This window comes from Plecotus auritus (assembly GCF_963455305.1).
Source record: "Plecotus auritus genome assembly, chromosome: 4".
NCBI classification, from domain to species: Eukaryota; Metazoa; Chordata; class Mammalia; order Chiroptera; family Vespertilionidae; genus Plecotus; species Plecotus auritus.
Genome location: NC_137775.1, coordinates 75864065 through 76008243, shown reverse-complemented (window position 1 = coordinate 76008243; position 144179 = coordinate 75864065). Strand labels below are relative to the sequence as shown.

The following is a 144179-nucleotide window of genomic DNA, read 5'->3' as shown; positions in this document are numbered from 1 at the left end:
GTGTAAGGTGTAAGAAAGTGATTCAATTTTTTAATGACCAGTTTGTCAGTATAGTGCATATGGCTGGCTATCAGTCCAGATATAGGGATTGTGTATTTTTGTCTGCCAAGAGCATCTCCTCCTACTGAAAAAGGCTCCCCCTCCCCATTTAAGCAATCCTATCCTATACAATCTATCTATACTAATAAAAGGGTAATATGCTAATTAGACCAGGTCTACCGGCCATCTTCTGGACGTCTGACTTCCTTCCAGACAAAGCCATGGTGGTGGGGGTTAAGGCAGAGGCAGTTAGAGGCAATCATGCCAGCAGGGGAGGGCATTTGGGGGCTATCAGGCAGGCAGGCAGAGGCAGTTAGGGGTGATCAGGCAGGCAGGCAGGTGAGCGGTTAGGAGCCAGTGGTCCCAGATTGTGAGGGGTTCCCGATTGGAGAGGGTGCAGGCTGGGTTGAGGGAACCCCCCCGCCCCCCGTTAATGAATTACATGCACCAGGCCACTAGTATTATTTTTAAAGGGATGATTATATTATAACTCACTTGGGGGCATTATATGTGGAGGTCATATGAACAAAAAAAGAAACTTGTGTAATAGTAATATTCTCTTTCTCTCTCTCTCTCAAACTAGGCTATGATGAGATGATTTTCTATTGCCAGACAAGAAGATATCCTAAGTCTTTCTGCCATTTAAACTGACAGACTTTATCTTTTAAGGAAAGAAAAGAAATATAGTCAGCCTGCTGCACATATTCACAGACTATTCAGTGGCTTGAATATATTGAAATTGCTATATCATATCAAATAGATACTGTATTTAATAAATATCAGAGTCAAATTCACTTGTTGTGTTTTTCTATAATTTAAGAAACTTATCAGGTTTAGAGAATAGAAAAAGAACTCAACATAGTGAAGCCAATATTGGTCTTTTAGGCTATTTTTGCATTTCTAAGATAAAAAATAATAATTCTGGGGATGATGATTATAACAGTGGTGATAATTATAAGTGTTCTTGGATGATTAGATTGAAGGCACTAATGATAGCATAAGGAAATGTTTCAAAATAAAATTGCATTTTTGAAAGCACCTACATTTTTAAAAGCAATATAAGTATGACTAAAATAAAAGACAACCTTGAAATTTTTATTTTTCTTAATAGATGGTAATTAAGTTTTATGATTGTTTCAGGCTTGATATGCTTCTGCTTAATTATCCCTCTCTCCTTGTTATCCTCTCAACATGTATTATTGCTCAGAAAGTAATTTATGTATACACTATGAAAACAGCTGCCTCTTACTAAGTACCTTCCACAGGAGGACTGTTTTAGGCACGTTACATATGTACTTTTATAATAACTGCACCAAAAAAAAAGGTGGTCTTATACTCATTTCTTTGTTTTCAATTGAATTTATTGGGATGACATTGGTTTGCAAAACCATACAGGTTTCAAATGCACAACTCAATAAGACATCATCTATACACTGCATTGTGCACCCATCACCCCAAGCTAAGTCTCTTCCTATCTCCATTTTCTCCCCCTTGTCCACCTCCACCTAACCCCTACTCTCCTTTCCCCCTTTCCCTCTGGCTATCACCACACTGTTGTCTGTGTCTATATGTTACATATATATATATAGTTTTTTGCTAATCCCTTCACCTTCTTTCATCCAGTTCCCCAACCTCCATCCCTTCTGACAGCCATCAGTCTGTTCCATGTATCCATGTCTCTGTTTCTATTTTGCTCATCATTTTACTTTATTCATTAGATTCCACATATATGGTATTTGTCTTTCTCTGGCTGGTTTCTTTTACTTAGCATAATACTCTCCAGGTCCCTCCATGCTGTTGCAAAAGGTAAGAGTTCCTCCTTTTTTATGGCCATGTAGTATTCCATTGCATAAATGTACCACAGCTTTTTCATCTCTCATCTACTGATGGGCACTTGGATATCCATAACTTGGTATTGTAAATAATGCTGCAGTGAACATAGGGGTACATAAATTCTTTCAAATTAGTGACTTGGGTTTCTTAAGATATATTGCCAGAAGTGAGATCACTGGGTCAAGAGGCAGTTCCATTTTTAATTTTTTGAGGAAACTCTATACTGTTTTCCAGTCTGCATTCCCACCAACAGCTTACTAGGGTTCCCTTTTCTCCACATCCTTGCCAGCACTTGTTGTTTTGTTGACTTGTTGATGGTAGCTATTTTGACAGGTGTGAGGTGATATATTATTGTGGTTTTAATTTGTATCTCTTTGATGGTTAGTGACCTTAAGCATCTTTTCACATGTCCTTTGGCCATCTGTATGTCCTCTTTGGAGAAGTGTCTATTCAGGTCCTTTGCCCATTTTTTATTTCATAGCTGAAAACACAGATCTCTCAAGTTTACATATGGTGAGTGAAACTCCAGAATATAAATCCAAGTCTTTACATCATTAGAAAGTCACTTGATGGATTCATACTTAGGTGAGGTAGGTTTATCAATAAACAGTATTACATTTACCCCCAATTTTCTTCTTCTTTTCTATATTTCCTCCTATTCTTCTTCACTTGGAAGCTGTTTTCCAGCATAACTTCCACTTCTCTGTAAACTCCCCTCCCCCTCCTCAGCTATGAATAGTAATGACATCAGAGGTTCCTGTGGAACTCTAAGGATATAAGCCAGTAAAAATTATTTAATAATTGTCAGAGCAGATCAAGAATTCTCTGTTTATGAAGTAGCTGGCTGCATAAAATGTCACTGAAGAGGTATTTTCTTTAAAGCCTATCTTTGGGGACCCACTCTTAAGTAATTCTGCTTAGTTGAACTGGGATGAGGCCTAGGAATCTGTATTTTAACTGCTTCCAAAGATGATTCTCATTCACAGGCAGATTTGAGAACTAAATCAAAAGCTAATTCAAAAGCAGAATTGCTAATCAATGATTCCTTAAGGCCAACATCAAGATCAACTCTGCTGCACATTAGAATCACCTTGAGAGATTATTAACACGCTAATGCTCAGGCCCCACATCAGACCAATCACATCAGGATGTCGGAAGGCAGGACCTGAGCACCCAGGTTTCTGTGTTTTTTAAATCTCCCTGGGGAACTATAATGGGCAGCCAAGGTTAGGAACCACTGCTTTAAGGAGTGGGAACAATGAACAATCGGCCAGACTTTTGTTTTGTTTTTCCCCCAGATCACCTCTCTCTGCTTCTTCTTAAACTTTGGGCTGCGATTGCAGGGTTGTCACCTGAATGAGATGACATGGCATCTCTGTCTGCAACTGGAGTATTGCTCCAACAGGAAGCAGGGAACTGGGTCTGCAGCTTCCTGTTGGCCTGTCTTCCACTGGATCAAAATAGCCATGTGTCCAAAGTGGAAATGTGGAAAAAAAAAAAAAATATCCTAATTTCATTCATTTACCCTACAGACATTTTTTTTTTAATATATCTTTATTGATTTCGGAGAGGAAGGGAGAAGGATAGAGAGTTAGAAACATCGATCAGCTGCCTCCTACACACCCCCTACTGGGGATGCGCCCGCAACCAAGGTACATGCCCTTGACCGGAATGGAACCTGGGACCCTTCAATCCACAGGCTGACACTCTATGCACTGAGCCAAACTGGTTAGGGCTACCCTACAGACATTTAAGCTGAATGTAAACATTACCTTTCATTCACTTGAAGAAACATCAATGATTTTATATTTTTTACTTGCTTACACACAAACTCAAACACATAAACACTCGTGTAATCTCTATTGCAAAATCCTGCTTAAAACTTGTGTATTATAAGACTGTGGGCCAAAGAAAGGAAGACAGCAGTGTTATGAGCTCCTGAGTAAGACTGAACATAGAGAAGATAAAATCTCAAAGATTATCGAAAGTTAGAAGTAAAGTTGCCCAAAACAGAACCATTATGCATACATATCACTTCTCTACTACTCTGATTTCCAAAAGGCATTGCCAGTAAAAGCTTTAAGTTGAGCCCTAACCGGTTTGGCTCAGTGGATAGAGCATCGGCCTGTGGACTGAAGGGTACCAGGTTCGACTCTGGTCAAGGGCATATACCTTGGTTGCAGGCACATCCCCAGTAGGGAATGTGCAGGAGGCAGCTGAATAGATGTGACTAACTCTCTATCCCTCTCTCTTCCTCTCTGTAAAAAAAAAAAATCAATAGAATTTATTTAAAAAAAAAAAAAAAGCTTTAAGTTGATTAGGGGTATAATTCCTATTCCTGAGAGGAAATAGGAAGCCAGTAGCTGAGGCAGAGGAGCTGAGAGCATCCAGGGTCAGGCAATCCAGAGCTAACGAGGTGATAAAGGACTGGAAGACTATGAGTCACTAACTACTGCTGGCATTTTTTCTGGAACAGGTTTGAATACACTTATTATCTAAAATCCACCACCACTTTTTTTTATTTTTTTTTTATGAGTTTGAATCTGGTCCAAGGTACTCTAAAATCACCTCCAGGGTTGGGATGCTTTCCTCGTTTCCTGTCACGAGACCGTAAAACAAGACAAGAGTCTGACGGGTGATTGGGAAGTAGCGAAAAATTGGAAATTATCTCCAGTTTATGTCTAAGTTGATTTAAATCAGAAGATGGGCCGAAACTCGAGCAGGACAAGCTCATAGTCTTATGAGCCAATTCAAAATGAGCTTTAAAATAAATTTAGAACCCAAAAGGCAATTTAATTCAAAATTCCTCTAGGCAGAAAACCAATGGGACTTTAAAACATGGTAAAATGCAAATAAAAGGGCAGATTCAAGGGTAAAAATATTTTACAAGCTCCAGTGACAGCACAAAAGCGCTATTTAAATATAAGATAGTAGGAAGCTGATATTGTACAGCTTTTTATTTTTAAAGCACTAGACTGGAAATGAGTAGATCCTGATAGAGTTTTGGCTCTGCCAATAACTAACAGCCTTGGGCTAGTCATATAAAATTTTCTGATCCTTAGGTTCCTCACTGCTGAAAGAAAGGTGAGAGATAATTGATATATTTCACACCCTCAAATGCTTGGTTTTGTATCTACTTGGGAACCTCGAACTTTGAAATGTCTGAAAGGTCTACACCATTTGATTATCTTATAAAGTGGAATTGCTTTAAAATTCAATTTGATACTTATAGTTCCTTCCCCCTGCAGTAGACTAAAACCCAACCTCAACTCACCCTATGTAAATTTAGTTTACAGAAAATTAATAGTTTTGTATGACAAGGTAAGAAGTTTTCAGAATTGAGAAGATATTTTGAGGTTGGTAAAATATTTTTTCTTCAAATAGTTTTTCCTTAATCCGCAAAACATTATAATTAAAAGAGACTATGAAATAAAGTAACTATTTCTCTCTGGCAAGAAAGAATAAAATGTTTACTAAAGGATGGGTGGACTTTTTCAATCAATGCTTGGCCAGTATCCCATCTCCATTCCTCCCACAACTTCCTCATACTCTCTACACCCTTTTCCCACCATCATCTCACCTCCAACTAAGAGGAAGACTTGCCTTAGCCCTCAGTTTCTTCATGAGTTGTGGTTCAGAAAATTGTCTTGTTCCTTCCAGTAAGTTTTGCTCCTTTCCTCCAAGTGACTCTAATATTTGACATCATAGGAGGTACTACTTTTATTTTTGAAAAGTTCATATCAATCTTAAGGCATGCCTTAGAAATAAAACTTTATTCTTATTAGAAAGGGTATGCCTCTAAGCTTATTGCCTAATGTGATGGGCAACTATCCAGTTTTAAAATAAATAAAGACACTTGATTTACCATGCAATTCATAGACGCTAAAAGGTGAATCCTATTATGAATCACCATTGATTGAGTAACGCACAGAGAAACTTACCATGTAATTCTGTTGTAAAATGCTATTGATTTACTGTACAATATATAGGAGCTCATGGTGTGGCCTTATTGGGAGGCTCTTATTCACCGCAATGTAGCATGAAACAACAGAGTCCATCGGTGGTGAAACTCTGGTTTAGTATGATCTCAGAGGACCTAATTGTGTCCCTCTATGGTAACAAAACTTGGACTTTCATTAATCCGTTGTGAATTTCTCATTAGAGGCCCCTCTGTACCCTGAGATGTGGCTCCAACCAACCATGAACAATGGCAAGCACAGTCTTACTCTATGGATCTAATTCATGAAAAAGCAACCTCGGGAGAATAGCTTCTGGCAGAAGGCATGTGCGTTACTAATCTTTCCCTTAGTAAAAAGGAGGAAGATTTTTCTAGCGCCAAAAATAATTTAATCAGAGTTCTTAGCTTAAAAATGCCAAATACGACAAGAGAAAGAACAATGTGATCATCTTTAGTGATCATTCACTTTAAGAGTAGCTATATTTTATAAACGCTTTGAGATTGCTTGTGAACATTTTAATTTTATTTTTTATTTAGAAAATTCTGCTAATCGTTATTTAAACCATGTACAACTAAATGAGGTAACACAACATAAAATAGATTATTATTCTAAAGATTTTTTTGAAGTCTTCCAAGATTTTCTAATTTGAAAATTATATAAAAGAAGTCATAAAATGTATAAAATTGCATGATATTTTTAGTCTAAATACTGTTATCAACTTATAACATTTTACTTCTAAATTTAATTATAAATATTCCTCAATGGGAAATAATTTTTATTCCAAAGGTTATCATAAATCTGTTGCTCTTTAGATTTCCTTGAAATCTAGTAAAATAAGCTCTTTTCAGAAGAAACCCCAGTGTCAAACATAATTTTTTGTGTATGTTAAGTTTATGTCCTTTATATAAATTATTCAAATCTGCCTTTCTCTTAACCCTGCATATTTCTTCTTTGACATAACATCAAAATGTACTTACTAGTAAGAAAATGAGTGAATAGTCATTCATTTCAGTCCTTTGTACTGTTCAAGAAACACATTGTGATTTAATATGCTACAAAGACTCCTTCAGCTTCACAGGCAGATGAAACTCCATGCTACATGGGATTTCTTCCAGAAACTTTAGTTTACAAATGTTCTTTTCTTATGTGAATGTAGAGTGTAACTCTGAAAACAATATTTGAGGGGCTGCTTGAATCTGATATACTATTGTATTTTCTGTCAGTCAAAGACTAATTACCGCTGACATGTATTATCCTATCTAATAAAGAGTGAATATGAAAAAAACCAAGATGGTGGCATAGGTAAGCACCTAAACTGCTGCCCCACACAACAATTTCAAAACTACAACTAAAAGACAGAACAGACACCATCCAGAACCACAGGAAAGCTGGCTGAGTGGAAATTCTACAACTAGAAGGAAAGAGGAAATCTCACGGAGAAGGAGTGGCAAAGGGCTGAGGTATGGAGACATGCATGCAGAGATGAAGGGCGGTGGAGTGCCTGGCTGGCTTTCTCTGGCGAGAGGGGGAAGGAAGCCCCAACTGCACTGAACCCCAGTTCCAGGCGAAACCCTGTGGACCCAGGCTCATACAGGGGGAGTTTAGACTGTCAGGTAGAGAGAAAGGCACACAGAGACTCGGAGACTTGGGGGAGCCACGGCAGCAGGGGTCTGGAGGCACGAGTGTGCACAAAGACTGACTGCGGAGGTTACCACAGGCTTTCCCTAGCGGAAGGGAGTCAGAAGCTCCTGACTGCACTGAACCCCAGTTCCGACTGCACTGAACCGCAGTTCCGGGCGAGCCCCTGGGGACCCACGCTCTTACGGGGGAAATCTGGACTGTCAGGCAGAAAGTCGGGAACCACGAAAGGCAGAGGTCTGGAGGCGCGCGCATGCAAGGGCAGGGCTGACGGGAAGCCAAGACTGTCTGCTCCACCCTGAGACTCCACCCCTTCCAAGCTGAGCACAGAGGCTTTTGCAATCTGGCAAAGCTAATCCTATAAGGCTGTCTCCAGCACCGAAAATCTCCCAGCATAGACACAGCTGATCCTCACAGCCAACTGGCCTGCAGGTCAATTCCTCCCAGTGATACCAACAACAATCAAGACTTAACTACAACAAGGCTGTACACATAGTCTACAAAGGGGTGCACCAAGAGTGTCCACCTCAGGTTAACTGGGGAGGCCGACCCACTGGGCCATATAGGAAACCTAGCACACAAAGCTACCTTACCAACTCAGGAAGCAGTGAAAAATGTGGAGACGAAGAAACAGATCACAAATGAAAGAAATGGAGGAAAACAAACGACTGGATATAGAATTCAAAACCACGGTTATAAGGCTTTTCAAGAATATTCTAGAAAAGGCCGATAAATATAATGAGACCCTCGAAGATATGAAAAAGGACCAACTAGAAATTAAACATACACTGACTAAAATAAAAAATATTATACAGTGACCCAACAGCAGACTAGAGGAACACAAGAATCAAGTCAAAGATTTGAAATACAAAGAAGCAAAAAACACTCAACTGGAAAAGCAAAAAGAAAAAAGAATCCAAAAAGTTGAAGATAGTGTAAGAAGCCTCTGGGACAACTTCAAGCATACCAACATCAGAATTATGGGGGTGCCAGAAGAAGAGAGAGAGCAAGATACTGAAAACCTTTTGGAAGAAATAATGACAGAAAACTTCCCCCACCTGGTGAAAGAAATAGACTTACAAGTCCAGGAAGTGCACAGAACCCCAAACAAAAGGAATCCAAAGAGGACCACACCAAGACACATCATCATTAAAATGCCAAGAGCAAAAGACAAAGAGAGAATATTAAAAGCAGCAAGAGAAAAACAGTTAATTACCTACAAGGGAGCACCCATACGATTGTCAGCTGATTTCTCAACAGAAACTATGCAGGCCAGATGGGATTGGCAAGAAATATTCAAAGTGATGAATAGCAAGAACCTACAACCAAGACTACTCTACCCAGCAAAGCTATTATTCAGAATGGAAGGTCAGATAAAGAGCTTCACAAATAAGAAAAAGCTAAAGGAGTTCATCACCACCAAACCAGTATTATATGAAATGCTGAAAGGTATTCTTTAAGAAGAGGAAGAAGAAAAAAGTAAAGATAAAAATTATGAACAACAAATACATATCTATTAACAAGTGAACCTAAAAATCAAGTGAATTAAAAATCTGATGAACAGAATAAACTGGTGAATATAATAGAATCAGGGGCATAGAAAGGGAGTGGACTGATAATTCTCAGGGGGAAAGGGGTAGGGGGGTACAGGAAGAGACTGGACAAAAATCGTACACCTATGGATGAGGACTGTGGGCGGGAGGTAAGGGCAAAGGGTGGGGTGGGAACTGGGTGGAGGGGAACTATGAGGGGGAAAAGGAGAAACAATTGTAATAATCTGAACAATAAAGATTTATTAAATTTTTAAAAAGATTAAAAAAATAGTGAATATGCTAATTGACCATCACACCCTCACAAAGATGGAAGCACCCGCAGCCAATAAGGAGGGAATATACTAATTGACTGTCACGCCCTCATAGATGGCAGCTCCCACAGCCACAAGATGGCAACGCCCAGGTCCCTCAGCCCCCCAGCTGCCCAGGGCCTCCCGAGGCTCAGATAACCAGGACTGGCCTAGGCTTGCACTGCCAGCAGTGGCAGCAGCAGAGGTGTGATGGGGGCGTCACCTTCCGCTGATGGCCGGGTAGCCTCCTGCCCCTGAGGGCTCCCAGACTGTGAGAGGGGGCAGGCCGGGCTGAGGGACCCCCCATTCAGTGCATAAATTTTCATGCACCAGGCCTCTAGTCTATACTAATAAAAGAGTAATATGCTAATTAGACTGGGAGACCTTCCAGGAGACCTTCCAGACGTCCTTCCGGACAAAGCCATGGTGGTCGGGCCGAGGCAGAGGTGGTTAGGGGCGATCAGGCTGGAGGGGTGGGCAGTTGGGGGCAAGCAGGCCAGCAGGGGGGGCAGTTGGGGGAGAGCTGGCTCGCAGTGGGGGACAGTTGAAGGCAAGCAGGCTGGCAGGGGGGCAGGTGGGGGTGATCATGCCAGCGGAGGGGGGGCAGCTGGGGATGAGCAGACCAACAGGGGGGCTATTGGGGGTGAGAAGGCAGGAGGGGGAGCAGTTCAGGGTGAGCAGGCCGGCAGGGGGGCAGTTGGGGGCAATCAGGCCAGCAGGCAGAGTGGTTAGGGGTGATCAGGCAGGCAGGCAGGTGAGCAGTTAGGAGCCAGCAGTCCCAGATTGCGAGAGGGATGTCCAACTGCCGGCAGTTGCACATCCCCCGAGGGGTCCCAGATTGGAGAGGGTGCAGGCCGGGCTGAGGGAAACCCTCCCTCCCATGCATGAATTTCGTGCACCGGGCCACTAGTCCTATATAATAAAAGGCTAATATGAAAATAGACTGAACAGCGGAACAACCAAACAACCAGTTGCTATGATGTGCGCTGACCACCAGGGGGTGTGCAGGGAACATGGCGGGCATCAGCCACGGCAGGATGGTGGAGGTGAGTAGGGGCGCCAGACCAGGCAGGGCACTGGTTGCTGTCATTGGGTCGAGCCTCTGCTGGTTACTGAAAATTCTTTGCTCTCACGCACCACAGTCCCACCCAATGCTCACACCTGCTGCCAACACCGGCCCCACTCACACCCATTGCTGGCGCCCAGCGCTGGCCCCGATCACTCGGCACCGTCAGTGGGTGCAAGCAGCAGCTGCCAGCCCTGATCGCTCCTCTGGACTTCTCCACTTCCTTCTGCTCCTGAGGGGCGATCAAGGTAGCAGCCGCCACTCACACCCGCTGATGGCACCAGCCCCAATCTCTCCACACCATCAGTGGGTGCAAGTGGGGCCGGCGCCATCAGGCTATGGGAGCAGCAGCGGTGGGAGCCAGCTGCCAGGAGACAGGGCACCGGGGGCTGTGGCAGGAGGGGCCAGGCAGGGGTGTGGAGGATGGGCTGAGACCCACCCCTGTGCCCACCACAGCCTCATGGCCCACAGTTCCTTTCAAGGTGCATGAATTCATGCACTGGGTCCATAGTAAGTTATGAAGTAAATTTTTAAAAGTAACATATACTCCAAACCTTGTCCAGAGTGATGAAAATTATTTGTAACTAGAGGCCCGGTACATGAAAATTCATGCACTGGAGGGGGGGGTGGGGGTCCCTCAGCCCAGCCTGCCTCCTCTCACAGTCCGGGAGCCCTCAGGGGTGGGAGGCGACCTGGTGATCAGGGGAAGGCGACACCCCATCACACCTCTGCTGCTGCCACTGCCTGCAGCACAAGCCTAGGCTGGCCCTGGTTACCTGAGCCTCAGGCAGCCCTGGGAGGCTGGGCAGCTGACATCCAAGGCTTACCTGCACCTCGAGCAGGCCCTGGGTGGTTGGGGGGCTGAAAAAACTGGGGGACTCCGGAGGCAGGCGCAAGGAGCGTCCATGCGCCTGCCGCCCCAGCGGGGCTGAGGGGACTGGGCGCTACCATCTTGTGACTGTGAGCGCTGCCATCTTTGAGGGCAGGGAGTCAATTAGCATATTCCCTCCTTATTGGCTGTGGGCGCCGCCATCTTTGGGACGGCATGAGGGTCAATTGGCATATTCCCTCTTTATTAGATAGGATGGGAAGAAGGAAAACAAACCGAGAAGCCAGAAGACATCAGGGTTAAATGCTGCAACTGGTCCCTCCACTTGCTTCCTCTATGAACGCCCCCCCCTCATAAATGTCTCCAAGGAAACTCCTTTTTAAAGCTATAAACCCCCAGATAGGGAGATCTCAAACCATATGGACAGGGTAAAAGGGAATCCATGTTCTCTCTTGTCACAAAAAAATGAGTAATACTGTAGTTCACTTGTAATCATCTACTACATGCTTAACAAAAGTCAGGCACTATAATAGGGGCTTTTCATGCATTAACTAATTTAATCCTCGAAGTGACTTTTGAGGCATTATTATGAACCTCATTTCACAGATGCAGAGACTGAGCACAGAAAGCATACAAAACCTTCCCAAGGACACAGAGATAGTAAGTGGCAGAGCAGGACCCCGAGCCAGGCAGTCTAATCACAGAGACTGTGCTGTATAGGACTTTACACTGCACTGCCCCATGGGGACAATGACCATCCTCTCTCAAATTGTACGGTTGTGTGTGTTCTTATGTAAAGGGTTAGCCCTATTGTCGATAAACACATTGTTTCAGTCTCTTCTGTTACCATGTGTGTGTATAAGTGTGTGTGTGAATAAGGCATTTCAGAAATTTAAGAATCCTTTAGAAGAATGTGACAAATGCAACGTGTATAATGTGTTTTCCTATTGTTAGTATATATCCTGACATAGCTGCTTCTGTCCTATGGGGAGTGGGGGGAATGAGCTTATTATTAGAGAGAATTAAGAGGCATTAAGGGAATTAAGAGGAATTTCATAACCCTAACCAATACCAAACAAAAACTACATGACTTTTTGATCATGCAAGAATTTTGCCTCCTGAGAAATCAGATAGTTCAATAATGTTAAGTGTGCTTCCAAAATTATATTCTTAAAAATATCCCCAAACCAATAAGTAGCAAGCCATTCATTCGATCAGAGACTTTTTTATTTATTTTATTTTGGGGGTTTTTTAATTGATTTTATAGAGAGAGATGGGGGAGGGAAAGAGAGAAAAACAACGTTTCAATCGGTTGCCTCCAGAAAACGCCCTGACCAGGAATCGAACCGGCAACCTTTCAGTACACAAGATGACACACAGCCATCTAAGCCACACCAGCCAGAGAGAGACTATTTTGTAGTCTTTCTCCTTCCTTAAAGGAGTAAGTAATGAAGTGAAGTGAGATCATTCACATGTCAAGAAGCATTTAACTGTCTTAGCTGTAAACTTGATTAATAGTCATCACATTGAACCTAATAGCACAGCAGATAACATACTTTTCTGAAGCGTGTAAAAGCCTTCCTTGGGTATTAAGAAGATAGCCTAGGTGTGAGAACAGCTGTTTGGCTTATGTAGCAGTTTAGAATAGCAAACTTTTGCCCCAGGGGCACAAGAAACTAGAAGCATGGAAGTAGCATCTTCAGAACAACAGAAGCCTGTGTGTGTGTGTGTGTGTGTGTGTGTGTGTGTGTTTGGCCATAGATTCAGGGCTTATGGAAATCTCTGTGAATATCCAGGCAGGTCTTGATCTTGAGGAAAAGTGATTCTTAAACTTAGGCATGCAGAGGAGTTGCCTAGAGCACTTGTGAAAACACACATTCCTGGGCCTGAGAATTTGCAGCTCTAAAAAGCCGAGGTGTGCCTTTGAGCAGCTTTGCACTGTGTTAGGGCATCCTTGTAACCACGGTGATTCCTGAACTGCCTCTCTCTCTCACTATGTTATTCTCTTTTCTCATACCAGAGAGACAGAGAAACAGTTCTGGCAACCACAGGACATGCAAAAACAATCTCTGTCCCCTGACCAAAAAACAAAAACAAACTATATAGTCACCATACAGCATAGGGCTTCCTCGACTGGGTACCTGAGTGTGAAAAATGAGTATCGCTGCAGGGGGGAACAATTCTATCTCAACCTCCTCGAGAGCTTCAACTGTGGCAGGTGACCTTGCCGATTGAATCCTTGGGGTGTTGTTTCACACTATAAAGAGAAGCCAAGAAGATTCGAAGTTGAATACATGTGGGGTGCGAAATCTGCCATTTCAGTCAAGACATTTCTTTATTCTTCATTCAGCTTTAGGTTACTATTGATCCAATTCATAGCAAATTTTTCAGTAACTATTAGATGATTCAATCATACAATCATCCATTTAATGTTACATTTTTTATTTTTTTTTATTTCTTTATTGATTACGGTGTCACATATGTGTCTTTATCCCCCCATTACCCCCCCATACTCCCCTCATGCGCTCACTGCCCCCCTGATTCACATGTTCTCAGCAGATTTCAGTCAAGATATTTCTTTATTCTTCATTCAGCTTTAGCTTACTATTGATCCAATTCATAGCAAAATTTTCAGTAACTACTAGGTGATTCAATCATACAATCATCCATTTAATGTTACATTTTTTAAAGGTATGTCCAAAGGAGCTCAGCACAATACATTTTAGATGCTCCTTATCTAGGTGATATAACATTATATGTAGTATTTTTTTTAAGGTAAAAAGTGGGGGAGGAATTATTGTAACAAGTCTTCTGCTGTAGATAAAAAGGACATCCTCATTTTATTGATTGAGGAATTATGGTTAAAATAAATTAAGTTACTGGGGATGTAAACTACAACATAGAAAATATAGTCAATAATATTGCAAAAACTATGTATGGTGTTAGATGGGTACTTGAAATAGCAGGGGGATCACTTTGTAAAGTATATGATTGTCCAACCACTATGCTGTATGCATGAAATCAGTATAAGAAAATAATAATGAAAGTACACTGTAATTGAACATCTTAAAAAATAGATAGGTTATTTGTCCAAGATCATGTGCCAAGAGCATCGAGAGACACCAGGCCTGCTGTGGGCCACAGTGTGGAGGGTGAGATGAAGCCATAGCTGAAGCTGCTAGTGAACCAGGTAGGACCTTCAGTGGATAGCAGACAGGCTGACTCAGAGGACCTCTCATGCCAGAAAGAGCTGAAGGACCGAGGCAGCAGATGAGAAGGACCTGGGGGATGCCCTGCCTCTGTGAAGAGAAGAGACCCCAAGTCTCGCCAACCCTCCAGGCTTGAACTATGGATGGCAGCAGATGATCCATGGCCAGGTGTGACAAGGGATTTTTCTTAGAAGGAGGCCAGTGAAGACTTAAAAAATAGCAGAGTACCAGTATGTAGACTTTGCAGCCAACAGGTCATGAGTGAAACAGTGGAAATATTGAATTTGAGATACCTGGGGGACGTTCAAGTAGAGGTGCATTTTGAGAAACCAGTTTGGCAATCACCTGCTTGTAGATGGAAACTGAAGGTATGGAACGTACCATGGACACTCACTGGGTTTTCACATCACCCTACAAGGGTTCCCCTGCTCTGTCCCAGCTGCATTGTAATAGAGACAGTGGCCATGATTGTACACTGTGGCTTCTCCATTCCAGGCCACAGTTAACTGGGTGAGGAGGGTACACCTCCCAAACTGAACCAGGCCAGTTGGAATTGGAACTAGAAAAGTCCAACTTCAGGCAGGTTGATGATTATAAAAGATATAAATTTAGTCTGTGGTTTTAGCCGCCATTTCCCAATGTGTAGAGGAAGAAACAGAGAAAGCCAGTCTACCACAAAAGAAAACACACACAGACAAGCATAGAGATGAGAACAAAGAGAAAAATATGTTTTTGTTTATTTACAGTTCTGTGGCCCCTGGTTAGGTTCGTCCCTGAGACATAGCTGAGTCAAAGGTCTTTGAGTCCATGAGGCAACTTTCTATCTCTACAAAAAAAATATATTTTTTATTTAATCAAGTTTAATGGGAACACATTTTATTTTAAAATGAGGAAAAGACTTTTAGAGAGAAAAAAAGAGACCCTGAATAATAACCAACATTAAATATCAGAGAGAAGTTTGCAGGAGTTTGAGAAGTGGTCAGAGAAAGGAAAAAGAAGAAAAAAAACCTAGAGACTATAGTGTTTACAAGTCAAGAGAAACCCATTCAACAAAGGGTCAAATTCTGCCTGTCTAGTAGTCATGAACTATAAAGAATGAGGCGTGGCCAATGGCTTTAACAAGAGGCAGGTCACTGTTGGCTTTGGTGAGGAGAGTTAGAGTGGCTTGGTGTGGAGCTGTGAGGAGTATGAGGAACTCGAAAGAACAAGGATATGTGTAACCCAATCAATACATTTGATTTTAAAGAGGAGAGAGAGTATGAAGGGTATTTGGGATGATTATTACAGGGTTTGGTTTTTTCCCTCTTGGAACATGTGTGTATACTATACACATTGGAAACATAGTTAAATTCTGATGAGAAAGGAACATCAGAAGATTGATACACTAGAGATACAGTAGAAATGGGGGTATTTAGTAGCAAGGGGCCTGAGGAGGTCGGAAGGGTGGGATCCTGAGAACACCTCAGGGACACATCTTGCATCGAAAGCAGAAGGAAGGGAGAACCATGGTGAGGTGAGGCAAGATGCTAGTTTACCATCAGAGAATTGAGGAAGTGGTTTTCTTCTCTCCTTTCTAGACACACTTTTATTTCTTCCCCAAGTCCTGGAGACATGAGCTCTGACACCCCGCCACCCTGGGGTAAAGGAAGTTAGAGCATAGGAAGTCTGTGATACAGACCAGACCTTAGTATTATTTAATCAGTGTCACCCTCCTGTATGTTGTTTTGTTCTCTTCTGCAACACATATAGTCTGTCCTCAACCCATAAATTTATAAATATACCTAACTCCCTCAATTAAATTGGAATCTCTCTGTGGGAGAAAAACATGTCTTATCCAGTTTTGTACCTTCCTCTTCAGTACCTACCATACAAGTGATTTCTCAGAAATAATTATTTAATAAATTGAATAGAAATAGTACTTAGTATCTAACATCAATGACAACTTAAAATCTCACCATCCTTTCTAACATCTGACACCAAAGCATCATCATTTCTGATTACCTCTTAAAAAACTGAATTGGTATATGTGTTTTCTGGTGAGCTCAGAAAGAAAACTAGCCCTTTGTAGAAATTATGTAATTTGTAGATGCTCTAGAGGCTTTTATCATCTGATTCATTTAAATGAACCTCCAAATGAGTAAAAAATTATAGATTTTTTTATATTCCTTTCATAGTTTATTTAATGTTAAACATTTCTTCTTTACTTCGTTTCAGAACTATTTATTCCAAATCCACTGCAGAGTCATCCAGAATTTTTAAAACCTGGATTAATTTCAGACATCACATAATGCAGCAAATGTTTCCATGGTTTCATATTTCTAATGGCTCTCGAATATACCCTTCAGTATCAATAATATCCTTTCAATGCTCCCTTCTCCTCTCTCCACTGATACTGAGCCTGTACTTAATAACTGTTAACCAAAACATATTCAAATATAAGTCATGTGATTGGAAGTGCATTTCTGCCGTTAGTATTTCTAATACGCTTTTTCAATTTCTATTCATTTAAGATCTGGTTACTTTCATGTTTAATATTAGGTTTTTGTGATGATTTCTGAGCCACTAGTACTGACTCTTTAATGGTACGCTGCTGCCCTCTAGCTCATGTTTGAGAAGTTCCTTACAGTATAACAATTTCTTCAATAATCTCTTGTATATGCCCAATAAATAGATATCCATTCTTTTTCAATGAATTATTTATTGGCAGTTCTATGTAAATTCAATTTGTATGTTGATTAACTAAAAGTATACATCTCTTTACTTTCCAGATAAGATTAATATGATCAGTTGGTCAACTGATCATACTAATCTTAAAAGGAAAAATCCTCAAAACAGAGAAAAAAAAGAAAACAACTCTGTTTCTCATTGTGTTTTGTATTCTCAACAAATTCTCTTTTCACCATAATTTATACCTTTTTCCTTCAGGTAAGCTGCCTGTTTTTTGTCTTTTTTTTTTCATCAGCATGCTTTCCTATCTGTTATTCCTTAAGCAGAAGTATCAGATCTTTTATGTGCTTGATGAATGTGCTTAGTGAATACTTGTCAAAGGATATTTTTGAAGATGGAACAAAATAATTTCAGTTCAAATTCCAAGGACTGTCAGAAATTTCACCAGGTATCTATTATATTTAAAAAATTATAAAATTCTTTAAGGCTTGATGTACTATTCTTCTAGGAGAAATGTTCTGAAATAAATCCTGTTATGGAATGATACTCTTTTGTGATGAGATTTCCCTGGCCTGGATAGAGTAGCTGGCAGGTATCTATTACCTGAAGAATTCCACATCTGGTTTGCTGAGATTTGTTTGTAGTCAAACATATTAACTAAAACTCAGTGAAACTACATTAAATTGAACTGCATATTAGCAAAAAGGAACAGTCCCATTATTTAAGTATCTACCTGCATTTTGGTGCCCAGAAGCCTTAAAATTGAAATGTAAATGTGCAGCATAATTTTCAGTTTTGTACTCAGCTGGAACTGTATGGTGAATGGCTTTTGGGTATAGCACAGAAACCATGAGGTTCAAAAGGTGGAAGAAACCCACATTTGTCTCAACACTTAATTTCTGAGTCTTACTTCTCTTACTTTAAAATAAACAGCATGCCCATTTCATGAAATTGTAGAGAGCATCCAAAAATGCAATGAATGAGAAAGTATCAGCATGAAGTATGCTCTACAAAAGGAGCTTAATAGATCTTTGTTTCATTTAAATTTCATATAAACATTAAATTGTTCCTACTCTTCTGAGAAGGAGCACTCCTTGCCTTTTTCCCCTTCCCACTTACCCAAGTTGCTTGCTCTCTGTGTATCTTCTATATACTCCTTTTCAGTCAGTCTTCATTTTGCAAATTCTAGCTAGTTTAAGCAGGAAATGAATTTATAAAAAAGATATTAGGTAATTCACAGAACCTGGGGAGGATCTAAAAATCAGGCTTGACTGCTCCAGCAAGAACCTAAGCCACTGCCACTGGGACGCTTGTAACTGCTGCCCCCTCAGGCCTACAGGAATGGAGTCCCCAGAGGGCTGAATGATTGCATCAGATTGGCAGTCTTTGCAGCACCGTGGCTGCAAGAGAAACTGGACAGGTGAGCTTCTGGACAGGAGGCAGGAGACAAAAGTAGAGGAATCCCACAAACATAAAAAAGCTAGCGAAGGGTTTCACCTGGCCCAAAAAATCATGGCCATTTCTTTCTGCTCTTTGTTTTCTATGATCCCCATCATGCTGGTCAAATTGTGTTGCCTCAGGAGTTTCTAGAAAAAGAGAAGCTGAGGCCAATAACAAACCACAAAATGTTGATTCTCTCAGCTGTCCCCATCTCTATTTCTCACTCTCTCTGGGTATATGAAGGTATGTGAGAGTATTATACTGTCATAGGATAGAACTGTATTATGCATATAGTACCATGGTCGGCAAACTGCGGCTCACAAGCCACATGCGGCTCTTTGGCCCCTTGAGTGTGGCTCTTCCACAAAATACCACGGCCTGGGCAAGTCTATTTTGAAGAAGTAGCGTTAGTAGAAATTTAAGTTTAAAAAATTTGGCTCTCAAAAGAAATTTCAATCGTACTGTTGATATTTGGCTCTGTTGACTAATGAGTTTGCCAACCACTGCTATAGTATATAGGATGATGGATTAATCAATTGATTAATTAGTTATTGAATTCCAGAACATCGGCAAGGGACAAAAAAATATAATTATAAATATGAATAAGATCTGTGCCGTTCATTCTTGGAACTCACATCCTAATTAGGAAAGCTGTAAGGTAAACCACTAATTATATGCAACATGACAGGAGCTTTAACAGGGAACATGCAAGGCACCGTGCACATATTGCAGTGTTTAGAGATACAGGTTCTAACACCTGTAATAGAAAACCCAAGATTAAAGGTATCGTTCGATAATACCTATATCACAAACATATTGGTAAGTCTGTTTTGTTATACAGGTGACTGGAGATATGTCAATAGGCTGTTGTGTGATGCTGATAAGTTCAGACTGCACTGTGTGCTTTCAATTTTTATTCATATTTGGTTTTTAGATCTTTCAGTGCCTTCAAATCATTTCAAGCTTCATTGTTATTCAGACACTCACTGTAAAATGAAATTTTAGATCATAAAATGTCCTTGAAAATAGAAACTTCTTACTATGATACTGATGTTTTACTTTTCAGTCTTAAAATATTATCGTTTTTAATTTACATTTCTCATGTATACTCATTTAATAACCAACTTTAAATTCAGTAATCACATTTTCCCCTAAGCTTTGATTAGAACAATTATAGTGAATGAAAATAAGAAAGTAATTTTTGTAAAGAGATTCATAAAGCATCCTTTTCAAGCCATAAAAGCAGCCTTCCAAGTAGGTCTTTGTTTTTTTCAGTATTAGGGGTACAAACAAATTCTTTCTGCTCTGCTTAAGACACACAGATCCAAAACTCTTCCATTGTCTGCTCATCTTCTTTGTCTTGGTCTTCCCTAGTTCTATGAGTCCTAGCAGAAGACTCAGCACACAAAAGGTGCCCAATAAATGCCGCTGAATGTCTGTCTGGCCTTCTTAGCTAGACTAAGAAGGCACCTAGAAGCATCAGCAGAAAGTCCCCTACAAAATAGAAACCAATAACTGAATTTTTACACCTACATCAATTTTTCTTTAGCCTAAACTCTCTAGGCCAATGTTTATTGTTGGTTTGCCTTATACAATAAGAATGAACATCAGCCCACACCTAAGGAAAAATGGCCACACCAACTTATGCTATAAACTGACTGGTAGCACATGGCTGACTATTCTGTCACCTCACTACATTAAACCCTGAAGATAATATTCCCATAATTTCCTCACACTGGCATCCTGAATGTTGTGTTTTTTAAATGCTAATAAAATGTATAAGTGGAAAAATAAAGGCTACAAACACTGTGATTAGCAGGGTTTTTCATAACATCTTTAACCCATTGACGTAAAACCAAGGCAAAGCATGAGATTTGTTTCACAAAGGCTCAAAGACTCTGAACGGGTCTCTAGAACTCTGTTAGGGTGAGAGACAATACAATTTTTTTGCATGTGTGGATCCCTCTAACTCAGATTCTCCTCTTTGGAAGTGGAAAGATTGAGAAAGTAGGCTTTCACTTCTTGTATCTTTACTAGAGGCCTGGTGCACGAGATTCGTGTACTGGGGCTGGGGAGGGTCCGTCAGCCCAGCCTGCGCCCTCTCACAGTCCAGGACCCTTCAGGGGATGTCCACCTAAGCAAGTGTCAGACATCCCTCTCACAGTCCGGGGCTCTCTCAGTCTGGGACCCCTCGCTCCTTACCACCCATCTACAGCAGAGGCAGGAGAGGCTCCCGCCACCGCTGCTGCACTCACCAGCCATGAGCCCGGCTTCTGGCTGAGTGATGGTCCCCCTGTGGGAGCGCACTGACCACCAGGGTGCAGGTCCTGCATTGAGCGTCTGCCCCCTGGTGGTCAATGCACATCATAGCAACCAGTTGTTCCACCATTCGGTCGATTTGCATATTAGGCCTTTATTATATAGGATTCTTTCATCCCCAATTTCTCATATTTCCCACATACACCTACATTCAGACATATCACTCATACACACACAGTCAGTCAGACTCACAAACAAGTAAGACAGAATATAAAGTTTGTCACAAGTAATGAAGACCCCAAATCACTGTTCCTTACAGGAGATAGAAGTTTGTTTCTCTCTCAGATAACAATCTGAATGTGGGCAAATCGAGTTCTGCCCCACAAAACAGAGCTTCCATCTTGTTACTTCACCTTGTGTGGCCTCCATCCCCAGGAGCATTACTCCAGCCACCTGATCTGAGGCCAGCCAGCAGGAAGGGTAAAGGCAGAAAGATGGAGAAAGGACCAGGAGCAGTTCATCTGTCCTTTAAGGAAGTTCCTCAGAGCGTCCATACAACACTTCTACTTAATTCCCCTTGGCCTGAACCTAATAACATGACCATACTCAGCCACAATTGGAACTCAGAAATGCCACTTTGATTTTTCAAACTTTGTTCCCAACTGACATTTTTAGGTGTTATTACTGGAAAGAGAGGGGAGAATGAACATTGGCAGACAACTAGCAAGCTGCCATGGGCTTGCTCCCTCCTCTCCCTGACATGATGTAGTGTGTGGGATCTCATTCTCTGAGGATTCAGGGAAGATTCCTTTCCTTGTTTACCCACCCTACACTACCTTCCTTTCCACCACTTAATCCACAAAGATCCTTATTCTTCTGTATACAAACACATTCCTGCTCAAAGAAGGGAGGGGAGCAATTAGTGAAGGTCAGATCAACTGTCTCTATTAAAGCTACTGAGTAGAGTAGTCCCCCTCATCTGCGGTTCTGATTTTCATGGTTTCAGTTATCCAAGCCACAGTCTGAAAAAATGAAATGGAAAATTCCAAAGACAAACAATTCATAAGTTTTATTTATTTTTTTAAATATGTTTTTACTGATTTGAGAGAGAGAGACAGAGATAGAGACAGAGACAGAGACAGAGACAGAGACAGAGACAGAGAGAGAAAGAGAAACATCTGTCTCTGACCGAGAATTGACCTTTCTGTGCACAGGATGATGTTCAACCAACTGAGCCACACCTGCCATGGCAACAATTCATAAGTTTTAAATTGCACACCCTTCTGAGTAGCGTGATGAAATCCCACACTGTCCCTCTCTCTCCGAACAGGACGTGAATCATTCCTTTGTTCATCATACCCATGGTGTACATGCTAGCCACCCATTGGTCACTCAGTAGCCCTGTGTGTTATCAGATCAACTGTCACAGTATCACAGTGCTTGCATGCAAGTCACCCTTATTGTATTTAATAGTGGCCCCAAAGCACGAGAGTAGTGATGCTGTAATTTGGAGAAGCTAAAGAGAAGCATAAAGTGCTTCCTTTAAGTGAAAAAGTGTGTATCTATGTATAGAAAAAAAAAAACAATATATTTAGGGTTCGGGCCAATCCTCAGTTTCAGCAGCCACTGGGAGGTCTTGGAATGTAATCGCACAGATAAGTAAGGACTACTCTACTACAAAGTTGAATAGGAGAATCTGAGCCAAATTCTAATCCTCGGCTCGTGTGTTTGCTATCTAAATTGAGAACACAGTCTGTTTTAATTGAACACAAATCTCCTGTTTGATCCTGAGCACTAGAATAGGGTTTTCATTTGCTGGTAAGTGGATTTTGGCATTTTTCCCAAAAGAAGCTAACCTTTAGTGATAGCTACAGTATTATCTCATTCAGGTCCGGAACAAATATTCTCTGGAGAGACACCGACCTCTGTGGGCAGCAGAATCAGTCACTGAAATACGAATTTAAGCTGCAAACATAGCCCTCGTTATCTAGGCAGTTGTTTTCATGCCTCACAAAGCACCAGCGGTATCTTTGAAATCTCCAGTTTCAAAGAAGAGAGCAAAGCACACAGAGCCCACCCAGGCCCACACACGTACCCATTCTACCTTACTTTATATATTGGGCTGGCTTGGTTTTAAAATATGGTTTTAAACATTTGGCCTCATCATTCCCAGCCTGAATTCTATTTCCTGTGAATTTTTTTTTTTCTTGTGGACCTTATAGCCTTGAAGTTCCTGGGCCTTTCAGGAGTTGCTAATGAAGAAGGGTAAAAAGAGAAGGGACATATGGGAACACTTTTGCTGACTTGTCATCATGACATATTTTTGCAAAACTTATTTAACTTATTTAGAAACATCACGATGATGCTTGCAAAATAGATCCCCAGTATGTCTTAATTCATGAGATTATACTAGCAAGTCTTTTTGTCTCCCTGGCAGTCACAACCTATCTGTATGATTGAAATTATTTCTTTTTTAAAAAAATATATTTTATTGGTTTTTTACAGAGAGGAAGGGAGAGGGATAGAGAGTTAGAAACATCGATGAGAGAGAAACATCGATCAGCTGCCTCCTGCACATCCCCTACTGGAGATGTGCCCGCAACCAAGGTACATGCCCTTGACTGGAATCAAATCTGGGACCCTTCAGTCCACAGGCCGACGCTCTATCCCCTGAGCCAAACCGGTTAGGGCTCTTTTTTTTTTTTTTTTAAGTGATGTAAATTTTGCTTTCTCATTTTTAAGACATTTTTATTGTGTGAATATACATGTTGTCTGGAAGAAGAAAAAAAAAACCTGAATATTTGATCGAGGTCAACATACACAGGAAATGATGACCCCCTGGACAAGACATGGTAAGTTTGCTAGTACAGCTCCACGGCAACTTTATTGTTATCAGAGTCGTCTCAGCAGCCCACTTCATCTGTCAACCATTCCATGGCGACAAAATAAAAGAGTGACAGCACTTGTAATCTTCTTGTTAATTACAAAAGTGCAATCTTGCCTTTCTGCTAGCTCAGCTACTTAAGTCACAAAACCACATCTCTAAAGGAATCGTTAAGGGATCCATTCTAAATAAAATACTCTAAGAATTTGTTTCTCTCAGCATCTGTTTCTTCGTTTTCCAGCTCATATTTCTTCATGGCAACAAAATACCGAATGAAAGTTTCTCCGAGAGCCTGTCGCAGACATCGATCTTCCTCCAGCGCCACAAGGGCATCTTCCAGTTTCAAAGGGATCTCAGAAGGTTGGGACGGGTAAAGCTCAGGGCTGTCATCGGGGCCAGGCAGGGCACCATCGCTGCTTTGAAGTCCGTCCAAACCTGCTGCCACCGTGGCGGCCAACACCAGGTAAGGATTGGCCGTGGCTGAGCCCAGTTTATTTTCTACCCGGGTGCCCTTCTCCCCATGACACTTGATATTAAAGGCACAGCTGTTGTCATTATAGCCCCACGTGGTCGGCACACTCCCCTTCTGGTCTTTGCTCTCCTTGGAGTAACGTTTGCGGCAGCTGCCAGCAGGAGCCATCAGGCAGCTGAGCGCAGCCGAGTGTTGCAAGAGCCCGGCCACCCACTGCTTCCCGGTGGTGGTGAGCGGCTCGGTGCGGGGGCTGCTGCAGAACAGATTGTTCTTCCCTCCCGCATCCCAGAGACTGTGAGACAAAATTCCTGAATTGCAGAATCCAGTCTCGATGAAGAAGCTGGTGATGTAGTTGTATTTCCGGGCCACTTCTTTGACGCCTGTTCTGAGGGTAAACGCGTTGTCAGCGGAACTGATGCCAAATTCGGGCAGCAAACAGATTTCCACCTGGCCGGGCCTGGTCGAGGAGGAAAAGCTCTCGACCTTGGCTCCGGTGTGATACAAACCATCCACGAGCTCCTGGATGAAGGGCTGGTCGTGATTGTCTAACAAGGTGGAAGCCGGAAAGGATATGGTCTTGGAATTGATCACTTCAGGCACACCAAAAATGCAGAAGTCGTAGAGGAAAGCGGAGAGCAGGGAGAAGCCCGCGTCCTGCAGCTGGCTCAGCTGCCTCTTGGCGATGTACCGCGGGGACGTCAACAGAGGCTCACCCGTCACCGTGAACGTGTCACAGATCACTCTCGCTGTCCTCTCGGCCCACGGCAGCACTCGAAAGGTTGATAGCTCTGGCATCAGGACTATGTCACTGTTAAAACATGTGGCTCTGATGTGATCCACTTCGTTGCCCTTAGGATTCGGTATCAATTCAAGATAACCTCGGGGCATGAAAACACCGTGGATCACTTTTTCCTGAAGTTAAAGGATAGAGCAATTAGGTTTTGAAACTTGAAAACAAACATAAATGGGGAAGGAAAGGGTGATGAGGAGGGAAAAAATGTGTTTAACATCGATTAGTTAACATTAACTTAATTTTAATTTTTTGAAAGAAAACCTCAATGGTACTTTTATAAACAACTCATTGTTTTTAGCCTTGAAAGGCTTCATAGGCTCTCCAATCTGAAAATAGCCATCATAAATAAAAGGTATGGTGATTAAGAAAATGTCTTTCGAGCAAATGACAAAGGTAAGGTAAAGCCGTACGGAATTATTTGAAATGGTCATGACCAGAAGTACTTTCCAAGGCTCTTTTTGTTTTATGGCATCGTTCCTAATACTTCGGATAAGGCTTTCTTTTGGCTTGTCCTGTTGTAATCCCCATAGTTAACTGCCTCTCAGCAGTCTACAGTAAAGCACTGGAAGTCCTTCTCAGAGAGCTGAGTGTATCAGTCCCACAACACACACCTGAGAAGCCAGGTCTGCAGACAGCTACACTCCTCTCTTCATTCACTTTCACAGCCCACTAAGAATGAGCTTCCTCACAGTCTCACAGAGTCCCAAAAACCTTGCCTGTGAATGTGAACCTATATCTCCACGGTTACCGCTTCCCAAATGTTGTAGCTTTCAAGTCAGCATGAACTGGGGCTCACCAAATCTGACTTCTAGTCCTGGCTCTTCCATTAATTATTTGTGTGAAGTTAGGCAACTCGGACCATGTACCTCGGCATCCATGTCTGTGAAACAGAAGCTGGACTAGGTGATAGCTAAGGCACTTTTTAGCCATGTACCCTCCTGGGTTCAATGGATTTGGTCATTTATTTAACTTTTGCTATGTGCCAAACAACAGGAAAGTGATGAGGTTATAAAGTCAAGCAGACACACAAAAACACAATTTCTAGAAATGGTGTAATAGGTATATCAACGAGGCTTCATGTGTTGAAGTTTACATTAATGGACAGAGAAAAAGCCAACTATAAAGTGTGGTTCCCATGATGTCAGTGAGCCTTATGAGGTTAATAAAATGTACTGGCATTCTGCAAGCCAGATTGTTTCCTATATTACCTCCAAACCCCAAGAGCATGGCTACCAAGGAGGTGGTGGTGCTAGCAGACACAATCTACTAGTCCACTCTTCTGCCTTTGATTGTGAGCCACCGCCTCCTTCACTTTCCACTGTCTCTACACATACTTTCAAATGCCATTTGACTTGGCTGAGCCAAATGTGCTTTTAGCAGTAATAATGTTGAGTAAGGTAAGCACTACTCATCTATTGCCTGATTTTTTAACTCATTCATAGACTTGTATATATATACTTTACACACATACACACATTACGGGATTTTAGAGTACTTTAGTATGAAATCCTTTCATCCAAATTTTCACTGTAAGAAATAATGTGATTTCCCTAACTTGTCATTTTTTTTAGTTTGAAAATCTGTATGTTAGTTCTGCATCTAAAATGAGGAGTGATGTATTTTATTCATGAGACTTCCAAGAGTTTCTGCAATTTAAATCTGTGTTTGCACGCACTTGATTGTGAACAATAGAGAACAGCTTGCTACCATTTTACTCTTCATGAATTTAAAGAATAGTAAAAAGTTAACACTTTACCCTTCAGGTTATTTAATCTGTATTTTTGTGAGCACTCTTTTTTAACTGTCATTTTCTTTATTCTTTTATGAACATTCAGAATGCAAACTACTCTTCATTAGTAGTGGGAAATACATAAATATATACACACAGACCTTGTTCATGACAATTGTTATGTTATATTATGTTTAAAAATATAAACAGTAGGGCAATTTCACACTGCAATATAAATCACCAGAGAATCAATAAAAATTCTTACAGAATAGCTCCAATCTCTATGATCACTGACATTTTGGGCCATATTAAAGGTCACCTTTGGAAACAACCAAAGAATTAGTCATGAGTTCTATATCATGTTTTGATTAAATCAAAGATAGAATCTGCATATAATTTAAATAAAAACTAATTCTTTGATAGAACAGATAGCATAAGTTGGTTGTGTGGTTTAAATAAACTAATATTTAAGGCATTGAGCATAATGCTGGGCACATGGTGAGTTTTCCCTAAAAAGTGGATACCATCATTTTCAGAGGTTCCCCATTTGGCCTTTTCCAATTATATAACAGTCTTTTCCTCTAGTCTTAGTAGATGGCTTGTTTTTTAAAAATCAATGTTTTTTCAATTTTATAAGAAAGAACACTTAGCTCAAATTAACAATAAAAGGAAATATAAAAGCAGAGCTGGAGGCAGAAGGTGCAGTTTAAAAAAAAAAAAAAAAAAGAGGCAGTGGAAATGGAAGAGAAGAATCACTGACTAATGTCCCAGCTCTATCACTAACTGCCTGAACTATTTTTTAAAAGCTTTCCTTAACGTCCCTGGGCCTTACTCTCTTCATCTATAATGAAGTCAATGGATTAAATTATGTTATATTTTTCCATGGTCTAACAACAATTTTCAGATTGATACTTTATTTTCCCCAAATAGAAAAAACATTTTTAATTACTTTATAAAGATTAAAATTACTTTTCTCTAAGCCATTAGCAAATTCAAATTATTGACTCCACTCTTTATTTAATGAATTTCCCATACAGAATTGTATGTCTATACATATACAGGTAGCTTTATATATATACAAACATACAATGTTTATTTTTTTTAATATATTTTTATTGATTTCAGAGAGGAAGGGAGAGGGAGAGAGAGACAGAAACATCAATGGTGAGCAGACCTGGCTGCTCAGGTGTGTGTTGTAGGACTGAGAAGGAATTCCAATTCTTTACTGTAGACTTCTGAGAGGAAGTTAACTGTGGGGATTACAATAGGACAAGCCATTGGTCTGCTGCCTCCTGCATGCCCCTCCACTGGGGATCAAGCCTGAAAACTGGGCATGTGCTCTGACTGAGAATTGAACCTTGACTTCCTGGTTCATAGGTCAATGCCCAACCACTGAGCCATGCCACCTGCGCCAGACACACAATGTTTAGATTGGTTTTCACAGATTAACCTATTTTTAATCTCTAGTCATTATCAATTTAATCTTAAATTATAAATATTCATGCTGCAAATAAATACTCATTCTTATTTATACTTGCAAAAGTTCCAAAATAAATTTGAGTTGTTTTGTTAAAAAATATATAGCTACTGTATAATCATTAAATAATAATAATGGTAATGAAATGTATTAGAAAATTGGGAGTTAGAATAAACAGCAATTGCCCTATCTAAACTCCAGAAAAATAAAAGTGGTTCTTATATGTGGGACATTGAATGAGATAATGGAAAATATTTTCAATAGCAATAAAAAAATAGAATGCAGAAGTTTTCTCTGTACATCAATTGTATCAATGCTCAGAAAATGTAGGGAGCATATTAAATTATATTTTCATAAAGGAGTTCCATTGAGGAACTAGAGTAAGGTCTTAAAAATGTAGTTTCAGATGCCATTAGTAGAATAAATTATTAGAAGTTGGCAAAAACTGAATAACAAAAAGTTTTATATTGAGGTCTCTGGCAAGTGCCTGAAATGCCAGTTATGGTTTCTTATTGATTGAAAGAAAGTCATGTGAATTAGATCCTGGGCCTATCCACAATAAATTTCACATTTTGTTATCAAAAGTAACCAACATGTGCTCTTGCCTGGATAAAGAGGAAACAATATCTGCAGCCTGATCTAAAGAATTTCTTAAGAAAAAAATTTGAATCTGTTAGCATTGTTTTAAAAGGTGTTTTGAAGATGCCCAGTTTTTTTCCAGCATAAAACCTAAGAGAAAAACTATAATTTGATATTACAGTGCTAACAATTATATATTTTAATTTAGAGCATGCTTAACTATTATGTTTTTATATAATATTGACTGATGTCTCATTCCTAAAAAATCATGTTTCAGTTGCACAATACTAGTGTACCTGTCATTAAAATGAAGACATGATATAAATTGAAAAAAATCTTAAAATCTTAGAACATACCCAAAAATACAATATTTCTTAATATCACTATTTTAGAGAACTTAATAGTCATTAAGTCATCCAACAATAGAGTATATTCTTATCAGAAATAGAAGCTAAAAGGGATATGCTTTTTATCTAGCAAATTTCTTTCTATTTAATTATTTTTTCCCTTTTATATTTGCTCCTGGGTCTTCTGTTGCAATTTTCTCATGTCAAACAAAATATAATCTTCATAATTGCAGTAAGAAAGAAAAGATAATTCTGTAGAGGGAAATTATTCAAAGCAGAAGGACTAAAATTACCAGTCTTAATTAGTTTTATATTTCTATTGGGTAAAGGAATGGCTGTTTGGGAGCTGAAATTATGTGTTCAGCTCCTTGGGGAGCAATAATGTGTTTGGGAAGGGACAAGAGAAGAAACAAAATAAAGTATTGGTTTTCAGCTAAAGTTGCTGTGTGGATTACAATAAAATAAGAAAGAGTAATAAAGACCATTGGCTTGCTAATGGTCATGAAATTACATCAGTCATAACACAACTTGTAAAACTCACCTGGAAGAAGTGTGCAGGGATACTCTTAGATCTGGACACACCATGGAGATCTGTTGCTTCAAATCGCACAAACTGAAGGCGATTTTTGGCCATCTCTTGTTTAATGTGCTTCATTCTAGAGGAGAGCTGAGGCACCTTTGGAATTTGTGTGCTGTACCCAGTGTCATCTGTAAAACAGAGGATGGTTCTAAAGCATTAGACCATGATGAAATGAGAAGCAAAAGGAAGCTGGATAGCAGTGGATTATTCTTTATGATTATTAACTCTGACATTCATGTCATTGGCTTGGAGCTAGAAATCTTACTTAGCCTTACGTATTCCCAAGAACATTGTCTCTAAAGGGCCTAGGAGATTGTTTATCACTTGGGACTAGGTGAAAGTTAACATCATTTGCATAAGTACATGGCAATATCATATGTAAATACTTACTGAAAATGCCTTTGCTTATGGAAATTAGAATATATTTGCATAATTAGACAGCGTTGGCATCATATAAATCTGTATATAGATGACTACCATTGAAAAGAAAACACTTTGAGTTCCTTGAACTGGTAATATCTAAATTAAAAGTTCTGGTATGTTTTTTTGTTTTGTTCTGTTTGCCAAAGGGGCTTTATATCTTTAAAATGTCATCTGAATCTAAGGCATCTACATCTTTCTGTCAAATTTAAAATTTGTGTAAATAAGCAAACAAAATAATTTTTCAAGAATGAGAGTGTAGGAGATGAAAGCTCTAGACTGAGTACTCAATTTTAGCATTAGAAACCCAGAGCAACCAGAAAACAAAAGATGAAATGACAAAATGGGTATAGGCAGACCCCACATACCAATAATCCCTAAAATTAGAAGTCAAAAAAAAAATGTTTGTTCTTTTCAAGACATTTAAGATAGTCTTCAAATTCTAAAACTTTACAATTAGAAGAGACTTTGGAGGATAAATAATCTAATCCAATGAACTCATTAGCTTGAGTCCCAGAGAGGTACGAGGTGCCCCAAATCACACTCTCAGTTCATTGCCAAAATTGAAACCAAAATCTGAACCTTTGATTTCCAGTGGGTAACTCATCACCATAAAATGACTGAATATATAATTTTATGGTGATGAGTTATAAAGCATATAGAAGGGTCAGGCACGTAGTACCCATCACAAATGTTATCTACCGTCCGCACCTTTGGAGAGGCAGTAGACTGTAGGAATTCAGCACAAACACTGGAGACCATCTGCCAACCTCCAAATGCTGCCTTTGCCCCAAAGACTTATGCTCTCTGTGCCTCAGCATTCTCATTGATACAGTACACCTATAGGCTTGTTATGACGATTAAACAAGTTATTTAACAGTTCCTGGGAGACAGTAAACACCATATCAGTGCTTCTTAAATGCATAAAGTGAGCACCATTACTGTAAGTCTAGTAATGGTACTATGATCATATGTGAATTGAATACCCATCAATCTGTCACATCCCTCACACTGAGCAGCTTTAATTTTAAAGTAATACCTGAGTATCCTTTTTGACATATAATTAGGCTTTAAAAATAAGCATAAAGATGGACAGTTTAAAATATAGATTAAGTAGATTTAAAGTACATGAAGCATGAGGAAAACAAATTACTGGTTTCACCTATGCAAATATATTGGAGATAATGTCCTGTTACTGATACATTTGGCTACACTGAGACTCCTGAGGGTTTTTTACTACCTTCCATTTAACACAAACAATTAAGCTGTAGCAATTACAGTATTTCATGCTAAATTAGCAGTTGCTGTGTTCCCAACCTATTCTGAATTATTGGGTATTCGGCCCAAGTTAAATAATTCTCCTTAAAGAAAATAAAATTTATAAGCATGTTAAAATATGAAAAATTTCAGATAATCAGTATTCTAAACATCATAAGCAATTAGATACTAGTATAAGCTACAAATTTTGTTTGTTGTTTTTTTTTTAATTTATCTTTATTGTTGAAAGTATTACAAGTGTCCCCCTTTTTTCTTCATTTTTCCCCATTGACTCCTCCTCCTCCCCATGACCATATTTTAACAACATAAAAAGTTAGAATGTTAGATTACAGGTAATCCTATTAGTCTTTTACCTTATCTGTACCTTCTAAGTTTCTACAATAAATATGTGTTATTTTTAAAAAATAAAAATATTGATCCATTCAAGATAGATTTTTTTTTAGTTACCACTACTATTTATTCTGGACATAGTCTAGGGAGCTGCAGAAAAATCCCTGCCCTCATACAGCTTTATATTATTGAATGAGGGAACTGTAGACAATAAACATGCCATTGAATGTAAAGCTGAGATAATTTGTGGTGAAAAGTGCTGAAAAAAATGAATAAAACATAATCACCTAGAACAGTGGTCGGCAAACTTATTAGTCAACGGAGCCAAATATCAACAGTACAATGATTGAAATTTCTTTTGAGAGCCAAATTTTTTAAACTTAAACTTCTTCTAACACCACTTCTTCAAAATAGACTCACCCAGGCAGTGGTATTTTGTGGAAGAGCCACCACTCTCAAGGGGCCAAAGAGCTGCATGTGGCTCACGAGCCGCAGTTTGCCGACCACTGACCTAGAATATTAATTCTATGGGATTTGATCACAATGTGCACAGGTACAACCATTGTTCAGTTTAAGATCACCAAGTTTCTCTATGGCTGGATAGTGAGTATAGGTATTAGTTTGCTAGGGCTGCCATAACAAATACCAGATAGCTTTAAGAGAAATTTATTTTCTTACAGCTCTCGAGGGTAAAGGTCCAAGATCAAGGTGGCATGAGGGTGGTTTCTTCTGAGGATCTCTCTCCCTGGCTTACAGGTGTCCTCTTTAATGGTCTTCCCTCTATGTGTGTGTGTCCTAATCTCTTTTTCTTATAAGGACACAGTTATACTGTACACCAGTCATATTGGACTCAGGGGAAACCCTACACAACTCACTCAACATTAATTACCTCTTTTAAAATCCCATATCCAAGTGAGCAGAACGAAGGAAATAATAAAGATCAGAGCAGAAATAACTGACATAGAGACCAAAAAAAACAATAAAAAAGATCAACAAAACCAAGAGCTGGTTCTTTGAAAGGATAAACAAGATTGATGGAGAGGGAGAAAAATGGCGGCGGAATAGACAGACGTGTTCCGAGCCTTGTCCCGGAGCAGAAAGAAAGAACAGCTGAGGGTCGCACTAGGAGTGTTTGTTGGCAAGTTGGGGGACAGCTGAACTCCAGAAGAAGGTGGGAGACTGCTAGACGGGGTTCCCCTGACCTGGCAGCTCCCACTGCGGCTGGGTCCCCTCCCGGAGCTGCGGGCTTGGACGCGGAGTCGCCGCCATCTGGAACCGGAAAGTGGAGCTTATCGGAAGCCTGAGAATCCACAACTGCGGCACCCACGGAACAGCTGCGAGCCCCAGAACAACGCTCCCCAATTGGCGCAAACACACGGGTTCAGAGGAGCTCTACACTCCACCACGGAAAGGTCAGATTTCGCCTGGGATAAGGTGAGGTCTCTGGTCCCAGCGCGAGAGAGGAACGCGCGTTTTGCGGGAGCTGGAGGACCAGGGAAGTCTGTGCCTAGAAAAATCGGTGGCTGCTGGGGCTGGCGTGATCTGTGAATGTGGAAGGGGGTCCTCAGAGCTGCTAACAGAAGGGCTCTCTAAAAAGCAACCCATTTTGATCTGAAGTGCAGGGACACCCTAAGAATTTCAGGGGTGTGCTAGACTTACGCGCAGCCACGGAGTGCGCACACTTGGGCTTTTTCCTCTTGAAATTCTTGCTTCTGATTACTAAGCCCAATTCATAGGTTCACCCAGTTGGGGACACCCTGGGAGACTGCAGGGGAAAGTTGTTTTTCTGGAACCTGGGGATCGGAGCGGGGAGTGACCATCCGAGAGTCAGCTCTGAGGCAGCCCACTCCCACAAACCCTACCGGTGCCACAGGGAAAGAAGACTCTAACACTCCCTAGAGAGGCCATAGATAAACCCGGAAGTCAATCCAGAAACACTGCCACCCAGGGGCTGAATCACAAATTGACTCTTGTGTAATCAAAAATAAAGGAATACGAATTAAGACACACCGCCTGCTTAAAATCAGGACTGGCTTACATCACTGAAGAGCAGTGGAACGCAGGGAACTGCAATACTGTCCGGACTGAGAAACAGGCGAGCCAATCAGAACAACAGAGGAAGTGAATGACCTTCACTACTCCACATTTTATTTATTTTTTTTATTTTTTTATTTTCATTTTTTGCATCTTTTACTCAAGAAACTAATTTTTTTTCCTCACTTGATTTTACCTTTTTAATTATTACATTTTTATTTTCAATCCGTATTATTACTACTGCTATTTTATCTTTTTTTTTTTTTTTTAAGTGTCATTTTATTTTCTCTTCATTTTGTTTTGGGATAAATGTTCTACATTCTATTTTTATCTTTCCTTTAGCATCATTTTACTCTATCTCAAATCTACCTTTATGCCATCACTCTCTTCCTCACTTTTCCCTTTTCAGTGTCCTGTTTATCTTACCCCTTTCCTGCTTTAGATTTTCCCTATTCTTTCTGTTTACCCCCTTTTAAAATTTCACCCTACTTATATATCTAATCTCCAATCCCCTGCTCCAAGTCCATACACCTCTCTCTTCGCTGTCTTAACTATCCAAAAAATTGTTCTTCTCTCTGTCCTTTTGTTGTTGTTCGTTTGAATGTAGATTATATTGAATTTTTATGCTTTTTTGTGAGATTGTTTTGCTTATTCTTCTTTTGTTTATTTTTTTGTTTGTTTAGTGCTTCTGTTTTCCCTTGCCTCACTCAATATTAGTTGGTGTTGTAGTTTGTATTAATCCCCAGGTACTTGTTGCTGGCATTTGCTGGGATTAGTAATTGTTCTAGTGGAGTTTTATCCCCAATATATATAGTCTGTTTCCCTTTCTCTCTTAGTCTCTTTCTTGTCTCTCTTACGTTTTTTTCTTCTTTTTTTCCCTTTTCCCAATTTCATTTTGACACCCCCCTTTTTTTCTTCTTCTTCTTCTTTCTTTCCTTTTCCTCTTCTTCTTTCTCTACTATCCCCTGATTTGCCTTTCTCTGGTGGTCACCTTTATTGGAGGTTGTTAATATCGTGAATACATTTCTGTTCAGTGCCTTGTGTGTTGTACCTGGTAGTGCTGTATTTTGTGCCTTTAAATCGATGCAGGAGAGAGAGAACTACATAACCAGACACCCAGAGAAGAGAGACCATGGGGAGACAAAGACACAGCCCGCACATGAAAGAAAAGCAGGCATCACCAGAAAAGGAAGTAAACGAAATGGAGGCAAGCAACCTTCCAGAAAAAGAATTCAGAGAAATGGTCATAAGGTGGCTGAAAAGAATGGAAGACAAATTCGACAATATGAGCAAGAACCAAGAGGAAATGAAGAAGAACCAAGAAGAAATGAAAAATGACATCGCTGCTGTAAAGAACTCAATAGAAAGCATCAAGAGTAGACTAGAAGAAGCAGAGGACCGCATCAGTGAGCTAGAAGACAAGATGGGAAAAAATACCCAAGTAGAGCAACTTCTAGAAAAAAAAATTAAAAGGCAGGAGGAGAGCCTAAGGGAACTTTGGGACAACACGAAACAAAACAACATCCGCATAATAGGGGTTCCAGAAGGAAAGGAAGCTGAGCAAGGAATAGAAAACCTATTTGAAGAAATAATGACAGAAAATTTCCCTGATATAGAGAAGAAAAAACCCACACAAATCCAAGAAGCTCACAGAGTCCCAAGCAAAATGAACCCCAAAAGACCGACGCCAAGGCACATTATAATTAAATTGGCAAACACCAATGACAAAGTAAGAATCTTAAAAGCAGCCAGAGAGAGACAGAAAGTTACATACAAAGGAACCCCCATCAGACTAGCAACTGATTTCTCAACAGAAACTCATCAGGCCAGAAGGGAATGGAATGAAATATACAAAGTCATGCAAAGGAAGGGGCTGAATCCAAGAATACTGTACCCAGCAAGGCTGTCAATCAAAATTGAAGGTGAAATCAGGAGCTTCACAGACAAAAAAGGTCTAAGGGAATTTATTACCACCAAACCAGCAATGCAAGAAATGCTAAAGGGTCTGCTGTAAAAAAAAAAAAAAAAAAAAAAAAAAAAAGAAATAGGAAGCGAAGAAGTAACACAGGTGTAAAGAATAGGAATGGCAACAAATAAGTACCTATCAATAATAACTTTTAATGTAAATGGATTAAATGCCCCAATCAAAAGACATAGGGTAATGGACTGGATAAGAAAACATGACCCATATATCTGCTGTCTACAAGAAACTCACCTCAGAAAAAAAGACGCACACAGACTGAGGGTGAAGGGATGGAAAAAGGTTTTCCAGGCAAATGGAACTGAAAAAAAAGCTGGGGTAGCAATACTTATATCTGACAAATTAGATCTCAAAGTGAAGGAAATAACAAGAGATAAGGAAGGCCACTTCATAATACTAAAGGGAGCAATCCAACAAGAAGAAATAACTCTGGTAAACATATATGCACCCAATACAGGAGCACCCAAATACATAAAAAAACTCCTGGAGGATATCAAGGGAGAGATTGACAGCAATACAATCATAGTAGGAGACTTTAATACCCCACTATCACCATTGGACAAATCCTCTAAACAAAAAATCAGCAAAGAAACATCAATCCTAAATGACTCACTAGACCAGATGGAATTAATTGACATCTTCAGAACATTTCACCCCAAAGCCACAGAATATACATTCTTCTCAAGTGCACATGGGTCATTTTCAAAGATAGACCATATGTTGGGACATAGGCAAAGTCTCTTCAAATTCAAGAAGATAGAAATCATATCAAGCATCTTCTCAGACCACAGTGGCATAAAACTGGAAATCAACTACAATAAAAACAACCCAAAGAAATCAAACACATGGAGACTAAACAGCATGCTATTAAACCATGACTGGGTTACCAGAGAGATCAAAGAAGAAATAAAAAATATCATGACAACAAATGACAATGAAAACACTACAATCCAAAATCTATGGGACACAGCGAAAGCAGTCTTGAGAGGGAAGTTCATAGCTCTACAAGCCTACTGCAAAAAACAAGAAACAGGGGTAATAAATTACCTAACCCAACAACTCAAAGAGTTAGAAAAAGAGCAACAAGAAAAGCCCAGTGTAAGCAGAAGGAAGGAAATAATAAAGATCAGAGCACAGATAAACGACATAGAGACCAAAGAAACAATACAAAAGATCAACAAAACCAAGAGCTGGTTCTTTGAAAGGATAAACAAGATTGATGAACCTCTAGCCAGGCTCACCAAGAAGCAAAGAGAGAGGACCCAAATAAACAAAATCAGAAATGAAAGAGGTGAAATAACAACAGATCCCGCCGAAATACAAAGGATTGTTAAAAAATACTACGAACAGCCGAAACCGGTTTGGCTCAGTGGATAGAGCGTCGGCCTGCGGACTGAAAGATCCCAGGTTCGATTCCGGTCAAGGGCACGTACCTTGGTTGCGGGCACATCCCCAGTAGGGGGTGTGCAGGAGGCAGCTGATCGATGTTTCTCTCTCATCGATGTTTCTAGCTCTCTATCCCTCTCCTCTCTCTTCCTCTCTGTAAAAAATTAATAAAATATATTTAAAAAAAAAAAAAAAAAAAAAAAATACTACGAACAACTCTATTCCAACAAACTGGACAACCTGGAGGAAATGGACATATTCCTAGAAAAATACAACCTTCAAAAACTCAATCAGGAAGAATCTAAACAGCTCAATATGCCAGTAACTATGGAAGAAATTGAAGCAGTCATCAAAGAGCTTCCGGCAAACAAAAGCCCGGGGCCAGACGGCTTCACAGGAGAGTTTTACCAAACATTCAAGGAAGAACTAAAACCTATCCTCCTCAGACTATTCCAAAAAATTCAAGAGGAAGGAACACTTCCAAGCTCCTTCTATGAAGCCAGCATCACCCTAATACCAAAACCAGATAAAGACAACACAATGAAAGAGAATTACAGGCCAATATCCCTCATGAATGTAGATGCCAAAATCCTCAACAAAATTCTAGCAAATCGGATCCAGCAGTACATCAGAAATATCATACACCATGACCAAGTAGGGTTTATCCCAGGAATGCAAGGATGGTTCAATATCCGAAAATCAATAAATGTGATACATCACATAAACAAATTGAGAGATAAAAATCACATAGTCATATCAATTGATGCAGAAAAAGCATTTGACAAAATCCAATACCCTTTCTTGATAAAAACTCTCAACAAGGTGGGAATAGAAGGATCATACCTCAACATAATAAAAGCTATATATGATAAACCCACAGCTGACATCATACTCAATGGGCAAAAACTAAAACCATTTCCCCTAAGAACAGGAACAAGACAAGGATGCCCACTCTCACCACTCCTGTTTGACATAGTACTGGAAGTATTAGCCATTGCAATTAGACAAGAAGAAGAAATAAAAGGCATCCAAATTGGAAAAGAAGAAGTAAAGCTGTCCTTATTTGCAGATGACATGATATTGTACATAAAAAACCCGAAAGACTCTATCAAAAAACTAGCAGACTTAATAAATGAATTCGGCAAGGTAGCAGGATACAAAATTAACGCCAAGAAATCTATGGCATTTCTATACACCAACAGTGAACTTACAGAAAGAGAGACTAAAAAAGCAATCCCATTTTCCATCGCACCAAAAAAATTAAGATACTTAGGAATAAACCTAACCAAGGAGGTAAAAGACCTATTTGCGGAAAACTATAGGACACTGAAAAAAGAGATAGAGGAAGATGTAAACAGATGGAAGAACATACCATGTTCATGAATTGGTAGAATCAACATCATCAAAATGTCCATACTACCCAAAGCAATCTATAGATTCAATGCACTCCCCATTAAAATACCAACAGCATATTTCACAGACCTAGAAAGAACTCTCCAAAAATTCATCTGGAATAAAAAAAGACCCCGAATAGCCACAGCAATCCTGAGAAAGAAGAATAAAGTAGGAGGGATCTCAATACCAGATTTCAAGCTGTATTACAAAGCCACTGTCCTCAAAACAGCCTGGTACTGGCACAAGAACAGACATATAGATCAATGGAATAGAATAGAGAATCCAGATATCGACCCAAACCAATATGCGCAATTAATATTTGACAAAGGAGGCATGAGCATACAATGGAGTCAAGACAGTCTCTTCAATAAATGGTGTTGGGAAAATTGGACAGATACATGCAAAAAAATGAAACTAGATCACCAACTTACACCATACACAAAAATAAACTCAAAATGGATACAGGACTTAAATATAAGACGGGAAACCATAAAAATACTAGAGGAATCCTCAGGCAGCAAAATCTCAGACATATGCCAAAAGAACTTTTTCAGTGATACTGCCCCTAGGGCAATGGAAGCCAAAGAGAAAATAAACAAATGGGACTACATCAAAATAAAAAGCTTTTGCACAGCAAAAAAAACCATCAACAAAACAACAAGAAACCCCACTGTATGGGAGAACATATTTGCAAATGGTATCACTGATAAAGGTTTAATTTCCAACATCTACAGGCAGCTTATACAACTTAATAAAAGGAAGATAAATGATCCAATAAAAAAATGGGCAACGGACCTAAATAGAATCTTTTCGAAAGAAGACAGAAGGAAGGCCAAGAGACACATGAAAACATGCTCAAAGTCACTTATTATCCGAGAGATGCAAATCAAAACGACAATGCGATACCATCTCACACCTGTCAGAATGGCTATCATCAACAAATCAACAAACGACAAGTGTTGGCGAGGATGCGGAGAAAAAGGAACCCTCATGCACTGCTGGTGGGAATGCAGACTGGTGCAGCCACTGTGGAGAACAGTATGGAGTTTCCTCAAAAAACTGAAAATGGAACTCCCATTTGACCCAGTAATCCCACTCCTAGGAATATATCCTAAGAAACCAGAAACACCAATCAGAAAGGATATATGCACCCCTATGTTTATAGCAGCACAATTTACGATAGCTAAGATTTGGAAACAGCCTAGGTGCCCGTCAGCAGATGACTGGATCAGAAAACTATGGTACATCTACACAATGGAATACTATGCTGCCATAAAAAAGAAGGAATTACTACCATTTGTAGACACCTGGATGGAATTAGAGAACATTATGCTAAGTGAAATAAGCCAGGCAATGAAAGAAAAATACCACATGATCTCACTCATTTAGGGATAATGAAAAACATTATAAACTGATGAACCAAAAGATAGTTACAGAGGCAGTAAAGCATCAAACAGAGTGTCTAATTACAGCGGTAAGGTTAGGGAGAGGTGGGGGAAATAAGAGATCAACTGAAGGACTTGTATGCATGCATATAAGAGTAACCAACAGATGCAAAACATTGGGGGGTGAGGGCATGTATGGGAGTGGGGTGGGGGGGGGCAATGGTAAGATATGTACACATATAATACCTTAATAAAAAATTTGAAAAAAAAAAAAAAAAAACAAGATTGATGAACCTCTAGCCAGGCTCACCAAGAAGCAAAGAGAGAGGACCCAAATAAACAAAATCAGAAATGAAAGAGGTGAAATAACAACAGACCCCACAGAAATAAAAAGGATTGTTAAAAAATACCATGAACAACTCTATTCTAACAAACTAGACAACCTGGAGGAAATGGACATATTCCTAGAAAAATACAACCTTCAAAAACTTACTCAGGAAGATTCTAAAAATCTCAATAGGCTGATAACTATGGAAGAAATTGAAGCAGTCATCAAAAAACATCCAGTAAACAAAAGCCCGGGGCCAGACAACTTCACAGGGGAGTTTTACCAAACATTCAAGGAAGAACTAAAACCTATCCTCCTCAGACTATTCCAGAAAATTCAAGAGGAAGGAACACTTCCAAGCTCCTTCTATGAAGCCAGCATTACCCTAATACCAAAACCAGATAAAGACAATACAATGAAAGAGAATTATAGGCCAATATCCCTCATGAACATAGATGCCAAAATCCTCAACAAAATTCTAGCAAATCGAATCCAGCAGTACATCAGAAAGATCATACACCATGACCAAGTAGGATTTATCCCAAGGATGCAAGGATGGTACAATATCTGCAAATCAATAAATGTGATACATCACATAAACAAATTGAGAGATAAAAATCACATAGTCATATCAATTGATGCAGAAAAAGCATTTGACAAAATCCAACACCCTTTCTTGATAAAAAAAATCTCAGCAAGGTGGGAATAGAAGGATCATACCTCAACATAATAAAAGCCGTATATGACAAACCTTCAGCCAACATCATACTCAAAGGGCAAAAACTAAAACCATTTCCCCTAAGAACAGGAACAAGACAGGGATGCCCACTCTCACCACTCCTGTTCAACATAGTGCTGGAAGTACTAGCCATTGCGATCAGACAAGAAGAAGAAATAAAAGGTATCCAAATTGGAAAAGAGGAAGTAAAACTGTCCTTATTCGCAGATGACATGATACTGTACATAGAAAACCCTAAAGACTCCATCAAAAATTTATTAGACTTATAAATGAATTTGGCATAGTAGAAGGATACAAAATTAACACTAAGAAATCTATGGCATTTCTATACACCAATAATGAATTTATAGAAAGAGAGACTAAAAAAGCAATCCCATTTACCATCGCACCAAAAAAATTAAGATACCTAGGAATAAACTTAACTAAGGAGGTAAAAGACCTATACTTGGAAAACTACATGACACTGAAAAAAGAGATAGAGGAAGACATAAACAGATGGAAGAACATACCATGTTCATGAATTGGTAGAATCAACATCATCAAAATGTCCATACTACCCAAAGCAATCTATAAGTTCAATGCACTTCCCATTAAAATACCAACGGCATATTTCACAGACCTAGAACGAACCTTCAAAAAATTCATCTGGAATAAAAAAAGACCCGGAATAGCTGCAGCAATCCTGAGAAAGAAGAACAAAGTAGGGGGGATCTCAATACCAAATATCAAGCTGTATTACAAAGCCACTGTTCTTAAAACAGCCTGGTACTGGCACAAGAACAGACATATAGATCAATGGAATAGAATAGAGAACCCAGAAATTGACCCAAACCACTGTGCCCAATTAATATTTGACAAAGGAGGCATGAACATACAATGGAGTCAAGACAATCTCTTCAACAAATGGTGTTGGGAAAATTGGACAGATACGTGCAAAAAAAATGAAACTAGATCACCAACTTTCACCGTACACAAAAATAAACTCAAAATGGATAAAGGGCCGAAACCGGTTTGGCTCAATGGATAGAGCGTAGGCCTGCGGACTGAAGGGTCCCGGGTTCGATTCCGGTCAAGGGCATGTACCTTGGTTGCGGGCACATCCCCTGTAGGGGGTGTGCAGGAAGCAGCTGATCAATCTTTCTCTCTCATCAATGTTTCTAACTCTCTATCCCTCTCCCTTCCTCTCTGTAAAAAATCAATAAAATATATTTTTTAAAAATTAAAAAAAATGGATAAAGAACTTAAAAGAAAAACAGGAAACCATAAAAATACTAGAGGAATCCACAAGCAGCAAAATCTCAGACATATGCTGAAGGAACTTCTTCACTGATACTGCTCCTAGGGCAATGGAAACTAAAGAGAAAATAAATAAATGGGACTACATCAAAATAAAAAGCTTTTGCATAGCAAAGGAAACCATCAATAAAACAAAAAGAAAGCCCACTGCATGGGAGAACATATTTGCCAATGATATCAACAATAAGGGTTTAATCTCCAACATTTACAGAGAACTCATACAACTTAACAAAAAGAAGATAAACAACCCAATCAAAAAATGGGCAACTGATATAGACACTTTTTGAAAGAAGACAGAAGGAAGGCCAAGAGACATATGAAAACCTGCTCAAAGTCACTAATCATCAGAGAGATGCAAATCAAAACAACAATGTGGTACCATCTTACACCTGTCAGAATGGCTATCATCAACAAATCAACAAACGACAAGTGTTGGCGAGGATGCGGAGAAAAAGGAACTCTTTTGCACTGCTGGTGGGAATGCAGACAGACTGGTGCAGCCACTGTGGAGAACAGTATGGAGTTTCCTCAAAAAACTAAAAATGGAACTCCCATTTGACCCAGTGATCCCACTGCTAGGAATATATCCCAAGAAACTAGAAACACCAATCAGAAAGGATATATGCACCCCTATGTTCATAGCAGCACAATTCATCATAGCTAAGATTTGGAAACAGCCTAAGTGCCCATCAGCAGATGAGTAGATTAAAAAACTGTGGTACATCTACACAATGGAATACTATGCTGTGGTAAAAAAGAAGGAATTCCTACCATTTGCAACAACATGGATTGAGATGGAGAGCATTATGCTAAATGAAATAAGCCAGGCAGAGAAAGATAAATATCACATGATCTCACTCATTTGTGGAATATAATGAATGGCATAGATTGATGAACAAGAACAAATCCAGAGACTGAGAATCATGGATCAGAACCTCAAACCTCAGGGAAGGAGGGGGTCGGTGAGAGTAAGGGGGAGAGATCAACCAAGGGACTTGTGTGCATGCATATGAGCCTAATCAATGGACAAAGATAACAGGGGGGTGGGGCATGAGTGGGGGGTGGGGGTAATAGGGGAATAAGGACACATATGTAAAAAAATAATAAAAAAAATAATTTAAAAATAAAAATAGAAAAGAAATTGTGAGGTAACCAGAACCCCAAGAACGCCTGAGAACATCTTTCTTGCCATGCTAGCAGTCATCAGCTGTACAGTAATATTACCTGGGGCAAATGGGGAAGTATTTTGGACTTACGTTCCTGACCCTTCCTGGGTAAGAGCCCTTACGTGGACTGATCCCCCGCCTAATGTAGTCACCAATAATACCAAACACCTTGGTCATCCAGGAGGACCATGGGTGGGGCAAGGAAGTATAATTACACAGGGGTCACCACCCAGCTTCCCTTTTGTATGACACAAAGTCAAACCACTGCTCCTTTGTGTGTAAAACTAAAGAGAGGTATCTGGCTTGTGTGGACACCAAAGGAAGGGACTATCACTACTTGCTCCTGGGAGAGGTGCAGAAAATGTAACTAAGACCTTGTCTATACAAAAAGAAACTGACAGCCAGTTTGAAATGAAATTGCCATGGCCTAAAGCAAAGACTATCCTTACATGATATTATTCTACAAGGTCATTAAAATTTTTCCCAGAATTGTATTACCCCCATTACCTATAATAGTACCTCGCACCCTTGGGAATCAATAAAAAATCATCTTTTTGGTGCTTGGAGACAAAGGTAACACATCTCTTGATATTTTAGAATTACAACAGCATAATGTACAATTATCCCAAACAAACTTACAAACTAATTCTTTGAATGTCTGGCAGCAATTTAAAAAGGACATGAAAGGATTTAATCCCTTCCACTGTGTAGAGGGCCCCCTGGGAAGGCACCTGAGCATTCTATATTGGCCCCTTTTGCCCTTTTGGCCAAGAGGGACCCTCTTCTCACAATCCAATTGCCCACAGCTGTTGCCTGTGCTTTCTGTTCATGCTGAGGTTGAAGCCTCGTGGTGGCTGGTACCATGGATCTGTCTCTTGCCCAGTGGGGTGAGCTGGGCCCTCCCTGGAGAAGAAACCTGGGTTACCCAAGATATGTGATCAATGCCAGGGCCCCACTAGCAGGAGAGGGGATCCCAAGGCATTTTCTGGGCATGGAGGCCACGGGGGCATAGGCTACCAAGGAGACAGAACTGAACCTCACATCACCCTGCTTGGCCCCGGAGGATTGCTGGTTAGCCAGAGACAGGTAAGATTCCTCAGGGAAGGAACAACCTAAGACAGGCACAGTCGCAGAGGGGCCATCAGGAGAGAACTTGGGGGTCAACAAAGGTGGGGCACAGACCCTCACCCCCCCAACTTTGCAGGAGCCTGAACCCTCACCCCTTCTGAGGGAGGTCTCCTGCCCCCATGGCTGCTTCGCTTCCCATGCCCAGCTCAAATCGGGACCCAGGTAACAGACAGAGACTTGGCCGACAGCAGCTGCCTTCTCACTGCAACAAGACTTGTTTGAGTTGTCTTGTACCCATGGTGTGGGGAAGTGGGTTTTTGATATCTAAATCCAGCCTAGCACCGGGAATGCTCAGGGCCTACTCAAGAAGGCAAATAATCCTTTCCACTAATATTTACAGGGTAAAATAAGATTGTTGTTAGAGTATTAAATTTGACAGTAAAATAGTAGTCAAGTTCTCAGACTAATTAAAATTGGCTAAGTGAAATAAGCGAATATTCTAGAAAAATTAATGGTACTGGACAAAAAGCTGTTCCTAAAGTGTTAACTAAAATTTTTATTGGTAGTTCATCTCATGGTAAAATTTCATAACATGTAATGAACCTAAAGCAGTCATATTTTAGTGCAAAAAATTAAAATTTAAAAGCTATCAAGACTACATTATAAAATTTCCAAAAGCCTCCTAATATTTAAATCAAAAAAGTGGGGGTAGTAGAAGAATATCATGTAAGGAAAAATATCCTGTAAGTAAATTACATCTAGAAAATTTTTACTTTAGAAAATTAACTTTTATTTGTAATGCTAATAGCAAGACACCCATGAAAAACACACATGGTGTCAAAACAAGCCAAAGGAAAACCGTTTGGGCAAAAAAATGAAAAAGGATCCCAAGTCAAATTTATAGAAAAGATTCCTTTATTAACTTTTGGTCAAGAATATGTTTGTATATTTTCAGAAAACAACTCCAAGACCATGTGGATTCCTGCAACAGAGAGGAATTGACAGGACTGCTCCAGCCATGAAGACAGAAGAGAAACAGTCCAGAGATGGAAGACGCTGATGACGCCTTGCCATACTAGCAGTTAGCAGCTGTGCATCGCTGCAGGTTGCCCAGGACCAAACCAGAGAGGGTCGGACCTGCATTACCACCATCCAGTACTGAAATATCATTGCTGATATGTACACATAAGGAACTGTTTGACATTGAAATTGGGACTCAAAAGAACTGTTGGCCCAAAAAGAAACTCACTACAGACTGATTCATTTGCCTCTCAGCATAACCATTATTGCTTGTCTCATTTTCGGTTCTTATAAGTGTATTTCTAGTATCACATGATCTCACTCATCTAGGGGAAATAATGAACAACATAAACTGATGAACAAGAACAGACCCGGAGACAGGGAAGCATCGATCAGACTGTCAAACCTCAGAGGGAAGGTAGGGGAGGGTGGGGTAAGGGGGAGAGATCAACCAAAGGACTTGTATGCATGCATATAAGCCTAACCAGTGGTCACGGACAACAGGGGGGTGGGGGCATGCGTGGGGAGGGGTTTGGGATGAGAATGGGGGGATGAGGACAAATATGTGATACCTTAATCAATAAAGAAATTAAAAATAAAATAAAATAAAATAAAAAATAAAATAAAATCCCATATCCAAGTACAGTCACATTATGAGGTACTAGGGGCTTGGACTTCAACATATGAATTTGGGGGGGGACTCAATTTAGCCCATAACAAATTAGTTCTAGTTTCATTCAGAGTCCTCATCATCACCTGCATATGCTATGACACACGTTACTGTCTGTCTTTCCCACTTGCATGTCATCTCCAAGAGGCCAGGGGCTGAGCTTCACTTGCTGCTGTAACCCTAGTACCTATAGCAGTACAGGCATATCATAGGCACTGGATGGCTTTCATAAGCAGGTGGTGAGTCAGTTCATTCATTCATTCATTCATTCATTCATTAATACATGCTGTGTGATTTGACCTTGTCTAATTAAGAAGCAAAAATTGACATCACATATTTTGGCATGTTTCCTAAGTATCCATTTTTCATTTAAAAGTTCATTTCTTTCACCAACTATGAGAACCCTATCCAATCTAATTTCATTTTCAAGGCAGTAACTAATCTCGCTGCACCATTGTCTGAATTTCTTTTCTTCAAATAAATCATACTTGTTAGTTACAATTAAACCTTGTGGTCAGCCCTTCCCAGATGCCCATGATGAATAGCAGGCAGATAATTGCCAGTTCAGGGTCTCATTTGTTTTTCTTACAGTGTGGTTCCTGGGAGGTGTTCTCCTTTTCCATCCCCTCAGAGGACTAATAAATTAAATCAACGTGCTTTTATAGAGGAAGTTTTACCAGTGTGAATGTTTAGGGGGAAGAAATCAGAAAATACATATAAAAAAACCATAAAACCTCCAAGCTCTGTAGCAACTAGAAGACTGTGTTCAGTGACAACAAGGACATAGTTCAGTTGTGGAGAGCAAGCCATAGTCACTTATAAAAGGCAGATTAGCTAGGCATGTGAGCTTTCAGAAATACTGATTCAGAAAGTGCACACTATAAGCATTCAGTTTACGGAATGCCGGGGATAATCTGCCACGCTCCCTTCCCAGGGCCTGCCCCTCTTTATCCATATGTCCCCTCTGAGAGCCACCTTGCTAGTGCAAATGTACCCCTCATGCTAGCCCTACAGTGTTGGAAAGCCCAGGTGGCAGAATAACCTGGTACAAAGCAGGGACAGAAACAATAAAATGTGGAAATGTGCAGGGGGTGGGGGGGGATGGAGGAGCTTTTCATATACATATGAAAATTCAGAGTAAGTATTATAGAGAAGAAAATACAATGTTGAAATTCCTTGCACTTACTAGTATTTGGGGAGGGGGGTATTTTTTATGTTTAATTTTAAATTACATATTTAAAATACACATGTAAGTGTTTTGTTTGGGTTTGTAAACTTTTTGGTGCTTAGGTCTTTAAAAAACTTAATCCTGCCCTGGGCCAGAGAGGGAACTTCTGAATTAACTAAATTGAGTCAAAAATGGTACCCAATTGCCAAAACCGGTTTGGCTCAGTGGATAGAGCATCAGCCTGCGGACTGAAAGGTCCCAGGTTTGATTCCGGTCAAGGGCATGTAACTTGGTTGCGGGCACATCCCCAGTGGGAGGTGTGCAAGAGGCAACTGATCGATGTTTCTCTCTCATCGATGTTTCTGACTATCTATCCCTCTTCCTTCCTCTCTGTAAAAAATCAATAAAAATATATTTTAAAAAAAAATGGTACCCAAGCACCTAGTTGATTTGTGCAGAGACAGCTCATGACACAAATTCTTTCCTCAGATTTTTTTACTTTAGACTAAGAAATGAAAAATTCCATCTTCCTTTTTTGGCTGAAGGTTACAAATTGCTTGTAGAAGAGCTAATATGGCTGGCAGATGTTTTCGTATTAGTCTTCCCAATGTTTGAAAAATATTTTGAATTAGTTGACACTCCAATATCAGAAAATTTCATATAAAAATTTTGAGCTCAAGCTTCTCTTGATAAAACTAGATTTGAAATACTAGATGAATATGTCTTCATAGCAACCATTGGCTGGAGCTCTGAGGTAGCCTGGAATGGTGCATGCATGCTCTAATTCATGGATTGACAAATACCTTCTGTAAAGGGCCAGATACCAAATATTTGCAACCTTGCAGGCCATATGGTATCCAACTACCAACTATGCCATTTTATGTAGTAATACAGAAAAATGTTAAGGGACAATGCCATTGTTTTCATTTGTCTTCCAATGTGATATGGAGAGAAATGCTTGAGGAAATAATTTATTCCTAGAGAATTTATTGTAGAGAATTTAAAAATAATTTTAAAAATCTGTAAAAAGTCTGGCTGCTTTTGATTACTGCCATGCACTGCTCTTTCCCACTGCCATTGTAGCACAAAAGCAGCCATAGACAATATCTAAAGATTCTTTACAAAAACCAGCTCGCAAGCTAATTGGACCCATGGGCTTTAGTTTGTCACCCTCTACTCTAGTTTCTCACAGCCAGCACCACTTCCTATTTTCTTAGACCAGCCCACCTCATGCATTTGTGTTATTTGCCTGCCCCCTGTAGCACTTGTGTTGATAATCCCTGATACTTAGGGGCTGTCAGTGGAGAAATTCATGAAACCAAAAAGCACAGAGAAATGCAGAGATGAGAGACAGTGTGATAGGTCTCCCAAAGACTTGCAGACTCTAAACCAGCCGTGGGCAAACTACGGCCCGCGGGCCGGATCTGGCTGTTCTATCCGGTTCTCTTGCTCTCCCCTCTGCTCCTTTACTTTGAATTTATATTAGTTCACACAAACACTCCATCCATGCTTTTGTTCTGGCCCTCCGGTCCAGTTTAAGAACCCATTGTGGCCCTCGAGTCAAAAGGTTTGCCCACCCCTGCAAACCCTGGAACCTGTAGATTGCATCAAACTGTATGGCAAAATGGACTTTGCAGATCTTATTAAGGTTATGTACAAACCTTAAAAATTAATATTGTTATGGATTGTCCAGGTTGGCCCTTAAAGGCAGAGAACTTTCTCCAACTGTAGGCAGAAAAAATATATTATTTTGCGGAAGAAGGGGAATTCAGAGAGATTCCAAACATGAGAAGGATTTGAGGCATTGCTACCTGAGCGATATAGAAACAGAGAGAGGATTCTAGAAGCTAAGAGCCACCCCAGTTGACAGCCAGCAAGGAAGTAGGAACCTCACTCCTGCAACTGTAAGGAACTGGATTCTCCCAACAATCTGAATGAACAGCAAGTGGATAGTCCCTGGAGTCTCTGGCTAAGAACCTAGAGGTCCAACATTCTGATTTTGACCTTGCAAAACCTATAAAAAAGAAATCAGCTGAGCCAACCCAGACTTGTGACATACAGAAGTCTGAGATAATGAATTGTGTTCTTTCGAGATGCTAGGTTTGTGGTAATTTGTTATGCTGGCAATAGACAACTAATGTCTATGGAGTCCTGATAGCGTTCACGCCCAGGCTCTACTTCCTCCTCAGGCCCTGTGTGTAGTAAAGAATTTCACCTTGCCCAAGGAGAGCACTGGCCTTTACCTTTGGTCCCTGGGAAGTCATCTCTAAGCTCTCGGAATTTCCTGCCTGACCAGAGTATCTTAGTTTACCGGGAGCTTCTGGCCCCACTAGAATATCTAGCAATGTCATTTATTGTTGAGTCATGTGGTATCAGCTTGACCCCCAGTGGGACTGAAGACTCAGGTCAGTCACATGGCCAGTTGCTGTGGAACCCCAATAAAGATTCTGGACACCAGGATTCAGGTGAGCATCCCTGGTTACAACACTCACACATTGTTGCCAAGAGAATAGTGTTGTCCATGATGCCACTGAGAGAAGGCAAGTGGAAGCTCTATGCTTAGAACTTTCCTGCACTCCCCCCATGAGTTACTTCTCTTGGCTGATTTTAATCTGTATTCTTTCACAATAATAAACCATAACCTTGAGTATAATCACTTTCAGTGAGTTCTGTGAGTCCTTATAGTGAATTATCAAAACTAATCTTGGGAAACTCCCAAACATGCAATTAGTGTCAGAAGTAAGCGTTGTTTGGTGGATACTGTACCTCTAACATCACAAACTGCTATTTTCTTATTTTCCAAACCTGTTTGTTCAATCCTTTCAACATTGATTCCCTCATGGGGAGAAAAAATACCTCTTTTTAACTAGTTTCTGTCATTTGGATCTCAGAGACTTTTAACCAATACATTCATAGACTGAAATAGCCGTATCACTAATTTAATAAGCCATAAATTTAGAGTAACAGAATTTCACTTTTAGAATACTTGAGAGATCATCCATTACAACCTTTCCATTTTCTAGATGGGCAGCCTAGTGTGTAAAGAAAACTGTAAAGCACTTTATCAATGATAGCTGATATTCTTTTAAGTATTCTGACTCCCAGGCTAGCATTCCTCAACCAACATCATATTATCTCTAATTCACACACACATTTAGGACCAGTGGCTGGAACTATATGCCAGTTTGTCCCAGAGTCCTTACCAGTACAGCTGGAGACTGGGTTGAATTCACTACCAGGAGCACTGGCTGATGTTTTGAGGGGTGAGGGTTTCATCTCTGCTGTATCATCCTGGGAGTTGTTGTCATCTTGTGGATGAGATTCATCAGAGCCAGGTCCCACAACTGGTTTGCTTGTATCCCCTAATTTGTGACACACCATTTGTTCTTTGATCCTTTCTGTAGTAATACAGAAAAATGTTAAGGGACGTTGCCATTGTTTTCAACTGTCTTCCAATGTGATATGGAGAGAAATGCTTGAGGAAATAATTTATTCCTAGGCCGTAAAATACCAAATAAAGGGCAGTGAGCATAGTACACCCTGGTTGCAGGCCATAAGGGGGTGCAATGTCTCTAGAGAATTTAAAAATAATTTTAAAAATCTGTAAATAGCCTGACTGCTTTTGATTGCTGCCATGCACTGCCCTTTCCTACTGACCTGCCTTGGAAAACACCACTTTTCCTAGAATGGAGTCTGTTGTCCACATTAACTCCTAGTTTCAGCACTGTTTCAGACCCATTAGAGTCTAGTTGGAATTCCAACATGTGGTATGAAAACGTGCCCTCACCTTTATTGTGGCTTCCCAAATCTTCAGTAATGATCTTTGTACTCATTCTCAGAACAGAAATGTGCTTCTCCTCTTACTTATATGTTTCTTCTTTTATGTTCTCTTTTTTCCCACTGTATCTCCTCATTCTTCCCCCTTTAAATTCTGAATATTTTGGCTTATTGTTTTTATAAATTTACATTGTAACCCTGTATTTACCATCTTTTATGTTGACTTTGTACAAATAAATTTTATTTGTTTTTGCTTCTTCCATAGAAAAAAAACAAATTTATTATGAAAATGTGGACCAAATAGAGATTGTCATTGATGACATATTGTTGAGGGATAATAGCAGCAAGATATTTGAGATTAAGTGTCTCATGCTCTACTGACTGAGCTAGCCAAGCAGTTGTACAAGATACCTTTTGAGTTGGGCATATCCATTTCTCCTATTTCAGTTGAAGAAATATGTGATTTAGTGACTTTCTTTCTTGTCCTTCTTAATTTACTCATCCTGCTGCCTTCCGTCTCATTACCTTCATCTCTTGAATCCTGTAATAGTTAATAAACAAAAAGTCCAATAACAGATCATGCACACAACCAGATTTGGTTGTCAAGCAAGGATGATGATTGGGGAGCTAAATTTTAAAACTAATACAGGAGACTTTTATAATGAGGTAAATTTTGTCATTTCCACATCCAATGGAATAACTCAAAATTACAAAGCCCAGCATTCCGCTCACAGGCTGGATAGTCCGTATCACCTTTCACGTGTGGTTTGGGAAATATCATGAAATAAATTAAGATCTTGTCCAACTAGTCAAGATTTCTATTCTTACTTTATACTCTGGGGTATTTTACATTTTTTATTCCTAAATAATTTTGCCAAAGGCATTTCAGCCCAAAAGTCTTCTTTTTTAGCATCTCTAATGTCTTTGACCAGAGGCATAATTACCTGAGATTTGATTCTCTTCTTTTTTCTTACCTCAAACTTATTGCATCCATATTTACTTTACTTCAAAAAAGCACTGCATAAAATACTACTTTGTAACTGTGTTTTACAGTATAAAACGAATGTCATCCCCAAATTGCCTTATAGCTTGATATGTAAAGAAAAACGTTTTAAAACAAAATAACCAAACCTCCTACACTCTAGTTATAATCTTTGAAAGAATCCCTTGATAGACTCGACACGGCCTATTTCCAGCAGGGGCAAGAGGTGAAGAACTTCGGGGTCTTCATTACCAGTGGAGGACAGAATCACCCCTGAGTCCCAGGACACAAAAACCAATACTAAAACAAAAAAAAAAATTCAAGTGTTGTGCTTTTTTAAGCTGACATTGGTATGTTTAATGTTGTTATACAAAAACATTATGTTTCAGGGAAAAGAAAAGTGTCAGGGTCAGGGTCAAAAACTATATTCTAAAATGTTTTAAGCTATTGTCTTTTTGAAAAGCATGTTCTGAGAAGTTTCATATCTGGGGGGCAAGTTATATAAATACATGACCAGAGTCGCTGCTGAGGCACAGTTGTCCCCATTTATCAATAAAGCCAGGGCAAGTCAGCTTCTGGAGACTGAAAGAGGGGGTACAATTTTTATTTTTGTAACATTCACCTGTCTTCAGATAATCCAGACCAAAAAGAAAAGATTCTTAAGAAAACAACAAAGACAATTCACTTAGTTACAAACCTGAGAATTGCACCATTAAAATCCTAAGAACTAAGTCACAGTACATGCCTCTAGCTCCATAATAGATGTTCAAATCAAAAGTTTTTATCAGATGAAGAATACCTTTAGTTCAGTCTTTTAACTTTCTCTTATACACTAGGTCCTAGTAACTAGGGATAATCAGCGTATAGGCATCGCTATAATAACTGAAACAAATTTAGGTGAATCCCTGGTTTATCTTGCCTCCAATAGAGTATTTTTATTCTCCTTAATCTCCTAATTACAGTTAGCTACAATATGAATGATGTTTCATTAAAAAAAACCTATTAGCCAGGATTCATGTGGTTTGGGTTCTAATTCTGACTTTTCAACTAAGTAGCAAGTCCTTCTGGAGCCTTTGTATTTTCATCTAGAATCACTACTATTTTATAAGTATTTCATAACCAGACAATACTATGTCTCATTTAGCAAAACATGCAAGGAACATTTGCTATTACCTACATTTTTGCCAAGGCGGAAATAGGTCCACAGGAGTTAAGTGATTTGTTCAAGGTCATATAACTGCCAAGGAAGAATGGGAATTATTTAAGGAACTTCCCATATCATCACAGCCTGACAGTTGAACTAGATGGAGTTCCAATTCTAATGTTATCTGTGTGACTCATAAAAACTTGTTCACTCAATTATATATTCCTTTACAGTTGTATTTTTGTTGTTGTTTTTATTAGCTGTGCTAATGGTTAAATATTTTGACCAACATCTCTCAATACCATTCTAGATGCCACTGCAGGGGAAAAATTAGGGTCACTACAGCTATCACTCTGCCCAGGGGCCATCTATAACTTCTGCATACTCTGAGCAGCATTCAGTCTTTTTGAGATCTTCTATGTGGTCATTTCTTCTTTACTCTCTATTTTATACTTTAATTGCCAATATTTTAAAACTATAAAATTTAACACAAAAATCCAGATTTCTGGCATTCTTTGGAGATTTGGAAAACTGGCACATTCTGTCATGGCAATGACTGGCTAGAGCCACATGTTGGCTCCTTCCTGGAAAGGGGTGTCAGCTCTGGTGTTCACCATCTAGCTCATGGTGTCTCTTCATTATCTGCCTGGAATTTGAGTTTGCTATCCCTGAACAACCTGAATCACTTTCTTTACCACATGGAAACCTTCAATTCCATCACAGTACTTTATTGTAAGACTAGAGGCCCAGTGCACGAATTCATGCACCAATGGGGTCCCTCGGCCTGGCCTGTGGGATCGGGCCAAAACCAGCTGTCTGACATCCCCAGAGGGGTCCAGGATTGCGAGAAGCACAGGCCAGGCCGAGGGACCCCACTGAGGCGTGATAGGGGCCGGAGAGGGATGCGGGAGGTTGGCCAGCTGGGGAGCGACTGCGGGAAGGCTCCAGGGTGTGTCTGGCCCATCTCGCTCAGTCCCGATTGGCCAGACCCCAGCAGCAAGCTAACCTACCAGTTGGAGCATCTGCCCCCTGGTGGTCAGTGCACATCATAGCAAGCAGTTGAATGGCCTTAGCATATCATTAGCATATTACGCTTTGATTGGTTGAACAGACAACCAGACACTTAGCGTATTAGGCTTGTATTATATAGGATTCTTCATAAAAGGGATCATGTTTTATTTGTTTTTATGTCTTTGCTTTTGCCTAGTCCATAGCAGGTTATCCATAGTCCTCATTATTTCGATTGATAAAATTTAAGCTGGTGGAGAGTTAAAATGGTTTTAATCCCTACACAGGAAAGAGTTATAAAAAAATACAATTGTAGCCCTGGCCAGATTGGCTCACTGGATAGAGTGTCAGCCCTGGTACTGAAGGGTCCCAGGTTCGATTCTGGTCAAGGGCACATACCTCGGTTGCAGGTTCAATCCAGGCCCTGTTGGGGAGCATGCAGAAGCAACCAATCGATGTGTCTCTCTCACATCAATGTTTCTCTCTTTCTGTCTCTCCCCCTCCCTTCCACTCTCTCTAAAAATCAATAGAAAAATATCCTTGGGTGATAACACTTTTATTATACCTGCTATGAGTCAAATCTCTTCTAAATGCTCTATATATATTAATGCATTTAGTTTCAAAACCATCCCTTGAGATAGATACATTATCATCTCCATTTTAGAGGCGAAGAAAACTGAGTAAATATATATATATACACATTTGCCTCAAATCACATATCTTGTAAGTAGGAGAGTTAGGATTTGAACCCAGGCAGTTGGCACTAGAGCACAAGTACTTAATGCGTTCTAAATGAATACTGTCAGTAAGACTGCTCCTGGGGTGCTGCAGTGCTAGGAGGGTAGAGCAGAATTCAAGAGAGCTCCTGCAGGGCCAGGTGTTAATTCTTCAGTGCATGGATTGTAGACAGGACCAAGGGCCTTAGGAGAATAGTAGGACAGCTAGAGAAGTTTGGAGGGTTTGGGGGAACCCTTTACAGCTGTTTACCTATGTGTTTGGAAACATTTCTCAAGCAGTCAGCAATGCAGTTGCAGCTGACAGGTCTTCTGGTTGCACGTTTATGCTGCACAAGCAGTGCCTGGTGCATAGTAAGTACTAAATAGATGTTAGTCCTGATTGTTATTACCCAGGCACCATGCATTACTGGGTATCTCTGTTTGGAAGATACCTTATGTTAGGTTACCTCATGAGCCCCTAACTTACAGGAGATGGCTCCCATTGAGTTAGACTCTAATTTATAGATTCTGAACTCAATAAATGAACCACTCAGGTGAGATTATGTCAAGTAGTCTGAGGGTCCTCAGAGAGGGCAGTGTGTCCAACATTCTCATACTTGAACTCTAAATGCTGCTATTATTAAGCAGGCAGGATACTTTATAAATAGAGTCTTCATATAGCCAGAGAAACTAGGCCAAGCTTAAACAGAAAAGGGGCACCTGAGCCAAAGATAGAGAGGGATGAAGTAAACCAGTTTGGAGGAACCATGAGCATAAGCACAGATATTCAGTTTTATTTTGGTCACATAGCATAAATATGCAAGTCTAATTCATGCTTAATGTAGATGATCTCAAAATTCTACAACAGGTTGATTCTGATTTCTTTTGACATTTCCACCAGAGAAGCTTTTCTGCTATCATTCCATCAGATGGCTCCATTGTCTCATACACAGAATGGCCTTACAGAATGTTTTCTATTACAAGATATTTTCATAATTCATGTTTTTCTCATCACAGTGTTTTTTTTGAAAGTTGTTTATGTGGATTAATATAAGGTTGTCATTTTGCATTTCAAATCCATGGTTTGATCAAATTAACTAGAAGAGGCTTAACCTAAAGGGATTCTGCCAAGCATTAAATATAAACCCTAATTTGACATAATAAGTTTCCTTTTACTAAAGTAATCAGTGTTATTTACATTCTAAATATCACTGATTTTATTCATTAACTTTTAATTTTCTCTAACAGTTAGCTTTTTAATGTCAATACTTAAAATAAACCTTTATTTTGACCTCTGTATACTGGCTATAATGTGAGGTATAATCCTTCATACACTTTGATTTTGGTAAAGATAAAGGTGCTCAAAAAAAGAAAGCAAGCCAAGAAAATCTCACAAGTTTTAACCTCTGTTAGAAATCATGGGGGGAAAGGGATCAATGATTGTCAAATAAAAAGAATATGTCAAACTGAAAAGAACGTGTCTTCAGTTTTCTTAAAGTATATTCTTCAAAGAAAATGGGAGGGAGGAGAAACCAAGATGGCGGCATAGGTAAACACCTAAACTGCTGCCTCACACAACAATATCAAAACTACAACTAAAAGACAAAATGGACACCATCCAGAACCACAGGAAAGCTGGCTGAGTGGAAATTCTACAACTAGAAGAAACGAGGAAAGCACATTGAGACTCAGAGGAGCTGCAAAAGGCTGAGGTACAGAGATTCGCACGCATAGAGGCCGGGCGGCTGTGTGCACGGGCGGCTGAGTGCACGGCTGGCTTTCTGAAGCGGGAGGGAGACAAAAGCTCCTGACTGCTCTGAACTCCAGTCCCGGGCGAGACGCTGGGAAACCAGACTCATTCGGGGGGAATCTGGACTGTCAGGAAAAGAGAAAGCACACTGAGACTCGGGAGCTGCGGACATCAAAGGTCTGGAGGCACGCGCGTGCAGAGAGGACTGACCGCTGAATGCACGGAGGCTGAGTGCGCGGCTGGCTTTCTAAAGCGGGAGGGAGACAGAAGCTCCCGACTGCGCTGAACTCCAGTTCAGGGTAAGTTTCTGGGAACCCCGACTCATTCGGGGAGAAACTGGACTGTCTGGCAGTGGGCAAAACTCAAGGGCAGCTTTCTCTCAGAGGTGCTTGCAGCGATTACTGAGGGACACTGAGACCCAGGGGCCTCATAGGGCAGGGCTGACGGGAAACCAAGGCTGTCTGCTCTGCCCTGAAACTCCGCCCCATCCAAGCTGAGCACAGAGGCTTTTGCAATTTTGCAAGTCTTGTCTCATAAGAGTGTCTCCAGTACAGAAGTTCTCCAAGCATAGACACAGCTGATCCTCACAGCCAATTGGCCTGGAGGTCAATTCCTCCCAGTGATACCAACAACAATCAAGACTTAACTACAACAAGGCTGTACACACAGTCCACAAAGAGGTGCTCAAGAGTGTCCACCTCAGATAACTGGGGAGGCTGAGCCACTGGGCCCTATAGGACACCTAGCACACAAAGCTACTCTACCAACTCAGGGAAGCAGCAAAAATGCGGAGACAAAGAAACAGATCACAAATGAAACAAATGGAGGAAAACAAATGACTGAATATAGAGTTCAAAACCACGGTTATAAGGATTTTCAAGAATTTCCTAGAAAAGGCCGATAAATTTAGCGAGACCCTCGAGGATATGAAAAAGGACCAACTAGAAATTAAACATACACTGACTAAAATAAAAAATATTATACAGAGACCTAACAACAGACTAGAGGAATGCAAGAATCAAGTCAAAGATTTGAAATACAAAGAAGCAAAAAACACTCAACCGGAAAAGCAAAAAGAAAAAAGAATCCAAAAATTTGAAGATAGTGTAAGGAGCCTCTGGGACAACCTCAAGTGTACCAACATCAGAATTATGGGGATGCCAGAAGAAGAGAGAGAGCAAGATACTGAAAACCTATTTGAAGAAATAATGACAGAAAACTTCCCCCACCTGGTGAAAGAAATAAAATCCAGGAAGTGCACAGAACCCCAAACAAAAGGAATTCAAAGAGGACCACACCAAGACACATCATAATTAAAATCCCAAGAGCAAAAGACAAAGAGAGAATATTAAAAGCAGCAAGAGAAAAACAGTTAATTACCTACAAGGGAGCACCCATATGATTGTCAGTGGATTTCTCAACAGAAACTATGCAGGCCAGACGGGAGTGGCAAGAAATATTCAAAGTGATGAATAGCAAGAACCTACAACCAAGATTACTCTACCCAGCAAAGCTGTCATTCAGAATTGAAGGGCAGATAAAGAGCTTCACAGATAAGAAAAAGGTAAAGGAGTTCATCACCACCAAACCAGTATTATATGAAATGCTGAAAGGTATTCTTTAAGAAGAGGAAGAAGAAGAAAAAGGTAAAGATAAAAATTATGAACAACAAATACATGTCTATCAACAAGTGAATCTAAAAATCAAGTGAATAAAAAATCTGATGAACAGAATAAACTGGTGAATATAATAGAATCAGGGGCATAGAAAGGGAGTGGACTGACAATTTTCGGGGGGTAAGGGGTGTGGGGGGTCCGGGAAGAGACTGGACAAAAAGCGTACACCTATGGATGAGGACAGTGGCGGGGGGGTGGTTAGGGCAGAGGATGGGGTGGGAACCGGGTGGAGGGGAGCTATGCGGGGGGAAAAGAGGAACAATTATAATAATCTGAACAATAAAGATTAATTAACTTTAAAAAAAAAAAATAAATAAATAAATAAAAATTTTAAAAAAAGTTTCCTAGAGAACAAGCTGTAGACAGCTAAAACAACTAGAAGATATTAACATTAGGACTAGTAGTATTAAATATATAGTCACTTGTAGAAATAAATGACTGTTAAAAGGGTATCACCACTGAAACCGGTTTGGCTCAGTGGATAGAGCATCAGCCTGTGGACTGAAAGGTCCCAGGTTTGATTCCAGTCAAGGGCACGTACCTTGGTTGTGGGCACATCCCCAGTAGGAGGTGTGCAGGAGGCAGCTGATCAATGTTTCTCTCTCATTGATGTTTCTAACTCTCTATCCCTCTCCTTTTCTCTGTAAAAAATCAATAAAATATATATTTTTTTTAAAAAGGTTAGGGTATCACATGTAATGAATTGATATATATATATAACCTAGTGCTGTAACTATTATACAACTATGAAATTCAAATTGGAGGAAGGGGAGAAAGGGCACAGGATATGCAAAATTTTTAACTGTTTTCAGTAATCATAATTGGTGGTGGTAATAACAGCATTATAACCTGATATTGTGTGTATAATGTGGGATAAAATCATAGGAATCATGTATCATAGAAATGTACACTGGAAACCTATATAATCTTCTTAACCAATGTCAGCCCAATAAATTTCATTTTAAAAAGTAAAAAAAAAAAAAAAGGAGGAAAATGTATTCAAAATATTCACAGAAGAGATATTTCAAAGAGCATATCATAAATTTGCATCAACTCATCTAAACGTATCCATACCTATTAACTCCTATTCCTACTCTGGCAACCTGGTCTAGGAAAATAATTCAAAATATATAAAGTTACATATATGTCCAGTGCCACCTCTGTTATAATAGTGAAGACTTGAAAGCAGCATAGATTAAAGTAGGATGAGTTAAATACATTGTAGTAATTCTGTTCCGTGAATTAACTATTTAGAATTGAGTGCTGCCGCTTTCCATCTTCTCGACTGGATTAACCTAGCCATTACCAAACTGTTCTCCCTACTTTCAGTGTGACCATTCTCCTGCTATCCTCTAGACTACTTCCAAGTTACTGCTCTAAATCACAATTTTGGTCTTGTTATTTCTTTGCTTAGAATACTTCCACAACTTCCCAGCACCTTCTGGAAAAAATTAGAATTAGTATTACCTGAGATGCTGTATAACCCAGCCTCACCAATCTCTCTAGGCTTCATAACTGGTCATTTTCACCCACAAACTCTATCTCCATCTTGATAGAACTGGTTTTATCATTTCTGTGGCCAACATTGTTTTCTTCTTGCCTAGGCTATTTTTGATTATCTATTCTTCTGACCACCCCTCAAAATTAACCCAACTCTGGACAATTTGGTATAGACACCCTATTCAAAGATGATTAATTTTCTTAAATCCCCAGTGAAAGTAGATCTCTTATTAAACATGTAGCCTGTTCAAATAAATCATAAGTATTGTCTTTTTTGTCACAATTGGTAAACTGTTCAGTCTCCTCTTAGAAATCTCATTTAGTGCTTTGTAAAATAATTATCAGTATAATTAAACTAGCTTTCTTTCATCTACATACTTTTTTCTCCAAATCAAAAGGCAATGATTAGTTTAATTCAAGTACTGTGATTCCTTAAATACCATATGTACAGTATACTTAGGTGCCCCTTCTAGATGTAATAAACACTGCAGCAATAAACCAAGGAACTAGGTAGGATCCCCAATATCCACTTGGGCAAAAAAATGCAGATATTCCAGATATTTGTGAGGTAGATTTGGCAGTTTGGTGCTTAACTAGATATAAAACTTTACTATATCTTCCTCTCTAAGAGAAAGAAAAGAAGAATGTTAGAAGAAAGAGGAGGAAAGATGAGAAATAAGGAGGAAGAGGGGAATTAGGAAAAAGGAAATTGTCAACATTAAATGATCACTTTTCAAATGACATAACTGAGCCTCAGGAAGATTAAGGTCACATAAGTGGTGGACAAGAAAGGTAGACAGTTCTGGAGCTTCCAATTTTGTCTTTCAGGTGGAAAAGGCTCAGACAGCAGGGATATGGAAAACTGAAGTTTTAAGGAGGATGGAACTGGTTTGACATAGTCATAGCAGAGAATGAGAAAGAGCCAACTCAAGAAACAAAAATGTTGAGTGTCCCACAGGAACTGGAGACTTTAAAGTTGTGGTGGCACCAATCCGCACCACACAGGTAAATAATTTTTCTCCAGCAAAACTCTGTTTGAGATGTTAAAAACACAGGGTTGAGGTTTGTGAGGATACAAACTCAGGAAAACAATGACAAAGTAAGTTGAAGATATTGTCAACTAAGAGACTAGAATAATAAAATATGAAATCCAAGCTAGGTGGACAAGGAAGTGAAATCAGGAAAGACTGACAAGGCAAACCTAGTCAACAGACTGGAGATTCCTGGAAGGTGGCATTTTAAATGTATCCTTGTGCTTAATCTATTGCCTAGAGTAAAATGGAAATTTAATAAATATTTTTTAATATTTTTATTGATTTCAGAGAAGAAAGGAGAGGGAGAGAGATAGAAACATCAGTGATGAAAAAGAATCACTGATTGACTGCCTCCTGTACACACCCTACTGGGGTTTGAGCCACAACCGGGGCATGTGCCCTTGACCAAGATTGAACCTGGGACCCTTCAGTCCACAGGCCAACGTTCTATCCACTGAGCCAAACCAGCTAGAGTTAATATTTTCTAATGAATGAATGGCAACTAAACCCTACCATGTTGAAATACAAAGTCAGAAGGGATATTTGACTCTGATCTCTGCTTCATAAATGATTTCAAATGAGATTTCTTTGTCCAACAGAGTCTGATGATAACCCAATAGGCTGATGTAATCAAAACAACTTTCCTAGAGAAAATATTGCATGGACGCCTTCGAACTTTTCTCAGGAAGGACTTTTAAAAAGAAAAGTTTCTGCTGGTGACAAGCTGCTGCATAACAACTTTGTCTCTTGACCTCATTAATTTCACCTTTCCTTAGTGGGGGAGGGGGGCTCACTCTATTTATCCTCTAAACCACAATTTATCACCAGGGATGATTACTTCCTTTAAGACATGGGCAAAATCTTATTTCCTATACCTCCTCATAGTATAACTAAAACATGCTGATATTTCAAGAGAATTTTCTAAACATTAAGGAATGATATTAAAGAAAATTCAGAAACATTGAAAAGAACCAATTACAAAATATTTACTCAGTCCTGGCAATTAACTATGTTTGTAGACTCTGATCTGTTCCACTTCTTACTCAAGACCCTGCCCAAAATATTCTCCTTTTTACATATCTAGTTCACCAGCCAGATAAGTAACATCATTTGGAGCTTATTTGAAAACATAGAACACTTATTTATGGCCTAGTAAGTGATTCAACCAAGCTGTTTCTGCAAAGTCCCTTTAGTCTCATACAAAATTAGGAAATCTGAAATAAGCTAGGCAATGAAAGAAAAATACCAATGATCTCACTCATTTATGGAAAATAAAGAACATTACAACCTGATGAACAAAAAGGTAGATACAGAGGCAGTAAAGCATCGAACAGACTGTCAAATTACAGCGGGAAGGCTGGGGAGTGTTGGGGAGAGGGGGAAAGAGATCAACAAAAGGACTTGTATGCATGCATATAAGCACAACCAATGGACACAAGACACTGTGGCGGGGTGGGATGGGGGCATGTGACAGGAGGTAGGAGAGGCTGGGAAAAGGTCAATGAAGAAAAAAAAGGAGATATATGTACTACTAAACAATAAAATAAAATTTAAACAATAAAATAAAATTTTAAAAAATAAAATAAAATAAAAAAGAAGTTAAGCCTTAAAAAAAAAAAATTAGGAAATCTCTGAGATCATTATGCACAAGGACCCAAAAGACCACCAATTTCCAACGTACAGAAAATTAGATATTCTTAGGGACCCATTACCCATAAAGCTACTTATCGTGAAAGCTAGACCTTCATCCGTATATTTTTAAAGAATTGTAATCCTTAAAGTCTATTGCATTTTAGGAGGCTCCATCTGAATACATGGAATCTCTGAAGATTTTTGTTGTTCTTTATCACAAATGTAATAATCCTCATTGAAAAAAATTTTAAAGGTACAGAAACTCATAAAGTAAAATGGAAAATTAAAAATAAAATAATAAAAGTTCTTTATTTTCCTATAACCTTTTGGTTTTTGACAAGTAAATATTTTTAGAAAGAGTTGATTCTTATTACTATAAATAATTCTTGTAATGGCTCATTTTCTAATATAAATTGTTTAATAGTTGTTTGTAGTAAATATTTAATATGTCAATACTGATTAAGACCACACACATTTTAAAATATACCAAAAACAGAAATTGAAGAGAATATTTATAGTACATTCACACCTCTTATTGACAAGTGACTTATTGGGACTACTCTACTTTCATTTATTCAACAAGTACTTAATGAATACCTAGAATACTAGATGCTTTCGGAGAACTAAAGATGAATTACTTGCTGTTTCATGAAACATAATATAATATATAATTTTTTAAAGGTGTGTTAGCATGTGTTATATAAATGATTTTTAAAGGTGTGTTAGCATGTGTTATATAAATGATTTTTTTAAAAAAAGGTGTTAGCATGTGTTATATAAATGAGGAAGGCACTGCTAGAACCATTTTCCTGATGAGACAGCTAAGTCTCTAAAAGATGCAGTAACTCACCTAATTTCACACCTAGAAAGTACAGAATCCAAACAGATGGTTTGAAACTCTTCTTTCATTTCTTCATGCTACTTACAAACTTTACAGACAACAAAACACTAAAAACTAAAGATGTTACCTTTAGGAATACTAAATGCTGGCCAGTTTTATATAAAATGCAGCAGGAAATTCAAGTCCTTTGTCTTTTAACTTTACACTTCAATTTAGCATTCAGTGGAATCTATGTCCTTTGAGGTAAAACTAAGCACACAAGGAAAATACAGATAAAATTCTTGGAAGTTACAGAAAATCAGAATTTTACTCAATATAATGATATTTCAATAGAATTTTCTAAACATTAACAAATGAAATTAAAGGGATGGGCTACTTGGAAAAGTGTCATGTTTCTCATTCTCAAGCACATCTGTGGAGGGGTGAGATAGTCCAATGTCAGGGATCACCAGATAGTTTCCAGTTCTACCACCAGAGATGCTCAGCACTTTTACCATAAAATAACCTAGATCCAAGTTGGGAGATTCGCTGGGACCCTGCTCCACCTATATATCTACATCCACCCAAGAATTATTGAGAAACTATCATTATAAAGAGCCTCTGCGTGAAAGAAGTGCTACATGGTAAATGATGGGATGGACCTCTCATCCCTCCCAGCAAGATGGTAAAATACAGAGTAGCAGCAACAAGCACAGAGCAAATCCCACCACTGGGGCAAGTCCATGCAAAAACTGCCACAGAACATTCTGTATTAGAAAATGTGCCTGACCAGTAGTTTCACAACAGAGAAAAAAAAATTTATTTTCTACAGATATAGCACCATGTTATTTTTATAAGATGAAGCCAAATAACAAAGGATACTAAAAATGTGGTGAATTCCCTGAGCTTGGTACTAGTCCTGGTCTTATTTCGCATTTTCATTAGTAAATTAAATAATAAATCCTTATGTTTTTCAGAGAAATTAAGGTTTTGCAGCTAAAATTATATTTATCTTGCATAGAGAGTATCAAAGTGATTTCTGAAAGCTTTGTGGATAGGCAGAAAAGCAACAAATATACTTCAAAGGTAAGAAAGACTTGCAAATTTTTTTCTTTTTTTAGTTTTTATTAAATTTATTGGGATGACATTGGTTAAGATATTGCAGGAATTTTTAAATATACATAAAGTATATGATATATACTTATGAGAATGTGTTCTGTGAAATAAGATCCAAAAACATAGAATTGTCAGTAAAGAGATCAACTAATGGGCTGCTGCAGATAGAAATACTGGGCCTCAGAGAAGCATCAAACAGACTGTGAAATTACAGCGGGAAGGCTGGGGAGTATTGGGGAGGGTTAAGAGATCAACCGAAGGACTTGTATGCATGCATATAAGCATAACCAATGGACACAAGACCCTGGGGGGAAGGTGAGGGCATGTGCCAGGGGGTAGGGGAGGCCGGGGGCAAGGCAATGGGGAAAAAAAAGGAGACATATGTACTACTATTTGTAATACTTTAAACAATAAATAAATAAATAAATAAATAAATAAATAAATAAATAAATAAAAAATACTGGGCCTCATCGAAAAGAATATTTTAAATATGATGGGAGAAAGCATTCTATGTTTTAAAAATATAATATGCCCAGAACTAGAATAATAATATAGTTCCAGTCACTGTACCTTAGGAAAACTTTAGTGGGCTATAAAAGGATACAGGTGTATTTACTTATATAAATGTATACCACATATAATTGTTATCATTATTATATCCAAAGGCAAATAAAGTTCTACTATGCAAAGGAAAAAGTATAAAACTCTTTAAGACTGTAAAAATGAAAACTTAGTGGAGTTATTACTGGCGAGTCTACAACACAACGCACAGGCATTCTGGTTTCAGTGAGTAGTCTCGTAACCACCATGCATAAAACAGAAACCTATTTTTAACATCGAGAGAGGTGCTTGAACTCAAAAAGGGTGGATTTAAGATAAATAACAATTAATATGAAATGAACTAAAAACCTTGAAATCTGAAAACAAAACTTTGAATCCTAAGAGACAAAACACATTTACAATATAAAAATAGAATCGGGAAGTTTTTATAGAGTTGCACAGAAAATAGCATAAAGCAGGGAAAGTAGGATAAGTTGGGCTCATAGCCTCCCACAGAGCTGCATTAGTGCCCTGGCACACAGACAGATACAGGCTGCAGAGAGGATGGACCTCTGGTCTCCCCCCAGGTGGCATCCATTCCCGCTGCACTTTGGAAGCATCAGCTCTCTGTGTCTCCCTGTGCAGGTGTTTTCTGGATGAGTCATAAGCATCTAGAGGGCAAAGAACAAATCTTACCCAACTTGCTTGACATTCTAGTACCACCCATCTCAGTGCCACACGCAAGGTTTTTGATAAATAGATTTTAATTATTATGATATATTGTCATCTCCCTCAATTTCACAACCTCATACACCCATAAGGTCTATTTTTGGTGATAAGAATGAGTTTTTTAATCTATTTTCTGTTCACCACTGCTAAGAATTTGGCTGAATGCATGACTTTATGACATTGCTTTGCATAGGGAAGCTCAGTAAAATATTCTTTAGGGAAATACCAAATCTACGATTAATAACTGTTCGTTTTTACAGAAGATTTTGCCGATGAATTTGTTCTGCTTGGGGAAGTGATCATCCTAGCGGATTTTCTTCACACACACAATCTGCCCTTCTGAATCCACCGAGCCTTTGTTCAGCTGCCGTGTTTTTGCAGTTAAGCTCATGCTACTGCTGCTCACGTTACCAGAGCATCTGGTATGGAACACAATCTTTGTCCTTTTCCAGACATTAGTTAACTGGGAAAGGAATGTCACACACCATCTCCTCCCCTTCTCCCATGTACTTTCTCTTCCTGAGAATATGGCCCTACTCAGGAGAGCACAAAGGAGGTTATTCAGCGGAGAGTCAGATCAAGTGGACGCCAAGGCTCACCTTTATTACATCTATTAAATATAATGTTCCATCCCAGTTATCAAGGAGAGAATGTCTCTTGCTGTGAAAACTTGTGTACTTTAAAATCATATTGTTAGTTTTTCTATTCTCCTAAGAGTTCATCAACATTGGTCCAGACCAGTGGTTCCCAACCTTTTTTTTTGGGGGGGGGGGGGGAGGGGTGGGAGCCATGACCCACCTAAGCATCTCTAAAATTCTGATGCCTCCCCTGTGACATATAATTCTTATTATTCAAAAAGTGAACTCCTATTCACTTGGAGGAAGCCTAAATAAGGCCATTAACTTGGTCTAAACAAGCTTCCAAAGAACATGGCATCAATGAAAGAGAAAAATAAAAGAACAAAGGGACAGTTGAAGTACTGAGGAAGAAATTACTAAGAAATTGTTAAAATAATAATAATAATATGAAGTGATATGAAAAAATAGCAAATAAAGTTTCAAAACATACAATAGAGAACTGAAATGTATAAAATATGTCACAATATATATTTATATACTGTATATGAGGCCCCTAGAACCATAAGAAATGCAAAAAATTCACTGTTAATAACTCATTCTCTAATTGTCCCCCTTAAAAATCAAATCCCACCCCCCCCATGAGGCGTGTGCCCCACATTGGGAACCATTGGTCTAGACCAGTGGTCAGCAATCTCATTAGTCAACAGAGCCAAATATCAACAGTACAACGATTGAAATTTCTTTTGAGAGCCAAATTTTTTAAACTTAAACTTCTTCTAACGCCACTTCTTCAAAATAGACTCTCCCAGGCCGTGGTATTTTGTGGAAGAGCCACACTCAAGGGGCCACAGAGCCGTATGTGGCTCGCGAGCCGCAGTTTGCTGACCACGGGTCTAGACTGATCTGGAGACAGAGTGACTCTTAAGAGTTTTCATAAAAGCTGGGTCGCCTAGAATCCTTGGCTAAAATTGTATGAGGTCAGGGAGAAAATACAGTTCTACCATAAGCTCAGGAGTAACAAAACTTACTCCGATTTAATTAGAAAGCAAAATTTCAAAAATCTGATGATGTACATACTGATTACTTTCTTTCTCTAAGCCATCATTTACAGCTACAAATTTACTTTCAGATAAATTGGTTGTCTTACACAAACATATCCATCATTTGATGCCTCTGACAATGATAGGTCACTACTTGATAAGCCACAGCTTACCACTCCAGTGAATCCCTTCTTCACATAGTTACCCACTTTCTTCATGGCAAGTACACTTATTCTTGTCTCCATACCAAAGCACACTGCTTATCCTCACTATACATGTCAGTGACCTCATTCTTCCTTAGGTTTTTCTATATGGGTTTTTATTGATTTTAGACAAAGAAAGGGAGAGAGAGGGGGAAAAAAACAAAACATGGATGTGAGAGAGAAACATCATTTGGCTGGGGATCAAGCCCAGCAACCCTGGCAAGTGCCCTGACCAGGAATTGAACCTGCGACCTTTTGGTGCATGAGACAATGCTCAACCAATTGAGCCACACTGGCCAGGGCTTCTGTGCTGGGCCAGCACAGCCAAGGGTTTGGCGAGCATGAGGGGGGCTGGCGAAGGATGAAGAAAAGACAGACAAAGAGAATAAGCTGGATCTAGATCTTCTGTGCCTGGCTGAGACCACAGAACAGATCCAGACAGCAAGCTGAGCCTTTATTTTATAGTCAGAGGTAAACAAGGTAGTGGTCACCATAGTTACAATGTTCTTGTGAGTTTCACTTGTTTTGGCAGCACTTGCTGCATCTCCCACAGCCCATGAGCTACCCAGGAAGGATCTAGGGAGCGTCAATAAGGTCAAGCTTAATTATGCTAAAAGGGCTGTGCCCTCTAAGCTGGGACTTGTTTTTGGCTTTGCCAACAGGTCAGTTCGAGTATTAACCCTATAACCACTCCCTACAGGCTTCCTTAGGTTTTTATCAGTCCACTAGATGAAGAAGGAGTAAGGACCAGGTCTGTTCTCTGCATGACACTATTCCAAACAGTGTATAGGTCTACCACTGTGCCTTACACATAGTAGGTGTGCTTCTTACATTATATTTTCTTAACTTCATCTAAAGAAAACTGACACTCTCCCATACTTGAACACAGCATTCCTCCCAGTCTGCATTTCAGCTTAATCATTTCAGAATAATCTGTCTGAAAAACAAGAGTAGAACTTGGATACATACACATAATGAAAATGCTACATATTGACAACTGAGTATTTTAATATATTCTAAAGCCGATGAGTGAGCTGTCCTATTTAAAATGCTGAACATTTGAAACTGAGGCTTGAAAGGGACCAAAGTTTTGCCACTCTGAAGCTGTCTTTTTAATATATTGATTTTAAGCTGTTTATTAAGAGGAAACAAAAAAGAAAAAAAAAGACTCAGAAAGAACCTTGGCCCTTCCCCTTTTCCTGCCCGAGAGTCAGATTAAAGAAACCTGCTTCAGGAAAGAGATTTCAGGTTTCAGTTTAGCTTCATTTGAATTAAGTACACAGGAGGGCTTCAGGCAGGGGCCAGTTAGCTAGATAAGCCCTTCGTTCCATTGTTTCTGAGTTACCTAACAATAACTTGCCTGCCAAAGTGTGTTCCAGCCCATTCTCACTTTTGTAACTAATACCCCTTTTTTCCACCTTTTCTCTTTGTCCAAAATGTCATATACACCCAACTTTGCATCACTGTTTTGGAATTTTCATGCTTACGTGAATTCCCCATGTGCATGTATTAAAATTTGATATTCTCCTGTTAACCTCTCTGTCCATTTGATTAGTAGCCCAGCTAGAAGAACTTAGAAGGTGAGAGGAAGAGTATTAATTTTTGTTAGCCTCCACAGCTCTCAATTTTAATCACTTAACCTCAAACATTTTCATTAGAATGAGACAAACACTTTGAGAAAAACAAAGATGATGCTCTTAATAACAATCAAAACAGGCATAAAATTTTTATAGCATCCTCATGCTTCTGAAACTCAGTGCCTAATGAAGTTATTTGAAATGATTATTAAAACTAAGTGAGCTTTCCAAATGCAAATTCTAAATTAAGTTTTTTATTATATTTTATAAACTCAGTGTGCAGGCGAGAAGAGCATCTCATCACAAACTTCTCCAAAGCAGACATAAAACAAGTATAACCATGCTGCCCTTATTCATACTGATACTCAGATAGCTGACAGACAACAACAGAAAGCTTTGCTGTCAGTATTGTGGTAAATAACATTTTAATTATTAACTTCATACCTCCTGCAGAAGGTCCCCTTCATTATTCATCTCGCACTTTTTTATTTAAGTTGCCCCTGGAAACTACAATATCCCCAACCAATGCATTCCACGTGTATTTATATGTATACCTGAAACAAACACTGTAGATGATGAATTCCATGGAGGCTCTTTCCAGAGGGGACTGGCAGGCAATAAAAGATGAACACCAGACTCTGATGTGTCATGCCCAAGGCACAGTATGCTGGAACCGCACTAGAAAAGTCGAATGACAAATGCTCCTTTATGCCTGACTCCCTACAAACAAAGGCATACAAAGCCTAACACTGTGTTGATTGACTTTTTCTCCAACACACTGAATTTTTGTTATATAACAATTGTATTCTGGAATGAAATCTATTGTTAGACTCGGATGATGAACACTTATTATTAGACAATTGTGCAATCAAAGTCCCAGACAAAAGCACAGTGGAAAAATACAGCTGTCAGTGACCCAGATTTTTTACCAATGGCAAAAATCTACTCATTTGTAATTCCCATTTTTATTTTCTTTTTCAGGGTCCCTTCCGGCTTCTAAATTAATTCTGGCCCTTCATTATACATCTGCGGCCATCTTTCTGTAGCCTTTCCAATTCTCCATATGTTAGTCTCTGACAAACCCCAGCCCTTCCCAGCTGGCCACAATGAGCATAGAATTATCTACAGGCTGCCCTACATGGTCCCATTAGCAATCCTAACTCAGTCAGAGGACATAGGGGAAGCTTTTCAAAGGGAGTTTGAAATGGTGCTTCTGCTGCCTTCAGTTGTGACTTAAAGTACAAATGATGGAGGAGGGGAGGGGAAGGGAGAGAGTCGAGGGAGGGGAGAAGTGTTTTTCCTGAATCAAATCAAATCCTCTACGCATTTTTCATGTATGAGTGTATGGGCTCCATAGCTGGTCATTTCTGTCTGGGATTTGTAGGCCTGAGGAAGCTAGGCCAACATTCCAGCCATGCAGCCAGGTCTTGTTCTATTTCTGCAATTGCCATTATTTTATGTTTGTTGTAATCAACTCTGCTTTTTTCCTTTGTTTCTTTGTTCATCTTTCTACCTGTCCCTCCCTTTGTCCCTCTTTTCTACCTGATGAATTTCAATTTCCTCTCAGTTTACCCTCCATGTCTCCTTCTAATCAAACCAAAATATCGAATTCAAACATACTGTTTATAGCAGTTGCTATATTGCTGACAAATTTTGTTCTCTATTCTTTTGCTTTTTATTTATATTACTAGAGGCCCAGTGCACAATATTTGTGCACGGGGGGGGGGGGGGGGGGGCGGGGAGAGGAAGGAGGGTCCCTCAGCCCGGCCTGCACCCTCTCCCAGTCCGGGACACCTCGCTCCTTACCACTTGGCTCGCAGCTCCTTAGTGCTGCTGTGGAAGCGGGAGAAGCTCCCGCCACTGCAGCTGCCCTCACCAGCTGTGAGCCTGGCTTCTGGCTGAGCACACTGACCACCAGGGAGTAGCTCCTGCATTAAGCATCTGCCCCCTGGTAGTCAGTGTGCATCATAGTGACCAGTCGTTCCACCGGTAGTTCCACCATTTGGTTGATTTGCATATTAGGCTTTTATTATATAGAACTAGAGGCCTGGTGCATGAAAATTCATACACTGGAGGGGAGGGTCCCTCAGCCTGGCCTGCCCCCTCTCACAGTCCGGGAGCCCTCAGGGGCAGGAAGCGACCTGGCAATCAGGGGAAGGTGATGCCCATCACACCTCTGCTGCTGCCACTGCCATCAGCGCAAGCCTTAGCCAGCCCTGGTTACCTGAGCCTCGGGTGGCCCTGGGCAGCTGGGCAGCCACCATCTGAAACTTGCCTGTGCCTCGGGCGTCAGCTGGGCAGTGCCATCTGAGGCTTGCCTGCACTTTGTGCTGGCCCTGGGTGGCTGGGGGCTGAGGGGCCTGGGGGACTCTGGAGGCAGGTGTGGGAGCAGCTGGGCCCACCTAGGTCCTGGCCTGGCCTTGCCGTATGCCTGCTGCCCCAGCGGGGCTGAGGGGACTGGGCGCCACCATCTTGTGGCTGTGGGCGCTGCCATCTTTGAGGGTGTGGTAGTCAATTAGCATATTCCCTCCTTATTGGCTGTGGGCGCTGCCATCTTTGAGGGTGTGGTAGTCAATTAGCATATTCCCTCTTTATTAGATAGGATTTTATTTTATTTTTTCCATCCCCATTTATCCCCTCTATGCCCTCTTACACTCCACCTCCCCACAACACACATACACACACACACACAAATACCACAATCACCACAGTGGTTATTCATGAGTTCTCTGGGGTTATTTTCCTTTTTTGCTCAATACCTCCACCACCACCTCAACACCCCCTTTCCACCAGAGCTGTATGCCTGCTCTCTATCTATGAGTCTGTCTCTATTTTGATTGGTAGTTTAGTTTGTTCATTAAATTCCACATATGAGTGAAATTATATGGTACTAGTCTTTCTCTGACTGGCTTATTTCACTTAGCATAATGTTCTCCATTTTGTCCTCTATTTTTAATCACAAAACTGAGTATCTGTAAAGTTTTCATTTCTCTCTTGAAACCTAAAAAATTAAATTGGCCTTATTTACCTATTCACTCAGTTGATTTTTTCATAATTTTATCAAAATCCAAACGCTGATTCTTTTATAAACCTAATAACCCATTTATTGTATAGAATTAAGACAAAGTAAAAAATTATAGCTGAAGTTTCCAGATAATCAGCATTATTTATGTAATCTAAATGCAGTTCACATCCATAGCCACACACTTTCCTTAATCCCTAAATTAACAATGAATCCTAATTCTAATACTCAAGATGAAACGGAAAAATAGTTGTGTCATATAACATGGGATTGGTACTTTTCCGACAAACAAATCAGTTAAACAGTTAGATCTTACTAAGTTGTTAGACCTTATTCATTTAGAAGAATTTTCATGTCACAGAACTCTTGTCCACGTATTAGTGGCATAAGCAGCATGCATATCATAAGTCAGAGATACTCATTTCCAGTAAGCCTCCTCACTGAGCATCTTTCTAATTCTCTGGTCCTCCCTGGACCTGTGCTCCATCATCCCTAACCTACTAATCCAATTGTCTTTAGCCTCTCCTCATTATCATTGGACTCCTTCCTGACTGAAAACCTCAAGGTTAGCTGTTTTAAGTAAGTTTCCACCAACTTCTTCTCCCACCAGTCTAGTTGTATACTTATTAAAAATCAGTTGCACATATTTCAAAAGTGTTTATTCTAGTCACACTGGTTATTGCAAATAAAAGTTTAATTAAATATTATGTAAACTAATGTAAAATATATATTAATATTCTTTAAAACTAAGTTCAATGTTTAAAAAGATTTAAAAATGATGTATGTCTTAGTTTGAGCTGCTATAACAAAAACCCCATAGACTGGGTATCTTATAAACAACAAAAATATATTTCTCACAGTTCTGGAAGTGAGGAAGTCCAAGATGAAGGTGCCATCAGATTCAGTGTCTCACTGTGTACTCATGTGGGAAACGTGAGGAAGCTTTCTGAAGTCTCTTTTATAAGGATCCTAATCCCATTCATGAGGAATTCAGTCTATAGCCATACATGTCTAATAATTGTTGTTAAGTTCAGTTTAGATGATACAATCATAAAAAAATTAAGAAAATTAATTAAGACTTATTCTTTCAGATTGTCTTGCAATGGTCTTTATGATTTTGCATTACAAAAAATTACAAAAATTTTATTCTTATATGATGCACTATGATAATGGTTTATACAAAAAAAAAGACAATATGGGATTTAAATCAATGGATATATGGGATTTAAATCAATGGATACATGCTCAAAAAAGGCATTGTTCAAAATCAATAGATTGGCTAATAAATGCAAATTATACAACTTAATTTAAAATAATATGTGTAAAGGGTGTACTCTTTTTTATGATTTCCTATTTCAGCTGGATTTCTTGATTAACCAACAAATTTTTGCCTGATTATTTAAGGGAGAACAGCTTCTTTATTTTCATAAAATTTTCTTTAAAAAGTGGATGAGCCCTTTGGGGAGAGGTATCAGATTTTAACACATGCACTAACTTTTGACTGCTCCCCACCCCCTGGGGGGGGAACAAGAACCAATGCAGTTTACATCACAGACTTCCCAGAAATAAGTGAAAAAAAAAGAAGAAAAAGAATAAAGGTCCAAAATAAGGGATTAAACAAGAAAAGAAAACAAAAGACCAGTCCGGGAGATTCAACATATGGATAATAGGCGTTTCAGACAAATATAAGGAGAAAATATTCAAATATATTAATTTCCTAGAATTGAAGGTCACAAGTTTCCAGAACACAAGGGTACATTGAGTGCTTAACTGAAAAGATTAAAATCAATACAGATCAAGGTTTGCCATCATAAAATCTTTGAACACTAACCCATACAATGAATGGGGAATCAGAATGAACTCAGACTTCTTAATGTCAACACTGGAAGCTGGAAGCTGGAAGACAACAGAGAAAAGTTTTCAAAATCCTGTGGGAAAATACTTAGCACATAATTCTATACTGAGTCAAAACTATCAATCAAGTGAAAAGAGAGAGATGTTTCATATACCACTCCTAAACCCTTTCTCATAGTCTAATGAAGACTATGGATCTCCAAAATAGGAAACTAATACAAAGAAAAGCCAAAGATCCAAGTACCAGGAGATCTAACATGGGGAGATTAAAGAGAATCCCTCAGAAATTGATAAGGTTGGAGCTCAGAACAATAGCTGAATACTAAACGAAAAGTAGTCAGGTATTTTCAGGAAAGAAGGCCCAATAAATATTTTTCAAGAAAAGTAAGTTAATAAAATAACTCTTATGTTGGAATGTTTGGGGAATAATTGAGATTAACTTTCTAATATATACATAGGATACTAAGTAACTGGATAAAAGGTAATTTTTAACTCCATGGAAACCAAAATATGACATGGGCAAGAAAAAATAATAATATTATAATACTACATGGCTCAACTGTGAATAGCTTTACATAATCATAATAATGTAAATACTAAATATTGATCATATTAAAATTACAATATTATTTTATTAGGAGGACTAGGATAATTGAAAGTGTGCATTCAAGGAAGAGGGAGGAAAGCATATTAAAGCCTCATTAATTCAATGTGAAAAGTCAATAATAGTAATGTAGGTATCATTTTTAGAGATATTGAGTTAAAACAAAGAAATCCAGCTAAAGAAATTGAGAATGGGTTGTGGGGGGGGGGGGCGGGGAGAGATGGTAGTAGAGTGGGGAAATTTGACTATTTAAACTATAAGCAAATATAACTTTAATTTTTTAAATATATTTTTATTGATTTCAGAGAGGAAGGGAAAGGGAGAGAGAGAGAGAAACATCAATGATGAGAGAGAATTATTGATTGGCTGCCTCCTGCACGCTCCCACTAGGGCTCAAGCCTGCAACCTGGGTATGTGCCCTGGAATGAAACCACAACCTCCTGGTTCACAGGTCAATGCTTAACCACTGAGCCACACCAGCTGGGCCATATATAACTTTAATAAACATGAAAATGGAAGGGGGGACATGAATTGTTTATATTCTTTCTTCAAAAAGTTACATTATTGTATTTACTTGATCTTTGCTTTTTTCTTTCTTTTTTAAATGTCATATTTAATTTCTTAATATACAGGTAGTCACTCTATCCTCTGGCTTTCACAAAACTTTACACAGTGCTTACCATGTTGTACTGTTTTTTACCTGTCTTTATATCTCCCACCTAAGCTATGAATGCCTAGAGAGTTTTGATTCTGTTTTGTAACTCAAGCACCTGGAACACAGCCTGTTTCATAATAAGAGATCAATATACTTCTGTTGAGTGAGTGAATGATATCTGGGAGAGATTAAATTTATTATCTGGGAAAAAATGCCCAGACTTCTATTATAAGAATTAAGTATGTATTGCCAAAGAACATATAGTCTCTTATGCCATTCTAAATCAAATTTTTATGATGGCTTAGAGTCAAGTGATATCCGCTATGTTCCTGTCAATCAGCGCAGCCACTGAAGCTAACATGAGTGCTTTCTTTCTATTAGATAAAGGACTGAAACATCTATTGTCAGACATCTTCACCCATAAATAACAATTTATATTCATGATTCTTATTTAGGTAAAGTCAGAGCCCTTCACACAATTTATATACCAAACATAGCTGATTTCAGAACGTAATCTATATTATTTATGCCTATTTCAGGTTTGTTGAGAATCAGTCTAGGGGTGCTCAATTCAGAATGATTCACATGGAACACTTAATACATAAAGAATATGGAAGGGAAAGGCACAATAGAAACTCTGAGAAAACAGTCAGGAAAGTGTCTGAGTTTTGCACCATCCATTATTCTAGCCTTTTTGTATGGATGGACATGAATGTTGCCTATAGTTTTAAATAATGTTTTAAGAAGTTGTAAGTAATCTCTGAACCTCCTGGTGGTCTTCCTTCATTGTGTCTCTTTACTTCCTCTTGTTTGTATCTTGGAAAAACGCTTCTTGAATTTTTAAGCAGAATGTGACTCTTCATTTGTAAAATAAAAACAGATTTGAAAACTAAAAAAAAAAAAGAAAGAATGATTCACAAACTAAACACAATATTCCCACCACATTTACTCCTAGATAAAAGACAAAATTAAAGATAAGTTGTATCTTCTACCTGATTCTAGATAACTTATGAATAATTTTATTCTGTAAAACAGAGAAAATTGCCGAAACCGGTTTGGCTCAGTGGATAGAGCGTCAGCCTGCGGACTGAAGGGTCCCGGGTTCGATTCCGGTCAAGGGCATGTACCTTGGTTGCGGGCACATCCTCAGTGGGAGGTGTGCAGGAGGCAGCTGATCGATGTTTCTCTCTCATCGATGTTTCTAGCTCTCTATCCCTCTCCCTTCCTCTCTGTAAAATATCAATAAAATATATTTAAAAAAAAAAAAAACCAGAGAAAATTATAATCTATATACAAAATAAAATAAAATATATCCAATAAGTATATTAGACACTAGAATAATAAGGCATAAGCTCATTTGAAAAATTGGTTTCCATTATATACTGGGTATAATAAGGGTAGGTGGGTGATAATCTAAATGGTATATATCTCACTTCCATTGGTATGTTTTATGTTCCATCACAAATAAATAAACTGCTGTTGACATCATACATTTTAAAGTAATATGTCTTTGTTAAGCAGATATACTTTAGAAAAAGAAATGAAAACTTTTTCAAAAATAACTTTCTTTGCCTCATTAATTGAGCTTCTTCAATTAAAGTCCTTGTGCTAAGACAATGTGTAGCAATCTCTTCACTTTGAACTGTGACCTAGATAAAGCTGGAATGTCCACACTGCTTCCTCTCTTCTACTTGTAAAAGTTTGTAATTACAACAAAAGCTTTACAAAATTTACAAGTATTTAGCACTGCTACATTATTGTAGTAGGTAAAAATAGTATACACTTATGTGGTTAGTGTGTACAAATGAATTTGTAAGTGCTTCACAGGTACTAGCTCATTTAATCTCCCAAAAATCAATGAGGTACTACTATTAATACTCCCATTTTACAGATGGGCTAGCAGAGGCACAGAAACCTTAAATGTCTTGCTGACACCCCACAGCTTAGTAAGTGGACAAACGAGGATCTGAACTCCTATGCTGGACAAAGTCCATACTCTCAACCAGAAGGACGAGATGGGAGGGAATTCATGCTTTAAAAAAAAAAAAATTCAGCACTTAAGAAAACATAAATATATACATAAATAACATGAGGAAACTTCAATAACCCTTATCCCTTTGCATTTGTGAGAACCTATCTGATGCCACACAGGATAAGGAAAATTCTGTTGGTCTTATTCCTTGGTCTAAAATTGTCTGATGTGAAAGAGGAATTTATGTGACCACTTGCAACAAAATCAAATTGTAAATCTATTTTAGGAGGGCACAGGTGGTTTATAGTTTTTAGGAGTGGTGTTTGATATCATATATTTACTATTCCTAAATACTGAAGACTTCAAATAAAAGAAATAATGGTTTTTCACCCAGTCGGTGTGACTCAGTGGTTCAATGTCGATCTATGAACCAGGTGGTCATGGATCAATTCCTGGTTAGGACACATGGGGGCCGTGCAGGAGGCAGCCAATCAATGATTCTTTCTCATCATTGATGTTTCTATCTCCTCTCTCTCATTCTCCCTTTCTCTCTGAAATCAATAAAAATATCTTACCTAATAAAAGAGAAACATGCAAATTAACCATCACTCCGCTACGCCCACAGCCAATCAGAGTGAGTATGCAAATTAACCCAACAAAGATGGAGGTTAATTTGCATAAGCAGGCGTGGAGCTGAGTGAAGCCTGCTATGAGGGGAAGGGGGGCGGCGGAGGGAGCTACTGTAGTGGTACTTCAGACAGAAGCGAGGATTTACGGCTCCAGGCGGCCGGGGAGCGAGGAGGTGCCGGCTCCCAGGAGGCTGGGAGTGAAGCCAGGGGAAGGAAGGCCTATTCTTGCACGAATATCGTGCAACGGGCCTCTAGTTTTTAATAATAATAATGGTCCTTCATCTGTAGAATATGAGTGATAACTGAAGATACAAGGAAATAGGAAAAACTTTAGAATGATGTTTATAAAGAATTTGAGACCAATATGTATTTCACATATTTTTCTCATCTTCTTCAAAAATTGTTAATTTGATTTTTTTCTCAGTTTTTCAAAAAGAAAAAATCCTTGAAGGAAAAGAATGTTTAAAAGAAGCTATTGAAATATAATTAACATGCACATGTGAATTTAAGAATAAATCTGAGGAAAGGGAACCCTTGTGCACTATTGGTGGAATTGCTAATGATTGCAGCCACTATGGAAAACAGATGGATGTTCCTCCCAAAATTAAAAATAGATCTACCATATGACCCAGCGATCCCACTTCTGGGTATTCATCCAAACACAAATTCAAAAAGATATACACACCCCTATTCACTGAAGCATTATTTACAATAGTCAAGATTTGGAAATAAGTGTTCATTAATATATGATTGGATAAAGCAGAGGTAGTACATATATACAATGGAATATTACTCAGCCATAAAAAAGAATGAAATCTTACCATTTGTAACAACATGGATATACCTAGAGAGTATTATACTAAGTGAAATAAGTCAGAAGAGAAAGACAAATACCATATGATTTCATTTATATGTGAATAAATAAATAAATAAACAAACAAGACAGAAACAAACTCATAGATACAGAGAACAAGTTGATGGTTGTCAAATGTGAGGGGGTGGTTGGAGGATAGGTAAAAAAGGTGAAGGAATTAAGAAGTACAAATTGGTAGTAAAGCACAGCATAGGGAATATAATCAATAATATTATAATCTAGAATAGTAAAAGCATAATATGCTAATTAGACCAGACGACCTTCCAGACAAAGCCGGGGCTTCAAGGGAAGCCCCAGTCCTGGGTGCCAGAGGGAAGCTGGTGCCGGCAGCTGGGGGAAGGAAGGCCTACTCTTGCACAAATTTTGTGCATCAGGCCTCTAGTAACTATATATGGTGCCAGCTGGGTACTAGATTTATCAGGGGATCACTTTGTAAGTTATGTAAATGTCTAACCACTATGCTATACACCTGAGACCAATGTAATATTGAATGTCAACTGTAGTTAAATGTTTTTAATTAAAAAATAAATTAAGCCAAAACCGGTTTGGCTCAGTGGATAGAGCGTCAGCCTGCGGACTGCAAGGTCCCGGGTTCAATTCCGGTCAAGGGCACGTAACTTGGTTGCGGTCACATCCCCAGTAGGAGGTGTGCAAGAGGCAGCTGATCGATGTTTCTCTCTCATCGATGTTTCTAACTATCTATCCCTCTTCCTTCCTCTCTGTAAAAAATCAATAAAATATATTAAAAAAATAAAATAAAATAAATAAATTAAAAATAAACCTGGTTTTTTTTTATTTTGTTGTTTATATTTGTTTTTTGTTTGTTTTTTGGTTAATCCTCACCTGAGGATATTTTTCCCTTGACTTTTAGAGAGAGTGGAAGGGAGGAGAGAGACAGAGGGAAACATCAATGTGAGAGAGATACATTGATTGAAAACCTGGGTGTGTGTTTTTTAACCAAGAACACCATCAGGGAGAACCGAGATGGCGGCATAGGTAAACACCTATACTTGCAGCCTCTCACAACCACATCAAAACTGCAACTAAAAGGCAGAACAACTACCACCCAGAACTGCGGGAAAGCTGGCTGAGTGGAAGTTCCACAACTAGAGAGGTGAAGAAAGCGCATTGAGACTGGTAAGAGGTGCAGAGGCGCAGAAAGTGCTGGCACCTGGATGTGCTTTTCTTTTAATCAGGAGGGAGATACAAGCTCCTGTTTGCTCTGAACTCCAGGTTCCAGGCAAGACTCTGGGGGACCAGACACATACGAGAAGAAACTGGACTGTCTGGCATCAGGACAGGAACGCAAGGGCAGCTTTCTCTCAGAGGTGCTCACAGTGATCATTGTTCCTGCACGGGGGCACGGGACGTGGAGACCCAGGGACCTCTTCAGTGCAGGGCTGACTGGCAGCCATTGCTGTTTGCTCTGCCATGGTAATTCACAGAGACCCCTCCCCACCCAATTTACAACCCCACCCAAACTGTGCATAGCAGCTTTTGCATATGAATGGCCTGACCTTTCTCCACCTAAAACCTATCAAACTGCAGCTGGGTCAGAGAGTCCCAGAGCTTCCAAAAGAAGGCCCAAGGGCCAGCAGCAGCAGCCTGCTTTTCGTCACAGCTGGGCCTCGTCTGGGCACTTCCCAACCCCATACAAAGAGGAGGAATCTGCAGATGTCTCTGTAGCTCCTGCTGGGCAGCCCTAGACAGTGCCTGACCTTGCATCTCCTTGGAGATCCAAGAGCCAGTGTACCCATTAGTCAGAGTGAGACCATACTGGATTACAACTCTTCACATCCATAAGAGACACACTCAAGGGGCAGACTCAGTGAGCACCAAAGCACCACTGAAGCAAGTCCTGCCCCATAAGGGTGTCTCCTGCACAACAGATCTTCCAGTGTAGACACAGCTGGTCATCACAGCCAATTGGCCTGGAGGTCAATTCCTCCCAGTGATACGAACAGCAATCAAGGGTTAACTACAACAAGACTGTGCAAACAGCCCACAAAGGGGTGCACCAAGAGCATCCACCTCAGGTAACTGGGGAGGCTGAGCCACTGGGCCCTATAGGACACCTACCACACAAGGCCACTCTATCAACTCAAGAAGACTTAGCAGCTACCCAATACATAGAAACAAACACAGGGAAGCAGCCAAAATGCGGAGACAAAGAAACATGTCACAAATGAAAGAAATGGAGGAAAGCAAAATACTGGATATAGAGTTCAAAACCCCGGTTACAAGGTTACTCAAGAATCTTTTAGAAACCTCCGAGAGATTTAGTGAGACCCTCAAGGATATTAAAAAGGACCAATCAGAAATTAAGTATAAACTGACTGAAATAAAGAATAATATACAGAGATTCAACAGCAGACTAGAGGATCCCAAGAATCAAGTCAAAGATTTGAAATACAAAAAAGCAAAAAACACCCAACTGGAAAAGCAAAACAAAACAAAAAAAAAAAAATCCAAAAATATGAATATAGTGTAAGGAGCCTCTGGGACAACTTCAAGTGTGCCAACATCCAAATTATGGGGGTGCCAGAAGAAGAGAAAGAGCACAATATTGAAAACCTATTTGAAGAAATAATGACAGAAAACTTCCCCCACCTGGTGAAAGAAATAGATTTACAAGTCCAGGAAGCACAGAGAACCCCAAACAAGAGGAATCCAAAGAGGACCACACCAAGACACATCATCATTAAAATGCCAAGAGCAAAAGACAAAGAGAGAATCTTAAAAGCAGCAAGAGAAAAACAGTTAGTTACGTACAAGGGAGTACCCATACTACTGTCAGCTGATTTCTCAATAGAAACTATGCAGGCCAGACGGGAGTGGCAAGAAATATTCAAAGTGATGAATAGCAAGAACCTACAACCAAGATTACTCTACCCAGCAAAGCTATTATTCAGAATGGAAGGGCAGATAAAGAGCTTCACAGATAAGAAAAAGCTAAAGGAGTTCATCACCACCAAACCAGTATTATATGAAATGCTGAAAGGTATTCTTTAAGAAGAGTAAGAAGAAGAAAAAGGTAAAGATAAAAAATTATGAATAACAAAGTGACAACAAATGCATATCTATCAACAAGTGACTCTAAAAATCAAATGAATAAAAAACCTGATGAACAGAACAGAGTGGTGAATGTAATAGAATCAGGGGCATGGAAAGGGAGCAGACTGACAATTCTCGGGAGGAAGGGGTTGTGGGGGGTGCAGGATGAGATAGGACAAAGAGCTCACACCTATGGATGAGGTCAGTAGGGGGGGGAGGGAGGCCTGGAGTGGGGTGGGAACTGGGGGGAGGGGAGCTATGGGGGGAAAAAAGAGGAACAACTGTAATAATCTGAACAATAAAGATTTTTTTAAAAAAGCAAAAAAAAAAAAAACCATCAAACTGTTTTGGTATAGACCATATAGTAAATATTTTAAGCTTTGTGAGTCATGTGGTCTCCATTGCAAGTACTTAACTCTGTCATTGGAGGATGACAGCAGCCATAGATAATATGTAAACAAATTACTATGGATGTGTTTCAATGCAACTTCCTTTACAAAACAGGCAGCAGACTAACCAGTGGCCGCCAACCTCTGATTGAGAGGACTTGATCCACAAATATATACACTTACACTTTATCTCTCCCTTGAGACTTTCTATTTTCATTTCTATTAAAATAAAAGTATGTAATATAGCCCATACATATTATATACCATTTTTAAATAAATGTGAAATGTTTAGAGAAGATACATGAATAAAAAAAATTAAATTTTTTTAATACTTTTTTTTAAATATATTTTATTGATATTTTACAGAGAGGAAGGGAGAGGGATAGAGAGCCAGAAACATCGATGAGAGAGAAACATCGATCAGCCGCCTCCTGCACACCTCCCACTGGGGATGTGCCCGCAACCAAGGTACATGCCCTTGACCGGAATCGAACCCGGGACCCTTCAGTTTGCAGGCCGACGCTCTATCCACTGAGCCAAACTGGTTTCGGCTTAAATTTGTTTTTTTATAAAATCTCCTTTCATCAAGGTCCATATTCCTGATAGAATTCTTTTTTTTTTTTAACAGCTCTTTCTTTTTTTAAAATATATTTTTACAGAGAGGAAGGGAGAGGGATAGAGAGTTAGAAACATCTAACAGCTGCCTCCTGCACACCCCCTACTGGGGATGTGCCCGCAACCAAGGTACATGCCCTTGACTGGAATCGAACCTAGGACCCTTCCATCCGCAGGCCAATGCTCTATCCACTGAGCCAAACCGGTTAGGGTCTGATAGAATTCTTATTTAACACATTGCCTTGCATTCTGTTTAGAGTCAGCAACAAGAGTAACTACTATGCTAAATGCAATTTCCTTTCTTCTGATATGCTTTGTGTCTTTTATGAGGTTTACACGTTTTTCCCCTCAGAGTGATTTATGATTTGTTCTTTAAAATATTGATTTAAAATGTATTATTTAAAGTCCAAGAAATCAAATTCTCTAAAACAATTGTAATTTTAACCAGGGAATTTTATTATATTAAGAGTTTATAAAATGTTAAATTTCACTCTTAAAAGTTTTAAAGTAGAAACAAATCGTGTGAATAATAAAATCTACTATTATATTACACATTTATGTGCATATATTTTATGACTTTTTGGAAAATTCTTGCCACTTTCCTAGTTTATTCTTCATTGCTTTATTCATGTTGTCAACGTTGTCAGTTCAATATATGCATGGCTTATAACTGCATCATAAACTACACAAACAGTTATTAGAATCATTGGTTGTGCCTAGACATATGGTATATAACCAAATCCATGATATTAACATGAGATATATTAAAAGTCTTACTGTTATTTAAAATCATTTTTCAAGAGAAACCAAGATGGCGGCATAGGTAAACACCTAAACTGCTGCCTCACACTACAATTTCAAAACTACAACTAAAAGACAAAATGGACATCATCCAGAACCACAGGAAGGCTGGCTGAGTGGAAATTCTACAACTAGAAGGAAAGAGAAAAGCACACTGAGACTCAGAGGAGCTGCAGGAGGCAGAGGTACTGAGACGCGCATGCGGAGAGGACTGGCAACTGAGTGCGTGGCTGGCTTTCTCAAGCAGGAGGGAGACAAAAGCTCCCAACTGTGCTGAACTCCAGTTCTAGGTGAGACTCTGGAGACCCAGACTCATACGGGGTGAAACCGGACTGTCAGGAAAGAGAAAAGCACACTGAGGCTCAGAGGAACTGTGGAAGGCAGAGGTACTGAAGCGTGCGCGCAGAGAGGGCCAGCAACTGAGTACGTGGCTGGCTTTCTAAAGCAGGAGGGAGACAAAAGCTCCCGACTGCACTGAACTCCACTTCCGGGCGAGACTCTGGGGACTCAGACTCATTCGGGGAGAAAATGGACTGTCTGGCAGTGGGCGGAACTCGAGGGCGGTTTTCTCTCAGAGGTGCTTGCAGCAATTACCACAGGACACTGAGACACAGGGGCCTATTAGGGAAGGGCTGACGGGAAACCAATGCTGTCTGCTCCGCCCTGAGACTCCGCCCCATTCAAGCTGAGCACAGAGGCTTTTGCAAGTCTTCTCCCATAAGGGTGTCTCCAGCACAGAAGTGCTCCCAGCATAGACACAGCTGATCCTCACAGCCAATTGGCCTGGAGGTCAATTCCTCCCAGTGATACCAACAACAATCAAGGCTTAACTACAACAAGACTGTGCACACAGCCCACAAAGGGGTGCACCAAGAGTTGTCCACCTCAGGTAACTGGGGAGGCTGAGACACTGGGCCCTATAGGACACCTAGCACACAAAGACACTCTATCAACTCAGGGAAGCAGCCAAAATGCGGAGACAACAAAACAGATCACAAATGGAAGAAATGGAGGAAAGCAAATGACTGGATATAGAGTTCAAAACCATGGTTATAAGGTTTTTCAAGAATTTTCTAGAAAAGGCCGATAAATTTAGTGAGACTCTCGAGGATATGAAAAAAGACCAACTAGAAATTAAGCAGACACTGACTGAAATAAAAAATAATATACAGAGATCCAATAGCAGACTAGAGGATCGCAAGAATCAAGTCAAAGATTTGAAATACAAAGAAGCAAAAAATACCCAACCGGAAAAGAAAAAAGAATCCAAAAATATGAAGATAGTGTAAAGAGTCTCTGGGACAACTTCAAGCGTACCAACATCAGAATTATGAGGGTGCCAGAAGAAGAGAGAGAGCAAGATACTGAAAACCTATTTGAAGAAATAATGACTGAAAACTTCCCCCACCTGGTGAAAGAAATAGACTTACAAGTCCAGGAAGTGCACAGAACCCCAAACAAAAGGAATCCAAAGAGGACCACTCCAAGACACATCATAATGAAAATGCCAAGAGCAAAAGACAAAGAGAGAATCTTAAAAGCAGCAAGAGAAAAATAGTTAGTTACCTACAAGGGAGCACCCTTACGACTGTCAGCGGATTTCTCAACAGAAACTATGCAGGCCAGACGGGAGTGGCAAGAAATATTCAAAGTGATGAATAGCAAGAACCTACAACCAAGATTACTCTACCCAGCAAAGCTATCATTCAGAATTGAAGGGCAGATAAAGATCTTCACAGATAAGAAAAAGCTAAAGGAGTTCATCACCACCAAACCAGTATTATATGAAATGCTGAAAGGTATTCTTTAAGAAGAGGAAGAAGAAGAAAAAGGTAAAGATAAAAATTATGAACAACAAATACATATCTATTAACAAGTGAATCTAAAAATCAAGTGAATAAACAGAATAAACTGGTGAATATAATAGAATCAGGGGCATAGAAAGGGAGTGGACTAACAATTCTTGGGGGGAAAGGAGTGTGGGGGGGTGCGGGAAGAGACTGGACAAAAATCGTACACTTATGGATGAGGACAGTGGAGGGTGGTAAGGGCAGAGGGTGAGGTGGGAACGGGGTGGAGGGGAGCTATGGGGGAAAAAGAGGAGCAATTGTAATAAACTGAACAATAAAGATTTATTAAATTTAAAAGAAATTTACCAAAATAAATAAATAAATAAATAAATAAATAAATAAATAAATAAAATCAGTTTTCAAGACACCAAATGTCAGTAAAAGGTTTGGGTGGAGGGGGGGAATAAATTGTCAATAAAGCCGAAACTGGTTTGGCTCAGTGGATAGAGCGTCGGCCTGCGGACTGAAAGGTCCCAGGTTCGATTCCAGTCAAGGGCATGTACCTTGGTTGCGGGCACATCCCCAGTGGGGGGTGTGCAGGAGGCAGCTGATCGATGTTTCTCTCTCATCGATGTTTCTGACTCTCTATCCCTCTCTCTTCCTCTCTGTAAAAAATCAATAAAATATATTTGAAAAAAAAATTGTCAATAAATCCATATTCAACATTTCTCATTCACAAGCATTTGTTCAAAACCTACTATATTCACGTTGTCTGTCAAAAGGATTGAGCCATGAATATAAGATTCAAGTCTTTACCCTACCACTTCCCAAGATAGCATATGGAAGACTGTTAAACTCAAGTACTTCTCTTGCCTGAATATGTAATCTAATTGAATGGATCAAAAGAAGAGTGACTAAAATGATTAAACAAATGATGGGATTCATTTTATGAGAACAGATTGCAGAAGCTAAAGTTTGCTAAGTACCAACAAGGGGAAACAGTATGTTGTTTAACACAAAGTTACTGCCTTCTGATGAATTATTTAACAGGATTGGAGGAGCAAAGGATGCAAATTAAACAAAAGATTAAACTTTTTCTTTCATTGTAGGAGAAATAGTGGGAGAAAATAAAACCATAATGACTCTGTTTTTATTTCATGTTTATGTATATGTTACAAAACAATATGTTGAGACGCAAAGTTCAAAAGGATAAAACATGCCCAATGGGACTAAGGGTATAAACCGATTTGTGAAAATCAGTCCATAAAAAAGGTGGTCTTTCTCACCACCTCCATCAATCACAAATGCATGATTTCAGGTCAACATAGGCCATGACAACAGTGACAGAAGGATGCTCCCACTTTGTCCTTCTCCAGACATGTGCTTGCTCTGGAAGCTGCATGCGTTTCCTTCTCTTGCACATGTTTCCAGTTGTGACAGACACCCAGAAGACTGCGACCGACAGCCTTTATTGTAGAGAATACGACACACAAAAAAAATTGTGAAGTGTAACTGAGCTCTCCTGGTAGTTCTGGAATGGCTAATAACAAAAGCTCCCAGATGTCCCCTCACATACCCAGCACCACTTCTCCCCAATTCTGCCTAGAAACAGCTCATTTTCTAAGGAAACAGTAGCTCTGTCTACAGGATTGAAATGTAAAATCCATCATTTGGAAAAAAAAAAAAAAAAAAAAAAAGCTTGTGGGGGGCTGAGTAGAGTATCAGTGAATTCATGGATGAACAGAAATACACATTGGCAGAGAACATGAGAAGTTTTTCTGTTTTGTCTTGTTTTGGTATGTGTGTGTGTTTGCACCTGGGTGTGTTTTGTCCTTCTCATTTGCTCTGGAGGGGAATTTCTCCTGTCATCTGCCCCTTCAATAAGCTTAAGCACCGTGTAGAAAACAATGTAACTCCTTGAAAAAAGTACATGACAGTTATGCAGAGCTGATAAAATAAATAACTAGTTCAAGTCACCTTACTTTAGCATTTCAATTATTGACACATATCTACAAGCATTCATATATTTAGCACAAACTTCATGAAGTTAAATGAAATCAGTCATGACTGTGAAAGCATGAAATTCTGAGTTCCAAGGCATATAAGGAGTTTGCACTCACATGTAATGAGTTAAATATTATTCCAAAACAGCCAGAGCTATATTTAGGAAAAGAAGGGAAGTGCCACAGAATACATTTTATAACATCACTGATTGAACAGATTTGATACTTGGTGTCGGTATTTCCTTCTCTTTCTGATGACAGCATTCTAATTACTGGCACAGGGCTTAAAAATTATTGAGAACCCCAAAACCTTTCATTTACGTGGGTTATATCAATCAATACTTATATTTTAAAATAGAATAACAATAAACATAGAACATGTTAACATAAATAACACATTTTTAAGGAAAAATATCTACATTTTTCAAAATATAAAAAATGTAATAGAAGCTTGATGCCATTTAAATTTTTACAATTTTTTTAAATATCTAGAAATAGAAAAATCACTAGAATTTCATATCTGCTTTTACAACATCACATGACATGCAGGCTCTGGAAAACTCCACTGTACACTCACGAGAGAATGAAACTGAAAAAGGCAGAAATAATGTCTTATTATGAAAATAATTTTGACCACACAGTCTCCTCAAAGGGACTGGGGATCTCCAGCGGACACTGAGAACTGCTGCTGTAGTGAAACAGCTAGCAGATTAAAAGCCTAAATTCTAAATGACAACTTGCTCCTTAAGGGTAAATCACCTAATTTTCTTGATCTCAGTTCCTTCATGTGTAAAATGAGGTTTGGGGTAAGATGATCTCTCAGGGCCCACCTAATTTTAATATTCTGTGAGTCTGTAAAATACTAAAGAAAGGGAGACGCCCCCTCAGTTCCCTCACTTATTTATGCTCCTTGTGGTATTCAAGTTTTATGTGACTTCTACTCCCACGCTGTAATTGTCATAATAGGAATTTGACTTTATAAATTAATTCCAACTAAGCACCTATTTTAGTGATTAGACCAGGTAGGAATTGCAAAATTTCTGAGTATAGAGTATCTGAAATAACTTTTTTTAAATAATGGCCTTCTTAAATGCAATGTGAGATTTAAAATAGAAAAAGGACAGTAGTGGGAAACTAGTTGATAGTACTGTGTCAAGAGTAATTGCTTAATTTTGATAAATGTTCTATGATTATGTAAGATGTTAACGTAAGAGGAAGCTTGGAGAGGAGCATACTGGAACTCTGCTGTTATTGAAACTCTTCTGTAAGTTCAAAATTATCTCAAAAAAATAAAGAAGGTGGCATTCTGGGTACTGTTACATCACCATGACAGAGATGGTGGGGGTGAGGGCAGAGCCTTCAGATAGCAACTATTTGCTCTTCAGGCCCTCACTGTTGCCCAATTATTTTTCAAGAACCCAAAAGAAAAAGGAAACAACCAAGATATTTCAGAATATGGTGCAATATCCCACATAGGAATTTAATTTTTAGATTTAGGGTCATTTTAAATTTTATTATCAGTGAATATTAAAAATACAAATATTTAATTTACCACTTGCTTTAGCAATTCAACTAGATTCATAATGAGCATCTTATTATGGATGGTGGTGCCATTTTATTTTGTTTGTTTTATTTTGTTTACTGCCCAGCATCTAAACCCCTTCCTATGTTTGGGGTTGTGGGAGGAGAGAGGATGCCTATGAGAGTCCTGGAGGAAGCAATAAACTGGCTCTCACTACACAAACTAAAAATATCAGATTCTTACATTTCTAACACCACAGCCACCTGTGTGTATCTTATCTAGGAACGGGTTTTTGTCCTCTGATCAGCCAGACAGAGCAATCAATCAAAAGCTATTGGTGCAAAGGAGCAGGGACAGAGAAGTGGGGTTTTTTTGTTGTTGTTTTTTGTGGGGTGTCTGTGTGTGTGTGTGTGTGTGTGTGTGTATGTTTTTTGAGGTGGTAGCAGTAGCTGAAAGAGTCAGTGCACCCAGAAGCAGAAGTGTCAGGGTCTGATGCCATGGGTGATGTTGGGGAACAAGTTACATCATGCAATGCTTGGTGGTGGAGTATCTTTGCAGCGCCAGGTCTGAACTGTGCCTTTAGCCATAGTTCAGTCTGTTCCTCTCCATTTCCTGAGGCCAGTTTCAGCTCCCCTAATGACTCTGCTAGATGTCCAATGTCTTTACAAGTTCATTTTCTGCTTAGATCAATCAAAGTTGATTTCAGTCACTAAGAACCCCAACTAATAACATACTCATTTATGTAACTCTAGAACTAGTTCAGTCCAAAGAATATTAGCAATAACATGTTTTAAATTAACCAAAGAACTTATGTGCATATATGCATAATCATGGACATAGGCAATAGTGAGGTGAAAGCCAGGGTGGAGTGGGAGTAGGGTGGAGGGGGGTCAAGGGGGATAAATGGGGGACATCTATAATACTCTCAACATAAAAATAATTTTTTAAAAATTTTACCATTTATTTATTGGCATATAATAAGATGATTTTAAATAGTTAAAAGAAGGTTTGAAATAATCATGACATGTGTCCTATTATTCAATAAACATGATGTATGTGACAAGAAGTATACAGAGAATTAGCTATGCTTTGTGTATAAGAAAAAAATATTAAACCTTATATAAATACTAGAGGCCCGGTGCACGAAATTCGTGCACGGGGGGGGGGGGGGGTCCGTCCCTCAGCCCAGCCTGCACCCCTGCACCCTCTCCAATCTGGGACCCCTTGAGGGATGTCCGACTGCCCGTTTAGGCCCGATCCTAAATGGGCAGTTGGACATCCCTCTCACAATCCAGGACTGCTGGCTCCCAACTGCTCGCCTGTCTGCCTTCTTGATTGCCCCTAACTGCTTCTGCCTGCCAGCCTGATCACCCCCTAACCACTCCCCTGCCAGCCTGATTGATGCCTAACTGCTCCCCTGCCAGCCTGTTTGCCCCTAACTGCCCTCCCCTGCAGGCCTGGTACCCCCCAACTGCTCTCCCCTGCAAACCTGGGTCCCCCCCTAACTGCCCTTCCCTGCAGACCCAGTCACCCCCAACTTCCCTCTTCTGCCAGCCTGGTCACCCCTAACTGCCCTCCCCTGCTGGCCTGGTCCCTCCCAACTGCCCTCCCCTGCTGGCCATTTTGTGGTGGCCATCTTGTGTCCACATGGGGGCAGGATCTTTGACCACATGGGGGCAGCCATCTTGCGTGTTGGAGTGATGGTCAATCTGCATATTACTCTTTTATTAGATAGGATAGAGGCCTTGTGCATGGGTGGGGGCCAGCTGGTTTGCCCTAAAGGGTGTCCCAGATCAGGGTGGGGGTTCACTTGGGGCGTGGGGCAGCCTGGGCGAGGGGCCTGTGGTGGTTTGCAGGCCGGCCATGCCCCCTGGCGACACAAGCGGAGGCCCTAGGATATGGGATTTATTTATCTTCTACAATTGAAACTTTGTAGCCTGGAGCGGAGCCAAGCCTTCTGCTTGCTCCATGGCAGCAGCCATTTCTGTTGGGATTTATGTATCTTCTATAATTGAAACTTTGTAGCCTTAAGCGGAGGCCAAAGCAGGCCAGGGCTACAGAAGCTTGGCTTCCTCCACCGCCGCGGGCAACTCTAGCCTCCTGCTCTCTCCAGCTCCGTGTCTGCCGCCATTTTGGTTGGGATTTATCTTCTATAATTGAAACTGTAGCATTGAGTGGAGGCCTGGGCCGGCAAGGGCAGGCGGAAAGCTTGGCTTCCTCCATTGCCAGGGAAACCCAAGCCTCCCTCCTGCTCTCTGTGGCTGCAGCCATCTTGGTTGGGTTTCTTTTCATATTCCCTCCTGATTGGCTGGTGGGCGTGGCTGGTGGGCATGGCTGTGGGTGTAGCAGAGGTACAGTCAATTTGCATATTACTCTTTTATTAGATAGGATGTATATATGTATTTTTTAATTCAGTCAACCAATTGAACTTCAATGTCAGTAGCCAAGAACTGCCAAACAGAAAATCACTGTATGATCTTATTATATTTATGGTCCACGAGATCTCATTAAAGGCATTGAAGTATTATTCTATTTAGGTGAGTTCAATAATCAGCTTTTTAAAATATCACTTGATTATTGTTTTTTTGCTGTTGAATTGTATAAGTTCTTTATAAATTTTGGATATTAACCCCTGCTCAGGTGTATCTTTGGCGCATATGTTCTTCCATTTAGTGGGTTGTTTTTTCATTTTGTTGATAGTTTCCTTTGCTGTGCAAAATCTTTTTAGTTGATATAGTCCCACTTGTTCATTTTTTTGTTTGTTTCCTTACCCAAGGATATATATCAGAAAAATATATTGCTACAAGAAATGTCCAAGATATTACTGCCTATGTTTTTTCCTAGGATGTTTATGGTTTTGAATCTTACATTTAAGTCTTTAATTCATTTTGAATTTATTGTTTTGTGTGGTGTAAGAAAGTAGACTAGTTTCTTTTTTTCTTTTGCATGGATATGAACAATTTTTCCCAGCATCATTTATTGAATAGATTGTCTTTACCTTATCGTATGTTCTTGCCTTTTTTCTCAAATATTAATTGTTCATAAAGGTTGATATCTGGGCTCTCTATTCTGTTCCATTGACCTATATGTCTGTTTTTATGCCAGTACCATGCTGTTCTGATTACTACGGCCTTTTAGTATATTTTGGTGTCATATATCATAATTCTTCCAACTTTGTTCTTCTTTCTCGAGATTGCTGTGGCTCTTGGGTGTCTTTTGTGGTCCCATATAAATTTCTGGAATGTTTGTTCTACTTTTGGGAAATACACCATTGGTATCTTGATAGAAATTGTGTTGAATCTACAGATTGCTTTGGGTAGTATGGACCTTTTAATGATGTTAATTCTTCCTATCCATGAACACAGTACATGCTTCCAAGTATTTGCATCTTCTTCAACTTCTTTCTTCAGTGTCTTATAATTTTCTGAGTACAGGTCTTTTACGTCCTTTGTTAAATTTATAAAAACACTCATAGATGCAGACAACAGTATGGTGATTACCAGAGGGAAAGGGGGATAGAGGCATGTAGAAGAGGATAAAGGGAGTATAAATGGTGGCAAAAGGAGGTGAACACACAATACATTATACAACTGATTTATTATAGAATTATCCACTTGAAACCTAAGTAATTTTATTAACCAACTAGGGGCCCAGTGCACGAATCCGTGCACTTCAAAAGGAACTATGGGCCACGAGGCTGCAGTGGGCACAGGGCCAGTCTCAGCCCAACCTCCGCTCCCCTGCCCAGCCCCTATGTCACGGCCCCAGTCCCCTGTCTGCCGGCATCCCCAGTCCCCTGTCTGCCGGCATCCCCAGTCCCCTGTCTGCCGGCAACCCCGCTCCTGCCACCACTGCTCCCACGTGCTGACAGTGCCAGCCCTGCTCGCACACGCTGATGGTGCAGATCAATTGGGGCCAGCACCAGCAGCGGGTGTGAGCAGGGCCAGCACCATCAGTGGGTGCCAGTGGTGGCTGCTGTCCCAATTGCCCCTCAGGATCAGGGGGAAATGGAAAAACCCTCAGGGTGATCGGGTCTGGCAGCTGCCCTTGCACCCGCTGACAGCGCCCAGCGACCAGGACTGGTGCCGGGCTCCGGCAGTGGGTGTAAGTGTGGCAAGCGCAGGCATTGGGTGTGAGCGGGGCCGTCACCGGCAGTGGATGCGAGAGGCAGCTGGCAGCCCCAATTGGCCCTCAGGAGCAGGAGAAGGTGGAGAAGCCCTGAGGGGCAATCGGGGCCAGCAGCTGTTGCTCGCACCAGCTAATGGTGCTGAGAAATTGGGGCCAGCACTAGGCATCAGCAGCGGGTGTAAGTGGGGCTGGTGCACCCTGCATTGGTCTAGCGCCCCTGCTCACCTGCTCCACCATCCTGCAGCAGCTGACACCCGCCATGTTTCGTGCATGCCCCCTGGTGGTCAGCGCACATCATAGCAACCAGTTGTTCTGTTGTTCAGTTGTTCCTCCATTCGGTCTATTTGCATATTAGCCTTTTATTATATAGCATGTCTCCCCAATAAATTCAATTAGAATTTTAAAAAGGAAGAAACAAGCCCTAACCAGTTTGGCTGAGTGGATAGAGCATCGGCCTGCAGACTGAAAGGTCCCAGGTTCAATTCTGGTCAAGGGCATGTACCTTGGTTGTGGGCACATCCCCAGTAGGAGGTGTGCAGGAGGCAGCTGATCGATGTTTCTCTTTCATCAGTGTTTCTAACTCTCTATCCCTCTCCCTTCCTCTCTGTAAAAAATCAATAAAATATATTTTAAAAAAGAAAGAAATATTACTCGAGAAATAACAGGATTTAATACTATCCCTTTTTACATAAATTAGAACCATGCATTGAGAACCAGACATAATTACTTGCCTTCTAAATTCTGGCCCAGACCAAGTCAGTTTGATTGTGCCAAACAGTACTAATTTGTTCTTCATCAAGCAGGTTTCTTACAGTGATATCACTTCAGCTCTCAACCTTTAACATACTGGAGTTAATCTCCTCTGCCTCCTACATTCTCTCAGGCTTATCAGCCTTCATTGAGTTGAAAGTTTCTCCTCATTGATCAAAACATTGCTCCCTCTCAAACATGTAAGAGCCATTTTCAGATTCACATCTTGATTTTGCCAATATAATAAAAAAATTTTAATATAAAAGACTTTAAATGTCTTATACTTTAATTGTAATAATGCCTTGCCTATTCATATCATAGTTAGAAATATAACAAATGGAGCAGTGTTAATTATGATTTTTATGCCCATAGGGTAGTTGAAAGAAAACAGTCAGTGGGCTAATTCATTATGTATGCTTGCATAATTTTTAATTGATTCATATTCACATTTTAACCTGAATTTACATAAAAGAGTAGGCTTTCAGTTACAGGTTTATTATTTCCTACTTATTTTAATCAACCTGATATGATCTGGCATTTAAGAGTGCATATCATTTTGAATTTTATGTTTATAAAAATGAACAGTCAAAAGTATGTAACTTAAGTAATGTGTATGTCAAAAAATGGATTACCCAGCTCACAATTCCTTTATTTACAAATGCCCAGTTCTTTACACTCTTAGTTGCTCTCCATGGAAACTGTAATGGAAACCGGCTCTGGCAATATTGAGTTTGAACTGGTAGATGACCGGGAACAAGGTGAGGAGGGTATTCCCTAATCAAGCAGTAAAGAGGAGTCTCAGAATTTCCAGGAGAGGGAGGGATCTTTTGCAAAGTACAAATGTTTACTGTGGTAGGCAGAATTCTAAAAATGGGATCCCCAAGATTTCCATCCTCTGGTTATTAAATCAAGCACTAATCCATACACTACTATGAAGGAATTTTGCTAGTGCAATTAAAATCCCAAGTTAGAGATTTTAAAATACTGCAATTATCCAAGTGGATTTAATCGAGTTTAAAAGCACAGTGTCTTATCTGACTGGTGGCAGAAGGGAAAGTTGGAGATGGAAAGCACCAGAAGGATGCAGTGCACCATTGCTGGCTTGAAGAGAGAGACCACGTGACAAGCAATTTGAGCAGCCCCCAATTGATCACTAGCAAGAAAGTGGGAATTTAAATCCTACAAATAAAAATCAAATTCAGCCTGGCCAGTGTGGCTCAGTGGTTGATCATGGACATATGAACCAGGAGGTCACAGTTCAATTCTCCGTTAGGGCACATGCCCAGATTTCGTGCTCAATCCCCAGTAGGGGGCATGCAGGAGGCAGCTGATCAATCATGCTCTCTCATCATTGATGTTTCTATATCTCTCTCTTCCTCTCCTTTCCTCTCTGAAATAAATAAAAATATTTTAAGTCAAATTTAGCCAAATATCTGAAAGACCTTGGAATTAGATTTTTTTCCAGAAACCTTCATAGGAGGGCCCAGCCTGGCTGACACATTGATTTTGTATTTTGAGACCCTAAAAGCAGAGAGTCCTTCCAACCCACTCTGACTTCTGACTTACAGAACTGTAAGATAATTAATAGATATTGCTTTAAGTGCCTACCCTTGTTGTAGAAAATGAAAATACAAAGGATTAAGAGTCAGGGTGGTTAGGACTTTTCAAGAACAAAGCTGTAATGTAGAAAAAAAATCAACAGTGCTTTTGAAATTCTGAGGAAAGGAAATCTAAAGTCATCTACCTAGTCAAACTATCAAGAAAGTGTGAGGATATACTAAGATGTCAAAGAACACATCCTTCATTATCATCCTTCTTTCTCAGGAGAGGTATAGGATGTGCTCCGCCACAATGAAAGCAAACCAAAAAGTAAGAAATCATGTAGCTCAGGAAAGGGGATCCTACTCTTGGGCATGTCAAGCAAGTCTCCAGGATCAGGATGACAGCTGTACCCAAGAGAAACCATTCCAGATGGAAGAAGTCCTGAAGATCTGGGAAACATTCTTCAAAATAATGGGCCTTGTACAAACACCTACTGGGTCTGAAAGTATTAAGAAAAGATTTTGACAGTTGATTGAAAATTTAGGCTCAAATTGATGGTTAGTACAAAGAAGGACAAGCAAATGAAGGAAAAAAACTGAAAATAACCCCCAGGAAAACAAATAGGTGGCAAAGAAAAAATAATCATGACATAATATTGGGTTGAGCAATGAACATAGTTATATTCATGACTAGAGGCCTGGTGCACAAAATTTGTGCACTGGGCGGGGGTGATCCCTCATCCTGGCCTGCACCATCTCGCAGTCTGGGAGCCCTCAGGGGATGTCTGACTGATGGTGCAGGCCTGCGGGGGAGCGGGCCTACACCGGCAGTCAGACATACTTAGCGCTGCCGCGGAGGCAGGAGAGGCTACCACCACCGCCACTGCGCTCACCAGCCTTGAGCCCGGCTTCTGGCTGAGTGGCGCTCCCTCTGTGGGAGTGCACTGAGCACCAGGGGGCAGCTCCTTCATTAAGCGCCTGCCCCTGGTGGTCAGTCCACATCATAGCGACCGGTCCTTCCACCATTTGGTCGATTTGCATATTAGCCTTTTATTGTATAGGATAACATAAACACACAAAGTACTTTAACCTTAACAGTGGGATTATATTAGACAGATAGGGGGCTAGAAATGCATACTACTATCAATATTCTAATTCAAAGTCCTGTGTTCATCAGAACCAACCATTGTTTTCTGCAGCATTGGCTCATAGGGAACTCAACCATTCTACAACTTTCTTCCTTTCTTTCTTTCTTTCTTTCTTTCTTTCTTTCTTTCTTTCTTTCTTTCTCTTTCTCTCTCTCTTTCTTCCTTTCTGTCTTTTTTCTTCTTTTTTTTAAAGGAAGGAGGAAGAGAGAGAGAGAGAGAGAGAGAGAGAGAGAGAGAGAGAGAGAGATTGGTTGCCTCCATACACGCCCTCCCAGGAACCAAACCTGAAACCTAGGTATGTGCCCTGACTGGGAATCAAGCCTTTTGGTGTGTGTACAGGACATTGCTCCAACCAACTGAGCCACATTGGCCAGAGCCACAACTTAATTTCTATAGGAAAATATACTCCAGGTCCTAATCAAGAAACTTCCAAATGAACTTTGGGAACCAACACCATTCTCCCACAAAAATAAATAGTCATCCCTTTAAAGAATTACTACATTAGCAATAGATAGATGAAAAACTAGGCTCAAAAATACATGCCTTGGGTTTGGGAATTCTTGCTTTTCTCTTATACAGATTTTAATAAGATGGTTTCTTTTTAATTTCTTCTCTTTTTGCTTTTTTTAAGCTTTAAATGTATTATTTTTTAAATGCATAGTCAACAGTCTTACATCTGGTTCAACTAGAACAGGGTAGGCTAACCAAAAATCCAAAATAATAGAAGCTTAAACAAAATAGGATTTTATTTTCCTCCAAAAATAAAATTTAAACGTAGGCAAGCCAGGACTTGTAGTGAGGGCCAGGGATTTCTATTCTTCTATCTGAGCCCAATTAAGGTTTTCCCTCATGGACAAAGTTGCTTTAGGATAGCAGTTGTTGTATCCTTGTTTCAGCCAGCAGGAAGGATGAAGGGCACCAGCAGCCATGAACAGTAAAGTCTCATGCTTACATCCCATTGATGGGGAACCAATCACATAGCTACCTTACTGCAAGGGTGGCTGAGAAGCACTGTCTTTATTATGGGCAGCCATACTCCCGGCTGGAAATCATGAGTTCTATTACTACGGAAGCAGAGAAGAACAGGCCGACTAGCAGTCTCTGGTTCAATACCATTTACTTAATAATTTCATCCACTTCATTAAAGACCATCCTTTTCATAAACTAAATTTTCAAAAAAAAAAAATGGTCTGCTTCTTAATTCCATATTCCAGTCTATTGACCTATTTGTTTACGCTTACACTAATTCTGGGCTATTTTATTTGACACAAATTTAAAGTACACTTTAGATATCTGGTGGGGCAAATCTTCCTTTATGGTTCCTTTTCACAAGTTTCTTGAATTGTGTTCTGCATTTTCCCTTACAGATGAATTTCGAATTGTTTTTAGGTTGTTTTTCCAATTGCAGTTTACATTCAAATTATTCTGTATTAGTTTCAGATGTACAGGAAAAGCCAGTATTCTTTAAAAACAGAACAAAACAAACTATTTGATACTTTGAATTTACATCAATTTGTAGAAAATTTAGGGAAAATCAACATTTTTGTCAATTAAATGATATGATTATTTATTCAGGAGTTCTTTGTGTCTTTTAGTTAAATTGTAAGGTTTTAATTGTTGATCAGACATTCCATTTTAAAGTCTATTTTTTCTGCTTCAGTTTATTTTATAATCTATCATTATTTCATAAGTTCATTCACTTTTTCATTCACTCATTCAGCTATATTTTTCCAAAACAACTTATTCCAATAAAGGCTAAAGGTGTCTCTAAGATAAGGTACTGTTTTTTCACAACCATTGAGACACATGCTTCATGAAACAAAATTAGGTAATTAATGCCAAAGTCCTTTGAAAATTTGGAAAGTTACCAAGTAAATTTCTGTTCTGTTCTTGTTTTCAACTAGTCACTACCTGGAAATGTACAAGCTGAATCTCACGGTGACTAATCATGTTCTAAAGCCTGTTTAAATAAATGGCAACATTAAAAAATAATTGTTGAGTCACACATGACTCATACAGCAGAGTCCACTAGTCAAGGAATGACTTGAAAAGTGCCTAATATTAGAAAAAAGTTTCGCTGTGAATGAGAAAATAGGATAGAAGACTAAGTCTGTCTCTAGCTCTTGAAAGTTTTCTTAAATTTAAACAGAAAACATTTTTCTCCAGGAGATAACAAAAAAAAACATTTATTATAGAAGAAAAGATAAGTGAGTTGATCATGCAATTGATTGCAACTCAAAAGTGATTAGCTAAGCACTGAAGAATTTGGTCTAACTGTTACAAGCACCTCTCACTGACACTAGAGAGGTGTTACCAGACAGGACAGCCCCCTGAGTCAGTGGAGACAGCTGTCCCCAACCTCGACGATCTTTGTCCTCTCATATAAATGAATTTATACGAGACATCTAGACTGCATTGTGAAAAGCCAATTTATTAAAGCATGCTTTTCCAACTTTATTGAAAAAGCAAAGCAAGCAACTCTACATCTGGCTTATGAAGTGCAGACAGGCTCTCAGCTAGCTAATCTGAAGAGCAAATTGGGTGGGGATTTGAGGCATTACATACCCTCCTGTCTATAGGTCTCAAAATTCCTCTGCTGAAATATTTTGGTTTAGATTAAGTCTCAAGGCCCCTTTTTACTTTGTTGTGGCCTTCCCAGAAATCATGAGGAGCACCTGGCAACTTCATCTTGCCAAACTTTGGTACTGCTGGCTTCTCTGCTCAGGGAGTAAAACTGCCCTTTCCCTTTCCCTTTTCCCCCTCCCCTTCTGCATTCTCTCATTAGGGAGTTGTTGTTTTAACTACTGCTCTCCTGTCCTTGGCTGGGGAAGATAATGGCTTGTTACTTACTGGTACAAGCTGGCTGTAAATGGCCCACACGGTTTGGCCTTGTTTTAACTTTCCTGTCTCAGTTTCCCTATTCCTCCTGCCCTGGAATCCTGTAACATAACTTAAAGCAGCAGCTCTGGAATCAATGACCTTGAAAAATTGTTTGCTACAAAAGAAAGAACACAGACTATCGACCTGAACTGCAAAATAGGTGGAAATGTAATTAAGCATTCACAATGAAGAGCTCTGAATTCTGGGCACATTCTGGTTTCTGTTTTGATTTTGAGTTAATGGTGCAACAAATATTTTTAAACATAAAATCTTTACATGGTACTCCTGGAGATTCTAGAGAGACAAAGATGAATCAAATCCCAATCTGGCCTAGAAGAATCCTCCATTTGATAGGATCAAGGCGGCATTTATTAATTACCTTAACCCAAGGTGGAGCTACAGATTTTTAAAACAAAATTGAACAAAAAGCATCAAAAGGAGAAGAGGTTAGTACAAAGGTCTTTGGAGGAGTTAGCGTTGGAATGCAGCCTTGAAATAACATTTGGGATTTGGACTTGTGAAAATGAGGGTAAGAATAAGGGGGAGAAGTGAAAGCACTGAGCTGGCTGTGCTCAGGACAGACGGTGGTTCTCAATTTAATGATGTCTGAGGGGAGGTAGAGAGAAACTGGGGGGACAGATCTTGATTTTCAAAGACCTTACTTCATGCAAGAAGAGGCCTTCAAAGTGTTGCTTGTTTTGTTATCGATTTAAGCAAGATATTAAATTTAATCAGAGCTGTGCTTTAGGAAGATTTATGGAGGGGCCCAAGTTGTAATGTGAATTCATGAGAGTATTAAGGCCGAATTGGAAAATGTTTGTAGCTGCCCAGACGAAAAGCATGGTCAGCAGAATTCTAAACCGGCCCCCACATTCCCAGACCTTGGTGTACACACACCTTCTCCAGTTATTGAGTCAAACACTACTCTGGGTGTTGCTGTGAAGGAATTTTGCGCTGTAATTAAGGTCCAAAATGAGTTGCCCTTGAGATAAAGAAATCATCCAGGAGTGCCTGACCTAACCACGTCAATCCTTTAAATCTGTGTCCAGAGGTCAGAGCCAGGGAAGTTAGATTCAAAGCATGAGAGGGGGTTAGACAAAGGGAAATATTTTTCCATCACTGGCTTTGAAAACGGAGGAGCTAAGGAATGTGAGTGGTCTCTGGAAGCTGATAATGGCCCACAGTCAACTGTCCGCAAGGAAATAGGAACCTCAGTCATACAGCGAAAGGGGACTGAATTCTGCCCACAGCCTGTGTAAGTGTGGAAGTGGATTGCTCCCAGAGTCTTCATACAGGAAGTCAGCCTGGCCAATGCCTTGTGGTACCTTGAGCACAGGACCTCCTGCCAGGGCATCTGACTGACAGAAGCTGTGATATCATATTTTTGTGTGATTTTAAGCCTCCAAGTTTGTGGTAATTTGTTAGCAGCAATAAAAATAGTAACAGTAGTGAAATGTATATCAATGTACTTTATATCATTTTAAAGCACCTGCTCTTTACTAAACCAAGGATGCAGTGTACACTTAGAAAAGGCAACTTTTGGGGACCTGCTTGGATAAGAATAGGATAAGAATAACATTTCGGTCCATTTCAGTTATTAGAGACCCGCCCGAACATTTAGAAGTGAATGGATTGTTATTTTAAAACACTTTAAAATTATTCACTCAACAAGCAAAAGTTTAAAGAGTCAAGTATCATGTAAATTAATTAAACTAATTCATAAGAAATATTTGTAAAAGGTAAATAAGCTTTGGAATTAAGAGAACTATATTTAGAGTTATTTTGGCCATGTAATACTCAACAAGTGCCTTGATTCCTTTTAGTCTCACTTTCTTTATATCTCTGTATTTGTAATATGGAAATGATTACTGTACTATTTACTTCATAGTATTGTGACTAATACCAAACTTACAAAAATATACAAAGACATATATAAACTGTCAAATAATTCACAGATTTTAATGATGATTATTACTGGGTCTAGTCATAGTTGTTTGTCAATAGATCATAGATTATCTCAGCGCATTTAAAGTAGCCTGAAATATGGTTTCAAAGATTTTACAAATTTTACTTTGTTTCTGGTTTGAATCAACAGCATACTTAAAATAGTGTTCCATACACATCGCAGGATTACAAAGTAAACAATTCAGAAAACCACTGGTAAGTAAAGTAAGCAGTATTGTATCCTAACAATAAAAACTTGACATGCAACCACTGACAAATATATTTATAGGGGGGAAAAGCAGATACTTTCCTCATAAATATCTTGAATTTGACTCTTTAAACTAAAAGAAATCTATTTGTCTTAACTTCTTTGAATTCAATTGGAGACCAGTGTATTTTTAAAATGGAGTTTTAAATATTAAAAATTTACATATACTGTTGTCTTTTCAAACCTGAAAACGATTTCACCATATTGGGGAAGGTTTAAGACAAATCCTTAGGATTTTCCAGTAGATGAGTGGAAGAATTTCTTATAATGACCTTGTAGATGGAGTACTTAAGAGTAAGTAAATAAATTACTTTTTAAAAAGGAGTTGAGATATAGATGGTGACTGTGGAAAAAGAAATGCAGTTAGAGGGAAGAGTGTTGTTATATAAAGTGAATTATAACAGTATATTTCCAGGCAAACAGTAGGTGGCAACATCTACACAGTCTTATTTTTGAAATGATTGTATAACATCAAGATAAAACAGGCTAATGATTCATGAAATATGGGACTTTCCAAAACTCACGAATTAGGAGCGATATTTATGCACCGACACGTTCTTTGTTTTTATTCTATTTTAGACTATCGTGCTGCTACCTTATCAGAAGGCCTTCGCTGAGATCATTAATATTTAAAATGTTTTATTCATGAGTCATATTAGATTGCTCATCTAAATGAAGGGACAGAATCTTTTTCCCTCACAGGAGTTGGCCAGAAGTGGTTGAATTAGATAAGGGTGAGGATTAATGGAGCCACACATACACTTTTTTTAATGTTTAAAAATAAATAAAAAGCTGTAGCGTGACCTCAATAACTAGAGTTTGCAGCAAGTTGCAGCAGAAGGCACATGGCGTGGTCCAGAGCAGGCGGAAGCTGCCTCGGGTTTCCTCTGCTCTGGTGAGCACACTCAGCCCACATCTGCCTCTCTCAGTAGCGCTGGAGGCTGAGGACCTGTGACCCTGTGCGCGGTTCTCACCCATGAACTTCCAAACCTACGAAGCCATTTTAGGAGATAAAGAGCAGACGTCACTGTGGGGTGTTTTTCTTTTCCAGAATGATGAGGTTTGTTATTGAATGTTTTCCAGGTTGGAAATCAGAGAGTAGCCCTGGAGGCGGGCAGAGGCACTGCTCTGTGACAGCAGAGGTCAGTCACAGCAAAGGGAAGGAAATGGAGCAATTGCCAGGACTGGCTGTGGCTTTCTTGGAGTTACACAATCCACAGGCAAGATGCGTACACACACACACACACACACACACACACACACACACACACACAGGATAGCCTAATCCTAAAGGCCCTACAGGGTCCCCTGGGCACACAACACATCTATCCCTGGTCCAGTGCCTTCCTGGACAGGCTCAGATGTTTAAGACTCCCCCTACCAGAGAATTTGTTACTACCACAGGAGTATTTTTTAGGGAACCATAATAGAATCTAAAGTGAAATTTCCCACTATACTCTTTTACAATTTCTGAAAATTTTTTCCTATTTTATTAATCCTGGATTTAACTTTATCTTTAGAGAGAAAAAAAAATAGTAGCCAAGAAAAGAAGGGGGGAAGTAAAATATTTTATGCCTACATTCTTTCAGCAAATATTTAGTGAGTACTAGGCACTGTCCTAAGTACTTTTGGTACAAAAGTAAACATAGCAGATCACGTCCCTTTCCTCATGGAAGTTCGAGTCTGGTAGGGGCCAGCAGAAATGAAACAATAGAATGGTATATTGTGTCAAGTGGTGTGGGGTTTGTTTCCTAGAGCTGCTACAACAACATACCACCACCGGGTGACTTACAGTAACAGAAATGTATTGCCTCACTGTTTTGGAGGCTAGAAATCAAAAACCAGGCTCTGCAGGGCCCTGCTCCCTCTGAACCCAGTAGAAGAATCTGCCTTGCCTTCTCCTGGTTTCTGGTGATTTGCTAGCAATCCTTGGCACTCTTTGGCTTGTGTATTACTCCAGTCCTCCATCTTCACACGGCATTCTCTGTCTCTCCTCACATACTCTCCCCTCTTTGTATATCTATGTCTATGTCCACATCTCCCCTTTTTATAAGGACACCAGTTATAATTGGACTAGGACCCACCCTAATAATCTCATGTTAACTTGGCTATATCTGCAAAGACCATATTTACAGATAAGGTCACAATCTGAGGTACTGAGGTTTAGGGCTTCAACCTAGCTTTTTTTTTAAATATTTGACAGTATTACAGATGTCCTTCATTTCCTGTCACCCTTTACCCCCCCTCCACCCAGCCACTATCTCAACTCTTGCCTTCTTGTCTAGCTGCTTCACTTTTTCAAGTGTTTTTTAAAATGTCGCCTTCTCAGTAAGCCTTTCCCAGTTACCCCATTTTAAATTAATCCCCACCCCCTGCACCCTGCATCTACCTCCACTGTCCTTATTCCCCTTCTCTGCATTCTTGTCTCCAAAGCACATTACAATCTAATGTTTAACTCATTTATTTTTACCATCTGCTTCCCCTATTGCATTGTAAAATCCAGGAAAGCAAAGATTTTTAAAATACATATATATATTTGTATTGATTTCAGAGAGGAAGGGAGAAGGAAAGAGAGATAGAAACATCAATGATGAGAGAGAATCATTGATCAGCTGCTTCCTGCACGCCCCCTACTGGGGATTGAGCCCGCAACCCAGGCATGTGCCCTTGACTGGGAATCAAACCATGACCTTGAATTGAACTGTGACCTCCTGGTTCAAAGGTTGACGCTCAATCACACTGAGCCACACTGGCCGGTGAAAGCAAAAATTTTTATATTTTTTATTTACTCCCATGTCCTCTGGCATGAGAAGCATGTCTTGCACAGATTAACTGCAAAATAAATGTTTGTTTAAAGAACAATCATTTAAACTTACAATTAATCAGCCCTGGCTGGTTTGCTCAGTGGTTAGAATGCCAGCCCGTGGACTGAAGAGTCTCAGGTTCGATTCCTGATCAAGGGCATGTACCTCAGTTGCAGGTTCAATCCCTGTGTCTGGTCAGGACACAAGGGTGAGTCAACCAATCCATGTGTCTCTCTCACATCAATGTTTCTCTTTCTCTCACTCCCCTCTCACTCTCTCTAAAAATCAATGGAAAAAGTATTCTTATCCTCGAGGGAGGATTAAAAATAATGATAATAAATAAATAAACTTACAATCAATCAGCAACCCCTGTATCTGTGCTAAAGAAGAGTTGATTAAAAGCCATCAGCTTGTCCCAGATGGGCCACAACTGAATATTAACACGATGAGCACTATCTTCAATTACAGTTCTGGGAAATTCAGAGAAATTTCTTCAAAATGGTGTTGCTCATATATTTGTTTTTATACAGGTGGGGGTTTGTCTTGAAGTCTTACTAAAAAGGGGAAGCGCAATTCAAGTCTGCTGTTTTATGATGAGCTAACTCGCATGGATAAAACTTAGAGAGCTTGACCCAGCAGTTTTCTAGTTATTCCACCCAAGATTCAGCAGGATCTGTAGAAAACATAGATCAAGAGACTATGACAGGTAGAGAAAGAAACCTTGGGGAAAAAAGATAACACATTTCCCCTGCTTTTTGAATGAGGAGCCTGAATTTTTATTTTGCATTGGGCTCTGCAAGTTATATAGCTGTCCCTGCTTGTGAGACATCAATTTTTATTGGACATAATTTTTGTGCAAACAGCAGAAAGAAAACATGAGATAAATAGATTGATTCTGTCTGAGTGGAAAGATTAGGAAACTTCTCAAAATTTTTAGTTTATTCTCTTCATCTTTTTCAATTGTTGTTTCCTTTCAACAATGCAAGTTGTTAAACTACTAACGGGCACATGTCTATCCAGACGTCTCTAAAAAATTAAAGGATAACCTAGAACATGTCTTGGATGCTTTTCTTCTAATAATTTCTATTTTCCATTTTTAAAAAATTTATATATTTACTTCAGAGAGGAAAGGAGAGGAAGAGAGTTTTAGAAACATCAATGATGAGAGAGAATTATCGATCGGCTGACTCCTGCATGCCCCACACTGGGGACTGAGCCACAACTCGGGCATGTGCTCTGAATGGGAATCGAACCTTGACCTCCTGGTTCATGGGTCGATGCTCAAGTCGGCCGGGCCAATAATTTCTATGTTCTAGGTGCTTTGGAGCAGGACTAGGGTGGGTCCCTGCCACAGCAATTTAAGTCAGAAGGCCTTGTTATATAAGGATCTATAAATCACTAAATTAAAAGATTTGCTTTGTAAATCAATGGAAATGATATTTCCCCTTAGGGCAGGGGTGGGGAACCATATTTTCTGCCAAGGGCCATTTGGATATGTATAATATCATTGGAGGGCCATACAAAATTATCAACTTAAAAATTAGCCTGCTATATTTGGTCAAACAATTAACTCACCCCTAATGCCATGGCAGGGCCAGACCAAATGATTTCTCAGGCCTTATACGGCCTGCAGGCCAGACAGTCCCCACCCCTGCCCTAGGGAGACTTATGTCCAGAACAATTAGGAGTTTCTACTGTGGAAATTCTTTTTAGAAATAGGGCATAAATTTCAAAAATCAATGTAATCTCCTTTTAAGCCATCTGGTGTTGATTTGTCTGCTGTACCTCCTGAGAACTCAAAAGAACCAAAAAGGGAAGGAAGTAATAATTCTTTCTTCCCTGCAGCTGCTGAAGTAGTCACTAACATTTTTTCTGCATCACCTGTAAATGAGAATCAGCATTCAAAACAATAAAGTCTAAAGACGTGTTAGCCAAATACGGAATGATTTGTGTTGCTATGATGCAATGCTAATGACTTTTGGTCTTTTTAGTATCTGTAATTGGGCAATGTAATTTCTCATGCCCAGGGTGATGGTGGTGGCACGTAAAATACTTTATCAATGCTAACTGACTCTTTTTGGTAGCTGTGCCGTGGTTACATAAGAAAATGACCTTATTTTTATAATATACACATTGAAGTATTATTTAGCAGTAAAGAGCATCATGTCTTCATGTCTGCAGTTTACTCTCAAATCATTCAGAAAAAAAACAAGATATTATTACATAGAAATGGATGGATAAAGCAAATGTGGTAACATGTTAACCTTTGTGGAATCAGGGTCAAACTTATATGGGAGTTCTTTGTTTCATTTTTCTGAAAGTGTGAAATTATTTCAAAATAAAAATGTTTCTCTGGCCTTTTCTTTCAAATGGTTGGCACTCATTCTGCAAGTATTATTGCTGGTGCTTTTAGATCCCCAAAAGAGTGGGTAATGTCTGACTGACACACCCTTTGTTACCTGACTGACAGCAATTGTGAGATGCCATTGACTTTAAGATGCAGCACAACCTCTAAAAAGCTAAAGTGGGGAAAACGTGCATCTTAGTATTAGGGACCTATTTTAGTCAAAATAACCAAATGGAGAGACCAGATTTAAGCAAATGATGGTTTTCCTATTTAATATCTGTATCCTTTTCCTGTTGCTGTTGCAACAAATTACTTACCACAGATGTAGTGGCTAAAGACAACACAAATTTATTTTCTTACAGATCTGGAAATCAGAATCCAAAATGAATCCTCAGGACTGCATTCCTTCCAGAGACTATAGGGGAGAATCCTTTTCCTCACATTTTCCAGCTTACATTCCTTGGCTGGTGGGCTCTTCCCACTATTCTATCTGCCACTGTATCTCTGTCAACAAGTCCTACTTATATTGGTTGTGAAGTGGTCTAAAGGTCAGTTCCCAGGGGAGGGGATATCAATTCAATCATTTGATCAGACCTCACATGGCTGGGGTATTACATGTGTTCCTCCTTGATTTCTCAATCTCTCGTTTAAAGAAATATTGCTGAACAAACATATGACCGTGTGAATAATAGAAACTTGTGACTGGAAATTTAAAAATAAAAATAGTTGCTGATGATAGAATGTTAGGAAGACCTGATCTCTCAAGGAAGGCAATATGATGCTTCGGAATAAGTATTTCCTGGGAGCTCTATTGAGGCTCCATTGTTGTTATTGTTGAATTTCTCGGGCAATAAGGAGACATGTTGCTGAGAAATAATAATTTAGTTGTGTGTGTTTTTTTCACCATTAAGATGACCCAATGATATAAATGCTAGTAATTAAGAAATTCTAAAAAAAATGTTCCCAAAAAGTCAATAAAAGTGCTGTAGGTTGTTGGTGATACTCATGGTTAGTATAGACTTTCTGTAATTATGTTAAATGCACACACACGTTAGAAGAATGCCTGACAACTACTAAATGTTAGCTATTATTCTACATTTATATTTATATTATTATATAGTAAATATGATTTTTTCTTTGCAAATGGCACTAATAGTTTTTATTGAAATTATGTACAAGATAACCTGGATTATACAGCAGGTCCTCAAATAACATTGTTTTGTTCAATGTCATTTCATTATAACATTGATGAGACACCATAGGAATTTAATTCTTGTTTATATCACTTAGCCTATGGTAAAACTGGCTTTATTATAAATCATTTTGCATAAAGTTACAGAACCTACGGACAAGGTTGAGAACTTAGAAAAATTTTTACTCATATTCTTTAGGTTGACACATGAAACAAAATATACAAACATTCATTTGTGTGGATATGTACATATTAGTTTGCATATAGTACCAACTTTATAAGCTTTTGGAAGATTAAGTAGGTAATGTATTTAAGGCACTCTGCACTTGGCAGGTACATTATTTTAACAATATCATTAATTGACTTTGAGTTTTAAAGGGTCTAAAAAATGCTGAATTGGGAAATGAATTAATTCTAGTTTAGTGATTAATTAATTCTAAATTATGAATTCATTCATTCTAAGTGATTTCAGAAACACTGGGCTATGCTCTCTTCCACAGGCCCTACTTTATACCCAATTATCTTGCCCATGTTCCTCTGCTGCTTTCTACTTGTGCTTGAATTTTCTAGGTGTTGCCTCTGTAATAATTCAGATACTCCTCAAAGGCTGAGAAGAAGTTTTATCTTTCATTTTCACTTACCCAAAGGTCTTATTACTAAGGGCAGACCACAGAACATTTCTGAAGAGGCACCCTTGGGGCTCTCCGCAGAGAGTGATGCAAATAACAAACGCCCAAGAGTACTATTTGAAACCTAAGAAACAGCAAAAATATTCCCATCCTCACTCCTGTTAATCAGTACTCTCTATTTATTCAGGGCCAGCTGATGAAGGGTAAAGATTGTCTTGATGAAGAACAAGCCCTCTGGCATCTAGAAAAAATCACAAGGCTTGTATTCAATATTCTGCACTGTAACTCCCTAATAGACTCAAGCAAATGGTAATAGATACACTCAGCCTTTTCTGAGCTTCTAAAAAACATCCATCCATTGCATTTCTCTTTAATTTCTTTTCTAAATATATGCCTGTCTCTTACTTGAGCCCAATAGAATTTTAAATATGAAAAAAAAAAAACATTAGAGAATAGGCTTTAAATGAAGGGGAAAGTGGGAAATTGATATTTTATTTGTTGTTTGTTTTTTGTTTGTTTGTTTTTATCAACTCATCTACTTTCAGCATTTGAATCAGTTTCTGGCTAGAACAAGATTGCTGGGTGAACAACTCATTAAAATATACAGGGTGCATTTCAACCACTGTGTGCATTCAGAAATGACCACTATTTTTATCCAAACATCACTTGGCAGGAGAAATGATGTTCCTGGATTCCCTAACCCTGAAGAAAACAGAACAATAGAAAAATATACTGTGTGTGGTGCCTTCTTTCAGCTTTTCTAATCTGGAACAGACTGCTCCCATTTTAAGAAAATTACTTGGAGTGCAAAGGATACTTCAAAATGAAACCGACAGATATGCACTGATTTTTTTTTTTTTTTTTTTTTTTACATCATAGCAATCAAATTTTAGAGTAATTTTCCTCTTACTTAGAACCAAAACACTGCTAAGGGAACAGCCTGTCTTCATCTGGCTTATAGTAAACATTTGCCACTTAGGATTCAGGAGCCAGTTGGATTTTTTAATCTTTGCCAATAGACACTAACACATCTCTGATAAATTATGGCAAGCCAACAGGGAAAGAAAAAGCAGGCAGTAGAGCAGAGCAGGATAACCATCATCCATGTGCCCTGAAGGCAAATTTTCAGCAGCCTTCCAATTGCTGCCATGCTAGCCCCCTCAGTCTGCCTTATGTCCTGGCTCCCAAAACTCAGCCTTGGTGAGTTTGTTCATTCAGTCATTTATTCAACTATTTTTTATTACATCAAATAAAAATACAGATATTTTAATCCAACCCTTCTATGTCAACAAAGAAATAAATTATATACCTGATTTCAAATAACTTTATATAATAAATGTTGGCAATGTTCCAGAATTGACTGGTATGAGATCATAACGCATAATCAGCCAAGAATGATATTTTCTTTTTGGAGTTTCTAGAATTCATACCTCCTGTTCTCAATAAATAGTCAACAATCCAGCTAGCATGGCTCAATGGTTGACCTATGAACCAGGAGGTCACGGTTCAGTTCCCGGTCAGGACACATGCCCGGGTTGCGGACTCGATCCTCAGTGTGGGGCGTGCAGGAGGCAGCTGATCAATGATTCTCTCTCATCACTGATGTTTCTATCTCTCTCTCCCTTCCTCTATGAAATCAATAAAAATATTTTTAAATAAAATAGTCAATAAATTTTTTTGAGAATTTACCCTGTGACTGGTACTAGGCTCCATGTTAGGAATACAATGGTAGTCAAAACAGATATAGTGTCTGTCCACACTTGTTTACAGCCCGAAGGAACACCAGGATAACTAATCAAGGAATTACTTCATGGTGTGATAAGTACAGGGGAAATTCAAGTAGCTGTATAAAGGGTACCTAATTAGAAAGTGTATCTATCTAATTTTCCTTGGAACCCACTGTGTGGGATGAAACTTTTTAAATCAGAAACACTTTCCTGGAAGAAATTATGTCCTGGCTGAGAAAAGAAGGATGAAGTTAGACAAATGAAGAAAAACTGGAAAAGCAATCTAGAAAGGGAACAGTATGTACAAAAGGATCAGAGGTAGGCATGGTCAAAGGACCTGAAATTCAGTTTGGCTGTACAGCCTCAAGTGTAAGGAAAAGAGCAGCAAAAGATGAGTGAGAAGTGTAGGCAAGTTCTACATATTAATCAGGATTATCTAGGTTATTCTCGGTTAGCAAGTAAATGCCAAAATATCAGTGATTTGACATAACAATGGTTATCTCTCACTCATGATACATATCCATTGTAAGTTGGAGTCAAGCTAGTAGTGGTGGGGTGCACACAGCTACTTAGGGATGTCAGATGATGGAGACTCACCATCTCACAGCTGTAATACCTGGAACGCCTGGCTTTCCTGGTCACCTTAGTAAGGAAAGAGACAGATATTGTCTCAGATATTTCAGCCTAGAAGTGATATACACCACTTATACCCACAGCTTATTGGCTAGCACTAGTTACACACTCCCCGACACCACTCCCACCCCCAGCCAAAATTATAAGGACCTAGAAATCTAGGAAAACAGATAGAATGTTTATACGTACTGTGTCTCCGGTATAGTCATGATATTGATGGCCTTTGTATGTCATGTTTCCATAGTTTGTGATTTCTTCTGAAGGCAATGAAGAGCTAATGAAGAATTTTGAGCGAGACAATCAAGGGTTCATATTTTTATCTTTATTTTATAGCACTGCAGGGTTTCCTGCCCCATTGGCCCACTGGCCCTTCTTCTTCTCACCTCTCCTCTAACTGGATAGGTGTTGTTCAGAGTAGTCACTGTGGAAGGAATGCTATTAGGAAATTAAGATCCACAGGAGAACACTGATTACCCTTCATCCCTCAATAAAAAACATATGCTTTTGAGTGCCTCATAGAGCAAATGCCCCAATAAAAACTGAGCTCCTACTTATAATGCAGCAGCTTTGGGAAAGATGGCTCAGTCATGCATGGACATGCTTTGTTAAGTAGAACTAAATGAAGGAGACGCCTTGGGTCCTGAGCTCTGAATATAAAGAGAAACTACTGTTATTGGCATGTCCATTCCTTTCCCCTAGACATCCAGTAGACACCCCATCTTAATTCCCATCAGATCACAGTTAAAGAAGGGCCTTAGCATAGCATCCATAGTCAGTCACAGCCCCCTCAGAGGTGAATGCTTGCATATGGGAGGAAAAATGGAAGGGAGAATGGATAAGTGTTAATGCCATTTCTTTATCTATATTGCCAATAAAACCATGTCTTTTCCATTTTTCTCAATGACTGACATTAACAGAAATGTGTCAGAGCAGATGACAGCAGGTCCTCTTTGCCACCTCTTGTCTAGTGGTCAATATCTAGTTAATTATCAGAAAATCCTCAGAAGATTTTTTTAAAAATACAAAGCTACCCTAACTGGTTTGGCTCAGTGGAAAGAGCGTCGGCCTGCAGACTGAAAGGTCCCAGGTTTGATTCCGGTCAAGGGCATGTATCTTGGTTGCGGGCACATCCCCAGAAGGAGGTGTGTAGGAGGCGGCTGATCAATGTTCTCTCTCACCAATGTTTCTGACTCTCTGTCCCTCTCCCTTCCTCTCCATAAAAAATCAATAAAATATTTTTTTAAATACAAAGCCCTCAGCTATGCACTCAATTTACTGAATCAGATTCTAAGGGTAGGACCTATAAAGCTGTATTATTTTTAATTTGCCAGGCTTGGAATATGTTGCTCTAGTGAATGTAGGAACAATCCACCATGCAATTATTTTCTATCTGAATAGCCACTATGACTTTTAGTCATTTGCAGTTTTTCTCATTATGTAAATGTGGGTGTCTCTCCCAAAGAACCAGAGAACTTACCTCCCCACTGTTGAATTTCTGTGCCACACTGCACGTGGGGAAGCACTCAGCAGACATCTCAAAAATACAGAATAGAAAGCAGTACAATCAAACTGAACTGGTATTCTGGATAGAGATGAGTTTGCAGACAGATATCACAAGGAAAGAAACAGCATTTCTCCCTAGGGCACAAACCTATTTTTATATTCAAGCTACTCTCTTTTGGTAGACAGTGTCATAAGCATCACCAAGCTGAATCTACTGTTTGACAGGTAGTCTGATGTGATTGACTTGAGAAGATTCACTTTTTAGACACATTTTCTCAGCCCTCATAGGGAAGTTATGGAGGGGATATGCCGGGGCTGACCAGTAGACCCTGAGCAACAGATGAATGCATTACTCTGACACAACATTTGCTGGGAAAGAGAGGGCTAAGGGATGGCCTGGCTAAAGGAACCAGACAGCCTCGATTGCCTGCCTCTTTAGGCTTTTATTGTAGCAGCAGTTTGAGATAAAGTTTATCTTTTAGATACACTCAGTAGGGTAAGTAATATTGGGAGGACACATGTTTTTCTAATGTCCTTTGAGCAAGGACACCCAAAGATTAAGCATAAGGATTCCAGTAAACACCCGGGGGTCTGCACATGCACAGACTTGTATGGAAAGGTCAAGGAATAATAGGGGCACCACCTTCAGCACTCCCCTAAGTCAGAATTCCAATAAACAGGGCAGGTGGCCTTCTGACACTTCCCTTGTCTCAGAATGTCCTCCTTACAAACTTTCCAACCAAGTCTCATGTGCTCCTCAGCAGGGGTATTTTTATTTGTCAGGTTGGCCACCAAGGTAAAATTGTGTGTTATTGTTGCATCAAGATGAAAAATAGTTGTATTCTTTTTTTTTTTCCTAAATATGTGTGCAGACTGAAAGGTCCCTTTATCCTCATTCTAGATGTCTCAAGTTCTATTTGCCTTTTACATGTTAAGTTTTTGGCTTTACATTTCATACACATTTAAATATTTTCAGTAACTTTATGTCAACACAGAAACTCTATTTGGAAATAAATCTCACTTTGCAGGAGGAAAAATATGGAAATTTTTTTCCCAATGGAGAACCAAGCAAGTAGCTATCAGAAGTGATGGCTGTCAAATCTGTGTAATAACACTGAAACTTCCTAATATAAAATTTTACTATTTTTTCCAATCACACAGATAATACATGCTCAATGCTGAAAATGTTAGAAAACATCAAATTACAAAGGATGAGATTGAAATCAGCCTTTGGGTCCACTACCACATATTGGTTCCACAACTCCATTCCAATCCCCTGTAGCTGCCCTGCAGCATTTTTGAAGATGGAAAGCTGAGGACTAGAAGGCTCTTTGAGTTCAGTGTCCATGTATATCTTCACTTCCACCAAGCAGATGTACCCACACATATTTGGAAGAAGGAAAGAGGTCGTGTCTGCACTTCTGCTCTCTGCTGTCCAGCGCAGTCCCGCTGGTATTAGTCTTTCTGCTGCAGTGTAACAGAGATGACAATGTCTGTTCCCTGGCTTAGTCACTGTACCATTTTGCTGGTGTGAATCTCAGCTGAGTTGACTTGGTCCTGGAGCCAGCGATCATGGCAACAGCTTCGAGATCATGGCAGAGAAAGCTGCCAGCGATCATGGCAACAGCTTCGAGATCATGGCAGAGAAAGCAGCCAACCTGGCAAGTCTGAGAGTCATTTCTGGAAGCTCAGTCAACAGCCTGCTTCTTTAGCCTTTACAATAATTTTCTAAGCACATACTTCTCTTATAAATTTTCTTTCTAAAATATCTTTTGTTACCTGCAACTGAACTTACATTGTATTAATGATAATCTCATAAATCAGGGTAACATTTCATTGTCTCTCTTTATAACTATAGCTGTATATATGTGCACACATGTAGTATTTTTAAGTGGAATAGTATAGAATATTAGAATATTATTTGCAACTTAAGAGAAAAGTTTATAATGGAAAATAAAGAGATGGATGTAAATCAGTTTAGACTCGCCTATAATATGTGTGCCTGTGGTCACAGGAAAACTGTTTGAATCAGAGTTTACGGTAGTACGTAGGTGGTTACAGTACACTATGATCTACTTACTGGCTGAGGAAATACCTTTCTTTGTTCAAAATGTAGCCACCACCCTTAATTCCCACCATTAGGTTGACTTTGGTACTGAAAGAAGGATGTTTGTACCAGGACAAACTTGGCCCTTTTCTCTAGACCCCACTCTTCTGTGAAATAACTTCTTCAGAAAAGCAATGTCAAACAGGCTAGCATTTCTTCAGTGAAAATCTCCCAACGGGAAGCCTTTTCAATATAACTTTTTGAAGCTATTTGAAATTGTTTTTCCTAAAAGGCAAAGGTTACTACAAATTACCTCATCACCATAGGTGTGCAATGTAACCCATTCATCTGGAAAATGTTAAGTTGTATCAACATATGGCCCATGGTAACTCTTATTACAGTAAGAAATCATATAGAAAATGCAGGTGACAGTGGTTATCATCAGTTCATCTTGTCCAAACCTAGACAAGCAAGCAAAGGAACTCAGACTTGCCCGCAGAGTATGGCATTATACCTGAAAGCATAGTGTCATCTAGGGAAAAAGAAATGTCTCTCTCTGCCATTAGTTGAATGTCAACAAAAAGTCACTGTGGGATAATAATGCTTCTTTAATTCCAAGGAAGATTTCCTTTCCTTGCTAGGTGACAGCTCTTAGTTAAATATTATATAATGTTTTCACACTCATGCTGGACCTATCAGCACATATATTAAGTTTTCTGGTAACTTAAGAATAAAGGCAATTCTCAAATTGCCATTTCTTTTAAAATCACCACTGTTTCTCTTAATTTTCCAGAGGAAAAGGAAGCATAAAATGGAATTCACAAATATTGTATTTCCTCTGCAAAATCTATTAAATTGAGTAGGTAAGGATTTTAAAATATATAGAATGCCAGCCACATTGGGGAGAGCTTCATATTTCTAAACACATTCAGATAAAATATATCCTCACCATAAATACTTACCAGTAATATTTATCTCAACAGTAAAACTCTGCTTATCCAAAGTTATTTGTTTGTGTGTGAGTACACACACATACCCTTGTACCCAAGGTGACAAGTATATATTCACCAGGGAAAGTATACACCAGCACAAACTAGACTAAAGTTTATAGATAAACATTTTGAACAGGTTTTTTTTTTTTTTTTTTTTTTTTTTTTTTTTTTTTTTTTTTTTTTTTTTTTCAGATATCCCACATTATCTGAGGATTGTAGTGCAAATTATGCCCTTATGACTAAAAATGAAACATAACAGATTACATTAAATCTGCTAAATGTTTACTGAATTAAACTCCTCTCCTATATTGTGCTGGACACAAGCAAGTCAAAAGTAGTAGAATAAATGCTATAATTATACAGTATAATAACTTCTAATATCCATACAGTAATTTATAGCTTAATAACTCCTTTCACCTAAAGTATTATATTTAATCCTCTAAATTTGTGAAATAACTGATCTTTACAATCCCCATTAAAAATAAAGTTCTGAAAAGGGTAAATAACTTATTTAGGGTTCACTGTGCTACCTGTACTAGTAAACAGGATTTGAGCCACCCTTTTAAATTCTCTCTACCTCATTTTATCTCTGGTTATTGGATTACCACCCTCTCTCAGACACCAACTCTCTCTTTTTTCTTTTTTTTTTAATTTTTTTATTGATTTCAGAGAGGAAGGGAAATGAAGAGAGAGAAAGATCAATGATGAGAGAGAGTCATTGATCGGCTGCCTCCTGCATGCCCCCTACTGGGGATGGAGCCCACAACCCAGGCATGTGCCCTGACCGGAAATTGAACCGTGACCTCCTGGTTCACAGGTCAATGCTCAACTACTGAACCACGCCAGCCAGGCCACCAACTCTCTTTTAACTACTCCCTCTAACTTGACATGCTAAAAGGCACCCCAATGTCTGGCTTCGTTTCCTAGACTCCACTTGTGCTTATCGTATTCATACTCTTCTCTGCTTCTAACCCTTTAAACTAGCCTAAATTATCCATAAACCAAAGCCCATGATTACTGTGGATACAAATTGGCTGCCTTCCTAACAATCCTCCTCCGTTACTTCCTTGATTGAATGGTCTTGAATTCATTTGGTGTTTACCTCTTTCTATCACAGGAACCAAAGAGGGTTACCCCATTCTCACTTCCAAGGGTAATCCTGATAAGTCTATGCCAATAATTACAACTCCATTTCTTTGGCGAGGGGGTGGTTTAAGCATGGTCACATAACATAATTCTGTCCAATGAGACATGAGAAGAGAGTATATGGGAGAAACTTATGGGGAGGTTTCCCAACCTTGTTTTGGCCTCAACTGGGTCCTCCCAAAATTTATGTGTTGAAGCTTGTGAACAAAAGGGGCCACATGCTAACCTGACAAGCTCAGGGAAGGCCTGCATGGCGGTCTTACAAACTCAAAGACCTAAAATAACTACAAAGGATGGTCTGCAATTAAACTTTAACTAAAAGCAGTTATGATGGGCAGTTAAGTCCTAGGCTGGTATCTTCACTGACAAGATCTACCTTTACCTTAACTGATCTTATTGTCTTTTTTCTTCTATGATAACATATCTTTAAAATGTCTGGGTAACTTGTAACTTCCCTTTTTCTGGACCCCTTAGGGCACAACCTAATGTGCCTGGGCGCCAGGACAAATACCACAGATTCCTTCATTGTTATTGTTATCATGTTAATTGTTGACTTTTAACTATTCTGTACCCATCTAAGTAAAAAAGTATGTGTCTATCATTTTACTCTTTGTCCAATCCCAGAGGTTTCCTTGCTTTGCTTTCTCCTGCCTCTCTAATCTATTACCAATGGATTTCATGTAACCCACCTATGTCCCCTCCTTTGATTGCAATGTATAAAAATAGATGAAAAACTGCCATTCTCTGAAGCATTATGCCAATTTGTTGAGATTCTGCTTCCCGGCAATTGTCAACAGTCTGGCTCAAATAAACTCACAAAAATTTACAGGTTTGAATGTTTTTACGTTAACAAGCTCTAATCCCCAGTACCTCAGAGTATGATTATATCTAGAGATAGGGCCTTTGACAAGGTGATTAAGGTTAAGTGAGATCATATGGATGGGCCCTTATCCAATCTGACTGGTGTCCTTATAATAAGAGACAATTTGAACACACCAAGAGACACCAGTGATAGACACACAGAGAAGAAAGCTCATGTGAGGATGCAGCAAAAAGGTAGTCAGGACCACCTGCAAGCCAAGGAGAGAGGCCTCAGAAAAAAATAACCCTGCTGACATCCTGATCTCAGATTTCTAGTCTTCTGAACTGACTAAACGTCTGGTGCAAGCTGCCCAGGCTGTGGTGCTTTGTTATGGCAGCCCTAACTAACTAATGCAGGTCCTAGAGTTAAAGACAAATAGTATTAATAATGGCCAGGGAACAAGCGGCTCAGAGTGCCTTTGGAAAACCAAGGGAGACCTTGTGGTTAGTCTAATGTGGTTGGAACAGACAAAAAGGCCATCAGAACAGAAGAAAATCTTGTCCTTAATGCAAACCTTGTGCCTTCGCTAAGAAGTCATCTTGGGATGCACATATTTAAGCACAATGCACATGAAGTAATAATTCCTGCTTAGTTTATAAAGATGAAATACAAATAGGAAGACGAAAAAAGAGAAAGAAGGAGGAGGAAGAGTTGGGAAAGAGCTAAACCAAGCATGTCAAACTTGCAGCCCACAACGAATATTTTTGCAGCCCAGACAATATAACGGTATGTAAGAAACATTTTAATAAAAATTTTGTGACTTATTTTTTACAATATTCTGTTATACATAATTATTGATAATGAACTACAACGTTCGCTAATGACTGATTACTATAATCATGTTGCATTCATTTCCCTATGCACCTTATGCACAGGCGCACCATTTCTCTCCACTAATACTAGCAGCGAATATTCTAGCAGCCGATTGCCACGTCTTTAGTCTTGGACTGACTTGTTTGGTGTGCACAATAGGAAATATTTCACTTTCGGAGAACCAGAAAAATAGGTTTATTTGCATTATGCTTATTAATTTGTGCAGTTATTCAGTGTCTGGTAAGTTAATGTTCAAGAAAAAATATTAACTTTTATTAAAATGTTCTATTATTTTATGTTAATGATTACTCATTTATTTCAGCCCTTTGTATTCAGCACATCTCTATCGAAATAAACCTACGTTTCTATGAAAATTGAAGCTTTGGTTTTTTTGTGGCCCAAATAAACGTAAACCTTGTTTATTTGGTCCATGTTACCCTTGGAGTTTGACATGCTTGAACTAAATCTTGTAAGTGTTAACTCATCTAATTTCTAGAATCGTATTAGGAACTAAATGTACCATTATTGTCCCCACTTTGCATAGGAGGAAACCTCAATCACAGAAAGATTAAGTAAATTATTTAGAGGCACAGAGTAAGTGGAAGAGCTAAGATAAATAGCAGGTTCATAAGAAAGAATCACAAGAAAAATTAAATTAAAATTTTTAAAAACTCTATTTTCTTATACTACTCTCACATTTTGTTACTAACGGAATAGAAAAGAGCCTTACCTTAATTTACATTTGCAGGGAAGGATATTGGCTCTGATTCATTTCTTATCTTGTGTTTCTATGTGCTTGTTTTTAAACAAGCAAAAGTAACATACACTCAAATTATAACACACCAGGCTTATTCTGGCAAAACAACCCATTGTCTTCTTCTGCTTCTATCCTTGACCCCATTGCAAAATCACCACAATCTGATATAATAGGGAGAGAGGAAGGAAAGAAAAATTTGAATAAACTGTGTGGTTTTAAGCTTAATGAAAGCATGGCTTATGTTTTGAACAATGATTCTTTGTGGTTATCCCAAATCCTATTTGTATACTGAACTCTAAACATAGTTGTATTTCAATACGAAGTATGTAAACCAGTGAACAAACAATATTTTGTAATTCGATCTTTACCAATGGAAAAGATCATGTCGCTACCATTATTCCAATACAGAAATACACAGAGGTGGTGCATATAGAAATAAATTGTTAAAGATCATGAAATGCAATCATTTTAAAATTATTTTTGGCAATAAAAATAATATTGGTCAGTGCTCTCTGGAAATCAAGTGCATTAATGATAAGCACATGTTTCAAAATTTAACTCCTTTTTCTACCACACTCCAATAACAGAACATTTTCTAGGTTGAAATTAATATAGCCTGAAGAAAAGTTACCTTCTGTGAATGCTAAATAGGGAGACTGTGGAAAGGGAAGAGAAACTTCGGGTCTCAGAAACTACATAAGAGAAAGAATAACTCTACAGCTGAGGGATTTGGGTTTCTTCTTTGTGAATAAGCCTCTGTAGCTTTGCTTAGGTATTTATTATTTATGAAGCTCCTGAGTGTGTTTTCTGCAGGTGGATTCTTTTTAGAAAGAAACCGAAAAACCTAAAGTTAAAAAAAAAATCAAATTTAGAATAGTTGAAAAGAGGAAGAAAAAGATTCTATAAATTTGGGTTAACTGTTATCTCCATAAGGTACATGATTTATTGCCAAATCCACCATGTCGATGCTAGTGATACTTCTTTGATTATTAACAGGGAGCATATTATAACAGACAAACTGAATTTGTTTTATTGAAAATCAGAATTGAATGAGTTCAGATAATATCTTTTAACTTTCTTAATTTACTCCATTCACTCAAATTTTAACAATGTGAGTTGGAGAATATGCACTATTTTTACTTTACCTTTGAATTACAGGCCTCAGTTATATACACAAACAGCATTACTAAATATTGTCAGATCACAAATATTGCTAATAGAAAGAATATTTACACAGGTAAGACTCATTTAAGGCCACATTAAATGTCACTTTTTTAAAAAACATGGTAATAGAGACATATTTGCTGTTATATAATTGACTTATATTGATGCCCTTAGTAGTCAATCTTATGTGGGTCTCAAAAAAAAAAAAAAAAAAAAAACCCAAAACATGACATTTTCAAATTATCTTAGTTGTTGTAGGTTTAAAGATACATAAGGAAGTCAGGTTGTATCTTAGCAACTATTCAGCCAGGCAGCTGGAACTACAATATAGTTTATTCAAGATACAAACTAACCTTGGAGTACTGACAGCAGCTCTCACGCCCAACAACACCTGCAGAAGCCTGTTCAGTGGTCCACCACTGTGGCTTCCTATGACAAGGACTCCATCTCAACTTGTGACTGGGTTGATCTTCATCTCTGTTTCTACTACTTAGGTGACTGCATTATGACTTCTGAAGCCTCAATGGGTCTCTTAGCTTCTGCTCTCTTTTTAAAATTTTCCTCCAGAAATTCCAAAGAGAGATCAGCTTTGTGAGTCAGTCAACACCCAATATTGACCATTCTTATTGGGCAGAGTGTAGTAATGGGCCACTTCGTGGACTAATGAACAGTACTTTAGCTTTCCATCTTGGTTCAAGGATTAATCCCTTCAATTTAAGTCACCTGGCCCATAAGAGAAGGAGTCACGTGATATAAAAGCATGATGATCCAGTGAGTATATAAACACTTCCTGCTGCTTTTCACAAAATGAGGCTATAAACATGGAAACTTTTCTCAGAAGAGGACTCTGGGCATGGTGGACACATAGGGGAATATGGTCTCCTCTCCAGTGTATGCTTTCTTTTAAGAAACCGGTGACATTAAAGTTTAAAATTTAAAAAAAATAGTGCTGGTTTTATTCTTCCACACAAAAGTTGTGATTGCACTTAGTTATTTTCAGGATTTTCTTGCTTTGAACATAGATTTAATTCTCTATTAATGTATTGCTACATAATTTTGATGTAGATTTCAGATTTATTCCCTTGTCCTACCTATAAAAATAAACCTTGTCTTATTTCTTGCAGAGTGCCTGCTATATAGAAGGTGCTAACTAGATGTTGATCAAATCAAATCCATGAAACAAATCAATGATAGAAACATTTGGGTTGATTTTACTAAGGAGAGCCTCAGCTTCAAACCTGAAAAGTGAGAAAACCAGTTTGGCAGGAGCAGGAGTCCTGGGCATCAAGTCTATTGGGCAGACACACTGTTAGCCTAGAGACAAGAACATTTCCTTATAAGCTGCAAACTTGTTCAGGATTCCAGGAATGTGGGAAGGGCTGAAACAGTAGGAGTATAGCAGAGACCCTACCAAAAGATTAATAAAGTGGAGACTTAACCAGCAGGCTACCTTGCTAGACCACAGTAGACATCCCCCTAGCTTAATATAAGACGTCATACAATGAACTGCCCCACATCAACATATTCAAGACTCATTCTTAAAAATGTAGTTTCTGTAAATGTTCTAATGTAAATGCATACATATTTCCAATAGCCTTTTAGGGAATAACACTGTGTCTTGGGGCATTTCATATGGACATTCAATTAAAGTGGCATTATTGGTTATTTAATCCCCCAAAATTAATATCATGTACAATAAAACACAAATTTAATATTAATAAATATTTGATAAAGCTATTATTAAAATACACAGTGAGTATATTAATATGTAAATATAACTGGATATTGGTTGTTCCTACCTGGTCATAGGTATATTCAATAAATTGTTTTATAACAACATCCTGATTATGCACAGGCATAAACTCAGAGTTGTTTGCATTCTCTATTAGAACTTATAGGATTTATATACACAAATATCTTATTGGTTCTATTAGAACTGGATTATTAGAATGTACACATACATGAATCCTATGGTTTCTCTGTGTGTGTACATATATGTGTGTATATCTATATAATCTATACTAATAAAAGAGTAATATGCTAATTAGACCAGGAGACCTTCCAGAGACCTTCCAGTCGTCCTTCCAGACAAAGCCCGGGGCTTGGCCGGCCTGCAAACTGCCCCCAAATGGCCCTCGGCCCCTCGCCCAGGCCAGCCACATCCCCCAGCAGAAAACCCCCACACTGATGGGGATGTTGCCAGCCTGCAAACTGCCCCAGCCCCTTGCCCAGGCTGGCACCACCCCCAGTGGGGACCCCACCTTAATGGGGGAATGGCTGGCCTGCAAACTGCCCCAGGCCCCTCACCCAGGCTGGCCCTGCCCCCCAAGGGGACCCCCACTCTGATCTGGGACCCCCTTCAGGGCAGACCAGCTGGCCCCCACCCATGCACCAGGTCTCTATCTATACCAATGAAAGGGTAATACACTAATTAGACCAGGAGATCTTCCAGGAGACCTTCCAGACATCCTTCCAGACAAAGCCATGGTGGCAGGGCTGAGGCAGAGGCAGTTAGGGGTGATCAGGCCAGGAGGGGAGGTCAGCTGGGGGTGATCAGGTCGGCGGGAGGCGGGGGGGGGGGCAGTTGGGGGTGAGCAGGCCAGCACACAGGTAAGGTAAGCAAACAAAATAAGTCAGAATAAAATGAGTTTTTATTATAACCTAATAGTAAAGGCAAAGAGAAAAACTAAAAATAGTGCTTTTTCAGGATTATTGTTAGAGACTTGAAATAAGAGCAAATTAGAAGGAAGGAGTATTGATTAGAAAGTCATTTTCTGGTTTAAGTCACTGGAGAAAGAATAGAAAAATTTAGAGGACATTATAATTCCTACAAACCATTATAAAAATTCTGAAAAAGGAAAGACAGTTTCTAGGGTAAAATACCAGTGTTGAACACCCAAATTAATAAAATTTAAAGCAACACCTTATATCATAGAGGTTACTGATTAGCAATCACCTTTTCTTAGCTAACACCTGTATATTAATAATAATCTTTAATTCTTTGGCATCTAGTCTTAGGATACTTCCTTGGGCCTTTATTATATTAGCTCTAAATGCAACTTCTATATCTCAACAAAGGCAACATAATCAAGAATAGTTATATACTTTTAGACCTATCGTCTAAGAAATGAATAGATAATATTATAAAATTAGTTGGAAAAGAAAGATTAGTTGGCATTTGTTACAGAAATTATTGTTTCTTCTAACATCTAATTTTTACCCTTTCTTACTTAAGTAGATTTATCTGTGATGAGTAACATTGCTTTATGAATAGAACAAGCCAGCCCTGTTTTAACTAAGTGGATCATTGGGCTAGAAATAAAGTTTCCTGTGCTGTATTTCTAGCTCTGAGTAGTTCTGTGACATTAAGCAACCTTTACAGCAGGAATGTCAATCATACCAATCAAAATTAAAATGTCACTGTCCATCTACAGGATGTATTGCATAAGAATTATTAAATGAATACCTTTCTTTATGTAAATAAAAGTAAAGTGTCATAAAATTATTTCTACATTATTGTCATATTTAAAAACCTGTAATGATTTGTCTAGTATAATAGGATAACATAAGCTCAAAAAAAAATAAGACTTTTGATTATCCTTTAAAGCTAGTAATTCTTTTTTTTTTTTAATATATTTTATTGATATTTTTACAGAGAGGAAGGGAGAGGGATAGAGAGTTAGAAACATCTATCAGCACCTCCTGCACACTCCCTACTGGGGATGTGCCCACAACCAAGGTACATGCCCTTGACTGGAATCGAACCTGGGACCCTTGAGTCTGCAGGCCGATGCTCTATCCACTGAGCCAAACTGGTTAGGGCTAAAGTTAGTAATTCTTATAAAATTATGCAGTAGCTTTCGTGTGTGTGTGTGTGTGTGTGTGTGTGTGTGTGTGTATGATTCATTTACATTTAGCTAAATGATCATGATTATCTTGAATGTTAGAGGCAAGAGGATTCACTACACTTAGTGGTGATTAGTCTTTCCATTTAATTTTTAATAGTTTATTAATTTTCTTGGTTAAATTTAAATTTTAGAAATGCAAGGAAAGAGACTTTCTTCACTCTTGGGATGATAGAACAAATTACTTTTCCCTATTCCTCCCACTAATTACAATTAAAAACCTTAAACATGCCCTAACCAGTTTGGCTCAGTGGATAGAACGTCGGCCTGCGGACTGAAGGGTCCCAGGTTCAATTCTGGTCAAGGGCATGTACCTTGGTTGGGGGCACATCCCCAGTAGGGGGTGTGCAGGAGGCAGCTGATCGATGTTTCTCTCTCATCGATGTTTCTAACTCTCTATACCTCTCCTTTCCTCTCTGTAAAAAAATCAATAAAATATATTAAAAATAAATAAATTAATAAATTAATTAATTAAATTAAATAAAAACCCCGAACATTAGATATAAAACAAACATAAGAAAGCTCTGGAAGATGGAGAGAAGACGGCAGACAGGCTATGAACCTCAGAACCCAAGGAACAACACACTGGTGAGATCCCTGGGCTTTCTTTTTCCTCATATATTCCTGAGGTAGAACAGAAGCAGCAGCAACTGGGAAAGACCAATGAACACAGACTGAAAAGCCCCCCAAAAGCCTGCTCCTTCAAGCCAAAGGTCCAAGGAAAGGGCAATCTAACAAAACAGAAAACTAAACTTCCACACGCGGTATCAGTGGAGAACATGGGGTGTCTGAACTTCCACCCAAGCCCAGCAGTAATAAAGCACCCTTCCCTTCCCCCTTCCCCCTTCCCCACTGGGGTGCAGCCAGCGGAGGCCCTGTGCAGAGTCAGGGCTTTCACTCCCACCGCCCAGACGTAATGAGGCCACCCCCCACCCCAGGGTCAGGGGAAGCTGCCTGGAGAGCAATAATAAGGCAATGAGGGTTCTGGCCCAATCACAGGCAATGATAAATGCTTCACCAGGTAGCCCTCAACAGGGAAAGCTGCCACCCTCGCTCACCATCTTGGTGCACAGCCAATGCTCTGCAGATTCTGAAGGGAGTTACAGTCAAGGACTCAGGCCCACAGGGCTGGTCTTGCTCCTCTGCAAATCCGATCCTAGCCCGGGCTCCTCCACCTGGAAGTCTTTCTGGGGAACTTGGAGACACTTTGCTCCACTCTGAGTACACAATACTTTTCTACTCCTAGCCCTTCCCCGCTTTCCTGTGCCCGCCCTGACCCTTGGGTTCATAAAACCACAAGAGCCTTCAGTTCAGCAGAGAGATGATGCCCAGACTCTCGCATCTGTGTCGATCCACATGACCCTCAACTGGCACCCCATTCCATAGGGTAAAACAGAAAAGGTGGGAGCCAGCACTTTCTCTGCCTTAGCCATTCATTTATCCTATCCAAGTAAGTGATTAAAGGCTGGACTGCTGCATTTATTTTGGCTTGCTGCTTTAATAGGCAACACCTGGCAACTCATCTTCCTCCAGCTTAGCTAGCACCCCTCCCAGTGAGGGAGGTATGGAAGGCCTGGTCAGAAGCCAGAACTCCCACACCCACCCCGCAACACAAGGGCAAGGTGGTGTCCCTCTTCAGCTGTTGGAGGGGTATCAGAGCAAGCTGGCCATAGCAGGAGGTTTAAATAAGGTGCAGGATCTCATAACATAACACTCAAAATGTCCAAGCTTCCATCAAAAATCACCCTAAATTCAAGAACTGGGAAGATCTCAAACTATAACAAAAAGACATCAGAGCTAATAGGATTACCTGACAGAGATTTTAAAGAAACCAACAAAAACATTTCAGAGCAATTATAAGCACACTTGAAAAACATTTTTCAAAAAGAAAATCTCAGCAAAGAAATAGTGTCAGCAAAGTAGTAGAAGACATGAAGAAAAAGAAAGTATTCTTGGGGAGAAACCAAGATGGCGGCATAGGTAAACACCTAAACTGCTGCCTCGCACAACAATTTCAAAACTACAACTAAAAGACAGAACGGACACCATCCAGAACCACAGGAAAGCTGGCTGAGTGAAAATTCTACAACTAGAAGGAAAGAGAAAAGCTCACAGAGAATTGGAGGTACGGCAAAGGGGCTTTGTGCGCGCAGAGAGGAAGGGCGGCTGAGAGCCTGGCTGACTTTCTCTGGTGGAAGGGGGAAGGAAGCCTCTGACCGCACTGAACCCCAGTTCTGACTTCACTGAAACCCAGTTCCGGGCGAACCCCTGGGGACCCACGCTCTTACGGGGGGAGTCTGGACTCTTGGGTGGAGACTCGAGCTGGGAAAGGCAGAAGTCTGAAGGCGCACGCGGGCCAGTGTGCACAAAGGCTGCGGAGGTTGCCACAGGCTTTCCCTAGTGGAAGGGAGTCAGAGGATCCTGACGGCACTGAGCCCCAGTTCTGACTGCAGTGAACCCCAGTTCCAGGCGAGCCCCTGGGGACCCACGCTCTTGTGGGGGGAGTCTGGACTCTCAGGCGGAGACTCGAGCTGGGGAAGGCGGAGGACTGAAAGCGCACATGCGCGCAAGGGCAAGGCTGACAGGAAGCCAAGACTGAGACTCCACCCCATCCAAGCTGAGCACAGAGGCTATTGCAATTTGGCAAGTCTAATCCTATAAGGCTGTCTCCAGCACCGAACTTCTCCCAGCATAGACACAGCTGATCCTTACAGCCAACTGGCCCGGAGGTCAATTCTTCCCAGTGATACCAACAACAATAAAGACTTAATTACAACAGGCTGTACACACAGTCCACAAAGGGGTGCACCAAGAGTGTCCACCTCAGGTTAACTGGGGAAGCAGACCCACTGGGCCATATTGGAAACCTAGCACAAATATCTACCTTACCAACTCAGGGAATCAGTGAAAATGCGGGGTCAAAGAATCAGATCACAAATGAAAGAAATGGAGGAAAACAAAGGACTGGATATAGAATTCAAAACCACGGTTATAAGACTTTTTAAGAATATCCTAGAAAAGGCCGATAAATATAACGAGACCCTCGAAGATATGAAAAAGGACCAACTAGAAATTAAACATACACTGACTGAAATAAAAAATATTATACAGAGACCCAGAAACGGAATAGAGGAACACAAGAATCAAGTCAAAGAATTGAAATACAAAGAAGCAAAAAACACTCAACCGAAAAAGCAAAAAGCAAAAAAAAAAAATCCAAAAAGTTGAAGATAATGTAAGAAGACTCTGGGACAACTTCAAGCGTACCAACATCAGAATTATGGGGGTGCCAGAAGAAGAGAGAGAGCAAGATACTGAAAACCTATTTGAAGAAATAATGACCAAAAACTTCCCCCACCTGGTGAAAGAAATAGACTTACAAGTCCAGGAAGCCCACAGAACCCCAAACAAAAGGAATCCAAAGAGGACCACACCAAGACACATCATAATTAAAATGCCAAGAGCAAAAGACAAAGAGAGAATATTAAAAGCAGCAAGAGAAAAACAGTTAGTTACCTACAAGGGAGCACCCATACGACTGTCAGCTGACTTCTCAACAGAAACTATGCAGGCCAGACGGGAGTGGCAAGAAATTTTCAATGTGATAAATAGCAAGAACCTACAACCAAGATTACTCTACCCAGCAAAGCTATCATTCAGAATTGAAGGGCAGATAAAGAGCTTCACAGATAAGAAAAAGCTGAAGGAGTTCATCACCACCAAACCAGTATTATATGAAATGCTGAAAGGTATTCTTAAAGAAGAGGAAGAAGAAAAAAGTAAAGAGAAAAATTATGAACAACAAATACATATCTATCAACAATCGAACCTAAAAATCAAGTGAATTAAAAACCTGAGGAACAGAATAATCTGGTGAATATAATAGAATCAGGGGCATAGAAAGGGAGTGGACTGATAATTCTCAGGGGGAAAGGGGTATGGGGGGTTCATGAAGAGAATGGACAAAAATCATACACCTATGGATGAGGACAGTGGGGGGGAGGTAAGGGCAGAAGGTGGGGTGGGAAATGGGTGGAGGGGAGCTATGGGGGGAAAAAGGAGAAATAATTGTAATAATCTGAATAAAGATTTATTTAAAAAAAAAGAAAGTATTCTTATAATATCAAGAAGGAGGAAAGAAAACACATAGGTCATTAAAATAGACTTTTCTTCTCTCGAGTTTTAAATTATGTTGAAGCAACATAATTTAATTATGTCTGATATGATTCTAACTGGGAAGAGTACAGGAACATAAAGTTTTCTGTTTTATTTAAACTATCAAAACGAGAACTTCAGTAGAAGTTTTCTAAGTTTTGCACATGTAACATAATACTAGAGTAACCACTCAAAGGTCTATACAAAGAGATAGACTAAAAAATTATATAGATAAATAAAAATAGAATTTAAAAATTGTTCAAGTACCCTCCAAGAAGGGGAAAACTAGAGAAAAAAAATAGAGTACAAAAAGAAAACGAAAATATTAAATGGCAGACTTAAATCCTAATATATTGATAATTATATTAATGTAGTTGGTCTAAATACACCAATTAAAACACCTCACCCTCCCCCCCCCAAAAAAAAAACACAAACTACGATAACTCAATACAAAATGGATCAAAAAGGATATAATTATTCTTATAACTATTAAGAAAATTTAATTCATAATTTTAAAATTCTCAAAAAAGAAATTTCTAAACCAGATGGTTTCACTAAAGAATTCTACCAAACACTGAAAGAAGAATTAACTACATAATCTCTTCCAGAATGTAGAAGAGCAAGGATCACTTCTCAATTTATTTTATAAGGCTAGTGTTACCCTGGTACACACAGAGTACAAAAAAAGAAGAAAAAAAAAAGAAAGCTGTAAACCATTATTTGCAGACCACATATCCAACAAAGGACTAGTATTGAACATATAAAAACAACTCTCAAAACTCACCAGTAAAAAAAATAAACAATCCCATTAGAAAACTGGCAAAAGATATGAGAGACATTTTACTGATGACTATAAGCATATGAAAAAGTTCAACATGATCAACAATCAGGAAATTGCAACATGAAAACCACAATGAGGTATAACTATACCATTTCAAATGGCAACATTAAAAAAAAAAGTAGTGACACGAAATGTTAGCAAGGATTCAAGAAACTAGATCACTCAGTGATTGCTGGTGGGAATGTAAAATGGTACAGCCACTCTGGAGGCAGATTGAGAGTTTCTTAAAAAGTTAAACATGCAATTACTACACAACCCAGCAATTGCATTCCTAGGTGTTTACCCCAGAGAAATGAAGACTTATGTTCACACAAAAACCTACACATGAATGTTTATAGCAGCTTTATTCATAATAGCCAAAAACTGGAAACAACCCAGATATCTGTCACTGAGTAAATGATTAAATGAACTGTGGTATAGCTATGTAATGTAATACTGTTCAGTAATAAAAATGTATGGACCTTTGATACTTGCCACAACTTGGGTAAATCTCCAGATAATAATATGTAGGAGATGGGCGGAGCCAATCTGAAAAAGTTATATACTGATTCCATTATGTGTTTTCTTTCCTCCTTCTTGATATTATAAGAATACTTTCTTTTTTTTTAAATAAATCTTTATTCAGATTATTACAATTATTTCTCCTTTTTCCCCCCATAGCTCCCCTCCACCCATTTCCCACCCCACCTTCTGCCCTTACCTCCCCCCCACTGTCCTCATCCATAGGTGTATGATTTTTGTCCATTCTCTTCATGAACCCCCCATACCCCTTTCCCCCTGAGAATTATCAGTCCACTCCCTTTCTATGCCCCTGATTCTATTATATTCACCAGATTATTCTGTTCCTCAGGTTTTTAATTCACTTGATTTTTAGGTTCGATTGTTGATAGATATGTATTTGTTGTTCATAATTTTTCTCTTTACTTTTTTCTTCTTCCTCTTCTTTAAGAATACCTTTCAGCATTTCATATAATACTGGTTTGGTGGTGATGAACTCCTTCAGCTTTTTCTTATCTGTGAAGCTCTTTATCTGCCCTTCAATTCTGAATGATAGCTTTGCTGGGTAGAGTAATCTTGGTTGTAGGTTCTTGCTATTTATCACATTGAAAATTTCTTGCCACTCCCGTCTGGCCTGCATAGTTTCTGTTGAGAAGTCAGCTGACAGTCGTATGGGTGCTCCCTTGTAGGTAACTAACTGTTTTTCTCTTGCTGCTTTTAATATTCTCTCTTTGTCTTTTGCTCTTGGCATTTTAATTATGATGTGTCTTGGTGTGGTCCTCTTTGGATTCCTTTTGTTTGGGGTTCTGTGGGCTTCCTGGACTTGTAAGTCTATTTCTTTCACCAGGTGGGGGAAGTTTTTGGTCATTATTTCTTCAAATAGGTTTTCAGTATCTTGCTCTCTCTCTTCTTCTGGCACCCCCATAATTCTGATGTTGGTACGCTTGAAGTTGTCCCAGAGTCTTCTTACATTATCTTCAACTTTTTGGATTTTTTTTTTTTTTGAAATGATAAAATTATAGAGATGAAGAGCAGATTAGTAGTCATCAGAGGTTAAGAGGTGATAAGGGTGGATGTGGATGTAGATTTCAAAGGCAACATGAGGCATTCTGGTGATAATAGGAAGTTATGTATCTTGACTCTGTCAATATCTTAGATATGATGGTACTAGAGTTTTACCAAATGTTACCATTGGGGAAAATGGGTAAAGCATACAAAAGATCTCTCTGTATTATTTCCTACAATTGCGTGTGAATCTACAATTACTCAAAATTAAAATTCTAATTTTAAAACTTTTTTTTAAAATGCAAGGGAAAAGATGACAGTCCTCAGCCAGTTAACATGACAAGGAAATACTTGGTGGGGGGGGGGGGGGGGGGAGAAGTGACAGTGTCTTCGGTCCCAGACTATGACAACACAATTTTTCTCAAACTACAAAGAGGGGTTATTTTACATTGAATTTCATAAAGCATGTTAACTTCCTAGCATCCAATGTTTATGGCCCACAGGAATTTGGTTCTCCCTTTTGATTCTACAATTCTGATACAAATTAAATTTATGCCTATCCAACTAGGAGTTACTAAACCCCATAAAAGCAATTATAGTCATAAAGAGATGCTGTAAAATTGATATTGAAACTGTTCAACCCACAACCTCCTCCCACCCCTCCACCTCCTTCACACACACACACAAAGTGCTTGTCTTCTGTGCATGTGCTGAGAGTGTATCCCAGGGATCCGTGGGTTGCATGAAGGTATTGATTTTAAATTCTTCTTCATTAAATACAAGTCAAGAACAAACTATTACCGTGACTTTCTGAATAACTTCAGCATAAAATAGCTAATAAACAGACATGCCCTGTTTCTCCATCTTTCATCGTTTGGGGCATTATCCTTTTGTATGCAGGTGAGGGTCCAACACTAAGGGACAGTTAGGTAAAGACTGACCCTCGGCCCTGGAGGGGTAGCTCAGTTGGTTCGTGTCCTCCCGATGGTTCAATCCCCAGTCAGAGCACATCCATGAATCAACCAATGAATGCATAAATAAGTGGAACCACAGATGGATGTTTCTCTCTTTCTCTTTCTCTTTCTCTTTCTCTCTCTAAAATCAATTAAAAAAAAAAAGACTGACCCGTGGGAAGTTATAGACCTTTCCTCTTTTCACAGTCACTTCTTTTTCTTTTCTTTTTTTCCCCAAGATAATAAATACCATAGCCATTGTTCTGCTGCAAATGTGTATTTTTCTTCACCCCAGGTGTAGAAAACTAAAAATATAAGCAGAGGCAGATTGAGGAAGGGGGGTGGCAGTTCAGGGGGAGGATATTCCTGATCTGCCTCCACAATTTAAAATGTCTCAAAACAGTGTCTCAATTATTTAATGTACTAATTTGAAATGTTTGGAAAACAAACATGCAGAGCATGAAAACAGTTCATAGTAGTTTCCAGTCAAGTCAGTTCTCAGTTTTACACTCTAATCCTTTTCTTAGTAATTCAGTGGTTTTTTTAGTTACTAAATTATTATAAATGTGTTTTTCTCTTTGTGGAGAGCTTGGTTAAAGTAAGATTATGAAAAGGAACACTGTCTTCTTGTGACTAAATTATAGAAAACTGTTATCATAACCAAATTGCCTAAATGTTAAAAATACTCTCACTTCCTCAAAACTCTGCACACAACTGAAAACCAATCTGAAATATAATGAGTACATGAAATTTACATCCATCAGTTCAAATAAAGTGTAGCCTCCACTAGAGACCTGTTTTCTTCAAGTTGTGGATTTAAAAAGCTATTCACATACACCTAATTATCTCTATAGCCCAGTATTCAACAAATAGCACAATAAATAGTAACACAATCATTTTTAACTTGATATATAATTGAAGTCACATGACAGAACATAAATTATAGCATTTAGATTATGTTGTTTTCACAACAAAAATAATTTGTTGGAAAAATAAAACAGCTATTTTTGTGATTTTCCCTCACACTTAGACCAGCATTCCAGTGGCTCTAGGTGTTCGATTTTTTTGTAACCAAACACTACTATTAATAACACCTCAATATAAAAACAAAATGTTTTCACAATAAAGCAGGTCTCCCACCCACCTTCTTCTCCCACAGAATGCTGCTTGTATTCTAGCTTGTGTCCTCCTCCCTAAGTAAATCTGCTGTTAGTTTTGTGGCTTGGGGAAGAGGTATTTGTCTACAGGGCTGGACAAACGACTGAATAAGCACATAATTCTTTCAAATAAGCAGGACATTCCAACACAGCTCGCATAACAACTTCTAGGTACTCAATCTTGTGACCCAGAACTATCTGCAAATTTTCTGCTGTTATTCACTCACTCACATTCAAAGGAATGTCCTCACATGTTTATGACTGGGAGAGAAATCAGAGTCTTTGATGTTCAGGTCGTACAAGATAAAATTTTGTCTCAGAAGCTATGACTGAGAAATTTTTTCATCTAATGAAAGTATAGCAAGTTCTTGACCTCAGCAAAGGTCAAGAAAAGCAGGGGAAAAGTCAATGTTTGACTTTAATCATTCTGGAAACTTTTGATTTAAATTAGCAACTATTTACCAGGAGCACACTCTTTGCTATGTACTATATGAGGAATAGCAGTCAGCATAGCCAGGCATGGTCCCAACAGTACAGATTATCTAATCAAAGACAATCATCAACACATTGAGCAGCGAGCTACTTCAGGGATGTCTTTAGGAGTCAGCAACATGACAGAAGACAAGACCCCAATCAAGAACTGGCAGACTGCCCTTCTTGACAACCCCTTCCTTAACCAGAACCAGACCAGGAACTGTTAGCAGAATTACCTGGACTTCCACTGCTGTGAGGAGACAATGACCGCTAAAATGGGTGATGTCTCCTGTGTGAATGGTACCTGCATGTGTACTAGTCCCTCTGCCCAGGTCCTGGGTGTCTGCCTCAGATGATCACAGGGCAGAAGGCACATTTCCTGAAAAGATCTGAACTGGCTCCACCCTGCCTCTCCTCTGTCCTCCACACTTTTCCCAGGGAGGTGAAGGGGGATCTGGCTATATCCCATCCTGGGATCCTGAAACATGGCTTAACTCATAATAAATACTTGTTGGAAACGTGTAAAAGAAAGACAATCATCAAGGAGGTATTACAAGTAGAAAAAGTATGACAAAAGTAGCTCTGGCTGGGTGGCTCAGTTGGAGTGTTGTCCATACACCAAAAGGTTGCAGGTTGCCAAAACCGGTTTGGCTCAGTGGATAGAGTGTCAGCCTGCAGACTGAAAGGTCCCGGGTTCGATTCCGGTCAAGGGCATGTACCTTGGTTGCGGGCACATCCCCAGTAGGAGGTGTGCAAGAGGCAACTGATCGATGTTTCTCTCTCATCGATGTTTCTAACTCTCTATCCCTCTCCCTTCCTCTCTGTAAAATATCAATAAAATATATTAAAAAAAAAAAAAAAAGGTTGCAGGTTCAATTCCCTGTCAGAACAAATACCCAGGTTGTGGGTTTGGTCCCTGATCAGGATGCAACTAATTGATATTTCTCTCTCTCTCTCTTCCTCTCTCTCTAAAATAAATCTTTTTTTAATCAATGAAAACATATCCTCTGGTTAAGGTAAAAAAATAAGACAAAAGTAATAAAAATATGGCACTGGATGCAAGGTTCACTCTTTGAATGTTGGGATTACATAAACCCAGATGCCATATTTTTATTTTCTTGATCATGAGAATCCTTTCCCCTTCGCTTCTTTGGGATCTTTTTTAATAAGACAGACTTTATTGTATTTCCTCAAACCAGCTGTAAACAAGATCTATGGAAGGAATATGCTATATCATGTAGGACTTGAACCAGATAGAGACTCAGAAATCACTTACCAAACAAGTTGAAGACAGTGGTAGCAGGAGCTGATTCACCTGCTTAATGATGCCACCAGAGACCCAGGCTCCTATGATTCCACTCGACCCTTGTCCTTCACCTTCATGCCTGTCACCTCATAATTGTAAGATAATTGATGATGCCCTTCGGCCATCATGTCGTCATTCGAGCAAGAGAGGAAAGGAGGAGTAAGGGGAAATGCCATCCATGCCTGAACCCTTTTATCAGAGAAGCTAAATTTTTCCAGACATGTCAACAACAGGCTTCCTCTTATATCTACATGATGAGCTCCTTTGCCTCAGTCTCCTGATGAGTTTGGGCAAATGAGGGACCTGAGCAAAGATTGGAGGGTGAGGGTTGAGAGGATTCCTTCCCTGTTCCTTCCCTTTGTCCCCTTTGAGCACGGGCAGTGGCCACGTCCTTCCACAGCTCCAGCTCCAGCTGGGCACCTTCCTCCATGGCTCCAGCTCTCTCTGGGCTCGTAACAACACTCTGTCACTTGCCTTTTGAGGTCTTGGGGTGGTAACAGCCTGTCACTATAGCTGGTCTCTGGGTGCCTTATTGATACCTTTAACCCTGCCCACATCTCTGTAAATGGACTCTTCATTAAAATATTTTTATTTGACCGTCTGAGTAAAATTCTCTTTCATGCCAGGACTCAGACTGATACACAGAGACCTTTAAGTGCCACAGAGGCTTGAAATATAGGGACAGGAAAGCCATACTGACTCAGGCAAAATATGATCCGTTGCCTGGGGTTGGGCATATGCCACCATGGATGAATGTATAATTAGAGTAACCAAAAAAACAGCAGAGATATAAGGATTGAGTGGCTGCCTGACACTGTCTACTACACACAATTTACAATTAGGGATAGTTTAAAAGCAACCTGTGTGATTGTGTCTTTTTTATTTTTTATTGCCCTTCAACTAACTCATTGTCTTCCAAAATACATTTCTGCTAGTAGATATAATACCTTAGTAGATAATAATACCTTACTCTTATAGAAAGCTTTGCAGTCTACAATGTACCTTAACCTATATTATCCCATTTGATCCTTGCAAATAGCCCTGTGAGTAAGCCAAGACAGCATTTTTATCACCATTTTACAGATGAATAAACAGAAGTTCAGAGAGAATAACCACCTTGCCTTGGGCCACACAGTTAGTAAGTGGTGGAACTAGGAAGCAATTATATCAGGCCTCCACGGTCAAGTCCTGAGCAATGTGCCTGGCTCTGGGTTCAGGGCACAAAACCTAAGCTGTGTTGGTTAGGGCCATGAAAAGAGGAAAAGCAATATTTTCCAGAGCTTCTCTGATTCCCGATTGCAAACATCTTCCAGCAGGGAAAATGGAGGACTCATGAGTTTCCCCACATCTAAGAGTTTTGGTACATTGTTAACATGACCTTGAACTTTTCAGTTAATGCCTGATATTTTAAGTTGATGTTGGTTGGGGATTTTATTTGATCCAAGAAAAATTCAGTTTATATAAAAAAAGTGAAGTTAATAAGAATCACTTTTCCACTTAATAGTAGTTAGCAAAACAGATTTGTTCGTTTGTTGAAATCTTTCTAAAATAGTGTAGACTCTGCTATTCATATGCCTACCAATAGCAGCCTTTCCTTTTTTATAAACAGTTGTGAAATAAAATATCTGCTAAGTGTGATATTCCATTTGTGAGGGCTGACATGTCCCTACCACAAATAAAATACAAGTTTTTTTTTGTTTTGGGGGGGGGCGGGAGGATTACATCCATTGTGACCACTCAGAAGCTTTTTATGTTTATGTGCAGGTTCTCAGCTACAGATTTGGGTTGGGATACCAAAAGTATGGCAACTAAATAAGTGGTGTCACTATATTTAGAATTTAAATGGTAGTCTACAAAATAGAACATCTGCTTTTGCTAACTTATTTGACTATTTTCTTAGGATTTATTCAGGATTGTTAAAAATTCGAGACATGTATATGAATATTTTTGTTACAATCTTAGGGTTTCTATTACTTTGGAAACCACTGGAAAATGTTTATTTACAAGATAAATGATATAAGTAATATTTTTCATGTCAAAATCTTTTACTTATTTATGCCACTAACCTCTGAACAATCTTCGTGGAACTCCCTATTTGAGTTAGTTTGTAGATGCTGGTTTCGGGTATAAGAATGCTGTAAGCAAATTATTGATAATTAAATAATGGCATTTATCCCTAACTCAAGCTAAGAAATCCAGCTAAGTTGCCCATTAGACTTTAAATGCCATTCTTCAAGAAATTAAAAGAGCCTATTGATCTGTGATCATTCAAAAAAATTGGCAATAATCATTTGATTCTCATTGGTCTCCAAATGTATGTTACTTTCATTAAACTATTATTTTGTATCGCTGTACATAAGATAATATTTCGTCTCAGAATGAGATGCTTTTAAATTGAGAACAAAACAATCTCTTCTTCCAGTTATAAAGTACTTGGCAAACTTTCAGGATAAAAGCACTGTGCAAATATAGAGCCTTACTGTCTCACTGTGCCATTTCACAATGTCCTAAATATTTTTTGTTGTGCTAGGAAAATATAACTTGGAAAATACTCACCAAGTACAAGAGGAGATCTAGACACCTTAAATTCCTGTATCAGAGAATCAGCAATTCAGATTTGCATATATATTTTTTTTAAAACTAAAACTTAGCTTATACCTAAATCTCCCCTGGCTTCATCCTCATTTACTGAATATTTCATGGAAGATTAAGTATCGTTCAACATGAGTCAAAGGAACAACTTCCTGGGGTATTTCAAACAAAATCTATGAAAAGTTAACAAATTTGGTTCAGTGAGAAGATACATTGAACCCACATTTTTTTAAAAATATATTTTATTAATTTTTTACATAGAGAAAGGGTGAGGGATAGAGAGTTAGAAACATCGATGAGAGAGAAACATCGATCAGCTGCCTCCTGCACACTCCCCACTGGGTATGTACCCACAACCAAAGTACATGCCCTTGACCAGAATCGAACCTAGGACCCTTGAGTCTGCAGGCCGACGCTCTATCCACTGAGCCAAACTGGCCAGGACTGAACTCACATTTTTATCTTCACTTTTACCCAAATAACTATAAAATGACAGTTACCAAAATGTAAATGAATAAACCCACAGAGAGAACAGGAGATTCAACAATGATGCAGGGGACATAAAAGAAAAAACAAAGAAAAGAAAGAGAGATGGGAAAGAAATACCTAGGATAATGGTGAATAAAATCCCAAGATGAAAGTTGTTCAAAATACCTAAAAAGCAACAACTCCAAATTGAATCAAGAAGACAAAAGAAAGAATATCACCCAGAAAAAAAAAAATCAATATCTAATGTGCAAGCTATTCAAAGAGATTTCTTTTAGTCTATAGATAGAATTTGGGGATGAATTAGTGATTAAATCATAGAAAACAGTAGAAACAAAGCTAATTCTGAAAAATGCCAACTCCTGGAAATACAAGAAGTTGAACAAAATGTATAAGTATAGTATAGTATGTAATTTAGCAGTAGATAATATTCACATAATAATATAAACACAGATTATTGACTGAATTTTGAAAAGTATAATTATGTTTTTAGGGGATCTGAAACATATAGAAGTATCTGAATGAGAGAGAGAGAGAGAAATCATCACCTTTCTTAGCAAAGAAATGGATAATGTCGAAAACTAAAAAATTAAATCCTTAAGAAGCATATTATCTACAAGCATAAATACCAAAAGAAACAGCTAAAAGAATCGAAAGTGGTTCTTTCAGGAAAGCAAAAATCAAAAATTAAAAGGGACAGGGGATGACAGCCTGTTTATATAATACCATTTGAAAAGAAATACCATTTGAAAAGCATTCATTAATTGAAATAAATTTAAAATTCCAAAAACCAAAGTTATTTTAAAAGAACAACATACAAAGAAATATACATGAATATATTTTATGCATCTATTGAGATAATTATCTAATATCTTAGTTTATTGACATGATATATTCATTGATTTTTCAAAATTTAAACTAAACTTGAATGCCTAGAATAAACTCATTTGGTCATGATGTATTATGTTTATCACTAAATTCAATTTTCTAACAATTTGTTATTTTTTACATTGCATCTAGGTTAATGAGGAATATTGGAATGCCTTTATCAGAGTAATACTGGCCTCATAAAATGAGTTGGGACGTGTGCCCTTCTTAATTTTATGAAAGAACTTGTGGAGAACTAGTTTAAATCAAATAGTTGGTAGATTTCACTAATGAAGCCACCGGGGCTGGGATTTTCTTCATAGAACAGAGTTTTATTATAACTTCTGTGGTTTTTAATAAATAAAACTAGAACTACTCCAGCTTTCTGTTGTTTCTTGCATGAACTTTTGTAGTGTGTGACTTCAAGAGAATTTACCTAGCTATCTAACTTTCCAAGTTTATTGTTACAAAATTATTCATAATAATCTTTTATTATGCCTTTTAAAGCACCTATAGCTGCTATAATGTCTATTAGTTCATTCCTAATAATGGAGTATTCTTTCTTCTCTCCCTTTTTTTTCTTCTCATTCAGACTACCGATTTTTCAGTTTCATTGACCCTTATAAAGCATAAGTGCTTCTTTCCATTGATTTCTCTTTTATTTTTTTACTTACTACATCACTAATTCCTTTTCATTTTTATAATTTCCTTTCTTATGCTTACTTTGGGCTAAAATTTCTCTTTTTCACTAGGTTCTTAAGATTGAAGCTTGGATCATTGATTTGACATTTTCTTTTTCTCTAATACAACAATTTACTGCAAAAAAGTTTTTCACCATATACTCTTTGGGCTACACCAACAAATCTTGATGTATTATATTTGTATTTAATTCACTTCAAAATATTTTATAATCCCAATGTGGGATCTTGCTTGAGCCTTGTTTTATTTAAAGTATAATATTTTATTTTCAAATATTTGGGGATTGTCCATATCTTTCTGTTATTAATTTCTATTTTAATTTTATTGTAGCCAGAGAACATGCTTTGTATTATTTCATTTGAACCCAATTAAATTTATTGAGATTTGTGTTGTAGCCTAGAATGTGGTCTGTCTTGGTGAATGTTATATGTGCATTTGAAGAGAATATATATTCTGCTGCTGTTACATGAAGTTTTCCATAAATTTTAAATAGACCAAGTTCATTGTATTGTTCATGTCTCCTATGTCTTTACTGATTTTCTGTTTGTTCTATTAATTATTAAGAGGGGAAGGTTGAAATATCCAACTACAATTGTGATTTATGTGTTTCTCTTTTTAGTTCTATCTGTGTTTTACTTCAAGTATTTAGAAACTGTTTTTACATTTAAAACAGTTATATTGTTTTCTGTTCTTTTATTTTAACCAATAAATGCACGTTATATTATTTTGTTCTTTTATTTTAACCAACACATGTCATTATACTTAATCTTCAGAACAAACTATAAACTAGGTACTATTCTCATCTCCAATTTACATGTGAGGAAACCAAGATAGAGCACTGTACTGCCTGTCTTCCCACCCTGTTCAACACTACCCTGTACTGCCTCCCCACCCAGCCTATTTCTGAAGCTCTCAGCCTTCTTCTCCTGATGCTACTTCTCAAATATGTCCAGGTCACAATCTCTCCAGTGACAATGTTTTTTATTTGCACTCCAATATAAGTAAAATATCACAATATGTCCTTTTTTCCATCACCACCATGCTACCCAATTAGGCAATTAGCATTTTTCACAAGGAAAATAAAAAATGTAGATTGAACCCTTGGTTTTTCTGAATTGGTTCTGGGACCTCCCCTCCACCTCTGCCCCCCCACAAAAAAAAAGATAAATTTTCTTATGGCTTGTCTATAGATACCTATCTTAATCTCACTTTTGTTGTTGTTGCATGTCAACTAATTTCTGCTTAGATAAACTAATAATTTATTTATTGACAGATAACAGGTTTAAGGCCAAAACCTATACAAGAAGATTTTTCATTTTATTAAGGGACTAAGCCACAGCATCCCCACCAACAGCACCGTCTTCACATCAGTTATTATTTATGTCTCAGAAGTGATTGACACTGTGAGCAGCGTTCCCTGGACTATGCCACACTGCCCCACAAACTCAGTGGAACCTCCTCATCCTACAACAGGTGCTTGGAGCTTGAGCTCGGTCTGCATGGCTCATTGCCCCTGCTCCTGAGAGACTTAAAGATGATAACAAGCCATGAGCTCTGGCACTGGCCAAAGAACAAGGGTTTGGAAGCTGTTCTTTATAGAATCCCTTTCATCAAAGCAGAGAAGGGAGGAAACAGTTACTTGGCAAATAGGTCAGGCCCCAACACATTGCTGCTGGCTTCTCTGAATGAGGAGCTCTATAGGCTTTACCCTGAGCATAAATTTCAATAGAAGAGTTTAGAGTCCCTTAACTTCTACTCAGGGAATCATACTGCTTCTCCACCTGAATGCGGAGAAAACAGCCTTCAATGCAAATGTTTATTCAAAAGCCAAAATGCCTAACTCTACTAGGACTGTAGCCCAGGTATTAGCTCTCCCGTAACTATTACCTCTGGAGACCAAGACCACTAAAAATGTGAATACGTAGAAGGTGGTGGCTTAGTCCACACTACACCAAATTGCTGGCTTAACTGATTTTTTTTTTTTCAGACTAAATTATTTGTCATCTTGTAAATGTGTTTATACTTTCTAAAATATATATGCTAGCCATGAAATAATCCGTGTATTTTTCTATTTAGAATTTTTTTTAAATCACAATTAGTACATCATAGGGGATATAGTCAATAATATTGTAATAACTATGTATGGTGCCAGGTGGGTACTAGAAGTATCAGGGGGACCACTTCATAAATTATATAATTGTTTGACCACTATGCTGTACACCTGAAACTAATCTATATATATAAAAACCTAAGCAACCATCGCAACCAAACGGACGACTGAACAGGCTGCGTGGAGTGACCAGACCATCAGGGGGGGTCAGTGAGGGGTGACCAAATGACTGAGCAGCAGGCTGCATGGGGCAACCAGGCCCGCAGCGGGGGTCATTGAGGGACGACCAAAGGACTGAGCAGCAGGCTGCATGGGGCAACCAGGCCTGCAGGGGGGGTCATTGAGGGATGACCAAAGGACTGAGCAGCAGGCTGCATGGGGCAACCAGACCGGCAGGGGGGTTAGTGAGTGGCAACCAAACTACCGAGCAGCAGGCTGCTTGGGGTGACCAGGCTAGCGGGGGGGTGGGGGGCAGTTGGCAGTTAGGGGCAACCAGGCTGGCGGGGGGGGGGGGGGAAGTTGGGAGTGACTAGGCCAGCAGGGGGACAGTTGGGCGTGACCAGGCCAGCAGGGGGGGCAGTTAGGGGCAATCAGGCAAGCAGGCAGGTGAGCAGTTAGGAGCCAGTGGTCCCAGATTGTGAGAGGGATGTCCAACTGCCAGTTTAGGCCTGATCCTGGGGATGGGGCCTAAACCGGAAGTCAGACATCCCCCAAGGGGTCCCAGATTGGAAAGGGTGCAGGCTGGGCTGAGGGGACACCCCCCCCCATGCACGAATTTCATGCACCAGGCCTCTAGTATAAAATAATATTGAATGTCAAAAATAAATACAATAAATCACTATCAAATTTAACTAACACTTTTACATGCTGATCACTTGCCTAGCACTAGGTTAGAAACCTTTATTTATTTTGTGCAATAGTAATAAAACATTGAATTAATATGCCAACAATGTTTTCTATAGAGGCTATCATTTAATTTTAAGAAGTAACCACATGTAATAGCACTGGAAACAAATGCTGTGCCTACCGTTTTCTAAATGTCTCCATCTCAACGTCTATAAGGATGACAGTGTTGTTGTATATCTATATACCTCCTTTCAGAACACAGGGTGAACAATAACTCTCCTTAGAGAAGAGCACTGAGTTAGGAGCCTGAAGATCGTGGGCCCAGGAGACAGCTAAGATTGGACGGAAAACTTTGTGAAAGTCACTCCAACACTCTTGGTCTGTTTCACCACCTGTGAAATTCAAATATTACACTAGGTGCTCACCAGAGGCCTCTACTGCTAAACTCTAAAAGATCCTTTACAGAAAGAATGTACTTTGGAAACAACCAAGCAGGTATATGCTTTTTGAAGTGTTAATGATTGATAGGCTGTGACACTGAAATCAGTAAAACACGAATCAAATATTTACACATACCTCCCATGTGGTGTATTTTCCATTATGGGAAGGTATTGGGCAATGGAAAATTTCTAAAATACTTTTACTGGAAGAGATTAATTACGTTCAGTTTTGTGTTACTATTATGTAAAGTTTATACTAGAGCAATAAAGATATGTGAAGCCCTCTGTTTATTTATAGACTAAAATATCACATTAAGAATGACCTAACAAGTTGTTCTCAGACTGAGGCTTATGATTTGCTTAAGAATAGAGTGCTTTTCTTTACGTAAGTGGTGATTTAAGCTAAAAGACCAAATCTATTGTTGTTGTTAATACTGTTAACAATTATAATTCAAAATATCAACAACATTTTCATTTCAAGGCACTGTTCCTTGAAGTTATCCTAAAATGGAAGTCAGAAATCAGGTTCACATTTTTAACTCAGCCTCTGACATATGGAACAGTAAAATGTCAAGCCATTTCATTCTCTAACAAAATGGGGGAGGAGGGGAATACCATTCAGCGAAGTACCCCAGTTCTGTATGTGGACAGGTAGAGACCATGTTACTTGTTCTGCATGTGTCAACATGAAAAACTTTGAAAAACACCCCAGCTGCCTAAATGTTTATTACAAATTGATTATCATGCCCTTTTAAATTTTAAATTTTTTGTTTAAATTTTCAAACTGCTCATTCAGAATGAATTCTGCATGTAGATCACTCATTTTTAAAGTTTTCCCCTTTATTTGCCCTGAAATAACCTTTTGAAGCTTTAGTGATTACTGCATAATGCTGGAATTTAGGGATTTGATGACCAGGTCCACCTTTCCCCCATCCACGTACACACTGTGGAACAGACTTTGATCCTATCTCCTTCTGGGCCTTTTCCACCTCAGAATCCTAGTCTTTCAAATCTGCTTCTTCGTGGAAATTTTTCATTCTGTAATTTTTAATTACCTTTGCCCTACTGAATCTTATTTACTTTTAGTGTTATTGTCTTTCTTGAGTATGTTGCTAAAAACACACTATGGTTTCTTGAGTAAAAGAAAATTATGCTGTTTTTCATCATTCTAATAAGTTTCCTAATAATATCCAATATTCTACTTGTCTTGTATTAAAGCAACACAGTGAGTGATTAAATAAAAATCTACATCCTTGAATTCAAATTGACATCTCAGAATTCTTTACCTTGAAATCATATTGAAATCATATTTCCTCTCAGTCATTACTGGACGCTGGCCATTACACTTGCCCATGCTGAACAGTATTTCCCACTTACTGTTCATTTCTATTGTTAGGAGTTTGCTTGGCTCCTTCCCTTCCACTATCACTCAAATGGAAATTGTGTTTCCCAGAACACAACAGCCAGCGGAGGGGGAGGGGGAGGGGGGCGGGGGGAGGGAGGAATAATCACAATGGCAATCAGGCATCAGGATTTTTCTGGTTCTGTCCCAGCGTGTTCTGTGGAAAACTGAGCCTCCCCAAATATTAAGAATGTGTTGTTCTAAATATTCTTTCAACTGCTCTCTTCTCTTCTAGCTCATTGAAGTGATGATGTT

General features: G+C 39.2%; 1 protein-coding gene and 1 pseudogene across 2 annotated transcripts; one reads left to right on the top strand and one right to left on the bottom strand.

The window, feature by feature from the left end:
* Positions 1-23497: 23497 nt before the first annotated feature.
* LGSN (lengsin, lens protein with glutamine synthetase domain) lies at positions 23498-107221 on the bottom strand. Its single transcript, XM_080663807.1, has 5 exons — positions 107041-107221; positions 51496-51625; positions 50511-50705; positions 29605-29771; positions 23498-25050 (listed from the first exon to the last, which is right to left on the bottom strand). Exons 2-5 carry the CDS (start codon positions 51584-51586, stop codon positions 23851-23853), a joined length of 1653 nt encoding a protein of 550 aa, XP_080519933.1. The 5' UTR covers positions 51587-51625; positions 107041-107221; the 3' UTR covers positions 23498-23850.
* A 26092-nt stretch (positions 107222-133313) lies between these two features.
* Positions 133314-133569, top strand: LOC308247036 (cytochrome c oxidase subunit 6B1-like; annotated as a pseudogene). The gene has a single exon. The product of its transcript is annotated as a cytochrome c oxidase subunit 6B1-like (transcript).
* Positions 133570-144179: the final 10610 nt, after the last annotated feature.

Bases quoted from the DNA above. Each gene is read 5' to 3' on its own strand.
- LGSN (XM_080663807.1), bottom strand. From the start codon at position 51,586: ATGAGTAAATTAAGAAGGACAAGAAAGAAAGTCACTAAATCACATATT. The intron at 50,706-51,495 runs GTATCTTGTACA...GTATTACTACAG, and splicing joins GGATATGCCCAACTCAAAAG to AAAGGATCAAAGAACAAATG. The intron at 25,051-29,604 runs GTGAGTTTTACA...CTTTAACTTCAG, and splicing joins TCCCTGCACACTTCTTCCAG to GAAAAAGTGATCCACGGTGT.